General features: G+C 38.2%; 12 protein-coding genes across 18 annotated transcripts in view; 4 read left to right on the top strand and 8 right to left on the bottom strand.

Annotated features, from left to right (window-relative positions):
* Window positions 1-14,362: 14,362 nt before the first annotated feature.
* On the top strand, window positions 14,363-16,689 carry LOC147862622 (uncharacterized). Its single transcript, XM_087321381.1, has 3 exons — window positions 14,363-14,510; window positions 15,056-15,248; window positions 16,177-16,689. The coding sequence occupies exons 1-3, from the start codon at window positions 14,394-14,396 to the stop codon at window positions 16,305-16,307; spliced, it is 441 nt and encodes a 146-aa protein (XP_087177507.1). The 5' UTR covers window positions 14,363-14,393; the 3' UTR covers window positions 16,308-16,689.
* A 534-nt stretch (window positions 16,690-17,223) lies between these two features.
* On the bottom strand, window positions 17,224-21,336 carry LOC147862623 (uncharacterized). The gene is made up of 8 exons (XM_087321380.1): window positions 21,318-21,336; window positions 20,987-21,073; window positions 20,565-20,637; window positions 19,890-19,975; window positions 19,312-19,407; window positions 18,095-18,169; window positions 17,482-17,743; window positions 17,224-17,394 (listed from the first exon to the last, which is right to left on the bottom strand). Coding segments are annotated over exons 1-8 (774 nt in total). The 5' UTR covers window positions 21,320-21,336; the 3' UTR covers window positions 17,224-17,301.
* Window positions 21,337-24,180: 2,844 nt separating this feature from the next.
* Window positions 24,181-27,212, bottom strand: LOC147862624 (uncharacterized). Its single transcript, XM_087321371.1, has 4 exons — window positions 25,947-27,212; window positions 25,502-25,759; window positions 25,056-25,172; window positions 24,181-24,956 (listed from the first exon to the last, which is right to left on the bottom strand). Exons 1-4 carry the CDS (start codon window positions 26,964-26,966, stop codon window positions 24,345-24,347), a joined length of 2,007 nt encoding a protein of 668 aa, XP_087177497.1. The 5' UTR covers window positions 26,967-27,212; the 3' UTR covers window positions 24,181-24,344.
* Window positions 27,213-28,978: 1,766 nt separating this feature from the next.
* MAP1A (methionine aminopeptidase 1A) lies at window positions 28,979-37,725 on the bottom strand. 4 transcript variants are annotated; one of them, XM_087321008.1, is made up of 17 exons: window positions 37,590-37,725; window positions 36,120-36,234; window positions 35,873-35,923; window positions 34,173-34,343; window positions 33,846-33,921; window positions 32,839-32,886; window positions 32,727-32,771; window positions 32,084-32,183; window positions 31,946-31,997; window positions 31,815-31,856; window positions 31,687-31,748; window positions 31,520-31,618; window positions 30,522-30,595; window positions 30,130-30,199; window positions 29,963-30,028; window positions 29,749-29,837; window positions 28,979-29,402 (listed from the first exon to the last, which is right to left on the bottom strand). In XM_087321008.1, exons 2-17 carry the CDS (start codon window positions 36,185-36,187, stop codon window positions 29,328-29,330), a joined length of 1,188 nt encoding a protein of 395 aa, XP_087177134.1. In that variant the 5' UTR covers window positions 36,188-36,234; window positions 37,590-37,725; the 3' UTR covers window positions 28,979-29,327. The 4 variants fall into 4 exon arrangements, with proteins under 4 accessions (XP_087177134.1, XP_087177133.1, XP_087177135.1 ...); XM_087321007.1 differs by having other exon boundaries at window positions 36,120-36,243; window positions 37,603-37,681; XM_087321009.1 differs by lacking the exon at window positions 35,873-35,923.
* A 7,260-nt stretch (window positions 37,726-44,985) lies between these two features.
* LOC147862626 (uncharacterized) lies at window positions 44,986-50,340 on the top strand. The gene is made up of 4 exons (XM_087320814.1): window positions 44,986-45,191; window positions 45,328-45,443; window positions 46,226-46,623; window positions 46,760-50,340. Exons 3-4 carry the CDS (start codon window positions 46,339-46,341, stop codon window positions 49,799-49,801), a joined length of 3,327 nt encoding a protein of 1,108 aa, XP_087176940.1. The 5' UTR covers window positions 44,986-45,191; window positions 45,328-45,443; window positions 46,226-46,338; the 3' UTR covers window positions 49,802-50,340.
* A 2,602-nt stretch (window positions 50,341-52,942) lies between these two features.
* Window positions 52,943-56,997, bottom strand: LOC147862627 (pentatricopeptide repeat-containing protein At2g33680-like). 2 transcript variants are annotated; one of them, XM_087321298.1, is made up of 2 exons: window positions 56,914-56,997; window positions 52,943-56,821 (listed from the first exon to the last, which is right to left on the bottom strand). In XM_087321298.1, the coding sequence occupies exon 2, from the start codon at window positions 56,482-56,484 to the stop codon at window positions 53,623-53,625; it is 2,862 nt and encodes a 953-aa protein (XP_087177424.1). In that variant the 5' UTR covers window positions 56,485-56,821; window positions 56,914-56,997; the 3' UTR covers window positions 52,943-53,622. The 2 variants fall into 2 exon arrangements, with proteins under 2 accessions (XP_087177424.1, XP_087177423.1); XM_087321297.1 differs by lacking the exon at window positions 56,914-56,997 and adding an exon at window positions 56,838-56,902 and having other exon boundaries at window positions 52,943-56,721.
* A 2,799-nt stretch (window positions 56,998-59,796) lies between these two features.
* On the top strand, window positions 59,797-62,808 carry LOC147862628 (uncharacterized). Its single transcript, XM_087321120.1, has 8 exons — window positions 59,797-59,847; window positions 60,708-60,778; window positions 60,848-60,984; window positions 61,070-61,560; window positions 61,652-61,911; window positions 61,993-62,320; window positions 62,416-62,458; window positions 62,641-62,808. The coding sequence occupies exons 2-8, from the start codon at window positions 60,708-60,710 to the stop codon at window positions 62,643-62,645; spliced, it is 1,335 nt and encodes a 444-aa protein (XP_087177246.1). The 5' UTR covers window positions 59,797-59,847; the 3' UTR covers window positions 62,646-62,808.
* A 2,692-nt stretch (window positions 62,809-65,500) lies between these two features.
* Window positions 65,501-67,527, top strand: LOC147862629 (Ribosomal protein L17 family protein). The gene is made up of 2 exons (XM_087321572.1): window positions 65,501-65,742; window positions 66,891-67,527. The coding sequence occupies exons 1-2, from the start codon at window positions 65,562-65,564 to the stop codon at window positions 67,298-67,300; spliced, it is 591 nt and encodes a 196-aa protein (XP_087177698.1). The 5' UTR covers window positions 65,501-65,561; the 3' UTR covers window positions 67,301-67,527.
* Window positions 67,528-68,717: 1,190 nt separating this feature from the next.
* Window positions 68,718-75,702, bottom strand: LOC147862630 (kinesin-like protein KIN-7A). The gene is made up of 15 exons (XM_087321127.1): window positions 74,998-75,702; window positions 73,985-74,074; window positions 73,803-73,903; window positions 73,585-73,698; window positions 73,123-73,204; window positions 72,984-73,051; window positions 72,822-72,887; window positions 72,601-72,725; window positions 72,269-72,473; window positions 72,045-72,182; window positions 71,675-71,779; window positions 70,815-71,580; window positions 70,615-70,706; window positions 70,218-70,522; window positions 68,718-69,820 (listed from the first exon to the last, which is right to left on the bottom strand). Exons 1-15 carry the CDS (start codon window positions 75,398-75,400, stop codon window positions 69,484-69,486), a joined length of 2,997 nt encoding a protein of 998 aa, XP_087177253.1. The 5' UTR covers window positions 75,401-75,702; the 3' UTR covers window positions 68,718-69,483.
* Window positions 75,703-78,731: 3,029 nt separating this feature from the next.
* LOC147862631 (1-phosphatidylinositol-3-phosphate 5-kinase FAB1A-like) lies at window positions 78,732-89,910 on the bottom strand. 3 transcript variants are annotated; one of them, XM_087320968.1, is made up of 15 exons: window positions 89,602-89,910; window positions 88,353-89,048; window positions 87,481-88,266; window positions 87,022-87,175; window positions 85,219-85,563; window positions 84,182-85,135; window positions 83,750-84,078; window positions 83,523-83,649; window positions 83,271-83,429; window positions 81,531-83,186; window positions 80,495-80,761; window positions 80,088-80,406; window positions 79,707-79,797; window positions 79,513-79,622; window positions 78,732-79,327 (listed from the first exon to the last, which is right to left on the bottom strand). In XM_087320968.1, the coding sequence occupies exons 2-12, from the start codon at window positions 88,889-88,891 to the stop codon at window positions 80,089-80,091; spliced, it is 5,634 nt and encodes a 1,877-aa protein (XP_087177094.1). In that variant the 5' UTR covers window positions 88,892-89,048; window positions 89,602-89,910; the 3' UTR covers window positions 78,732-79,327; window positions 79,513-79,622; window positions 79,707-79,797; window position 80,088. The 3 variants fall into 3 exon arrangements, with proteins under 3 accessions (XP_087177094.1, XP_087177096.1, XP_087177095.1); XM_087320970.1 differs by having other exon boundaries at window positions 80,053-80,406; XM_087320969.1 differs by having other exon boundaries at window positions 79,707-79,839; window positions 80,053-80,406.
* An 11,424-nt stretch (window positions 89,911-101,334) lies between these two features.
* On the bottom strand, window positions 101,335-109,168 carry LOC147862632 (uncharacterized). The gene is made up of 4 exons (XM_087321548.1): window positions 107,490-109,168; window positions 107,133-107,234; window positions 102,106-104,679; window positions 101,335-102,007 (listed from the first exon to the last, which is right to left on the bottom strand). The coding sequence occupies exons 1-3, from the start codon at window positions 109,125-109,127 to the stop codon at window positions 102,109-102,111; spliced, it is 4,311 nt and encodes a 1,436-aa protein (XP_087177674.1). The 5' UTR covers window positions 109,128-109,168; the 3' UTR covers window positions 101,335-102,007; window positions 102,106-102,108.
* A 4,005-nt stretch (window positions 109,169-113,173) lies between these two features.
* The window catches only part of IVD (isovaleryl-CoA-dehydrogenase), a 14,093-nt gene continuing 8,073 nt past the window's right edge, over window positions 113,174-119,193 (bottom strand). The window contains exons 12-16 of the mRNA XM_087320784.1: window positions 119,064-119,193; window positions 116,853-116,893; window positions 115,577-115,631; window positions 114,670-114,726; window positions 113,174-113,590 (exon numbers count right to left, since the gene is read on the bottom strand). The exon at window positions 119,064-119,193 is cut by the window's right edge and continues 25 nt beyond it. Coding sequence (XP_087176910.1) covers window positions 113,444-113,590; window positions 114,670-114,726; window positions 115,577-115,631; window positions 116,853-116,893; window positions 119,064-119,193 — 430 coding nt within the window. The 3' untranslated portion in view covers window positions 113,174-113,443. The remainder of the gene's footprint in view (window positions 113,591-114,669; window positions 114,727-115,576; window positions 115,632-116,852; window positions 116,894-119,063) is intronic.

The following is a 119,193-nucleotide window of genomic DNA, read 5'->3' on the forward strand; positions in this document are numbered from 1 at the left end:
CCCGGAAGACATGCGAGGCCAAGCGGGCCAAGAGGATGAGAGACGGGATGAAGCGGTAACGAGAGCCACGAAACAGGACGGGGTGATGGCACGGTCTACCGCGAGAGAGCACGGCGAACAACGGGGAAAGCCTATGGAAAGCAAGAATGGAGCGGAGAGAGTCGGCACGCCGAGGTGTGCGGCACGCAAAGGGCGAAATCCGGCATGCGACCGGGAGCGCATTCGGAGGATATACGAGGCGGACAAAGGAAGAGCAACCGGGTCGGCGACGGCGTTCGGGAGGACTGAACGGGGAGGAAAGCACGGGCATCGGATACGGCGGGTTGGATGTAGTCGGGGGTTAAAGGACCCACGGTGGACGTGGCGGATCGGGTGGAGGCAACGACTCGGCGAACATCGTTGAGTGTGGCGGATCGGATGGCATCGACGGTTCAAGACCATTCGGCGAGGATGGTGGACCGGAAGGCGGTGGTGGTTCGTGTGTCAGAGCGCGAGGGTTGAGAACCCTTGCAGCAGACAAGAAAAGTTTTTGACGAAACAAAGTTGAAGTTGTTCGTGTTCGGAAAAGAAAAAGACATCAATATGGACAGAGGAATGGGAAGCTCACTTCCGACTGAAAAGCTTGACAGAAGCAACTACACATCTTGGTCTTACAAGATGCACCAATACCTGCTCGGCCATGGCTACTGGTGTTATGTCGAAGGAGCAAACGATGTGGCACCCGACTCGACACACATGGACTATCCGGCTTGGGAAAAAGCGACAAGCAGAGTGTTGTACTCCTTCGCGTCCTGTGTGAGCGATCAACTTTTGAGCTATATTCGGGATGCCAGGATGCCGAAGGACGCATGGGCGAATCTCAAAAGGATTTTCGCCGCCAGCACAACGGCCAGAAAGCTGTAGCTCAGACAGGAGCTCAACAATGTACGACAAAGAGATATGTTTGTGGCTGATTACACCACCAAGATAGAAGAAATCTGTGACTCTCTCACCTCCGTCATATTGAACGTTGAGGAAGATGAAATGGTGCAGGTTTGTCTTGGTGGCTTGGCGTCAAAGTTCGGGCCCTTCCGAATGACAGTTTGCACGAGGGAGATTACGCCTTCATTTTTCAAGCTTCAGTCAATGTTGTTCGTAGAAGAAAACCACGTGGGTGCGTCGATGAGTGCGCACGCCGATGGCAAGATGCTTTACATGAAGGATGATAGGTCCCGTGGTCATGGTGGACGAGGCGGATTGGCACGCAATGGAGGCGGCCGAAAGGAGCAGAATGTACGGCATAGTCAAGATGTCGGAAGCAATTCCGAACCCTACGCCAGCAGGGGGAGTCATGGCAGTGTCGGAAGACGGCAAGAGAAGACCGCGCCAGCATGCTGGTAATGTGGCAAGAAAGGCCAAAGGGAGACCGAGTGTTGGAAAAAGAGAGCCGATTCGGACAAAGCCGAATCGAGCCGAAGAGACGCAGAGAGGCATCAGAGATCGCACTACGAAGAAGGCTCTGAACGAGCCGGAAATGGAGCGGGCCCTGCCTTCATAATGAAGCATAAAGCCAATTCAATGGCCGTGAACACCTCGAAATCGAGCGAGGTGTGGTATGTGGATTCCGGAGCGTCAAATCATATGACAAGCCACGAGGAATGGTTCTCGTACTTGGAGAAGCCGAAGTCACGAGGGGTTGTCGAAATAGGAGATGACACCCCACATACCATCGAACATGTCGGCGAAGTTCCCCTCAGCCACGTCGGGCAGAAAGGGAAGCTAGTGAACGTGTTGCACGTCCCAACAATAACGAAGAACTTGGTGTCGGTCGGTCAGATCGTCAACCAAGGTATGCAAGTTTGATTCACGCACCTCGGCTGCTTCATAGAAGAGGAAGGCAAAGTAATCGCGCAAGGGCGCCGTGAAGGGAGGATGTTTATCCTCGACACTAATCAAGCCGAAACCACGTTGTACACAAAAGGACAAAAGGTCAAGTCGGATATCGACCTGTGGCACAAGTGGTTCGGCCATGTGAATTTCCCACGGCTTCGTGAAATGCAGACGAAGAACATTGTTTTCGGGTTGCCGAAATTTTGTGGCTGGAATGATCAAGTCTACGAAGCCTGTCAGATCGGAAAACAACACCGACTTCCATTCCCCAATGAGTGTAATCGTAGTCGAAGTCCGCTGGATTTGATCCATTTGGATGTGTGGGGTCCGACACAAAACATGAGTCTCGGTGGAAGCCGTTATTTTGTAACCTTCATCGATGATTTCACTCGACACACGTGGGCATGCACAATCGCAAAGAAGAGCGAAGTTTTCGCATGTTTCTTGGAGGTTAAGAGCCTCGCGGAAAGGGAAACATGGCGTAAAAGCAAATGACTACGGTCTGATGGCGGGAAGGAGTACTTCTCAAACCAGTTCACATGTTATCTACGGAAGGAGGGAATTCGACGCGAATTCTCATGTAGATATACGTCGGAGTAGAACGGTGTAGTCGAGCGGAAGAATTAGACAATTGAAGAAGCGGTCAAGGCAATGCTTGAAGAGAAGCATATGCCAAAATTCTATTGGGCTGAAGCCGTAAAGATGGTTGTCTACCTACAGAATCAGACTTCTGCTAATGGAGGAATGTCACCACATGAGCTTTATTTTGGAAAGAAGCTGAACTTGGCACACTTGAGGATTTTCAGCAACATTGCGTATGTGCACGTGCCGAAGGAGAAACAGAGGAAGCTGGACGCGAAAGCCGAGAAGTGTATCTTGGTTGGCTATTTGGACAAGCAGAAGGGTTATAAGTGTTATAACCCATGCACCAAACAAATGCGCGTGAGCCGCGACGTTGTGTTTGACGAGTCCGTGTGATGGTACTTGCCTCCGGACCTCACCTCCAGTCCGATGTCTGAAGAAGAAATCAGTGAGGTTGAAATGCCTTCGCATGATGAAGAAATCGGAGGTCTGACAGAGAGTCTGATCTCGTTACGACTAAGCGGGCCGAATGAGGTGTTGGGCCGAGATGACCACCCAGATGATGAGACGGTGAGTAGTGGACACTCGGCCGTGATGTCCCTGCGTAAAGAACCAAGGAGATGGTTTACGCAAAAGGAGAAGGGGAAGAAGAAGACGCCGTATTACGATTTCGGTAGTGCCGAGTTAGTTTGAAGCGAATCTGACCTCGAGCCAGTCGAGAAGGAACCTCCACGGAAGAGGTCAAAATCGACTGAAATGGTCACGAAATCGGGTAATCACAAATTACGCCGATCTACCCACCAAAAGAACCCCGTAAGGAGATACGGGTATAATGAGTACATGGCACACCATTACGTGTAAATGACGCGAGTGGTGGAAATGCGTGAGCCGGAGAGCTACGCAAAAGCGGTTTAGGACGCAAATTAGCGTGCCACGATGGAGGAAGAGATGGGCGCCTTAACGCAGAACGAGACATGGGACCTAGTTGACGCATCGAAGGGTGTGAAGTCGATCGGCTGTCGGTGGGTGTATAAAGTGAAACACAACACGGACGGCTCCATCAACCGCTACAAGGCCCGTTTAGTAGCAAAAGGCTACGCGTAGAAGCACGGCGTGGACTATGATGAAACCGTCGCGCCTATCGCGAAGATGACTACCGTGCGAGTCCTACTAGCTGTAGCCGCGGCAAAGAGGTGGCATTTACATCAGATGGATGTAAAGAACGCGTTCCTGCAAGGTGATCTTGAGGAGCAAGTGTACATGGTACAACCCCCCGGATTTCTATCCGAACAAAACACCTCGGTAGTTTGTCGATTGAAGAAGTCATTGTACGGACTTAAGCAAGCCCCACGAGCCTGGAACGCGAAGATTACGCAATAGCTGCTTGGATGGGGTTTGCGCCGTCAAAGTCAGACTCTTCTCTATTTGTTCGGCAAGGACAATCTGGACCAGTCAGCCTACTCTTGTACGTTGATGATTTAGTCATAGCCGGTGCCGACTTTGACGAAATCCGCCGCGTGAAATCTCAGCTTGCGGCATTGTTTAAAATGAAGGATCTCAGAGACCTTCACTACTTCCCCGAGATCGAAGTGATCCATACCCCCAAAGGCATATTCATCAGCCAACGTCATTACGCGCTGAATATGCTCTTCAAGTTCGGGATGGCAAACTATAAGCCCATCTCGACCCCTCTGGATAGAAACGTGAAGCTTCGCCCAGATTTGGGCAAGGCATGCGACCCGACAATGTTTCGACAAATTGTCGGAAGCCTCATCTATTTGACGATCACTCGGCTGGACCTCAGTTACCCGGTTGGCATGATCAGTCAATTCATGTCGCAGCCTATGGCCAAACACTTTCAGTGCGAGCAAAGGATATTGTGATATGTAAGCGGCATGAAAGACATGGCGTTGCTATATCGAGTAGGTGTAGTCGAACAATTAGTCAGCTACACGGATGTCGATTGGGCCGAAAACGCCAGTGATCGTAAATCCACATCCGGATACGCCTTCTCGTTAGGTAGTGTGGCGATCACGTGGAGCAGCAAAAAGCAGCCAACAGTGGCACGAATATCGAGGGGCGACTGTCGCTATGTGCGAAGTCATTTGGCTAAAACGGCTATTACGGGATCTGCAGGGAGAGGTAGATGATCCAAAGATGATTTTTTGGGACAACCTCAGCAGTATCCACCTTACGAAGAACCCCGTTTTTCACGCCCAGACCAAGCACATTGAGGTGCATTACCATTTTGTCCGCGAGTGGGTCCTTTCAAGAGAAGTCGAATTGGTGCATGTTTCGACTGATCGGCAGATTGCCGACATCTTCACAAAACCTCTTGGTCTCGACAACTTACGAAATTTCTCGGGTGCGCTTGGGTTGCGTCACCTCGACACACCGCACTTGAGGGGGAGAAATGAAGAACAGAGACAAGAGCGTGAAAGAAGCGGAAGTGACCGTCACGGCGAAACTAATCGAGATGCGGAGTCGGATGGAGAATTCGACTTTGAACCAGCTGAAGAAGCCAAAGACGGAAGCAATGGTCGTAAGCATAAGAAAGAGCCGAGGATAGCCAAATCAGGGGGAGATACATCCAAGAAGGGCGTAAAGGCCAAGACCAATATGTGGTCTGATGTAGTCAAAGGCCTAAAGACTGAAGACGAATTGGAGACAACCAATTCAAATGAAAGCGGAATTGAATCGAAAGTGTTCGATTCGGATACACCGAATCAACTAAAGGCCATGCGGAGAAAAGGGCGGCGAAGGACGCGCCGACATCGCGACAACAAGGGAGCTTAGAAGGGCCGAACGGGCAGACAAGCCGACCGAAAGGATCGAAGCGTGTGGAATCGAATAGGTCGAGGAGCGCGAGCGAGGCGCAAAGCAAGAAGGGACCGGAGTGTAGATCCGAAAGAGCAAGGGGAACCTCAAGTTGAGCTTGAGGGGGAGTGTTGAGTGACAAGCTCAACATTGGGTGCGTAATATGGCGCGTAACCCAGTGCGTAGACTGGACGCATAAGTTAGTATGCACAACTTGGCCATATCGGTGCGTAAACCAAAAGGCCGTTAGAGAGATATTCCTCGTAAGGAATAATTTTGGGAGTGAGTGTCGAGGCTCATTTATGAGCATTCAAGTACTGTCAGTACTTGAGTCAGCCCGATTGTCAGGGCTTGTATAAAATTTGCTCACTGAGCACGGTGTATGTACAGAGCATCATTATTTTGGAAATAGAACTGAGTTGTCTGCTCTCTCTATCTCTCCCTATCCATATTCATCTCTGCGTTTTTTCCATGTCTTACCGAACTGTCTCATTCTCCCGAACTGTGCACTCTGTGTCTTATGCACACGCTTCCGCACAACGTATACTTTCACATTGGGGTTACATGAAATGTGGCACCGGAGTCCAATAACCACGTGTGTGCGTCTTGCACACTGTAGAGGACTTCTCCGATCACTGAGTCATCTAAAAGGAGGATTTCTCCTAATCGAGAGTCAACAACATTGGTTTGGTCGCCAACTGGAGAGTGGTCCGAGTTAGATCGTACAGAGTTCCGCTTGAATCGTCGACCACTCTCCTCTCTCTTGATTGACTAACAGTCGGAAACGTTGTGACTGGCCTTTTTGCAATTGGTGGAGAAATCACTTGGTCAGTTATTTCTCGAATTCGACCTTTGTCGGTCTCCCTTCGTTTTCGACTGATTGATGCGGTTTTGTCGGCTTGTTCTCTCGATCGACTGAATTGGTCGATCGACTCTGTCGAGTGGTGAGCTTCTGACGACTCATCGATGGTGAGTCCCATCGATTTTCGCCTAATATCCTCAGTGAGGACTTGTCCGATTGTCTTGTCCAAATTGAAATTTGGACAATTGTTGGCAAATGTCATGCATAAAATCTCTCAACTCGCCACCAAGCTCGATAGGAGGGCAATGGCTTTCACTTCTTCTTCGAAGTTGATCCCTTGGGAGGAAAGTTCAGACAACACCCGACTGAAGGCGTTGATGTGGGAGGTTGTTGAATTAGTCTTTGTCATCGTCATGTTGAATAGTTGTCGGATTAGGATCAGTTTTGAGGACGAGAACTTCTTTTCATACACAGCTTGTAACTTCTCCCACAAAGAGAATGTTGTTGTCTCCTTGGCTATGATGAAATAGATGTTTTTAGCCAGTTGCATACGAATGGTCGACCTGGCGATTTCGTCTAGTGAACGCCAGTCTTCAGTTGTCATCCAGCCTGGCTTGTTGGTATGCCGTATTGCCTCGATTTGACGCCAGACGATCAACACATTCTACATCATCTCCTTCCATAGGTCAAATGTTTTTCCATCGAACTTTTGGATCTCAACTTTTGTATCGAATGTTGATGCCATATTCTGTAGGAAGTAAGATTTAATTGACATGGTCTTTTCTTTCAGCCGATTAACTTCTCCTCTTAGCTTTTCTACTATTCGTCGCTGCTAAACAACAAGTCGCTCTGATACCAGTTGATGAACAGGTGTTCGGATGGATGCGCGGAAATATGAGGACCTGCGAGTAGATGTGTACAACATACGACACAGATATGCAACAAAGAAGAAAATAGTGGATTGACACACATATGGAGCTTCAATTGAGATTTTTGTTATTATGTAACTCTCTCTCTACAAGACTCAAGAAGGATATCTTTACAATCATAAATTGACCCATGTGTGATATTTGTGGTATTTGACATCCGCAATATTCAAGAATACAAAATGACCCCAAGAATATTACAGAACCATTTGTTTATTTATTTATTATTTAAAAGAATTTTTTTTTACATCGATTATATTGATTTCAACTTGTTGTGCTTGCATCTTGTTCTGTTGATGTACCGTTGCGGCTTCTTCTTCTTGATGTGGTGGTGTTTGATTTGTTGGAGTAGCGTCTTGTTTTGTTTCAACTCTTTCTTGATTTGATGACTTGAGTGTTGCCCGTCATCTCCACCAAAGTGTGTAAAATGTCTCAAACTCTTCCTCCTTTTCCATTACATCTCAACCCATTTATAGAGTTTCGTAGTACACTCCAAGATACCTTATGTTATCTTGGCACACTTATAGTTACTCCTCGAGTGACCTCTAACTAACCTTTAACTCAACTATGGTATAACTCCCCTAAACCTAGTTATAGTTACTTGGGTTAGGTGAGGGGTTTGGCCCTGTGATTTTATCACGCAATCCCACAATATAAAAATATTATTAGTGTGAGGTCCCTTTATAATGACAAATAAAAATATCAATTTTTGTGGGAGAGTAAAAAGTGGGGAATTAATGAAACTTTTATTATTTATTTATTTATTATTAAAAATAAAACAAATACTTTTAAGTTTTCTATCTATTATATAAAATTATTATTTAGTGTAAGTGTCCTTTTTAATGTGAAGTTAAATATCCCCTTTTTATTGTGAAAGTCTTTTTGGTATATAATATATCTAAGAAAGTAAAAAGTATGAACTCTTTTTTTTTCCAAAAAAAGAACTCTGCTTTCTTTTTCTTTATTTTTACGAATATTTTTTCATGCATTCGTATGCATTCGTTTGGTAAAACGAATGAGAATATGTCAATCTATGGTTACAATCATAGTACGTAAAATTCGTGTTCGTCTAGTATAACATTCGTTTTCCTACGTTGGAAAACGAATGAGAATGTTATCCAAACATTCTTGTGTTTTTTTTTCCCATTTTTTTAATGTTTTTTTTTTTGTTTTTTGTTTTCATTTTTAGGCTTATCTACCTCATAATAAATAGTTAATCCAAAAGTATGATATTTATCATTCGTTGAGGGTGTTTTTCTTTCGCGAATGATTGAATTATTCGCGAATGAGAATGCACTTATGGTGCGTATGGTTCATACTATGGTTACAATGTTAGGGTTGAGCTTATATACTCAAGCCCTAACTTCAAGACGTGTTCACGCTAGGATACAAAGTGGAAGGAGTCGGCCTTTTATGCCAACACTAACATGTGGGGTTCATGTTAGTGTAATACTATTGCAATTTTTTGTACTTGACATCCTTGTTCCACTTTGATATGAGTGTATCTATAAGGTTCGGGTTGATGTTTGCCATGAGCATGCCATCGACTCATTGGCGTGCATGTCATATTGTGTTGCCACATCCCATCTCTTGAACCATTTGTGCTCAACTAGAAGAAAGGTTGTTGCTTTCATTTTTTTTCTCCATGGTGAGAATGAGACACGCTCATTTATTTCGTTGGATAAGGTTTTTCCTATGGTAAATGAGTTCACTTGTTGCGTGGATACATGTGTTGATGATGTTGGTGTCCTTGGTGTAAGATTCATTGCACACATTTTTCTTCCCTTGTTTAATCTAGTGGAGTGGTCATTTACTCATTGCCATGTTGAGGTGACTATTAAGGTTGTTCCTATTTACATGTTGATGTATATTTGCAAACAAGCTAGTTTAGTGGGGAAAGAACTTCATGTTCCACAACCTTGATCGGAGATATTAGTGTTTCGTATCCTTTAGAATATGATATGTATATGTGGCACCTCATTTTTTACATTCACTTCAAATTGGCTTCACTTCCATATTCAGCACACTTCACTTCCCAAACGTTTGTTTAAATGTAAGAGGTAGGATCATTTTGTTCATAGTTTTCCCGACAAGTAGAGCTAATGTGATAAAAATGTTTGATTTGCATATGTGGCGTTGACTACGTTGTGGTGGAGGGTTGAAAAACCAAAGTTTCCACCTTTATCTTTATTTTTACCTCCATTCATATTCTTAACGATCCCTAATGTCATATAGGCATCAAAAGAGCATCCTTGGATCATGATTGTAAAGGCCAAAACTAAGCTTATTGACAATCCTTCCAACTATTTTGAGACGCAAGTCCAGAGCCATGATTTCTATATGTCGTGAAGAGTATTACTTTGTGATGGTTGTTGTCATAAAGGAGTTTGCTTTGTGTACTCAGAACAGACCCATAAAAAATATGCCAAAGTTTTGACTCACCTTTGGAAGGAAGGTAGAGTTGGCATTATAACCAATTGTATTCGACCAAGCTTCAACTTACTATTGACAAAGTGAAGATTCTGCATTATTTTTTAATTACCAAAGAAGGCCAATGATAATTTGAAATTTGGTCATGGTTCGGTCATCAATGGAAACATTCTCTAAAATGTTCATTGTCTTTGTTCAAAAGTTATTCTTTTCTGAACACACTCCCTTCTCCTTTGCTACCTTTGAGTGCATAACTCTCCTTCATGTCCTCAATGTTTTGACACACTTGCCACATCGAGTTTTAGCTTGAATATTGTTTCATGTTTTGGGGACTTATCAACATCACCCCTCACCTTCTGCCAACCGTATTTTCTTGCAAATGTACTTGTTGGGAACTTTGTGACTAGGCTCTTTCTAGTTATAATTTTATTCAACTTTTCTACAATACTTGCTACCTTTATTTCACTAGTGGTGATTATAATGGACTTTTATGTACATTCAATAACAATCCAACATGTTTTTTTAAAAGAGAGATAGGGGTGGAGTGAGTGTAAGTGCTCACCTTTTTGTGTCAAAAGTTAGTGGAGTATATAACATGTACAAAAGTACAAGGATCTTCTACATCATGGGATTGGAAAACATGTACTATTTCACAATATCACGCTAAACAATAAAAGTTTACGAAATCTCATTACTATCAATGGGCAAAAAGTGGAGAGTTTGGGATGCATTAACATATAAATCCAATTATACTAATTGGCCAAATTTAGAAATCAAGCAAGATAACATCTCCAAAAGGATATTTGTGAGTTGTTTATTGTAATACTTAAATAGTGTGATCCTCATTCTCACTAGGGGAGAACACTCTTTTGTTTTAAGTGGCCATCTCTTAGAAAATCCTATTACTTGAGATCCTCTTTTCATCAATTGATATTCGGTACATCATGATACAAGTTTTTCCTTTAAAAACGCCCACTCTTGAGAGACAAATGCACTTTAAAGTTGCAAGCGCAAGTGCAAAAGCCAATGCTAGAATAATGTGAAACATTAGGTTGGATATGGCAACATTTCTTGTACACTTGACATTAACTTATGAAACACAACAGTGCACAAACCTTATTAATGGGAAGGTAAGCTTGGTTCTCTTTTGAGTTATCAAAAGGGATCCAATTATTGGTCTTGTAGCCTCTAAAGATACATCTTAGAAAGTTAAGCTCAATTGAGGTGCATTCACCTCATGACGAAAACATTAGAAAATAATAGAGCATAATTTCCTTAAAGGAACATGTGAGTATAGAGATGTGCCCTTACTTATACATTCTTAGGTAATATACTTGATTATGAATCATTGAACCGGATTACATATATGTTAATGCGGCTTGAAATTAACATGGACACAATGTGTAATTGTTGATACTCTCCTTCAAATTTCTAATGGTGCATATACATGGATTTTTGTAATATAATATATTCAATGAGATTTTCGGTGTAAAAACACCATCCACTAGGTAGTTCTTGCCAACTTAAATATCCTAAAATCTTGCGATCGATTCTTAGACCTATATAATACATTTAGTTTTTTGTAAACAAATAGGAAAGGGGACCATTTGCGAGCACGTGCAACAAATACATTCCATTCATATGATCAAATATTTGGTTACTACATTTGAATATTTAGGTTTTGATCCAACATATATGTACATAGATGGAAGTGCTTGTAATCTCTATCTCTCCCTCTCTTACGTGTGCGCGCTACACACACACACCATGTATGGAAACATCATGAAATACCAAAAAAAAAAACTCATTGCCCCTACTAGAATGCGTACCAAGGAAAACCCTCTAAGATGTTCTAAGACTAAGTGATGTAAAGGCAACTCTTCCCAACTTAAGGTAATTGTATGACTTGGTTGCAATGATTCATCGATTGGGCATCTAAATTTCTAGGATCCTTGATGGTCATCATATAAAAAAACGTATCTATCCCATCTAAAATGATCTGTGTTTCAACGTCACCAACAGAAGTCAATCCCATCAACAACTGCTTGCAAAAGAAACAATTTCACATGGAATGGCAGATGAAATTTACATTTTGAGTGCAACATTGGATGAGATCATCATTCAAAATTGGTAATATGTTGTCTATATGATAATTCTACCACAAAACAAGCTCTATCATGAATCGACTTATGATAGAAATCGTTGCTATGCATTACAAAAATATAGATTTTTTTATATAAAATAACCGATCTTTCCACAATTGATCTACCATTAATTCCTCGAGCATCAATTTTGCTTGTTCTTGCAATCTCTCTTTTGAGCAACACATCACATGTATTTCACAATCAACAATTGAAAGTGTGTTAGAATGTTTAGTATCGTACAAATAACCCTTTAGGTGGCAACCAACAAAAAATTATAAATTCACTAGACTTTGTCTGCTATTATTATGTTGGTTTACAATTCTTTTAGGTAAAATTTTGCACCACATACAAAATATTCTTGGAGCATGAAAGAAAGATTGTGATAACTTTGCAAATTAATTAATGTCGTCTTATATCACACCTCAACACGAATGTGTTTCTAATGTTGAAGTTTGTGGAAGTCCTAAAGTGTATGATGCTAATTATTAAACCAATTTGTTCTGCCTAGTATGATGCTTAATAGTGTGGGACCAGTGGCATGTTACAGCAATACGATCAATTAACAAGTATATGTGTGCCAATCACTAATTCTATAATCATCTTGAAAGTTTCCACACTAATGAAGTAATAATATAATATAAAATAAACACTTTAAAACATTTATTTTGTATCCTTTCCACTTTCAAGTTGGTTAGGAGTTCTATTATATGAAATGCGCCCATGGTTTTTTATCGAATTTGTACAACATGCATGATACATAGACAAGGTGCGACCTAGTTAATGATCTATACAATGGAAAGTAGCATTCTTGAAATCAATAGAGAGGGCATCCACATCGATGGGCAAAATTGAAAATCTGTCTACATTTTGTACGACCTTAAATGTGAAACGGATAGTTCCAACTAGGATTGCACATAGATCTTCCCAAGTACATTGAGAAGTTGATGTGAGATCGAAAGTACCAATATTGTATTTATGTACATTCTCAAAAACCGATGCGTGGTTATTGATGTGAATTGATGTACGACATAAGAAAGAAAACTAATTGCCAAGTCCCAAATAAGAGAACAACAAATCGGTGTCTTTTGACGGGTAACAATGTATATTTTGACAAATTTAAGCTCTCACATAAGAAACGAGACAATGATTATCAAAGTCTTTTGGATGGGAAGATTGGATGAATTGATGATGTTGACTCGTCTTACACGGTATTTGCTAGAGGCTATCTAATAAGTAAGCATAATATAATGAAAGTTATATCCAAGGGGTGCACAACCACCCGACCACCTCCTAGTGATGGCGTGAGACGAACTTGAATCTCCTTGATGTCCCATATTGTTGAGTGTTGGTGCAAGTTGTACGTTGGGTTCCGATAGGATCACACATGATTCATTAACTAGAGCTATGGCCCCATTAACAGAGTCTCAACATAGGTCAAGCCTCCCACCCTAGAAGAAGGTACACATAACCTTCAAGCAAAGAGCAGAGGGGGGAGATCGAGTTTGTTCGCTTGTGGAATATGATTAAATGCTCATAGGATATATGCATAACCATTCGATTGCCTATTCTTGGGCACTTCAACTCATGGACAAGTGCCTAACCCTTCACAAGTTTGAACTACGACACCCATGTGGGGTTGAGTTCTACACACACAAAATATATAACACAACCACCTATTTCTACCACCCAACCATCAAACATTTCCACCCCATTCATGTGCCGACTTGCAATCCTCCAATTCATGGGGACATCTCATATACATATAAGGCTCATGCAAACAATGTACTGATTGATCCGATGATCTCCGTATGCATGCATGCTCGAGGATTACTATCGCACGATTACTCCATATGCACATCCAAGTCATATTTGAGCAACGAACCTTCATGACTTCACACAAAACTACAATAGGGGCTTCATACGAGCATTTGATGCATGTGAATGAGAAATCTCTGTCTGTGGGTCCGCGTCGGTGTGTATGTGTGTGTGTGTGTCACGAGGAATGCCAAGCGCTTAATGTATGGGACGGATGGACGGACAGACGGACGGGAGGGTGATAAGAGTTGCGGGCCGACCGAACTGAACTCTCGCTGAGAGGAGTTGTGCCTCCAGGCTCTTATGTATGTCATCCATCTATCCATCTATCCATCCATCCATGGACCATCATGATGCATGCATCCAACCACATGATGACCCATCCATCATGATGCATGCATGCATCCCAACCATCATCATCATGATTCATGATGGAAGGATTACAGAAAAGCAGAGACAGAGACAGAGACAGAGACAGAAAGGCAGAGAGTAGAAGGCAAGGATCATTGTCGTCGATCACCATCCCCTGCTTAGCTTTGCTTTGCTTTGCTTGCTGATTATCCATCTTCTCCCCCTCCCTATAAAGACAGACAGACAGACAGACAGACAGAAAGAAGGGCCAAGGCAGACAGACATACATACATACATACAGACAGAATCTGAAGGAAGAGCAGGAAGAGGAGGAGGAGAAGACGACACAGACACAGACACAGACACAGACACACATCCACCCACACAGTCTGGGAGGGACATAGAGTCCCAGAGTTTTAGGTTTTCTTCAGAAGTAGCAGAAGATCAAGAGGAAAGAGAAACAGAACGGACAAGGAGATAGAGAGAGAGAGAGAGGGCTTGCAGCGGGAAAATCCACCTTAATCTGCCATTACTTCTCATCATCATCTTCTTCTTCTTCTTCTTCTTCTTCTTCTTCATCCTGCTCCTCTGTTGACTGTTTCGCTTTCTCTTCTGATCTTTTTTTGCCTCTACTCATTATCATCATCGTCGTAATCAATGACATTGTTGCCTTATTCTCCTGCTGCATATTCGCGGCCATGGAGGAAAGGAAGCAAGGCCAACAGGAAGAGACGAGGCCCCGAAGCCATTGATTTCTTCATCTGGACTGTGGAGGTTTTTAACACTATCTATCCGTCTATATCTGGATTCTATTTGATTTCATTTCTTCTTCTCTGCATTCTTTGATTTCTCTCCCTCTTGTTGTTACTACTATTCCGAGTTTCTCTTCCCATCGTCCTTTTTCCGACTTTTCTTCTTCCATCATTCCGTTCTCTTCATTTCTTTATCTGTTTTCCTCATTAGGTGTTTGTGTTCTACATTTTTCTTTCTTTTCCTTGTGTTGATCTCTGAGCTTTTGTCATCAGGAAAATGACAGCGTTTTCCTGTGGACACCTTTAATCCTAAATTACATGTATTTGGCATGTTTGCTTTACTTTCAATCACCTGATTTTTTGTTGCTGTCTGCTGCTGGCCTTCCATTTTAATAAGAAAAACTTCATTTTTGGTTCTATCTTTGCTGCTTGGTTCGATGTATTCTGTTTTCTCCAATCATTTAGATGTGTTTTTATCTGAGCGAGGTTGAGTTTTTGTTTTCTGATACCCATATTTTCTGTCATCTTTTTTCCATTTTGATATGCGTTTTTTTGCTCATTCTTTAGGATGCTGGAGCCTGGTTGGAGGACATTGGATTGGGAAGATACAAGGAAACCTTCAAGCAGAACTATGTCAATGGCGAGTTCCTTGATAAGCTATCTAATTTTACTACCGAAGAGATATTGCGGTTCATCAGGCGATCGAGAATGAAATGGGGTGACTTCTTTGTAATGTGTCAAGAGCTTCGTAGGGTGAAAGGTAAGGATGAAATATTCAAAGATTTGTTGCTGGCATTCATAGGTTAACTGTTTATGTTTAAAATTCGATTTGTTGTCTGGGGTGATGATGATGATGATATGTTAATGTTCACAGGGACCAACGTGTCCCATGAGAAGTAAGTGTTCAGGAGAATGAATGCATGTGTGGGGAGAAGTTCTTGGTATATATTCACATGAAACATTGCCAACTTAAGTAGTGAATATGATATTTATGGGATTCATGTATAATGTTATGAAGCCAGATTACAGGATTAGGCAGGCACTCCTGAGTTTCAGCTGGATATCTAGTCGGATATGATTCAATGCAATTTTAGGGTATACAAAAGATTTGATTAGTTTTGATTCATCAATATGACATGAAGTCGGATTATGCATATGGCTAGTCAACTTATGAAAGAGCATCTTGATTGATGTCTTCTTGTGACCTTGAATCTTATGCATAATATATGCATCCAACTGATCAATTATTGTGGTATATCATAAGTACATCAAGATAAGTCGATGAACACTATGCATATTTTGATTTAATGTCATATCAAGGAATCTGAACAACTCAAATATGTTTTGACTATCCAAAATTGCAATCCCTTAATCCAACCTTATATCACATATATAAATTCAAATAATTGAGTTACTCACTTTGTAAGTCTGGGAATGCATCATACAATATGCATACCAAATGCTCTCTCGTACAAAAATATTCATTTTGAACCAAATATTTTCATTCGTGCACACACTCGGATAATTGCAATTCCCTTGACTAGATATGAGATGCAGACTGGGCTTCAATGGAAACATAGGGTTATATACACTGTTTTCTTTGAACTGGGGATGGCAAACAATATGTTGCATTGGTCTTATTCCTTGAAAACAAACAGCTGAAAGGTTTCATTGGATGTTCTCTGCAGTTGCATGCTTACAAGGAGAGCAAGAGGTGAAAACACCATGGTGGGCACCTCGTTGTTTAAACATGATCTTTGTGAAATCTGCAAAACAGAATCGGCATGCCCGTGTGGTGTCATTGAAGTTTGATCCATGATGGAATTAATTCTTATCTTCAAATATTTTGCTTGAGGAGGTAGGGTTTTTAATTTTAGAATCAGGTAGATAAGATTTGTCTTTTAATTATTGAAGGTGCTGGAAAGCCCAAATTTTTTCTTCCAGTTAGAGTCTATTCAGAGCTTTGTCGCAACCCGTCAAGGTCTTAGGGAACGTGAGGAATCAGGTTTTTTTAGTACATGGAATAAGACCTTCAGATGTGGTGTTTTTGTTGAATTTCAGCATACCAAAATAAGCAAAAAGACTATATTCCTGAATTTTTTTCTCTTCTGAGTGTGTATCATTAGTTTGACATGAGTGGGGACTCAGATGTAAAGTTTTTATGAGCACTATTTATGAGGTGTTTAAGCATCTTTATGTAATTTTGTCATGTCTTTTGGGTGAAGGCTCATAAATCGTATTGTATCTCTTTTTGTCCGCTCATGAGAAAAGAGTTACAATCAACGAGAGGATGTTTCCTAACTTGGGAAAGAGAGAAAGAGGCTTGATTGTTATACATACATTTCATCCATAATTTTCATTCAAAGGTTATGATCCATGTTTTTCTTTCAAAGATTTCTTCCACTGCCGTAATCAATTGAATTTCATAATTGTTTGAATTTCAAACAGAGATAAGAGGGAACCAAATTGTCATTTGGTAAACTATAGCAAGTAATTGGATTTAAACCTGAATGTGTGGATTATTAAAAAACACCATCCCAGTAGCATACATAACATGAAGAGTGAGAACAATCTAATGAAACAATTGTGCGTATAACACATTTATGCTGTCAAGATTATGAACTGTCATGATATATTGGACATTGAGGATGAAAATGTGACCAAGTATATATGACTATAGTGAAAACACCATATTATTCTAAAGAGCTAAAAATTATAGAGGTTATAATTTCAAATTGTCTGAAGTAAATGTGATTTTTGGCATTTAAAATTCAAGAGATTAACAGTTCTCCTTATCCATGGTATATGATATATCATGCCTTAGCCATCTCCATTACAATGAAGTGTGCCCCTTGTTCTTTTGCTTGAAGGTCAAGTGTAACAGCATGATTATTGTTGCCAACAATCTGTGAGGGTCAAATTGAAATGTAAGTTGATTTATGATATAAGTTTAGATTTATATGACTATTCTTTAATTCCCAAATAAAGTATACCTCTAGAGCATCTCGTGCTTCTACCACAATGCTTTCATCTGCATTGTTATGGATGACAGCAAGAGACCCTTCAATGCAGACAACGTATGCTTGCCTCTTCTTCTCTACAACAAATTCTTGTTTAAAGCCAGCATCAGCTTCCGACACAAAGATGTTGGCATCTTGGTGGATGGGTATGATTCCTTCTTTTGTGTTTTCGTCTCCTTGAAACTTTTTATAGCTTGTAATAACATGATGGAGCTTGTTGTGTCGATCTTCTTTCCTATAAATGGGTTTGAAAAATAAATACATTATAAATGTCATTTAATTTGGAATGATGAAGCATTTGAGGTAATCTGAATTACTTATGAAAGGACACTATTTACAAGTGAGAAGTAATTGAATCTTTCTGGGACATGATGATAGAAATGGGATATGATCATGTAAATGTATTACAACAAATTCTTTTAGGCTTATCAATAAGATGATTTGACCCAATGTTACACGAAAACATTTGGCATGTATGAGCGGAATAAACACTGTAACTTTTGTCCGCTTACATGTTCAAACACAAAAGAGAATATCAAAAAAACTGTCAATGTAAATATTCGTTAAAAATGCTAGACATGTGTACCTGAAAATCCGTGACCCATAATTCGGATCATAGCCTAATCGGTCTGGCTTTATCCAAATTTGCAAGAAACGAAGTCTGCAAGGCAAGTGAATTCAAAATTTATTATTTTCACAAAATTTAACGAGTCGTTTCTTTAAGTCATGTAGAGTGAAACAAAAATAATGATTATTGATGAGCATTGAACTTATATTCAAGATTACGGAAAGGTTTATCACTTATAAATAAACCTCACTTTTATTCAAGATTTTGTGGCTCTATGCCTTGGATCGCTAGTCATGATGTGAACGAATTTTTATGCTCTCGGGGTGCTTGGGTATGCAAACATTTAAGTGACATCTTTTCTTTTGGGTGACCCTTAAGAGTAATATTATTTCTATGTGGAAACTCTCTCTCTCTCTCTCTCTCTCTCTCTCTCTCGTAATTAGCTTACCCTAGTGGTAAGTCATTTATATTACTAGCACTACATCTGTTAGATATAATTAATGATCAACCCCAAGTTGTCAAATTATCCCTATATGTGCACTTAGTGGGCATATTTCGTGATAACGCCCCAAATGACTACTATTGTGCAACCTAGCCATATGGGTAGATGAGTAGGACACAATGCTTTTAGGATGGAGCGAAGTAAGCTAATAGGATTGACTAATCAAGTGAACTACAAGAATATTTTGTGGGCAAGTTATGATGTACTTAGTCTTGAACTACGTGCCATTAACTTTAAGTACTTCTTGCACTAGCTTGTATCTAGGGAGGTATGTAATAGAATCTTTGTTTTCATATATCCATCTTTGTGATTGTAACTCTATGTCTGTCTAATCGATCCTCAAAATTTCTAACAACATCTTGGGTTTGAAACCTAATTTTCTCACCTCTCTATTACACCATATATATCTCTTATTTCACTAGATGCCACCATGGAATGTATGGGTTGAACACATGACCACCTAGTCTCCACTAGGAAACCTTACCAACTAAGCTACATCCATCTAGCCTCTCTCTCTCTCTCTCTCTCTCTCTCTCTCTCTCTCATTCATTTCGATACAATGTTTCATTTCGATACACATGGCATATTTGGAGGTTGTGGAGTTACCTTTGTTTTTGACACACAAACAAAGCATTCAAAACATTGTGGCTAACTCTCAAGACGATCTTATAATGCCATATATTCGAAGTATACGATTGCTTCAATGAAAGGACAGAGAGATCAGAGGTCTTACAATTGATTGCCATTGTTCATCTCCGAGTGTGTTACTCCACGTCCGGCGCTCATATATTGGATACTCCCTCTCCCGAGGGTCTCATGAACACCCATACTAAGAAAAGAAAAGAAAGAACGATGCAAAAGAAGTATTGGTTAGTAGGTAGCAAAACGATGTTTTGCCTACCATACACAAATCGAGACATAAAGTCATGATGGATCTGTTTTGTTTGTTTCCTGAACTCATCGAAATGTTAAAAAATATGAGACTTAAAAGGCCATGTGGGAATGGAAAACCTTTATTTCCATCGGTGGTGACGAGACCAAGGTCTGTATGTATGTGTGTGTGTGTGTGTGTGTGTTGTGTATACACTCTTTACAAACTCGGGTGTTCTTGTGGGCAAAGAATAGTGTGAAACCGAGCTCGATCAAACATAGAAACTACTAATCCAATCCACACACATATATACATATACATATATCAATATGTATGTATATACACACATATAACTATAGATAGGTATAGTCATAGATATATAGATATAGTCTTATTATAGATATAGATATATGTAGCTAAATGAGAGAGAGAGAGGATACCTGTCCTTGTGGGTGAGCTCTCCATTGACCACATATGTGAAGATCTCCATGTCCCTATGAGGATGCGTCCCAAACCCTGAGCGTGCCTTATCATCACCACCACATTATACATCCATTTCAATTGCTTAATTTTACTATCGATTCATCATCCAATTAATAACATGATCCTTTCAAATTAAACCATACTACGGTTACGTAATCGCCAAATACCGCGAAAGAAATTAATTCCTCGGTCACATAACATTACGAGCCCATCAATTGAATTCGTCGGTTGTAAGGATTCAAGGCTGCCGATTAATCAAATATGATCTTTGTACTACATAATTCTATCCTTCTAGCTCTTCAATTTGCTTTTTAACTACTCAAATGATCGAAATAAACACAATTACTTCGTCGAATTTCAGATATTCATTGAGCAATTAATTCAAAACTATGGTCTCGTCATCAGGTGGAACCTATTGGAGGGGGATCACTGATTCAGAGATTCAAAACTATGGTTCAGTCGGTGAATCTAGAAATTAGGGCAACAGATTGAAACACAATCAAAGAAGTATAAGAAATTGATCATCCATCCATTAGATCTAATTAAGAGATTGACCGATTGATTGGCCAATTAGGAAACCTACCTAAATTGTCATAATAAATCAAATGAGAGAATATAAATTGTAATAATACCTGTACCAGATCGTCATTGACCACTCGCAAACTCCCAAATTCGCTTCTCTTATGATCATAATACTCCGCGAAACTAATCAATTTTGAGACGAAAACCAAAAACTTAATCAACCCAATTTGCAAACACAATTATAGCAACCTATCTCCTTCCCATTACCAATAGCGATAATAATTGCCAAAAACTTCTTATGCTAAACTTGACTAGATTAGCCGCATGATTATCGTCATGGAAAACTCAAAAATTAATTGTTTTGACACGATCTAGAGGGCCTTGTCAGTTCTCCTAATTGCGATTAAATGGAATACCCAGAAGCAAAATTTGCGCTCTAATCACAATTAGACAAATTGAACATGATTCAAGCCTGGTCTTCCTGATGATGTACATGTCAACTACTAAATATTAAAAACGGACCCTTAATTACCTGAAATGGAACCGACTTTCTAGCCACGAAGTGGGCCGAGATACATACAAACTTGATGATGGGATGTGCCTCAGACTAATCGCCGCCCTACATAAATAACAATAATTAGATGAAAGATTAGTTAAAGGGATAATCGAAATAAGTAGGCATGAGCTAGGTTACATGAATAATTAGATGGGATAAATAAGATGAGGCAAGTTATAAGAGGGGATATCATATTGAATCAATCAATAAGTCCAAATGATTACATGATTAAGCATATAATATTAGTGATGGGCTTGGAGGGATGAATGACAGACAGTGTATGGATTAATTGAACTCCCAGACTTACATGGATAGATTGGTAGTAAGACCGTAAAAACTGGATTGGATCAGCAGAGATAATTTAAATTTGAGAAAAGAAGAAGGAAGGGGTATGACTTTGAAATTTTATTCTTGGAGGAAAGGAATGAATAAAGATGTGGAAGGAAACTAAATGGTTCTAAAATACAGACCCAATAAGAATACTAGTAGTAGTAGTAGTAATAGTATTAGTGGGGTGTTATATATATGTAGCCTACAAAAATGGGATGAGATATATATATATATATATATTTATAAGACCATAAAGTAAAGTACAGAATATATATTGAATTTAATGAATTTATTCATTCAGTGTGTGTCCTCTGAATTGGGATAAGGTGTGAAAGCCTAATTTAAGGTATTTGTTTCACATCATGTGGTAGGAATCAGGATATATGTATAGTAAAGTATTAAGTATAGTGTGTTTTCTAGCAAATAAACAACATAATATAATTCACCCTCATTGCCTATAGACTCCCCCATCCCAATGGTGTGACGCTCGCACATATGACACGCGATACACATCGGATTCGATGTCACCATTGCGCTATGCCCTTATGTCATCCAACATTATAATTAATCTCTATACATACATTTATGGATCGTGTCCCTCTACGTGGCGACATGATCCGCATGTATGTATTTAGTGCATGTATGTATGTATGTACGGATGTATGTATGTATGTACCGTATGTTCGTACGTATGTACGTACGTTCGTATGTATTTATGTATGTATGTATGGATGGATGCATGCTTGTATGTATGTATGTATGTATGTACAGATGCATGCATGTATGTCTGTATGTATTGGGTCTATTGAATGTGAATGCGTGGTGTCCTTCTTCTAATATGTGGGTTCAATTACTATTTCACCCGACATTTCGGTTAATCGTACAGAATGGGAGAAATCGATCATTGCACAAACTAGTGATATGATGTGGTTTTCGTCATTTGGAGAAACAAAAAACATATGGGAGCCCGACATTGTTCCGAAAGCTTCGCCAGTTTATGTATAAGTTATAACTTGACAAATATTTCTTGGACTGCATGAAGCCAACCAACTTTTCTAAGGGAATTTTAGCAAGACCCTAGTAATTTGATCAATTGGAAAAACATGTTTTCCATGAGGCCTACCACACACCTAAATTCTTTCCATCTCAACACTTTTTTGTTTTGCTAGTTCACCATCAAAATTCACTTTCTTCATGATTCAAAGTTTGAAGTGAGCTTGGTAATTATGACCCATACAAAGTTTGATGTGATTGTTAATCGAATTCCTCTTTCCACATGACCCAAATTCAAAGTCTTTGTTGTCATATTCGATTCACCTTGTAGACAACGTTAAAAAGATTTGTTTCTTATTTAGCTTTCATTTGGCCAACTTGAGTATACAATTACATTGGGGAGCTTGTTTTCATGAAAACAAGCAAGTACATACTTTATGCGAAAACACAATTAATTCAAGTGTATGTGGGAAAACACTACATTTGATGCATTCCCCCTGTCACCCTCACAACCTCCTTTGTTTTCGTAAATAATGGCTTCATTATGAAAGAAAAAATGTGTGTGTGTGTGTGTCTCTCTCTCTCTTTGGTGAAAACACACAATTATATTAATAAATGTGTGTAAAAAACACTACTTACAATGGGTGCGACAATGAAGTATGGTGACCCACTAACTACATTACATAGGTAATCAATTTCCAAAATGCTCGAGATTTTCCTTATTTCCGCAAAATGACCTTTTCTCAACTCCTAACAGAGAAATTATTTGGTCATTCATCCCCTTCTTTTTTGAAATACATGTGCTCTCTCTCTCTCTCTCTCTCTCTCTCTCTCTCTCTCTCGTAAGTGAGATAGGGCGTTGGGGCACAATTGATGAGAGTGGTCGTCTATGCACACTTTGCTTTAAACAAGTTCATGAATCTAAGGATCACACTTTGATACAATGCTCTGCATTTGATCATATTCGACCATGCTTTCCACATCTCTTCGACCGAGCCCAATCCATACAAGAATTCCTGTCACAACCACAATGTGCACTCTCGATTGCAACATTCATTGGTAAAGTTCTTGAACATCGAGTGTTGCTACTCACTTTCACACATATCATGTTTTTGGTCTCATAGGTCATATTTGACCTATGAAGACAATAATATAATCTATCTATCTATCTATCTCTCCGTGCATGCGATAACAAGCCCTACTAAGAAGACTAGGAAAGAAGAAAGAATAAGAGGTGGAATGGAACTACAAGAAAATTCGACACTAAGAGACCATAAGGATTCATATGGGTTCATGTATACATACAAGAAAGTTTGGGTGGCAAACGGACCAACCCATGATTTGAATATGGTGTCAGACCAAAACACAATTTTAGAATATCACAAATGAATTATCATAGTTGTAAATGTCAATGACACATAACGCTATGTTCACCATATTTCACATCTAAAAAGCATTTCAATGAATGGCAATGTCAATTGCATAGAATTTCCTGCATGTTGATGAAGTTGTTCTTCGCTAAGAAGACCCCAAAAAATGACTTCATAACCTTGATTATAGCCCTTGGTTCACCTTGATTTGTATGCACATTCATTGAGAGACATCTTGAATCATTATCATTCAACGCTTGAATATGATGTGCTTTTGAATCATTATCATTAAACGAGAAGATTTAATTCATTTAATCCTACCATGGAGACGAGACGAGGTAAAGTGCATCATTTGATGGACACATATAATAGAAATCTAATTAAATCTAACATATCAAAGTGGAGCCAACATGTGTAAATAGGATTTCGTTATTACAATGATTATGCTTTGCTACCTTTGGGTAGAAAAGCTACCTATGAATAAAAGAATCAATCTAATATATTAGCATGAACAAAGGACATGGGTAGATAAGGGATTTGTATGTGGTAATGTACAAGTAACAATCTCTTCATATACTTATATATTTACGTCTGTATGTATGTATATATACCATAATATTAAAAACAGGGTATGAGGATATCTAGATGCCTCTAAGCCTCTCCAAAGGTGCAGACACATAATCTTGATGATATTGGTAGCTGGAGCCCTCCCAAGCACACGACCTAGGAGGTATAACAAGGTGCTTAAGGGGAGGGCTACCAATGATATCGAATTTGGTCGGTACTTTGAAAAATGGTGCGTTCTCCATGCCATAGTTAGTACTACTGTAGGGTAAATGCCGCGATTCTATCCCACCTGATGGGTTTATGGAATCAGTAGTTCCTTCGGGTGGAAGGCGTGTTGGATTTCGGAGTCCTAGGGAAGACTTGATCATCTCTACAACGATTTTCATGGTGGGTCGTCTCATCGGGTCGGGGTGTAAGCATCTGAGCACGAGATCGGCCACGATCTTGGCGCCCTTCGATGGGAATTGCCCTTTCAGCTTCGAATCCATGACAAGGAAGAGCCGATCTTTCTCTGTCAAGAATGGCTTCGACCATTTCACCAGATCCCGTTCGTCTTTTCCGATCCTTTCATCCATGTTCTTCCGTCCAGTAAGAAGCTCTAATAATACTACACCAAAGCTCCATACGTTACCCTTCAGTGTTATGCCCCCTGAAACTATCACTTCAGGTGCACAGTATGCGAATTCCTGCAATACAAGGTAGCCACATATTGACTATGAAAACTGTTTGATTCTCAAGGTTGAAGAGCCGATAAGGCTCTCACGATATGGACCCAAAAGACTTACTCGTGTGTTCTTTGAGCCATAAGGGTCTCCAGTGTTTGTAAAGTAGTAACCCACTACTTTGGAACTATAGTCTGCATCCACTTGTATGTGAGATAACCTGAAATCTTTGTAAGGAATCTGCAGCACAGGACACACATAGAATATATGTATGTGTAAGATTGAGAAACTAATAAAACCAATCTAATACCGGATTCATATGAACCTGCTGAATAAACACATACGCACATACATCACAGACATAAAGGCATTTCGTGAATCTAGAAGATTGATAAACTATTAAAACGTGACAAGAAGGGAATTCCTATGGATATATTAAATGCACATATCTATGTCTATAGGTACATACAGATGCACACATTCATGTGCATGCGTATGCATCATGATAATTCTGATGCAAGGTATATCACTGAACGGCTAAAGTCGGAATTGGGGCTCTAACTAAGTACCTGTTTGGGGTGCTTCTCATGCAAGCTAGCTAATCCTTGTGCTGCACCATAAGCTATTCTCATTCTGGTAGACCAATCCAACGGAGGAGAATTCGGAGATTCAAACATCAAAGTATGTAGACTTCCGAGCTGTAGTTTCTCATACACCAGAAAGTGTTCTGTTTTTCCATGCTCGGCATGGAAACCAATGAGATTACAAACATGAGAATCTTGTCGAGAGCTGATTGCGCATAGCTCTGAAATCCATTCTTTCAAATCCTGAGCGTTTACAAACATTTATTAGCATTTCAATACAACAACATTTTTGGCGTATATCTCTAGAATAGCATGCATTGCCATATATATCTTTAGGACAACGTGCATTAGCTATCCTGAGAGCCATAAATTTTGTTTGGGTCATTAACACTAGAGACACAATAATTAAATATTTCTAAAGAATGCTTACCAACTGTAACGACTGAGTGAATTGTGAGATCACAACCTCCTGCCGCTTGTTTCCTCCAATTCCAACTTTGGCAACACCATAGAAGCTATTATTATCATCACCCACAAAGTTATGTGGTAAAAATTGTTGGCGAGCAAGAGAAATGGATTCTATAGAAAATGATTTCAATCCTTGAACCACATCCGAGATCTCTTTTGGATGTGGAAGTGGTCGTAGATCAATTGGAAACGCCCGACCGATAATGTAAGGGTCTTGCCCAAACACCATCGGATCTACACATGTTTTCTCATTATTATGCTCTGAATCAACACATGCTTTCTTGCTACAATGTTCTGAATCCACAAATGTTTTCTTGTTATAATTATCTGATTCGATACATGTTTTCTTGTTACAATGTTCCGAATCTATACATGCGTCCTTGGAGTTTTCTTGATCCACACTCGTTGTCTTGAAATTTTCCAAATCCACACACATTCTCTTGCAATGTTCTTGTTGAAAATCTTGAGGAATTCCATGTGTACTTACTTCCATCGGATGAGGCAAAGCATACCCCGAGGGAGGTGGAGATGGGGATGGGGATGGGGACAGAGATGGAGATGGAGATGGGGATGGTAGAGGCAAAGCTTTTTTATTGTGAACCTGAGCATTATTGTTATTATACTCCATCATCGCAACCCCTTCTCTTACTGTACGGTTTGAATGTAGGACTTTGCTGCTGTTGACGTTCCCATATCCATGGCTAAGATGATTCAAAGGAGTACCACTATTGCTACTATGGTTGATGAGTTTCTGAGCATTTCGAATCGCTCTTATCTTTGTTCGGAATGACGAATCTTGTTGGAACAAAGGGGAATCCAAACCAGAACCAGTCCGATCACCATCATCATCGCCATTTCCATCACCGCGATCAAGATCAGGATCGTGATCGTGATCGTGATCGTGGTCATCCATACCAAACGCTGGCGTCACGAGATCTGAGGCACCATTCTTCTCTCTCTTTTTCAAGGAGAAGCAACCCATTGGAGCCGTTGGGAAGGGTGGGGAGGCGTTGAGAGGACGCAGAAGAAGGAGAAGAAGAAGAAGAAGAAGAAGCCGAAAACGAAGAAGAGATGAAGAACTAGAGAGATAATGCGGCTAAGTCTGGATCGCGATGATCTGCGGGGGGGGGTAGGAACGAAGCAGTACGCGACATTGCAAGACAGTCAAATCTTTTAAAGCGCGGATCCACCTGTTTGTCTCTCTGTCTCTCTCTCTCTCTCTCTCTCTCTGTGTCTGTGACTGTGCGAGTGTGTGTGGGGTATGGTCTGTATGTTCTTCTTCTTCTTCTTCTTCTTCTTCTTCTTCTTCTTTACATTCAATTCAACGCAGAAAAAGCCTAACCCTAAAAAAAGGAGACATGTGACACATCTCCCAATCGCTCCTCTCTCAAGAAAAAACAGAGAGAGAGTCTTGAATATTTCTTCATCGCCCAGTAACAATTATCCCAACACGATCTTATCCCACTCGGCTGCTCCAAGTCTCGTGGCCGGCCGGACATAAGTCAATCCATCTCCCATTTGTCCGGTGTGGCCCGCCCCGACATAAGTCAATCGTCTCGCCATCCGTCCGCCCGCCCGCCCGCCCACAGAAAACCCCTTGTTTGTCTCAGGAGTCGGGGACCCTTGCTAGTCAGTCGCATTGGCCTCGTCACCTCATGTTCACCGGCCAAACCTTCTTGCCCAAGCTATAGACCCTGACGAGGCGAAATACCCCCCAAGTTGATTGATGTGATGCCTCCATGATATATGGACCGAAAACCATGTTCTTGTCTTCTCCTCCCCTTGATCATAAAATTGAGCACGATGGAGATCCATCGAGTCATTGGTAACGGGGACTTTTTCAGCAAACCACTTGGATGTTCACATTGCTTCAACATTCAAGTTTTTCTTGGACGGCAGCTCCAAACCACCCAATGAGATGTGACCAAACTATTGTTTTGAGAAGTCTCCACTTTGAAAATTTATGCAAAAAGCGTAGACTATAGTATGATTTTGTGGCTTCAAAATATTGCTTTCCGTCCTTTTTAATTGGCTTTCTTAGTATAGGAATGCATTTTTGTAAGCTAGTGATTGATCCCCTAAACGCGGGAAAAGAAAAATGATATCTTAAAATTATAGTATTTAGCTTGAATCATTAGTAAGAAATGGGTGTTACGTCATCCCTTCGCTCCTCGCTACTTGTTTTGTATATAGTCTGTTGAACATAGTTTCTTGTTTTCTCCTTCATCGTTTTATGGCATTCTCTACTCAGCAAAAGGACCGGCACACTTGTAGAGTCACATCAAAGGTATTTCCTCCACCTTTGTTTTCTATGACTTTTAAATTTACTCACGACAAATGCACACAACGACTCGAGAAGATGACATTCTTCTAAGCTCTCACCTAATTTGTCCTCGTTTATTTTTTAAGTTTGTTGGACCTTATCATCCTCTACATAGGCCCGTCACATTGATTTCACTGTCATCTATATGCTTGTTGGATTTCACATTTTGAAAAGAATGCTTTAAAGTTTTTACCCCATGGGCCATCCAACCACAAGGTTTATTTTAGTTTCTTTTCTATTGCCTTCTGCTTATGTAAGGTTTAGGTATTCAAATATAGTTGGGTCAAAATTTTGACCAATATGCATATTTCCATTTTCAATGTTCTTACTCTTCTTGTTTGTATGTCTCCTTATTTCAGTATCACGTTGATTTCTAACAGAAAATCAGAAGAAGTGATATTGCATCCTTCGCATGCACACAATTCAACGAGAAAATTACACTTTTTCCTACCAGCTTAACAGCAGTTGCATTTATCATTCAGCAACATCTTTCTAACAAAAGGGCGTAGTTAACAAAGTGTTTTGCATTTGTTAAGAAACAAGGGATAGTCACCATGCATTGAACCTAAGAAACCCAACATCACATGTTAATCTGAAGGTGACAAAAGGAACGACTTAGCAATTAAGATGAACGACACTCATCCAATTTGAATAATAAATTGCAAAAACAATATCCACAACAATTCCATAAACATTGTGTAAATCAACTGCTAACATCAAAATTAATCATCATTTACAATTTGATGTATTAAGACACAACAAAGGTAAATTAGCTGTAGTATTTGAGAGCTAACTTCTGAGCATCCCAACCTCCAATGTCTCTCAGACACCATAATGACACAAGCAGCACAATATAATGTCATTGTAGAGAAATGCCGAAGAATTACAGAACTCAGATCACAACAATGCCAACACTACCAAATCTATTCTCCACCTAAACTTGGGGAAATAATTTCATGAATCTTTTAATCCACTTCCTTGGAGATACATCCAAAACACTTTCGTTTGCAGACACAAAGATTAGCACAGCCACGGATACACATTTGGAGAAGTTGGCAGCCTCGCAGTTAGAACCTCAACTCCAGTCTCAGTTACCTACACACAAAGAGAAGATAAAGATAACCATTTACCAATCAGGGCTTCCCTTTTCAAGTAATTACTAAGAAGAATTTAAGGGCAAATGGAAATTATTTTCATGTTTTTAAATATATTTATATCCCAGGCATCTTGGGTATTTACAATAACATCCCAAATTTTCCAAATTTTCCCAGAATACCCCTCGCAGTTGAAAAAATGAAGGGGTGTACTCTGATCAAACATTAAAAAAAAAATTGGAGATATTTAAATAGACACTGAGCAAGGCATACTTCCGTATTTTTCTAGGATTTTGCCCAAAAATAATAAGGAACTATTGAAATTATGAGAAATGCAAAATGCTCACAAGTAAGGTATGCTCGAATTGAGCACTACGTTTCCCATCGCTTGTGACCGCAGTCCATCCATCTGGCCACATTCTGTCTCTCCAATTACCTATAGATAAAATAGTGTATAACCTTTGCATTTATAATGCCTTTGAACCAATTTTTGATATAGTATTAATTATATTATATATATTTAACACGCTACAATGCATAATAGAATATTATATGAGCAACCTGAATTTATCATCGGCTCAATCGTAAATATTTGTCCAGGCTTCATCACTCCAACCGCTTTGTTTTCTTTCATCAATTAAGTAAAAAAAGACATGATAACACTATTCGTTTGAAAGAGAAGCACAAGGCAAAATTTTCTTAAAAAATGATCTTTAATCTGGGGATACTGGAGTAATGAGGTATATTCGGTGCACAATGAAAAAGCTCTCCAATGCCATGGCCACAATATGACTTAACCTGAAAAATGATAGGAAGTTATTACAGAAAGGATAAAAGCAAGATTTGAGAGATAAAGAGCATGTTTTGAGAGATAAAGAGCATGTGTGCACGCACATGGGCACACCAATTGGGCCACAAGTGACATGCCTATGTCACTGTTTGGAGACTGTGAGAATATTAATGCAATACATCGATATGACATGTGGTTTAGAGGAATATGTGACATGTGGTTAATAAAGATGTGCAAAAGTAAGAATTTGAATGCATGACCTTGAGTTGGTAGCCTAATAGCTTCCCACTAAAAATAAAAGAGAAGAGAGTTAATGGAGTGAAAGTCTACCACTGATAATCCAGTTAGACATGCATGTCTGTTGATCACTTCACCAATCTCACGAAACCTAACTCCAGGCTTCACTGACAGCATCCAAAAACCATAAATTTATGAATGGAAAAAATATACTTGATGGGTAATTAAACAGAATCAACTTAAATATGATTCATAAAACATCAACAGGAAATAAAATTTATTATAATGAGGATAATATTTTTGTTCATAATGCTGCTGGAAGATTGAGAGGCAGAAAATCCAAGTATTGACATCTGTAATCAATATTTCCATTAAAACATAATTCTGATAACATTTCATTACAGTGAATCTCACATTCACCCATCGTCTCAAAATAACTTCAGCTGATCAATGACACCATCATAATGCTAACCTGAATGATCTATCCCACTTGTGAAGCTTCTACCCAATGTCTCAGAGATCATGGGTTCAAAACCAGACTGCTGAAGGATGTCATAATTGAGCATAAAAGAAAGACTTGAGTGTTACAAGTGTGATGCATGACGTAGTGGGAAGCTCCTACATTTGCTAGATTTTATTATTCTAGAGTTCCATCTCATGTTTCAGTTATGCCATTTGGTTTGCCCTCAAGTGAGTATGTACGGATTGGCCTTCATATTCCATTGCTATCATTCTTGAACAATTTTCTTTGAACCATTTCTAATAGCAGGTGGAAATAGATACATCTTTATCAATTTGGTTTTTATCGTAAGACTAATTTTAGTATTTCTCTCTCCAAAAGTGTAGTATTATGGTAAGACAGAAGGGTTTCCCTTTTATATTTTTGTGCCTCTAGAAGAGGCTTTTGGGAGAGTTGGTGCCATTGGTGGTTTCACTTTTTTTATGTTTTCTGGTTCCCATGCCATGACCAAGATATAGCTAGTTACTGGCTAATTGTAAAAAGCAACAGTGACTTTCTTTGATTCTTGAAAGTTTGGTTTTTTCCATTTTGAAACAGTCTTCATTCTTAAAACCATATTATTAGTATTTACCCGCTGCAATTGCTTTTTCCAGGCATTCATATGTACAACGAACAAGTTTCTCTGAGGCTTCATCTACCTTCCCGACAAAGAAAGTTTCATTGAGGTCTCCTGCAAAAATCTCAAGTCAGCTTCTTATCATTCCAATGCACTCAAGCTCTATTGAGAAAGATGTTTACCATGGCATCCATTCAGATATACTGTGACATCAACATTCACAATGTCACCATCCTCCAAGCGCCTGAAACATTACATTCGCTGTCAGCAAAGAGTACATTTTGAAATAATGACGCACAGAACAACCTACCTGGAATCAGGGATCCCATGGCAAATTACCTCATTCACAGACCTGCAGATGCATCATACAAAATAAAGCTAAATTTGGTCCTGTAACAAAATACTTATGGTATGGATGAGATTAAGGTTAAAAAAAGATACGTGCAACATGATTTGGGGAAGAAATAATAATTCAATGGTGATGGATATCCTCCTGTTGATAAAAAATAAAACAGACATAATTCAAAATATGACAAATATGCATAATCTAAGGCAAGGAACAAAAACAGCTTTTTTTGCCTGCTTCAATTGTAGCTTTGTGCACAATGGCATCGATTTCATCTGTTGTTATGCCAGGTCGGATTGCTCGAGCAGCAGCATCCAAAATTTCCCTTCCCACCTTCCACAGTATGAAAACAAATATCTTAAGATGATATGAACAACTAGAAGCAATCAGAACTAATCAACACTTCTGAACAACAAGAGTATATGGGACCAAAGAAAAGCAGGAATATTTGACATAAGCCATGGGAATGAAGACTACATATGCTAGAGAATCTTGGGCATTAAGGAAGCAGAATCTTAGCATATGCTGTTACTCCAACACTTCCAAGAACAAAGGAAGCGTAGTGGTTTCTATTTAGTATTCACTACGCTTTTCAATGTTCCCAAAGATAAAACCAAAAAAAGCTTTCTATTTGTGTTTGGTCACAGGTAAATCCTATATGTCGAAACTGAAAACAGTGAATTATCAGATTTGACATAATCATCCACCACATAAATAACCACTAGCATACAAATATTATGTAGTACAAAAAACTTGCACGAGATTCCAGGCCTGTATATGAAATATTAAGGATTTTTCTGAATCACCAAAAGTTTATTACGTATTATACACGCTTATGAAGCTAATATGTATGATAACATAACAATTCCATTTTACCCGGCAAGTCTCTCGCATCCTCTTTATCTGCTCTGGTGATTTTATCTGCACATACCATAAGATGACATCAAGCAAGAACAGAAAATAGATGTTGAAAGGAACCACTAAATACCTCAATTCTGCTCTGCAGTTCACTGTTTTGCTCTATTGTTGGAAATCCCTGACAGTAATAAAAAAAGACAATTGGTTGGTGAGTGTACAGTTGATTTATAGGGACAATATGGAAGAGGAAATAAAAAATGTGCATCGTTGGCAGCAGAACAAGAAATTCTCTAGAGAAAAACAAGCTTCCATACTACACGTTTGAGATTGGCCACATAGTTGTACAAAGTTGTCAATGAGAAATACTGTACCAACAAGTGCCAATCGTGTTATAGCATGCAAAGAGCTCATATTATTAACAAAGCTTGACTTTAGACGTATGTTGATGATCTGATTTCAAGTTTCAATGCAGCTGAAACATATGGCCTGTATAAGGAAAGAGAATGTTTTCCGCATACACTTATCCCATTTCAGCATATGGGAATCAACATCCCTGAAACATTTCAGCCCCTAGTGCATACTATTTCAACTCTCTAGCAGGGTCAAAGTGAAACATTGAGCTAAAATCTGCACTAAAAATATCTACTCACATATATCAGTGCATGTTCATGTATCATTATATAAGGTACTCCTAAATGCATGGAGAGTAACATTAATGTTACTAAAAATGGATACATCAAGATCAAGGTTCGAGTCAAAGTGGAAAACCTAGATTCATGTTCAAGGTCAATATTAAGACTCAGAACCCAAGATCAAGCTTTAAGAAGAATATTCCTTTTTGCAAGATCCAAAGCCTTTAAGAGGTTTTTAAATCATATAAAAAAGAAAACTGGAATTTGCTGCAAACTGGAATCATATACAGATGACTCAGTCAGAGTCGCAAAGTGTCAGCATGCAGCTGAAACATGTGAGCCATTTCAACTATTTCACATTTCCATTTTGCAATATCCAAATCCTCTAGTGAGATGTACCAGTCTTATTTTTACTAAATACACCTTATGCAAGTGTAATCTTAAAATCAACGTGACATTTACTATCGAAAAGAAGGAAAGGCAATCACAAATAACACACACTTACATTTGCAGCCCAATCGGGACAAATAATATTTTCAGGTACAAGGCGTCTTGGAGATATTGGATGAGGTCTTAAGGGCCTGTTGATGCAAAAGTCATGGTTGCTTTAGCTCATAGAGCTGTCTTTACTTCATACATATCAGAATTATTTTTCGCAGACATGTACATTTCATCATATAGACTGTAAATTATAATATTAGCAGAATAGTAACCAACTGCTAAAAAAGTTTAATGTGCTCTAGGAATATATCTAACATCCATGTTATCCTCAATATTCTAATATTTTCTGTGTACTATTGTGTAATATACGTATTTATTTATACGAGCATACCCGGTCCAGTCAAAAAATGGGAGTTGTGAGGATCGTGCCTGTCCCTTCTTCAAGCAATAGAGCCAACCTTGTGGTGGTGCTTCGGATCCTTGTTCTGGAATCTCAACTTTTGGTTTCCCAGAGTGTACTAGTTTGTGAGTGCTCCATGCGGCTTTAAAACATTCTTGAGAACTACATGACCAGTACAGTTTGCACAATTTACCAAAAACTCTTTCAAAGGATTTATAATATCTATAGATGATAAATGAAGTAAAATGGAATTTGAATAAGTGAAACAGAAAAACACAAACTGACCACTTGGAAGGATACTTGGCATCTCAGCTCAAAACATAGCCTTATATCATTAAAAGTCCTATTTACTAGCAAGCTAGAATGGCAATAGCTCTCATTCACTAAAGCTCATTCAAACACATATTGAAACACAAGGATGGGACAGACAGACTATATTGTCCACGCATTGCAACATGAATCTTGTGTGCTTGTTTCATCATATATTTTCCAGCTCAGAGGATTTTTCTTTGAGTTGCTTCAAAGGTGTAATTTTAGTTAAACCTCAAGCCATGCCTAGCCATCAGGAGTATAGCTTGCAAAGCTATAGAATTAAAAAGTACGCTATCTGAAAATATGATACAGCTTACTTTGCAATCCTTGGTGATCTCATGCATCATATCTGGCCTCTTAAAGATGTTAATACATACGTCTATGTATCAGTCTCTTGAATTGGAGCCTGCTGTCATTTCTTTTCAGTTTCATACGCCATTCTTTTTGAGACATTAAAATTTTCTTTTTTATTCATAGAAGATGGCTATAGTAATAAAATATTGTGCAGGTCCATTTACTTCCTGTGATCAAACAAAAACCTCCAAATTTAGGAAAACTATTTATTTATGCACCAAAGAATAAAATAGACACTCCATTTGTGCAGAAACAACGAGAATAACTGAGGAAATAGATTGGATATAAGTCTACAAAAATCTTGCGTGAATGAAAAGATAATAACGCTTCTGTCCAAGCATAATAAGAATGACTAAGAGCCCATTCGATGAGAAACTGACACCAAGCCCTCAGCATCACCTGGTTACTTCACAAAACTTCAGTCTTCAATGGCCAATCACCTCCTCTCCTGCACACAAAGCCAGATCTTCCACTCACAATCCTCTTCTCCCACTCTGATCTTCTTCTCCCACTCTGATCCTCTTCTTGCCTATATAGATTGCTACACCTATCTTTTATGTAGCCATAAAAGGCAAAATATGAAGCAGCTATTGCTTTCATGCAAAAAACATAGTAAACCTACATTCAAAGTGCAGTGTTTGAATTTCATGCCTCAGAATCTCTCTTCTTTCTTTCAATAATATTCATTCATCTCCATATCTGCAACTCTCTACTAGGTCAACACAATTTTGGTTGCAAACACGGGGATCTAGATTGACATAGAGGAAGAAATAAGGGACTATTAGCACAATGGAACACATACAACATGCATATTGAAACCATCTTAGCACATCTAGAATGACACCCATGTCATCCAAGCTTACAAGGATGCAACGGGGAATAAGAAAACTCTATAAGGGCATGTATGAAATCATGTTAGGGTAACCAGCCAAGATGTATCGCTGCTTACAAGCATGTTGAACAACCAAAACATAATAAATGCTTCAAAAATAGATCAAAAGTGCAAAGCATGAATTATCACAAACCAAAATGTAGCATTGGTTCGCGGCAAGTTCAATGAGACGCATTTGGGGCACCTGCAAAGAGACATATAACTCTATGAACTACAAGAAGATTATGCATCCACAAAGTTGTAATAATCGCATAGGCCCATGAAAATTTGCCCTGAATTTATTTGTATCACGCAATTGAAATCATCATTTCTTTTCAAAGAGTGCTTTAATGCATTACTTTCATTTGCTTAAAAATATTTCAATGGATATAAATACACACTGTAACATGGCAGGCTTGCTGCATCTTGCACAAGCTAGCTGGCTGTCACTGACAGGGGAATCGTTCATGATAAGTTAAAGCTTTTGTGCAACTTGATTAGTGATTCATTTACAACCTTCAAATCCTGCATGAAATAACACAACTATTAGATCTTCATGTGGAAAACCAGTGCTCAAATGAATGATATTTTATCAAAACGAGCAAAGTATCTATAGATAATCGGTCAGGATCAACGTGGATGAACTTCATATCAACTTTATACTAACTTACTGGGACTGCAGATAGAGAAGAATTTATCAAAAGTAAGAAAGAGATTTTGAAAAACTAAACAGAAATAAATAATTCTGCTGTTTATGTTATTCAAATGTTTAACCACATTCTTGCATTTCTAAATCACGGAATCCAGGATCCATTAATGACCATCAATGAGATGAGGCTAAAGATTTTATCGGTCATTCTTTATGCATCCCCCATATCTGTACATCCAAATTCCATTATGACCTTTCATGAAGAATTGAACCTCAACCTTTTGGCGTGAACTACATACAAAATTTTAAGAATGAAGAAGTATTATCATAAATCTGAATAAAGGATTATTATCTTCTTGTCAACACCCAATGTGACATTAAAGAAACAAGGCTATGTATGCATCATTGTAACAAGAAGAAAAAGTAAGAAATTTGGACAAAAGCAACATAAAACTTCAGAAAGAAAAAAGTCATTATTGAAATGCTTCATTCTATTCTATTCTATCTCTCACTCTCTTTCTTTCTCCCTCTCTCTTTCTCATTCTCTTTCTCTGGTTGGAAAAATGTTAACTTTTCGAGATATATATATATATATATATATATATATAGATATGGATATGGATATGGATATGTACAGGTACATGTATATGCTTTACAGTTTTATTTATTTTCCGAACACCCACTTCATATTTCTTAAACAAAACAAAACTTGAAACCATGACATGCTTTTTTTTCAATAGACTTACAATGCTTTCCCAGAACGTTAAACAGCTTGTACTTTTTGTTAGAATAATCCTAGTATATCACCGTTAAAGGAGCTCCTGGCTACAACCTTCATGGATAATAGCTTCACTTCTTATTAAATTTATAACCATAAACATAATTTTCATATACTAAATAGCTGTAAATAGGAATGCAGCCTTCTTTATTTAACACGATACTTTGTTTTCTTGATAGTTTCTTGGAATTGACGTCTTTTTCAACATAGCTAAGTGCGCGATGGACTACTTTGTGCAGATTAGGGATTTCCTTTCATGTTTTACCACCGCTAGTGTGTGTCAATGTTTGTTTGTGTATCAGAACTCTTAGGGAAGGCAGGAGATGTGCGCATTCATCCTCCTAGACCTAAGCGTAAGCACCTAAACAGCTCGTATGGAAAAGCAGGAAATATGCATGATCTCTGTGAAGAAACAAACCTAACCCGAATCAGACACAGAGGGACGAAAAACTCTTACCTGGAGCTCGCGAAGAGACCGAATACGAGAAGCAGACGATTCCACGCAAATAAAGTCGATTTAACAGTTTTATTGGCTATCTAAAATTACAGGAATACCCTTAAAGGGAGCTTTACCCTCTACGCATGCAGATATGTACATAGTACATACACATACATACATACACATACATACACATACATACACATACATACATACATACATACATACATACATACATACATACATACATACATACATACATACATACATACATACATACGCACACTGAGATAGCTTAGTCTTGTCACATCAAACGACACCATGGTGAGAAAGATGTGATTGAGTGCATATGGTAATTTCATGTAGGCGTCAAACATGTTGGGCTCATGCGAGTGTGACTAATAACATTGCAAATTTCTATTCATGGTACCCTTGTTATATTTGGTTATAACTTATAACTTATGATTATATCTAAAAAGCTAAATATTTATGTATATCGTAAGCATATCATTGACGTGTGCATCAAGTAGTTCACCTATTAAATTATAGTTGCATGTTTGCTCAGTTAGAAGATAACTTTTTTGTTTTATTAGGCTTTACATCTTGTTATTATTGTGCCAAGATTGTATTGGTAGGCAATTTACTTCCATGTTCTTTACTCTAAGCCACATACTCGTGGACATCCACATATGTCCCTATTGGTCAACGAGTCCCACTCCCGTTTCACAAACCATCAGTCATGTTACACTTTCTTGATGTACCGTCACATCATATAGAAATACTTTGATTACTTATGTTCCTTAAAATGTGTGATATTTGTTTGCCATCGTCAATGGATATAGGCATTGCAATTAGATTCAGATACATGGTAGCATTGCCAACATGTTTCGGTCGATGTTCTATCAATGTGTCCAATTATGATTGGAAGGAAAGAAAACAATTAAGTATTCAAAATATCTTGTAGTTTTGATAAGTTCACCCTTCCACAAGCAGGGGTAAGCATATGTTCGCGTGGCCTTCACTATCAAGGATTTGGTTTTCCAAAAACATTTAAGAGGTTTACACATTGTAAAAATGATGTGGGGATTGTTGTTTTTCCTCGAGACTCCTTCCAAAGTTCAAACTCTTTTGAGAATCCATGTTTATTGTTTTTAGCATGCATCACAAAGTAGTAGTTAATGTAATGTAAATAGCTTAGTTAATAGTAACTAATTAGTTGTGGTTAATAAGCAATGTAACTAATAGGTAATGTAATGTAATTAACTTATTATCTATTAGTAGCTTTAGTTGTGCCTAATAATCGATGTAGCTAATAGGTAACGTAGTGCAATAGCTAATATAGTTATTTACTATTACGCTAACAATGAGAAATATTCATATTGAAAGATCTTAGCTTATTGACTAATTTAGATTATTAGGATGAGACAAGGTTCTAACTACCTAATTGACAAGGAATAGTTTATTATCTCGGTAGCTAAGTCATGTACAAGTGTAGTAGGTGGTTAGTTATGTATATCACAATAACGCTAATAAGCTATTGTTGCCCTTGTTTTCATTTGTCTCGTATTAGAATCTTTAACAATTAGGACCATCACGAGCTTGTATGGGAAGGAAACATGTCTCTATGTTATTTACTTTAACCACATACATATGGACTCTCATACACAGGCCCTCTTAGTTCGATGTTTGAGGAACATCACTCATGATCTACTCTCTCCATATACCTCTACACATGTGACGAGAAATGGATGTCACTTAAAATGCTCAACCTTTTGTCGCCATCTTTAAAGGCACTACATTTGGATTCAAATACATGGCAACTTTGTCAACATGCTTCGGTAAACGTTTTATGCACATACCCCAATTATGATTGGCAAGAATGTTAATGCTTGAGTATTTGAAATATCTCATAAAAATCGTTATTAACTTATTTCATCCATGTAAAGCATGAACAAACACATGATTGCTTGGCCTTGACTATCATTTATGTGTTTTTGTCAACATATTTCAATAAAAGTTCTATACATGTGCCCCAATTATGATTGTTGAGAACATTAAATGCCTAACAGTTCGTCGATAGATGTGACAATATCTATATCTTCTTCCTTATACATTATGAAAATTTGTATTTGTTAGGATACAAAACATTACACTATGTTCTTCAAGTACTCATTAAGGTACTATATCGAAATATTTTTGAAATAAACAAAGAAATAATAAAGAATTTATTCATTGCATTAGTCTATCTTTCATTATGACCTAGAGGATAATGAAATGGTATGTAGTGGATTGTTTATGTTGCAAGGGCGCTTGCCCGATGAATATTTTAGTACATTGGTTAACTACTCAACGTTTTCTTTCAATATCATATTGTTTGGTTTTTGTAAATGTAGGGCTTGTCATGAGAGTATAGTAGGTAGGTAGAACATTCATGTTTCCACCCTTTTAGATGGATTTGTAATATCTTAATCTATTGATTAAGTGAGGTGCAGTTTAATGGAGGAGTTGGAGACCTAGGTTGGGCGACTCCAACCCCAATACGTCGACATAATAAAGGAAATTAGAATTAGAATTTTTATCTTCCATAAAGAGGCTAGTTTTGACGGGGCCATTTTTATCATAATGAAAGAAAGAGAGAGAGAGAGAGAGAGAGAGATGGAATATGACGATCTTACTAATTAAAGAGGGAGGTTTGAAAGGTACAAAGCATTAGCCTATATACTCCATTGGCATGTGAGAGCCTTAACTATTATAAAACTATACATATGCTATGGATTTATTAGTACTTCGGCAATTAAGAATCACTTAGTTATAAACCACCCCAACCCCATTGGGTGACTTGGTTAGACGAAAAAACATGCAGGTACATTATTGGGTCACTTGATCCCGTTTATTGTGAAGAATATCTCTCACTTTATTGCCAGTTAGATAGGAGCACAAACCTTTATTCACTTTCTACAATGTATAATGAAAGTTAGGCATGCATCTCCATGCATTTAGTGAGTGTACATAAAGTGATTGAGTATGTATATTAGCATATCGTTTTCGCGTAAATGTATGATTAGTCCATTGATGAGTTACATTGTTACATAATCTATTGCTAGATGCCGACCATAGTTAACCCTTTCTTCGCTTCCTTTAAGGTTTGATGCCATCGAGCATTTATGTATGTGCATTTGGTGGTGCAGTGTGTAAACATATTTTGGTATAGTCTTTGACTCTCCACCCTAATTCCCATTATTTATAGACTATCTTCTTGCAATGCACGTGTTCATGTAAAACAATAACTTTTTCTTTATCCCTTTGTTCTTTTATGTAATAGATAGTGCTTCCTTCTTGCGAGAGCAAGAATGCGTGACATGGTTGTCAAACAAACATAATATGAATATAGTACATGCCACATGAAAACATTGCCTTCGTAGGCCATGTTAGACCCAAGGGCTGAAAATAAAATCATTGCCTCGAGGCAATGTTGGAAAGATAGTAGAAGTCTATCATCCTCATTTATTTGCTAGTGGGAAACGTTGATGCGGGGTAAATATTGACAAAAAGTAGTGATGTACATTGTTGTGCTAAATAACACTACATGAATATTTGAAATTTTCATGAGGGAAACATCATAGAGTTGGAGACAACCATGCAATGATGGCTTGAGATGTTGTCTTTAAAAGAAGAATTCACCTACAGTAGGGCGATTGAAGATCAAGTTGTTATGTGATATCCCATAGCCATAGTTCCCAAATTCTTACCGAGATGAAAATTGGATACATTATGTGGTGGCTCTGGGAATAGAACCAATTGTTGAAAAGTTCATTCCAAAACAAAAATATTGGGAAATGATTAGAAAGGAGTTGCCTTACCCTCTCAAAATCTCCCTTAATGGCACAACCATGTGCTAGATTGTTGCTAAATAGTTTTCCCACAAAAAATACAACTCAACTATGCTCCATACTTTATCGTCGTGTCACTTTATCAATGGAGGTGGAAGTAACAAGCCATGTACATACTTTGTTAGCTTGTCATTTGATAAAGATTTGGAACCCAGGTAGGTCCCAATATTGTAAACATAATTGGATCTACATGTGATGGAAAACGTACTCAATTATGCACCAAATCCTCTATTTTTGTGCCACATGTATATTTCAAGGGCATGTACTATATACCTAATGTTCTTGAGTGAATGGGATAAAATAACCATCATTCCTCATTAGATCCTTGTCTTGGTAAAAATATTGTTTATAAACATATTACACTAATATAGAAGGGAAAAATATGGCTTCAATGGATGCTTTTCATTTGTATTGAATTGATTGATCTTGATCCCATCCTTCCAAAACATATGATCATGTGACTTTCCTCTGAGTTTGAATCAAATTTGGTGCAAATGGATGTCCAATGGTGCGGATGGAGAACTCTCTTGTCACGAACAATCATCTTTAACACCACTGTATCGAGGGAGAAAAGAGAGTATTGTTATTGTCAATTGATGTTGATAGTAGGATAAATAAGTAGTTATGGGTAGAATATGGAATAGCATGAAAATAGATGCCATTGGTTGGTGTCTACTTCGCATAATATGTTATGGCTATACTTATTCTTTCTTTTTCATGTTCGCTAATTTAATGTGTTGTGGTAGCATTTGCTTCATTTTTTACCTGAATGGTTAAAAAAGATCACTCACAAACATTTTTCATAGCCCCAATGTTTTTATCTTGCCGTTTTCACTTACTTTTACACACACACACACACACACACACACACACATGTTTAGAACTACAAACATTTCACCCTGTATATGTCTCGTGCTTGGTTGCACATAGATACTTTTCCTCTCACACTTATTTCACACTGGCACATTTTGCGTCTTTACACCACCATAGTTCACGAATCCGTTAAAGTTGATTGGTTTTTTGGCATTTACTTTGCATGAATCTTCTTTGCATTTTTATTCCATGCATATTTCCGCACTTCTTGAAATCTTTCTCGTATTACCGAAACCATGACAAAGGTTTCGTGGATGACTAAGTTAAATAAATAAATATATTGATAATCTATCCCTGTTTAATGATTTTCCAAATACTAGACTTGAAAAGAAATTCTAGTGAAAAGCTCACCCAAAAGTTGCATAGCGCGTTGTTCGAGTGAATCAAACCACCAACAAATGCTATCTTATTGTGGTTTCCGAAGCTTGTTAGGAAACTGAGAAAAAATGTGTTTGGCATACAATGAATGCTATGTCTACTTCTTTGTAAGTCTTTCTCGAGCGAGGTAAGCATGGCTCTTTGTCCACTTCCCTTCTAAGTCACTTTGAAGTCCCTACAATGTGCCCAAGGATAAGATCTAATGCGAATATAGGAAGTATGAAGCCATGTATGTATATATTAAGCTCGTATCATTTGTTTATTTTAGGCACTCTCTAATTGTGTCACTTACAAGAGTGATACCATGAACATAGTTTTTGGTAGTATCTCCTCTATATGATCACGAAATTAAGCAAATTTCAATATTTCCCTTTTGTATCATTTACATGTATTATATGTCTTCGAAATACAATTTTTTGTTGTTGCAAATGATCAATTTTTGTTTTTTGAAATTAGGTTATAAGCGGTAATTACCAAGTGATGGAGCCAATACCACTCTTTACTCAAATTATTTATTTAAAAAGTGTGTACCATTTTTCTAAGAAATCAACACACAAGGATGCTCTTGAAGGTGCATTGTCCCAAGCACCCACACTTCACTAAGATTGTACCGCATTAGTTGTGCATGTTTTAAGAGGCTAATGTTTTTTGTCTAGGCATGTGGCTTTTGCCACATTCTTTCCATTTTTTTTTTTACACATCTAGTTTAATAAGGCATGATTTGATGTCCACCTTCTACATATCTCGAGCTGTGCTTTTGTATCACATTTCCAAATTGTCCATGGGCATCGGTGGAATAGCAAGAATGTGCGAGAGTACAAGGGTTCAGACCCACGACTTTGTGATGTGTGAATGAGGAATGAGGAATGAGGAATGAGGAATGAAGGGTTTTGTGAACTCTCGTTCATTGGTTATTAGTCATAGAAGTTTTTTTCAAAGAGAAAGACACTAAGATGCTACCCTCGGGCTTCAACCCTCAAGGAGAAGCCATATATATATATTGGTGGTGAAACAAATACATAGGATTTGAGTTCCCCAAGGAGCCCTTTAGGAGTGAACTCTATTCAAGTGCATTTGTTTATGAGTGAAAAAAGCTCAATCTGTATGTATTTACATACATACATACATACATACATACATACATACATATGGTCTATGTCCAGACTCCAAATGCATACATATGTACATATATGTATATTGTGTATAATGTACATAATGAATGAATGAATGATAATGTGGCGGGTGTCCGTTGCTGGGGCGGTGTTGTCGGGATTCGAACAAAGGCGCACAAAAACACACAGGAAAACACTAATAAATTTACGATGGAAAAAACTCCCTCATAAATTTACGACGAAAATAAAAACGATAAAAAAAAAGAGCCAAATAAATATAGAAAGATATGTATGTATGTATATGAAATTAAAATAAGAAAATAAAATAAAATAAAATAAAGTAGAAACAAAAAACAAAAAAAAAACATATAAAGTAGAAACCCATGAAATAAGAAAGTGGAAGGGCACAAAAAACATACCAAAAATAAAAAATAAAAATTGAAATGGAAAAACGAAAAGGAATTCGAAGCGACATACTATGTATTATTATTATTATTATTATTTATTGTTTTCTAATAATATTTATGCTTATTCGTTTTTCGAAATTCCGCTTTGTTTATTTATTTTTACGATTATTCGCTTTCGCTGATGGTGACGTGGCATCCAAGTCAGCCAGCCTCTGTTTGACTGCAACCCTAGGATGCAGACGTGGCAAGCCTATTTCGTAGGGGTGCCACGTCGGACGGCGGGGGGGCCTACGACCGGCCCTCACGTGGATGGGACAGCTTCCTGGCGGTTGCCACGTGGCCCGGCTTGGTGACGTGGCAGCGATGGCAGGACCAGCTCTCAGACCTCTCTCTCTCTCTCTCTCTCTCTCTCTCTCACACACACACACACACAGTCTCTCTCTCTCTCTCTCTCACTATCCCTCTGCCTCTCTGTTTTCTGAGAGTTTTTAGGGTTTCATAACTTAAGCTCCTCTCAGCTCTCAGCTCTCTCTCTCTCTCTCTCTCTGAGCCCCTGCATTTTCTCAGAGCTAGGGTTCCATAACTAGAGCTTCTCTTCTTCGAGTTCTCTGTGCGCCTGCCTCTATGTGATTTCCTCAGGGATAGGTTTCTGCGTTCACAGATACACACACAAACTGCCTCTGTCCCTCGCATTATCTCCGAGTTTTTGATTTCTTTTTTCTTAGCTTCTCCTCTGTCTAAGAACCTTCCTAAGTGCCTCCTTCAGAATTTGGTTTTGTGTTTCTTTTCTTTATAATCTTTCTCTTTCTCTCTCTCTCTCTCTCTTCTGCGGTTACGGTCTGCATCGATCAACCTTCCCCGAGAGCAGAAATTAAGCCTGGCACGGGAATTTTAAGTTAAGCCCGCTAATTATTGAATTAATCTCCATAGCCGGAAGAGCATTTACGGTAATGAAAAAGAGGCGTTTATTCCAACATTCCAATCTCTTTTCCTTTCATTCTCTTGAAGCAATTCGTGCATTTCTACTGATACACGTCTTTGTGCTTATTATTGGTATGTAATACCCATGTTGGTTTTCTGCAGATTCAGACTGTGCAGCGAAAAGAGAAGAAAAGACAAGAAACGAAAAACAACAACAGGGAAAAAGAACCCTCGAGAAAAAAGACTCACGGACCTAGCGATGGAGTATTAAAGAAAAGGTATCTAAATAATGCATCTAAAAAGTATCATGTGATTCTTTACCAGATTTCTCTGTGTCTATCTATAATATTAATATGCTTGTTTGTCAGAACCTTTACAGACATATCCACCTCGCTTTGCTTTTCTGCTTATATTGATCATTTATGCATATGACTGATTGATCATCTGCAAGCTATGGAAATGGCTCCTAAATTCATGGCCTCAATCAATATCCAAGTTTTGTCCTCCATTGCTTGACAAGATTTTGCTTTGGCTCGGTATTCTAATTTTCATAGCCTCGCTTTTTTATGAACGTCAGCCATACAGTTTCAATGAGTAACGCTCTTCCTTTCCTCTCTTCACTACAACATTTGAAAATTAGTGATTTTTCACCATTAATGTGAATTTGTTCAATTTGATCAAATCAGTCTTGCGTTATTTTCTTTAAATCCTTAACTCCAACAGTAATTGCTCTGAAAGCTTCTCGTTATAATGAAGCGAAGAATGACGATAAACCCAATCATCCTTGATTCCTTAATGTATCAGTAAAGCTACCATCATCATCATCATTCTGATTTATCATGATCGTGCTCACATTCTGTTATATTATCTTCATCTTGACGCTATCTCCACAGCTTTCCACAACTTTCCATTAATGGAATAGTAGTACACAATGTATTTTTTGGTTGCAGACACAAGCCGTGCGTGCTGCTCTCCGCAGCTTTCCATTAATATTTCAATATTTCTTTATTTATTTCTGATCAGATTTTCTTGCAATTTGATGAGACAATTGTTTTGACAGGATAACTACGTTGGGGGATCTAGAGTTGTATATAGTTACATATTGAATGGAAATCTCTGTAATAAGAAAGCTCTGATAAGCTTCTTCTTGTAAGGGTTTCTACAGAAAAAGCTATGGCCAGTAAAGCTTCGCCTCATAGTACAGTGTCTACTTCACGATCATCAAAGATATCTAACGATATAAAGCCAGTTTCCATAGATCCATCGCGTAAAATGCCATCGTCTTCTTCCAACATAAATTCAAATACAAACGCAAGTGCAAGTTCGCCTACTGTCACTTCTTCTGTTACTAAGAAAAAAGCTCTGATCAAAACTGTGGGATCGGAGAAGAGTTCAAGTCCCAAGGTGATCACACCTGACAAGAGGCCTAGTGTTCGAGCAGTTATCTCCAACATAGAGGTGATCCCAAATTGCAGAAAAGAATACTCTTTCTCTCATCTAATTATAACTTGAGCTTCTTATTTCTTTCTTTCGTCTTTTCTCAGATATGGCCTGATTTGATATTTTCATTCCATAATGTTAAAACTATATGCAGAAAAAGACTCCTTCACTGAGTAGACATGGACAAGGGACACAAGAAGATATTCTCAAGACGAAGGAGAAGCTCGTTTTGTCAGAGAAATCAAACCACTACCTGAAGAAAGAGGTAGCAGAGTACAAGAAGCAAGTGGAAAATTTAACATCTGAGCTTCAGAATGCTATAGAAGGTTCGAGAAGAGATAGACTTCATGCCGATGAGATAGAAAAAGCAACACAGTCACTGGCTGGGCTATGTCAAGGAGAGCTAGAAGCCATGAAGAAACAGTATGTGTTGGACCTTCAGAAATATCAAATTGAAATGGAAGAGTTGAAGAGGGAGCTTCATATCTATGTTGAGGAGAAGAATGAAGCTGTGAGGTTAGCTTCAGAAGCCATGAACGTTGCAGAATCCAGAGTGGAGAAGAGAGCAGAAAACATCTCAGCTGAGGCCCTAGTTACAGAAAATGGGACTGATTTGGAGTCTGTTATATTAGCTAATCTGGATACAAGGGAAGAGTTAAAAGGTCGTTTGGTTCAAGAGCTTGATCTCTGTAAGGATGAATCAAAGGCTGTATCAGACCATGCCTTTGAGGATAATGAATCAACAGATTTATCAGAACATAAGCGTGAAGTGAAAGATTCAAAGTATGAACTAGAACACATTAAATTCGAAAAGGGGAAATTAAAGGATCTATCAGAATATCATGCCTTTGAGGAGGATGAATCAAAGACTATATCAGAACCTATTATCTTTGTCGAGGAAAGATCAATTATTGCGTCAGAAAATACTCTGGAAGAGGTAGAATCAAAGAATATATCGGAGCCTTCCACTTTTAAAGAAGTGGAATCAAAGAATACATCAGAAAACACTTCTCACAAAGGTGAGGAACATAAGAAGACACAGAAGGAAGCCACCACTGTATCTGACTTTGAGCTAATGGATCTGAAAAAAAAGTTTCTATCTCTTAGCACAGAGCTTCAAATTTCCAAAGAAACTGAAGAGAAGTGTAAACTGAAGATAGCAGAACAAGGTTTGGAAGTGGACTATCTCCATTCAGAGCTTATGAATGCCAATTTACAAGTTTCAAATATGAAATCTACCATCGGGCAACTTAAGACCGACCTCAGAGATGCTAAAGAAGCTGAAAAGAATGGATCAGTAAATGGTAGCCATTCTAAAATGCATGACAATAGTGTGAATACTGAGTTGTTGGGCATTTATACTTCAACTATGGATGTATCAAAGGTAAGAGAAGCTGCAGAAGAGAATGCGGTCAAGGTAACTGTGGAAGAGTGTGTGCTTTTGACGTTTCTTGAATCACTTGTAGCTGAACTAGCAAAAAAAGAAGGCCACATTGGGATACTTCTAGAGAAAGAAGCACATGAAAGTATGGAATCTCAAGTTTTGAAACTGGAAATGGCAAGGATGATAGAAGAAAATAATCATGAATTGATGCTCCTCGGCAAGAAATTAGCTAGTGCTGATGCAGAAAAGGCGAATCTGAAAGCTGAGTTACAAGAAAAAATCTCAGAGCTAGCTTCATCTGTGATGAAAGAAACAACAGCAATTCAAAGTGCCAGTGATCTTCAGAATAAGTTAGAAGATGCTCAAATTCAGTTAGCAGGGATAATGAGAGAAGAATCAGCATTATCTGAGAGGTATAGGGCACTGATGAGGCAGATGGATTTTAACAAGAAGGAGCTCTCAGATTTGAGAGAGAGAGAGAACAACATGGCTTCTATTGTCTCTGCCATTAAAGAAGAACTTGAAGTGAAGAACATGGAAGAGGTAGAACTAAGAAAGGCAGTTTCGAGTTCAAATAAAAGGTGTTTTGCATTATCGTCTGAATTGGACCGAAGTCAGTCGGAAGTACTTCAACTCAGAAGAAAAGGATCTGATACTTGCGTTAAACTTGCTGCACTGTGTGTCGTCCTAACAAACATATCTGAAAGATATGATAGAAGAATCCATGAGCTTGAAAGAGATTTACACACTCAATCGTCAGAATTGAATGATGAGCTCATAAGGATGAAGATGGAGTTTGAGAAAACATTAGATCTTGCTCGAGTAGCAAGAGAAAAGGAGGTTCTCTGTAAAGATAAAGCAAGAGATGAAATAGAGACATTGAAAGAGCAGCTTACTGTTTCGAAAGCAAAGGAAGAGGAAATTCTGAAAGAGCTACAAGATGTAATGCAGGAGAATGATTCAGCTTGGGAGGAGATTGAATCACTGAGAAAAAATGTAACGGAATTAGAAATCAAGAGTGATGTACAGGGAACTCAAGAAATGAAACAAGAACTAGAAATGCTCAGAATGGAGATGATAAAGTTGAGGAAGGAGAAAGAAATGGCAGAAATTGCTTGTAAGTCTGCAGAAGATAGGCTTGAGGTGCAACTAGAGTCACTAAAACAACAGAGAGAGTCATCGCTCACAATGATGGATTGCATTGTTTCAAATGAAAAGGATTTAAGTGATCTTAGAATCAAACTTACGAATGCTGAGGCAGAGATGGAAGAAGCCAAAGCTAATAGCAAAAGAAGCCAAAGGGAGCTTGATAACTACAGATTAGAAGAAGAGTTCAAGGAAAGGCAGATAACCGAGTTAAGACAACATCTTGCAGATACAGAAAAAGCAAAACTCAATTTAGAAGGTGAGATACAGCGATTGCTAGAAGAAAACAAGAAATTTCAAGTTGCTGTAGTGGATTCAATGCTAGACATACCCATTCATTCAGAAGGTCCAAATGGGTATTCTATCCCAGAGCGTAGGGAAGAGAAACCTCAAGCAGATAATGGTCAGATGAATAGGGTTGTCTTGAAACAGAGCTCATCTCTATCTGAAGCTATAAGGAGGGCAGATAGTGGATTAAGAGATTATACGGAAGGGGGGCTTGCAGAGCAATTGTCATGTTTATCTATGAGGAGAGATGATGTAACCTTCCATGATGAGTTAATCTCATTGCCCTCTGAGGAGGAAGAGGAGAAGAAGATGAAGAAGAAGAAGAAGAAAAGCCTGCTCACTAGGCTTGGCACCCTTTTGGACAAGAAGAAACCCTAGAATTAAACACTGAGAAGATCGACTCTGGTTTCCATTGAACCTGGACATACAGTCATTCATTCAAAGGATTTTTTGTTATTTGGATCGGCCGGCATGGATTTGGGCCTTGTGTGCAGGTATGCAGATTTGGCTTGACTACAGTTTTCATTGAAGGCTGGCAGGCAGGCCTTAGCTCTTAGGAATGGCATAACACTCCATATTGGATCATTGTTTGCCTATTTATATTATTTCTTCATGAAAGTGGATTTAGCACACCAATAGATCAAGTGTCAAGTCACATAACTTCCTGTCTTGGAAAGAAAAACACATAAAATTGAGCTCATCATTTTGACACTACCTGGATATATATAGTCTCTATATATAGAGACATGTCTCTTCCACTATTATTAGTAGTGTCATGTTGTGTTATGTGCACAAAAAAGGATATCTCAATTCGGAGGTTGTTGGATCTCTCATGAATTAAAGTGCTGTTAGATCTCTCATGATTGAAATGTCGTTCGATCTCTCGTAATTCATTCAATGTACAAATTGAGATCTCACCCGAAATATTTGATGATATTTGCCTCCTCTTCTTTTCCGAAACCGTAACTTAATTTAAAGAAATATAGAAAATGAACCCCCCCTCCCCCCCTCTTTTGGATTTAGAGTGAGACATATAGAGAGACCTGACTTAGAGAAAGAGGGAGAGCTAGGATTTTATAAATCAAGGTGACATTTTCGTCAGTCCTGTATCTACCATTTACATTGTTAACTTTTCAACTAGAAGGGTAAACTGATAATTTAGAAGCTGGTAGTCTAAAGAAAAGTAAACAATGTAGATAATTTAGAAGCTGGTAGTCCTATATCTACCGTTTGGTTAGCCAAAAGAAAGAATCCATATTAGTTTTTGAAAAGTTTTGTAATCCATTTTGCCCTTAATATGAGGTGGGGTATTTTTGATATTTTCTCAGTATTTTTGGGAAAAAGCACCTGCATATGGCTGCTTTTGTTTTGGTATATGTATGTATGAATGAATGAATACCCCCTTAATGAACGAGGAAGTCTGAATAGAATTCATCTGTTTTTCAAAAGTTTTGTAAATCCATTTTACCCTTAATATGAGGAAGGGTATTTTTGATATTTTCTCTGTACTTTTGGAAAAAGCACCGGCATATGGCTTCCTTAGTTTTGGTATATGTATGTACGAGTGGATACCCCTTAATGAACGAGCAAGTCTGGAATGATACTCCAATTGCCCCCCAGTTTTCGGATTGGAACTTGTAAAATGCTCAGGACAAAGGAACTATCCCTACGAAAATTGAATTGTGCGCTAAGTGCTACTACTGCGGGTTTCCTTTGCTATGTTTAACCATCCCAAACCCTTGTACAATATTAATTGTTTTAGCAAGGAAGAAATGAGGATATCTTGTTTTATAATGAGGAAGAAATGAGGAATTTCATTACACTAGCTTTATAATTTTGGTTTAAAATGCCGATTCTCTCACCTAATCAGTCGAAATCTCATAGGGCCATGGTAAATGGATTTATTCGGCTTGGCTTTAACCAAATAGCTTAGAAATTTTTCCTCGGGAAACTATTTAAACCAATGGCAAAATATCAATGTCAGACTACAACATGGTATTTTGGGTCTATAAAATTCATGTTTTCCATGAAAATTTTATTTGCGTCACATTCATTCTCAAAAGTATTAACATATGATGCCTTTGAAATAGATAGTTAGATAGGGGAATATTAATGTTTCCCACATTTTAAGTTTTTAGCAAAACGTATATATTTTTTCTATGACGTACAAATAAACCAGGTCCAGAGAGAATATAAGAAATTGCCTCCCTCATTGTTTAAGACACAGATCCAATATATGTATGTACAGTACATATACTAAAAAAAACAAAACAAAATGAATAGATGTTTTTCTTGTTTGAATGTCTATGTAATGATTCAATCACTTAATTATTTTGTACATCTCTCTCTTCCAAGTTCCCACATTCTCAATTAATTTATTACTTCTTGATTCTCTCCCACCACCATTAACTCATTGACTTAATACTTTATTCCTTTCTCCAACATTTTCCCTTCTTTGAAAATGTTCTATGGTTTTACCCTTTAATGGTTTGTGGCATGTGCCTTTTTGCTCGCTATCAAATTCTCTCAATGAGATTGTTCCTCCTCGAGTAGCAACCGATTGTAGTTTTTTTTGGAGGTTGTGGTTCAATGCATGTCGTCCCGTGGTTGGCCTCAGTGAGCCCAACAAATGATTCCCAGACCGAGCCTCACTCTTTGTTGTGTCCACGGGCCATTGCCTTCCTTACACACACAATGTCAACACTACCATGGAGCTACCCTAGAAGACATTACTCGCTTACATGCAATACGACACAACCCTCTCCACTTGATCACAAACACATACATATATGGAGCTCAATTAGATGATGCATCCCTCATAATATAACTACCCCTCACTCCTAGAGGCATATATATAACCACAACCAACTCTATTTTTTAATTGGGTTACACAATTATACACTCATGAATATGTACTTATGTAAGCGTTTGATAGGTTTGATTTGCATTTGCAACTCATGAGTGAAGACATGTTGTCCTACAAACTATGAACATGTTTATATTTAGTCCAAAACTTCTGTAATTCAAATAAGGCATCATGGTTTGTAAACCCACGAATAGCAAGGTGGACAATTTCATTTTCATTGCCCCTTTCATTATGACAGGTGTAATATTATGCTTAAGGTTATGGAAATGTAGGTATTGATGAAAACTTGAAAAGTAAATCTTTAGTCGTTTGTAATTTTCTCATAGCTATCATATTCTCACGTTATTCATTATGCATGGATTTCCAGTTGCATATGTATTTCTTTTAGCATAATTCTTTGCAATGGTAATTTTCTTCCATTCCTACAAAATTTGATCTTATTTTTTGGGGAATAATTTTGAACCCACAATAGCAAATTGAGTTGTGCAGGGCATTGCAATAATTACAGGTAAAATTGAAAATAAGGCATCAATTCAGGTGAACGTTGCTGTAATTCAGTTTGTACTGAAGGGATGTAATGGAGATCATGAAAATGTCTTAGTCTAGGGGGTGTCTCAAATATGCAATACAGGGTTCCACAAACATATGGGAATGCTGAAGAAAATTAGCACAGTAGTTCTCATCTGTTAATCTTTGCCAATGACCATACATACATGCGGGGTGAGAAGCAAGCATGCATTATATAGCCAGATTGATCATCATTTTGCTAGTCCAGGGCCAAAGAATTTTCAGCATGGTAATAATGCATGGACACATCCCATATAAAAAATAATTATTTCCCAGATGAGTCAATGCATATGAATTTCTGTCCGGGTAAACAGGGCATGTGGATCATTTCCTCTTGATTTTAGGGGGATTCCATCATCTTAAGGAGCTTGCTTCACATTTGGAAAAAATCTGAATCTGAATCTGGTTTCTTTTTTTTATTCTCTTTCTCAAAATCATTGCCCTAGTGAGCACCCATGCCTACAGTAGGTTGCTTGTATTTCTCTGTTTTTGCTTCAGATATAGGAAAGCTTGAAGTCATGCTATCCTGATAATTTCTATTTAGAAGTCCTCCTTGATTAGAAGGTAGTCCTGAAATAGGGCATATCAACCATTGGCAGGGCTTCAGTCACTGTTATGGGGGGAAGGGTAGAGTTATTTTAGTCAATTTACCATGGTACTATGGTTTCTATTGGCTCTCCTATAGTCTTTCAACTATAGACATGACTTGAAAAATCTTTCAATCCAGTCATATGCATCTTTTAGTCTTCAGAGGTTAAATTTTCCATTATTCGTGCATGCTATACATGTTACTCATGCAAACCAGTGCTACCACGTTATTTTCATCTAGCTGCACCAAATTCTCGAATGCCCATCTCCCAAGATCTATGTTTACCCATTTCTGACAAGCACCCAACAAAACTGACAATACACAAACACGGTCAGCAGATGGTACATTTTCAACAACAATTGCAGCCTTTTCAAGGTGCCCGGCACGGCCGAAAAGATCAACCATACATGTATGGTGTTCCCGTGTTGGGATGAATCGGTAGAACATAGTCATGACATGATAGTAAAATTGTCCTTCTTCCACTAGACCTGAGTGACTACAAGCAGTCAGCAAGACAACAAATGTTACCATATCTGGCATTATACCTTCTGTTATCATATTATTGAATGAGATGAAAGCCCGTCCAACATAACCAAGCTGAGCATATCCAGCAATCAGTGAATTCCAAGCGACGGCATCATGTAATGGCAGCTCATCGAAAACTTCTCGTGCTTTGCTAAGAGACCCACACTTGGCATACATGTCAACTAATGCAGTGCCAAGTACAATATCTTTTCTCAATAATCCATGCTTCTTCACCTCCATATGAATCTCCTCTCCCTTGTGGATCAATCCTATATTACCACAGACTTTCAAAATGCAAGCATGAGTGACTGCATCTGGTAAGAGACCCTCATCAAGCATGCTTGAGAAGCAGTCCAGAGCTTCAGCACTAAGCCCATGATCAGCATACCCAGTGATCAATGTAGTCCAGGAAACTACATCTTGCACAGGAAGCTTATCAAACACTTCTTGGGCTTTTCCAATCTCGCCACACTTCACATACATGCCCAGCAATGCATTACCAAGCAAATTATTTCTTTCCAGCAACCTTTGCTTCTGCAGCTCGGCGTATATCTCTTCTCCTTTTTGAACCAAGCGTAAGTTACCGCATGCTTTCAATATACAAGTAAAGGTAACCTCATTCGGGGATATATCATTGTCTCTCATCCTTGCAAAGCAGTCCAAAGCTTGACTGCTGAATCCATTCTGAACATAACCAGAGATCATTGCATTCCAAGAGACAATATTGGGAGTTGGAAGCTCATCAAACACTTGTTGTGCTTTCAGAAGCATGTCACACTTTGCATACATATCCACCACTGCGTTTCCGATCACAGGATTGTTTGTTATTAGCCCTCGCTTTCTCACCTCGGCGTGTAGTTTTTCTCCCTTGTCGACTGATCCTGTGTTGCCGCAAGCTTTCAAAATACAAGAAAACGTGATTGCATCCGGTTCAAAACCAGCTGCTTGCATACGCACAAAGCAGCTGAGAGCTTCATCACCAAGCCCATGCTGGACGTATCCAGAAATCAGAGCATTCCACGAGATAACATCCCTTTTGGGAAGATCAACAAACACTTTCTGTGCTTTTACAAGCATGCCACACTTGGCATACATGTCCACCAATGCATTTCCCAGCGCGATATTGTTTTCCAATAATCCATCTTTACTGAGTTTGACATGTATTTGTTCCCCCATCTCCAATAATTCTAACTTGCCACAAGCTTTCAAAATACAAGCAAAAGTGGCTGCATTCGGAGAGAAGCCCTCTTTCTTCATCCTTGAAAAGCATGTTAGAGCCTCTTCACTGAAGCCATATTGAGCATACCCAGCAATCAGCACATTCCATGAGATGGCATTTCTGATGGGGAGCTTGTCAAACACTTCCTGTGCTTTTGAAAGCACACCACATTTGGCGTACATGTCCACCAATGCGGTACCGAGCACAATGTTTTTGACAAGAAGCCCTTGTTTGTTAATCTCAGCATGTATCTCTTCTCCCTTCTCGAATGACTTTACGGTGCCACAAGCTTTCAAAACACAAGAAAAGGTGACTTCATTTGGAATAAGGCCTTGGTCTTGCATTTGGGAATAACATTTGAGAGCTTCATCAGCAAGCCCATTCTGTGCATAGGCAGCTATCAATGCAGTCCATGAGACAACATTTCGTTCTGGAAGCTCATGGAAAACTTCTAGGGCTTTGGAAATTGCTCCACATTTGCCATACATGCCAATCAAAGCACTTCCCAGAACCATATTAGTTTTCAACAGCCCTCTTCTCCTAATCTCAGCATGTACTTCTTCTCCCTTCACAAGTGATCCAATGCCACCACATGCTTTCACAACACATGTAAAGGTGATCGCATCAGGCAACATGCCCTCACCCTGCATTTGCGTGAAACAGTCCACTGCCTTGTTACCAAGTGCATGCTGGGCATACCCAGCTATTAGTGCATTCCATGTGGCAACATCACGCATCGGGAGATCATTGAACGTCTCTTGTGCTTTTGGAAGAACACCACATTTCACGTACATGTCCACTAATGCATTGCCAAGGAGCACATTGTTTCGTAATGAACCTCGCTTATGGATTCCAGCATGTATATATTCTCCCTTCTGAAGTAACCCTACGCTTCCACAAGCTTTTAAAATGCAAGTAAACGTGACAGCATCAGGCAAGAAGCCCTCGCTTTGCATTTGCTCGAAGCACTTCAAAGTCTCAAAACCACGGCGATGTTGGGAATACCCTGCTATGAGCGCATTCCAAGCAGCGACATCAGGCAACAATGGAAGTTCATGAAGGGCCCTTCTTGCCTCTGCAAATGCACCACATTTGGCATACATACTGACAAGGGAGGTACTAACATAAATATCCTTTTGAATCGATTCTCTTTTGAGGAATTCAGCATGCATTTGGATGCCTCTGTCCAAGTCCTTATGTTTGCCACAAGCCTTGATTGAATCCAGGAGGACATGGCGATACTGAAGGTATTCTTGATGGGAGAGGTTGGGGAGGAAATCTACCTTCTCCATCATGGGTATATTCAAGTCATCTTGGACCAATGCACAAGAGAGACGATTGAGAACACCATCCAGATATATATATATACATCCACCACTCACAAGGACTCTGTTTTCTTAATTTATATATATGTGTTTTTATTTTTGCTTGTATCTGCCTCTGTATGTGCCAAGTGGCCTCAAGAGAGCTTAAGCATCTTTGTGAGGCAAAAGTCTTGCTTCAATACGGTTTATACACACACACACATGTATCTTCATGAGCACATAAGATGAGGATGAGTTACGCAAATACTCCATGGAAAAGAGAGCTTAAGCATCTTTGTGAGGCAAAACCCTTCCTTCAATACAGTTTCTATACATATATACACATCGTCATGAGCACGTAAGATATGGATGGGTTAGCTAAAAACTCCCATGGAAGGTAGATGTATACACACATAGTACCTTGGAGTTTCCGGTAGTAGCAGAGAGAAAGGCAGGGCAGAAGCAGGACTAAAGAAACAGAGAGACTTGCCAAAGTAATCCATGCTATGAATGAGATCAAATGGTGTATACTAATACAAGTATGTATATGTGTATGTAATCTTGAAGCCAATGCTTTCACATTCTGCTCTTCACATCAATAGACACTCTTCGTTCGAATGGTCATGACTTCTGGTGGAGTCCCTGAAGCCCATCATTTGGGCTTCCCGATAAAGTTGACCGCAAACTCCGGTACAATATGCATAGGGACCCGATCGACATTTTAGACCTTGACAAACCTTTGATCATTCATTGTCTTTGTTGCTTGCTTGCCGAAGTAGTGTTAGTCGTTTGTTGTAGGTTATATAAGAACAGAGCCCATTCTAACCCCTTGCCTTTTGATTCAATTAGGTTTGGTGTTGTAATCCAAGTTTTTTAACCCTTCCGAAAAGCATGTACAATGGATTATTGTACACATTCCCTTGCATCAGTTCTTTTAGAATGCATTGGGTGAATTCCATACGAAACACCTTTTGGTATTCCTTTGTTCTTCAAGAAAAGGGAATGCCACAAAGACATTCATCTTCTTTTGTTTTGTCAACTTAACAACGATCTTTTTCTAATTACCAATTTGATGTGTTGGCTAATGGATCACATAATATTTAGTTCATTTTCAACTATTCATTGTTTTTGTTTCTTACATGTTCCTTTGCGGTTATGTACTCGACATCTTTGGGCAAAATCCATCTTCAAACTTACATAGTCCTATAACATGTAGAACTTTAACTGTAGACATAACAATTCCCTCACCATGATAAGTTTAAGACATGATAGCTTTGTCATTATGATATGGTGCAAAGCTAATAGCCCATTATGCAATATTGTATGTCCACTCCACATTTACAAGCATATAACAATCCTAGAACTATCGTCAACCCATTAATAATTTTTTCGTGCAATCATCTCCATGGAAGGCTTCACCTAACTCATCGGGTAGAGGGATAATAGAGGCATAGGAACGAGTCAGGATAAGTAGATTCACCTTTTTGTCTCTATATAGTGTGCTTGTTAGTTTCATTTCTAAGACAAGTGAACAAACTATAACGTCTGGTCTCATAAGCCACATTGATAGATGTTAATATGTTTTCATCATAAAAGTGGTATATGTACTATAACAACACGTCAACATGAAAAACCCTCGTTGTCCCCATCTAATAACAAGGATCTTATGGTTGTAATTTTTCAAGGATAGGAGGGACAACAGACATGGACATACCCGCACCACTCGGCCTCTCCCTCGCTGAAGTGAAAAACCAAAGAACAACCAAATGCCCTCAAATATTGGGCCTCAAAGTCACTGGTTATGTAACAACAATTAAGAAGATAAGAGAACGTGAGTTACATTGCCTAGAAGCTATGGTCAAGATATCTTTTACATCGGGACCATGGGCCACACCCACATTGAAATCCTTTGACCTCCCACTCCTTTTTGAGAGACTTGGATGGAATGAAACTAGTCCCAACACATAGTCATTTTCCTTTATAGAATATGTTACACCATAACATCTTTTGTACCATAAGAGAACTCTTTTATCTACGTTATTTTATTTTGATTTTCGGCCCCATTATTGTAACCATGGGCCAAATTTGGTCATTAGGTAATTGGGTCTATGGCACTATTGGAGTTTGAGAAATGGGTTCTTCATCGATGGTCTCCATCTCATGGGCCAAATTTGGTCATAGAAAACGTTAATATATCTTTCTTTATGGTGGTTTGAGGTTAGGTAACGTAAAGGCAACTCATTTGAGGATAAAGTGTTTGCAAAGCTCATTTGTGGGAATTGCTAAATCAAATTTCTTTTTGACCCACATACCAATTGCGGCTGTGGATATGACAACGACACTCCCTAGATGGAGACCATCAAAGAAGAACCCATTTCTCAAATAGTAGATAGCCCTTAGGAAGGGTGACAAAACAATTGAGATTGGCTTCAAGAGTTGAGCAAGGAAAGAAGCTCGTGGGTAGCATTCCTCCATGAATCACCATATATAGGAACACACGGAACAAAAGGATGCCCCATTGGAAACTGTTGTCCCGCGTTCGCTAGAGCACCTTGAGAGTGCTAGGGTATAGAGCATGTGCAAGCGAGCGATATCTTAACCGCAGATCAAGCTTAAGTCTCTCTCTCTCTCTCTCTCACACACACACACACACACACACACACACACACACACACACACACACACACACACACACACACACACACACACACACACACACACTCACATATTAATTATATATCATACATATATATTACATTATACATATATGTACATATATTACATATTACATATATTATACTTGATATATAAGGTATGGTATATGTATATGTATATGAATACCGTGGTGTCTAACTACTACCAAATATTAAAGAGGGCAAGTGAGGGAATCGCGGAGAGGGATGGTGCAAGTCGCTAGATGAGGGCGCATGCGATCTGCACCGTCCAATGTGGCTGTGGAAAAGGCGCGAAAAAGCGTGCCAATTAAAGAGGGAGCCCGTCTCACAGAAAAAGGAGCCCGTCTCATTAAAGAAGGGCTCCACTTTGTGAAAGGGAGCCCTTGTGGAAAAGGCGCGAAAAAGCGCACCAATTAAAGAGGGAGCCCGTCTCACAGAAAAAGGAGCCCGTCTCATTAAAGAAGGGCTCCACTTTGTGAAAGGGAGCCCTTCTCATTAGTTTGAGGGAAGTATAAAAAGCCATTTTCTGTCATTTTTTTCTTGTTTTCAAACAAGAAGCGTGAGGTTGAGGGTTTAGGGTTTTTGAGCGCACCGCACCACCTGCTGTTTGGCAGCACCTGTTGCAGACATCTTCCGTGAGGCACAACACCGGTTGTCCGCAAGCACCTGCAGTCTAGAGGTAGGTATCATATTCCTTCTATTAGGTTTAGGGTTTTATTAGGTATCATATTCCTTCTATTAGGTTTAGGTTTTATTCCATGTCATAAAAACCATCAACCTAATATGGATGATTGCTTGAACCTAATATGATTTTATTCCTTCTATTGTGTCTTCAAGCAATCAACCATGGTTTTGAGTAGACATGGAATAAAAAAAATACTTGTCTATGTGTATTCAAGCAATCATCATCCATATTAGGTTTGAATGTCATTATTTGAATGCTTAAATTTGCCCATGTGATTCATGCATTATTGGGCTTTTTTATGCCCACATTTAAAGGTCAAATCTCAAATCTTGTATACATTCTTTGCGATGGCTTGACCCCAAATAATAATAATGTAACGAATGCCTTACTAAAAAAAGTTGTGTGCTATGTAAGTCTACGTAAGTATGTTTTAAGTTGGAAGTAAAACGTTGTGTCCATTATAGTATTCTAAATGATAAATGATAAATTCTTGCTGAATGAAATTAGGATTCTCCATGAAGACCAACTATTTGTCATGAACTCATGAACTATGACTATGATTTAAATACGTATCATTATTATGGTTATCTCCCTTAATTTAGAATGTGCCCTCTATGTATATATATTACAAAAACTAAAATAAAAACTGCAAGTAGCATTCATGAATTTTAAATTATTGACATTAATATGTTAGAATTTGTTAAGATTGATCTATTTTTTGAAATCATTGACAATTTTTGTCCATTTCAAAATCCTTAACACTAATGTATTGTGTAGAAACAATAGGATAGACTCAAGTATTCTTGAATTTAAAGACAAACATATGGTAATGTTTTGGCATGTGTTTTGTACAGATGGCTAGTCGGTCCAAGACCTTCATAGACTTTGATGCGGATTGGGGTGAAACAATACCCTATGAAGGGAGGTATGGCATGAATCATTTCTCAACTTTATATTGTGTATAAATAGTGATGCTTGTTGAATGATGGTTTAGGGTTTTTGTAAGAAAGGGTGCTAGGTGCCCCAAATCCAACAATATGGATGCTGAAAACATCATTACTGAAGACTCGAACATGGATACGAACCCCATACATGACGTGGGGCCAGGTGTTGAAGATATCAGTGTAAATGGTGAGTTGATGTACATTCTTATAATCATTATTGAAGTAAGTATATATTGGGTTTTTCTAATGCAAATGTCACACCATTGTTGTAGTGGACCCCATGTCCCTCTTCAAGGCGGGAAGAGACTCGACAGGTATCAAATGTCGCACATGTATCGTTGGAGATTCATGTAGAAAAGAGGTACGATGGTTTCGCAAAAAAGTTGACATGGAGGCTCACTTACAGAAGGCACATGGCATCCGTGTAGTACTGCCTCGGGGGCTAAAGATAGAAGAAGAAGAGCAATCAACCTCCATGAGGAGTACAACCACGTCATTCTTCAGCCACTACGAAAGACAACGATCAATAAAGCGTTTTTTGGATCCGGAGCTAAAGTACAACAGGTCACGCCAATCACACATGAGGAAGTTGAGGACAAGAGCGATTAAGATCTTCAAAGCCACTCCGAACGCACTTCAAACATCCAAGGAGGCCGATTTCATTGCCCAATTCGTCAGCCAACAAATGGCCAGGTATGACGAGGGAAAGGAGCATAGGATGGCAAAATTGAAGTTGAAGATTGCGGCTGTGTCTAAAGCTTATGTAAGTAAGGTTTATGATTATGTGTGCATCTTATGTGAGTCTAAATCTAGTGTGTGAATGATTATGTGTGAATCTTATGTATGAATTTTAGTGTAAGAATCATGGAATTCCCATGCCAGAAGATGAGACACATGTCGAGATCGATGGTGGTCAAGACCAACTGTCAGAATCGACAACCCAACAACCAAGGAGGCCTAAAATCCAAATCCGCAAGAAAACAGTGGACCCCAGTAAGTTGTCGTTCATTACATCATTTGACACAGATGAGGGTGCGGACATTGGGATTGTCTTTATTGGTCCTGGGACAATCACAAAAACATGGGATAACACAACAAGAAAAAAGTTCACTAGGTATGCCGTTATGGTGGGGGCATGAGATCAATAGTTAACTTCATGTTTTTTTTGTAGTTACTAATCTGGCCTAATAAACAGGTTTCAGGTGGCTTGTCGACGATTAGATCTAGCGGTCTTTTTGACGGAGGTAGAACTATGTTCGTTGGGCACTGTAGGAGAGATGGCATCCACATGGATGATGACCCTCTTCCACTTATGGATGGAGTACTCGTTGCCCCCCGAGATCAACAAGCGGTTTCATATTGTGGATCCACTATGGGTACAACTAGAAGGCCAAAGTGATAAGGGTGAAGACATACTCACTCGGGTCCCTAAACGGGAATATGTCTTCATTCCGATATTGCACTCAGGGCATTGGGTGCTTTGGTTGAAGATGCGACAGACTCCTATAGGTCTCGATGCCAAGGTGAGGAGCCATATTATTTTTTGCGATCCACTAAATCATCATCCGACTATCGGCATGAAGACATTGGGTGATTTGGTTGTACAACATATCTCTAGCGCCACACACGACCATTGCATCATCAACAACGAGCGGTTCCAGGTATTGCATATCCCAACCCAACCTAATGGGACGGATTGTGGGTATTACGTGATGCAAACCATTCGAATGTTGGTCGAGGAGTTCATTCAAGGATTTGAGTCTGATCAATTTGTAAGTATTTATGAGAATTGAATTTATGAGAATTGAATTTGGGCTTAGGTTGATGGCATCTTGTGGTGTAGGGTAAGGAGCAATGGTTTGGATTCGAAGATGTGCAGCTCCTTCGGAAAATCATGGCAAAATGGACACGAAGGACTCTGGGCATAGGGTTATTTTAATCACTAGCATGTTGTACTTTGTAACATCAAACATATGATCTCGATTTACTATCTCATGTGGATTGTCAACTTTTTTGTAATATCTGGTAAATAGTTGAATCTCATTTTGGTTGTATATGACTCAATTTGATGTACATTTTGGTTGTGAGTCTTATTGTGTGAATCTCATTTTGGTTGTATATGTCTTTGTTGATGTACATTCTGGTTGTGAGTCTTATTATTTGAATCTCATTTTGGTTGTATATGACTCAATTTGATGTACATTCTCATTTTTGTAATATCAAATCAATATTTGAATCTCATTTTGGTTGTATATGACTCAATGTGGACTCTATCTGAAAATCATTTTGTAATATCTGGTAAATAGTTGAATCTCATTATGAATCTCATTTTGAATCTCATTTTGGTTGTATATTTGGTTGTATGTTTTGGGTGTCAAAAGAATAAAACTAATAGCTTATTGACAAGTAGTCACGGCAATGGTTTTTGAGAAAGGCCAAGAAAGAGTAAGTATATAGAAAGAGTGTTGTAATCAAAGAACGTTGTTGTAGAAAGAGTAAGTATATAGAAAGAGTGCTTCGGTCCTTGTTGTAAACAATACGAAAGACATAACAAGACTCAATGTCAATCTTATTCAAAGACATAACAAGACTCGATGTCAATCTTCTTCAAACCAATGGCAATCGACTCGACATTTAAAACAAACCAATTCGGGCTACCATTATATGCAGCAGTTGCCCCCAACGCCATGGGAATTGGGATCCCATTATGGTACATGCTTTGTAGTTCTGATAAGGGGTCAAACCATGAGCAAGTGGCATTAGAAACTTGTTTGAGAGTCATATTCGCAAGGATGCCCATGGTGAGGCCAAATGCGATAGTGATCGATAAATGTTGGACATCATATAATGCCATAACTAATGTGGTTGCAACAGACCGTCAATCTTGGATTGTTGTAAATGGGCAACGGTCCCAAACACATTGTCGACTTTTGTTGTGTCAGTTTCACGCCAAAAAGTCATGGGTGGACAACTTGTTGCCAAAAGTAAGTGCAAATGAGAGAATCCATCTTTATCAACGAATGTGCCAACTGATGCAATGCATTACTGAATCATCATTCAATGCAATGTGTGAGGAGTTAAAGTTAGAATATGCGGACAAGCCCGGTGTTTGGCAATATATAGAAGGAGGATGGTGTGGTTTGACATGTGTGTGGAGGAAACTCTGGCCCAAGTTTGGTAGAATGTTCAACTATGGACACGTTGACACTACCAATATTGTGGAAAGACATTGGCATTTTATCAAGTATACTGCCTTGAGGGGAAGAATAAACCGATCAATTACCGACCTTTTGCATGTCTTAATCGGGGATAGTGAAACTGGCACTTGCATAGGAGGAACGGTAATAGAGTGGTACAAGCAACGACAAGAAATATGTGAGAGTGGTTGGTTTGCACCCCGTGCGAATTGTAGGGATCAAAGGTCCCAACTTAAAGAAGCGGAGAGAATATTGGAAAGGTATGTCGACAATACTTCCACAATTGAAATTGTCGACGAGGCCCGATATTGGTTTAGAATCTTGAGCATGACGACTCCCACTCTATGGTATAATGTCTCACTCCAATGCTCATATTGTGATTGCCAAGACATTGTTAGTAAATGTAAGCATTTACTAGGTATCCGAATGATTATTGAGAGGCATATGCCACATTTATGTGGCTCATTACCTTTTATAGATCACGCGACCCAAATGCGAATGGACCATAATACAGAAATAGAAGTGGAGGCAGAGGTAGAGCAAGTAGAGGAGACAAACCCCACAATATCCGAGATTGAATCATTCAAGTCCAAAATACAAACGGTCGTGAAAGCACTTCAATGTCTAGAGCAAGGGTTAGGAACCCTCGACCGTGCAACTATTGTCGAAGGTATACAAACATTGGAAGATGTGGCTGAGAAGGTGTATCGCGTTGGTGCACCAAAATCAACCAATGAAGAAGATGGTAGATCAATAAGTCGCAACCAACAAATCAGTGCCAAAAGAAGTGCAACAATAGACATCTCGCAAGAACTTATTGGCAACTCCCCAAACACTTCCAAATCCCACTCCGGAAAACTACAAAGAGGTGCTAGTCGGGCTAGGAGGAGATTGCCATTGGTTGACCATGAGAAGGTTCGGTGTTTGCGTTGTGATGGCTTGACCTTGACTTCAAGGGACTCAAATGTTACATGCTGTAAAAATTGTGGTTGCATCTTGCAATCATCCCGACATGAGCCATAATCTTAATATGTAACGTGTATATTCATATTTCATTTTAGGGTTGTCAACATTTGACATTTTAATATTTTATGTAAGACATGTTATTTGAATCTTTAGGTTTTGTTGAGAAATTTTATGATCAGTTTCATGGCAAATATTTGTTGTACACTTACAATTTTGTGGAGTTTTTGATGTTTGTTGCTACAGAGTCGGGCTCCTTTTGACAGAGTCGGGCTCCTTCTTACTGATGTGGTCTAACAGCGGGGCTCCTTTTGACAGAGTCGAGCTCCCTTTCGCAGAGTCGGGCTCCTTGTGATAGACGTTGTCAGCTTTTTATCCAACTTGGACGGTGGAGATCGAACGCGCCAACAACGGTGCGACCTGCACCGTCCCTCTCCGCGATTCCCCCACTCGCCCTCTTTAATATTTGGTAGCATCTAATCATGAGCATATGAATACTATTGCATGTATGTATATATATGTATGTGAGAATAATAGAGATTATTTTTGAGAGAGAGAGAGAGAGAGAGAGAGAGAAACGAAGAGAGGATAAGGCTGTAGAGCTATGGCTATAGGGATTTCGATGGCTTCCTGCCCCGCCACGACCTCCTGCTGGGATTTCACCTCCCTGCGCTCCTCTCTGCCTACATTTCGAGCTTCTGTTAAACCCCAAGCTCATCGTCTCCGAGTCGCCCCATTACAAGCCTTCCGCGGCCTTGCCAAACAGAACCCCCTTCAGCTTACAGGTATTTGGATTCCTCAACTCTTTACCTGTACAAATTGCAGAGTTTGAGAAGTGTTTCTCTACTTTTGGATCGATGGAATGAATGCTCTTTGGCTGGTGGTCTGTGTTGCCAGCTCTGACGAATTTTTGGGGCTAGAAAATGATGCCACAGTTTTTCGTGCCTGTTTTTTTTGTGGATGTGATATCAGCAGTTTGTGATTGACAATATTGCCAGTTGTGAAAATTTAGGTCTTGAAATTGATGTGAGGAGGTATAGCTTTTTTCTATGCAGTTGTAAAGCCTTATAATCTGTCCTTTCTATCATGAGAAATGGGAGAACAGGAAGTTGGGCCTATAAATTTAGTTTTGGCTTTCGATTTAGGGTTTGTGATATCATTGAAATATCAGAAATTTATGTTACTGAATAAATTTTTTAGGATTGTTTGTGAGGATTTTGAATTTGTGGCATCATGGAAAATGGATATTAGCTATTAAAATTTAAGGTTTTCATCCAGTTAGGGAAATGGAGGTGTTTCTTTTTTTAGATATGAAGATTTAAGGTTTATGCCATCATGGAACATGAAAGAGAAGGATGTTGCTAACTATAAAATGTTAGATTTTTTTTGGGATATTGTGGAAAATGGCTGAAATTGATGTGGACTATGAGATTTAGAGTTTCTGCCCTAAAGGTAAATGAAAGTAAATGATGGTAGGGACGAGGACTTTTCATTCATTTTTTGAAGATTTATGATTTGTCACCATGGAACATGGCAGAAAGGATGTCAGCTATCAAAATCTAGGGATTTTGTTGAGTCATGAAGATTTAGGGTTTTTGTATAAAGTAAGCACCGAAAATTTTTGTTTTCTTTTTAGATTTTGGAAAATGAGCTGTGGAAGTGTAGTATTTTTTATCTGGTTATGGAAATTTGAGGTTTGTGCCTTCATTGGAAATAGCAGAAAAGTATATCAGCTTTGAAAATCTGGGGTTTTTTACTCTAGACTTGTTTCATGAGGAAATTTGCTGAAAAGTGTGTCATCTTAGGGTTTTTTATCAATTTCATCTTTGGAAAATTAGGACGCAGTGAATTTCAACCACGGAAAACTAGGTTTTGTTGCAGTTATAAGGAATGGCAGGGAGAATCCTCATCGTCTCTCTCTTTTTTGTTGTAGAATCATCCGATTTCAGTGGGGCAACCTTTGGGGTTTCCAATGGTGCCCGTGTGTTTGCAATGCGACATGGAAAGAAGGTTCCAAAGCTTAATAGGCCTCCAGATCAACGAAAGGCCCTTCTCCGTGGACTTACCACCGAGATTTTAAGACATGGAAGGATCAAGACAACTAAGACTCGTGCAAGAGCCATGAGGAAGTATGTTGACCACATGATCACACTTGCCAAAGGAGGTTCACTGCATCAACGGAGGCAAGCTCTTGGTTTTCTATATGATAAGAGCTTGGTGCATGCCCTGTTTGCAGAGGTTCCTGATAGATATGGAGAACGTAATGGTGGGTACACTCGAATCATCCGAACTATGCCTCGACGAGGAGACAATGCTCCCATGGCCTTCATTGAACTTGTCTAAATGAGTTTTTTGTTTTTCCACTTTTATGGGCATTAGTTGTAAACAAGACCATCCAATCATTTTTCTAAGTGTCAAACTAGACTTTAGTTGTAACAGGAACTACATCAATTTCCAATCACTTTTTGGGTGTTGCAACAGAGAGGAACCTTGTAAATCTCGCAAGCATCATCCTTTGATGAGAGAGAGTATGGGACAATAAAGTTATCTCTCATACTGAATCTCAGTTTAATTTGTTACTAATATGATGCAATACGTGCTTCCAATATTGAGGTTATGGGGGAATCTTTTGCTAAATTTGGTTGGGGATTCTCATAGGCTTTTACTGCTTTTGATCTGGGAAATTATACGATATATTTTTATGCCTCTTGTTGTAGCATCCATAATCTATTCTTTGTAACCAATTTGATCAAAGAGTATTGTTTCAATATGTAGTCTATGTTATAAAAGGCCTGATAAACATTTATATAATTTCTCTTCTTTTATGCAAGCAAAGCACTGATTATTTTGCCTTCTTTAATGAGAGAATAAATAAAGGGAAAAGTACCAGGATACCCCTGGAAGTTCATCTATTTACCAGAATGCCCCTGAAAGTTCCAAATTACCCCTATGTCCAAAAAATTACACTTTATAAAGTAATTATACACCCAAATCTTTGGTAAGTAGGGCTCGTTCGGGTCCATTTCTCCCATCTTTGGTAAATAGGGTTTGTAGATTTGAGTGTATAATTACTTTATAAAGTGTAATTTTTTGGACATAGGGGTAGTTTGCTAAATTTGGAACTTCCAAGGGCATTATAGTAAATAAACGAACTTCCAGGGGTATCCTAGTACTTTTCCCATAAATAAAATAGTTCTGTCACCATTCCTTCAGTCCAAAAACAGGTATGACTACTTTCTTTGAGAATGTCTAGCTCATTATAGTAAATAAACGAACTTCCAGGGGTATCCTAGTACTTTTCCCATAAATAAAATAGTTCTGTCACCATTCCTTCAGTCCAAAAACAGGTATGACTACTTTCTTTGAGAATGTCTAGCTCAAAGGTTGTTGCATGTACATATGGGAGAAATGTGAATGATATCTATTTAGTTTTAATGGATGTCATCAATGAGAATATAAGTAATAAAGTATCTAGAAAACAATGCATTCATTTGTCTCAACTAAAATAACATGGGGTATATAGTGCAATTTATGTACCAAGTTTATGTGACCATTGATTTAATCATTTTTATTAGATACTCATTGATCTAAACATTCTAAGTACGTTTGGTAATATCTCCTCAAGTCAAAATAAGGGATATGGTAGGAAACTTGGGGACAATTGATCAATTGAATAATTTTCGTTATGTATTCATTGATTAAAATATTTAAAGAATGATGAAATCTCATGCAAGATCTTTGGAAAAGCTTTGTGAACTTTGCTATTTATTCATCATTCATATTCGTTTCCACATACATAGGAAGATCCCCAAACAAAGCCACTGTCCTCAAACGCCATAGAGAGTCTCAACTTGTATAGTTTTGAGAGTCATGTTGGCAAAAAAATGCACATTTTCTGTATGTTGAACTGTTGTTTATAAAAACCAGAGGCTAATTATCCTCTTCATATGAGGAAGTATGGGCAAGATCTATAATACAAATAGCTGCTTGATTAAGATAAAAAAAATCCTCATTAGAGATGTCACAACTCTGCTGATTATGCAACCATTCATTATTCATGGTTAAAGATGATGATGTACTCAAGGATTTTAAGCCGTTGTGCCTTTGCCCCTGCTTTTTCTCTGATCCACATCTATAGAAAACCTAAATACTATTGCCATGTCAGATTGGTGTCTTTTTGCTTTCATTATCTATGTTAGTAAAAGATTTTTATATGCTTTGTTAATATAATTATAACAATGTGGCAGCAAAATGGATAACAACACGATCTTCTATACCACCATAATCTGTGAGTACGGATTATAGCGCGACGATCGATACCTGAAACCAACTGATCTATATCCTCTGATATAAACCCTTTGGCATATACACATAACTATTCTATGGCTGTAGTATATATAGAGACACACACACGTGATATATACATGTAAATCTACACATAACAAAGCTTACAGAGACTCTATATTTAAGACTAAAAGAAAGATAGGAGGGTGTTGTGAGATTTTGTTGTTTTACCCTATTAGTAGTTAGTAGGAACTGAACAAGTGAGCCACTGAGGTCCAACCATCGAACCAAGACTTGTCCAAACATGGAGGAGAAAAGCTGAGTTGGAACATTTCCTTGGACGCAGACCCATGGCTTGTACCCCACAGTCCAAAAAGTCGAGCAACTAAGTCTGCACTCAATTTGATGTGCTCCTCGTTCTCAGGATTTGTCCAGATGAGATAGGCTAACTTGACTTTGCGCTCTTTCGCATCCAATGGGATGCCCCACTGCTTGTAGATCGTATCCCTTTGATCAGCTGTCATTCCAGTTTTTAAGTGTTTGACTATCGACTCCCTCTCGCGCTTGAGATTGCGCACACTGTATGTTCAGAAACACAGAATGTAAGATGTTCAAGTTGAACAACAAAGTACGAACTTGCAGGTATAAAGACCTCGATACAGTATGTGCTATCTAAAACATTATTTCACATCCGCATTCTATCAATGGGAAGTATAATAAAAGATCATGTCGTTCAATTGCAGCCACTGAAAATTAAGGCATGATTCTATCTTAACCAAGTGTACTTTGCAACAACCTGCAGCAGGATGCCTATGTCATTAATGTGATGTTTTTTAGCCCCACATAGTTGATCCCATCACTAGAATATGTAGTGTAGTCCTGAGGCAAGCTTTGGGCTCGAAGGAGAAGAATAAAAATTCTGAGGCTCATGCAACATAATAAAATCCCTTTTAAAGATATAGAGGGAACTTATTACCTCAGAACAGGGCTTGCAACATGGCTCTCTCTTCCAACCTTTCTCGTGGGTTTCAGATGCTGATTCCTCAACCATGTTAGCCTTCGTAGCTCGACCTCGATATAAATAGCATCTGCGGGGTCTCCACGGAACAGAAGATAGAATTGTGATCTGTGTATGATTGAAACATGACAAGCATCCCAGAGTTCAAAGATCTCCTTTCGCTTCATATAGAAATCTGATTTCCATTTCGCAGGTGACAGTGTAATGCCAACCAAGTTAATGGATTCATCTTCATTACTCCCATTCCTCTCAAGCTCCAATACCTTCATAATTCAAAATAATCTCTGTATGCAAATATATGCATGCAAAGAAACTCAACGAGAATTTTATGTAACTGGAGGTAGACATTCTTTACCTGAAAAGCTAGTAGTTGCTTCTGGTACTGAAGTTTTGCAATTCTCTCCTTAAGATCGGTTATATACGCATAAACACTCCTAATATTCTCCTCTGCAAAATGAAAAACAAGCATTACAGACACCCACACACAGAAAAAAGGCAGTTTGGAATCTTCTCCATTCGCATAAGGTTCCATATTTGACATATTTTCAAGTTAACCTGCTCGTGGAGGAATCTTTTCATTGAGTGTAAAGTTATTCTTTGAAGAAGCCATGTCTAATTGATGGTGGTTTGCATCTGAAGAGCTTCGGTGACTATTTAAACTACTTCGAGTTTCATTCTCAGCTATCAAGAGAGGTACTGTTCCAATTATAGCCGTCATTTTAGGCACACCAAGCTCTTCCACCAACAAATGCAAATTCACAAGAACCTTGTCTAAATCAATAAGATTCAGCTCAGATTCTCCATTTTTCTCTCTCTGCTTTGCTACAATCCTCTGAATTTCATCTTTCAGAGATATGCTTCCTGTGCTTTCCTCCATGATCCCATCTTCAGCAATGGAATAATCTTTCACAAGGTAACTGGTTATACAAGACTTGTAGATTTCATTGATCTCAGCTTGAAGCCTTGTTACACTCTCAATTACTTTCTCATTCATGCCGGATTGTGCCAACTGTAGGCATTCGATCTCCTTCTGGACTGCTTCAAGAGCCTGATTTGCATGTCGTGCAAGTTCATTTTGTAAATGCTCTAGTTTGTATATTTCCTGAAGAAGAATGGTTGAAGCAGATGTATTTTCCTTCTCCCTAAACTTTACAAGCAATTTTTCTGATGGTCTTCCATCCATCTGTTTAACTTTTTCATGTTTAATGCAAGGCTCATCATCTCGTTCCAACGATCCATTGCTTGAAGGAGTTTGGAAATTTTGATCATCAAACGAATCTCTCAAAAGTGGTAAATCAACAATGTTGATTTTGGACAGAGTCTGTAACATTCAAAAGCAGATAAATTTCCAATCAAAACACACATAACTTGGTCGTCCTTGGTTTACAATTTAGCATTAATGTTCAATAACTTACTAATGTTCTAGTTTTCTCACTAGCTTCCATTTTTTTACGAAACCCATCCAGCTGCGACTCTGCAAGGTCACGTTGTTGCCAAGCTTTACGCATCTCTTCTTGCATCTGTTTGTGCATAGCGTCCATGTCTAATTAACATGTGTAAATGAGACAAGTAAAAGAGAGAAAATAATCAATGGAACCAATACATATACACCAGAATCATTATACTCCACTTACAACAAACATGAATTGTCATCTGTTTGTGCATAGCGTCCATGTCTAATTAACATGTGTAAATGAGACAAGTAAAAGACAGAAAATAATAAATGGAACCAATACATATACACCAGAATCATTATACTCCACTTACAACAAACATGAATTGTACCTTTTGAATCTGCAGATTTTTCTCTACTATCAATAAATCAGAAGAATTTCGAGCAGAGTATGTAGAGATCCGAAGCTTTGCCTCAAGCAATGCCACTTCTCTTTTCAATTGCTTGATCAATTCTTTATCAGAAATCACCTATATGATGAACCACCATATTTGAAAATTTTAAAACAATTTCCAACATTGGACTTACACTGCTCGTACTACAGCTAGTTTCTCACCATGTTTACTTGGGCCCTATTTGTCACTTCCTTTGCACAGGAAGCAAAGAAAAGAGTGTTCCTTGTTTGCTCAACATGTCTATTGGATCCACTTATTGTACATATTATTGCAGTCCGAGCATTGCCTCCGAGTGAATTTTGTAAAATACGAGTAAGTTTGGAATCTCTGTAAGGAACATGACATGCTTTCACCTGGTTTGGTTCACTACACAAGCAATAGACTTGTTCTCAAAATCATTACGATGGGAGATATTGTTTCCTCCTACAATATGGGATCCTCTCAACTACTAAATTGTTATGAAAAACTCTACTAGAAACTGAACGTTGTATACCTTAGTTTGCGGATCACAGTACTTAATGTTAGAAGACTGCGATTAATATAGCAACCTTCCTTCAGTCGAGTTCCCTCCGAATGAGGAAATGATGCACGTTCACTTCCTGCAAGATCAACAAAGTTCTGTAGAAAGGTTTGAACTTTCCTTAGTCCAAGAATAAAAATTATAGCCCATGAATCAAATAAGAAAAAGATACCATCTAGAGAGAGCAAACTCACCAAGATTGCAATCAAAGATTTCACAGGCCCATCATCTGCTACTATTCGTGGAGAGCTCTCAATGGACTGTCCCAAAATAATAATAAATAGAATCAGAAGAACATATTAATAATAAATGAGCTCCTCGAATACTATATAAAATTGTTCAGAGATCTTTCCCACCAGTCTGATAATTTGATGAGATCTCGAACTGTGGTCATTTAATGATGTCTCTCCAACTTGTCTGTGAGCTGCAAAAGAGTGGAACTTCTTCAGCAGGCTTAAAACCGTTCGGAAATTAAAGACAATAAATTATAAAGACCTTCACAGATAGCCAAAAGACTCTGAAGGTGATCTTTATCTTTAATAATATTCTCTCCTAACTTCTCTATCACAGTTCCTCTCTGTATAAGTAAAGAGAACGACAGCATCTTCAGATTGACATCATGGTACAATTTCATCCTTATGCCCAGAACACAAGAAATAGCATTTGTATAACTCCGATGGACATCTATAGAATTCACCAACTTTGCACATTTAAAAAAAATGATACAAAGAAGTTGAATCCAAAATATGCAGAGTCCTATACTGAAAACCATATTTAGCTCTGGTTATATGCATCTGTCCTTGTTCTCTTACAATGTAAACACATGTTATTGCATGAAGAATTTTCAGATGTTTTGCCACTATCTGCGGCTTCATTAAATTTCAGTAATTCAACAATAAATGGTTTATTGTGTTGGAGGCAATATATGGATCAAGATGGGCTAGTTAATTACAAAACCTCAGGATCATCCATTAGTCGCAAGGGGCCACTCTCAGGATTGAGAAGATCCGTCGTCCCCTCGTTATGTATCTCTATCGCCGAAAATTTTAGCAGAAATATACGATCATCGTTCTATTGACAAGAGAAGAAAATAAAAATGCTTCTGATGTTGATCTTTACAGCTATATACTGCGTATCTAGACTATGCTTTGATGTACATATGAATACAAATATACCTGCTTAATGTATGTAAATATATCATCCACAGCATTTTCTGTAATGCTTTGCATTGTGTATGTCTTTCCACTGCTTGTCTGTCCATATGCAAATATGGTTGCTGAGATGCAGAGAAAATGTCAGTTTAGAAATATTTATATATAAAGCGAGCAAGAGAGAGAGTGAGAGAGAGAGAGCTTACCATTCTTTCCTTTTAGGGCAGAGAGGGCAACATCTTTAGCACCTTCCTCATAAACTTCTTTACATGTTGTTTCTGCTCCGAATACACGATCTTCAATCATGAAACACAGAATTTAACAGTGCCAATGTCAAACAAAAGAAGCATTTGAACATGAAAATTTATGACATTATTGTATGAAGAAAACCATTTGAACATGAAAATGCATTCATTACATTGTTACGCAAAAAAATCAATCAAACACAAAAGTTTATGATAAATTTAAGCCAAAAGAACCAATCAAATGCAAAACAAGATGAAATTGTTGAGTGGAAGATTGACAATCGAAAGGGATAATTATGACATTGACCAATCGAATGCAAAAATATATGACATTGTTCAGTGGAAGATTAACAATTGATAGTGAACAGTATCACATTGTTGAACAAAAAGAAACAGTTGTATGCAAAAATTTAATGACATTGTTGAGCAGAAGAAAAACAATCAGATACAGTGGAAGCATCAATCCAGCAGGATAAAAGACATCCATTATTCCTATTATCCTCTACCATGTGATACTGTATTAATCTCTCTCACTTTTGCAATGTATTTTTTCAGACGTGTACTTCAGATACTATCCCAGAAAACCTTCAATGATGCAGGAAGAATCTCTCCCCTTCATCACAATTTCTACTAGAATTATCAAATTTTTTATCACATTTGACAACGCAGTGCGAGATATACATGGCATTTTCTTTTATTATTCTCAACTAACGATTACCTAAGATCAATGACTTTGATCTCACTTTCAGACGGATATTGTGGCTGAGAGAGAATGAGAGTGAGAGAGATCAGACATTAAAGGTGAGAGAATCGACATGCCATTCTTCATGGTGAATATTTAAAAGATATCATTTTGAAGATATTACTCTGGAGGACATGGGATATGGCAGGTCAAGCAGCTCTGCATTATGCTATAATTCAGAGATGCTTAAAGAAGGAGGAATACTTAACATGTATATAAAGTTTTCACTGACCAAAAGCATATGACTGAGGGGTCAAAGATCGTTGGCGATCGTTGCTGTAAGTACAGGTTATGGTGTTTTTCTCTGTACCATAGCATTCCCATACAGAGAAGTCATGCCTTGCCATCTCTCTATCATTGATCGGCCTCACACGAACACTCACAAATATCTTCTCTTCTGTGATCTTAACTCCATTCTTCTTTGATGCCCTCGAAGAAGAGGATGATGATGATGAATTAATATTGTTGGTATTGATATTGAATTCTGATACGACACCGAATTCCTCCTCCGATTCAGCCATGGATGCAGGAGTATTACTCATAAGGTTGATAACTTCATCATCCTCCATGTCGTGAACGTTAATGTTGTTGTCAATGTCAAAGAAGCCATGGTTGAGGATGCTAGATCTAGACATGTTTGCTACACACTGATCTTTCTTTGGATCCAATTTAAATTGTATGCTGAATGAAACTACCTTCCCGTCGGTCAATGATGATATGATATGCTATAGTGTGTAGGAGGCTTATAGAGATATATAACGAGAGGTTCCATTGGCGGCTGCTCCTTTTTCTGCAGGTGAAAATTAGCGTTTGACTAGAAAAGAAGAGTACTGCATTGAAGATATATGAGAGGGAGAGGGAGAGGGATTGCTGTGAAGAAAGCTTAGGGCAGCGATGGCAGATTAGGGTTTACAAAGGAGAGAGAGAGAGAGAGAGAGAGAGAATGTGTATTCCTCGCGCCTCTTTGTATCTTTGAAAATAACACACGAACATAATATGTATGCATACTACATAGTACGTCGTATACTCGAATGCATTGGAAAACATTCGTTTTCATACGAATGCGTATGTTATCCCAACATTCTTGAGTATTTTTTTACACTTGTACTTTAACTTTCTTACCTTAAAAAAAACATATTACCTTATAATAAGTAATGAATATAAAAGTATGGTATTTACCATACTTCGACGATGTTTACCATACTCGAATGATTGAAACATTCTCGAATGGTGCATACAATGTATGTATGTATGGATGTATATACCTATGTATATATCTGAAATTCAAGGTTTAATCGATTGGTTGATCATCCTAAGCAATAAGATGTTGAGTATTTATGAAACCAAAGATTCCAAGTTTGACTCCGCTTCTGAGTGTACGATTGATCTTGTTAATAGTGTAGGAAACCAACCAAGAGGGGGTCCGGGGTCCAAAGCTCAACCATTGGCGACACGATTGAATTATCTTATTAGTTGCATATGCAAGGTCTTATTAGCTAGCCATACAAACCTCCGAAACTTTGTGGACTATATGATAGATTCTTACTCAAGAGCCCAAGGTTTGGTCTCTATTAATTTACTAGATGCCATTGTGGAATGTACGATTGATGCTTCCGATGCGACATATGATTCAAGGTCTTCACTCTCTCTTGATTTACTAGATGCCATTGTGGAATGTAGGGGTTTAAACCCATGGCATGACAATCTTGTCTCCATTGGGCAACCTTACTGACTAAGCTACATCCATCTCGACAAAACTCTCTCTCTCTCTCTCGGTCTCATCCTCCATTGGTTCACTAGATCTTTGTCTCAAGGTCTCATCCTCCATTGGTTCCCCATCTCTCTCTCTCTCTCTCTCAAGGTCTCATCAACACCTTCTCCATTGGAGTACCATCATCATACACTTTAGCCTACAATTGGTTGAACCTAGAGTTTATTGTTTGGTCCACCATTGGCTTATCTATTGGAATACCATCAATCAATCAATCCTACTATGCATCACAACTAGAATTTTTGGTTTTATATACTTCTCCATACCTTATTCCTTATTGACTTCTATTTCCATCAAACTAACATGATACAAGTGTGTCAAAAATCTTAGTCCTAGCAAACCATTGATTAGCTTCTTGCCAAATTTGTTTATGCAAAATGAAAAACATGGAGGTGTGAACTCTATATTTATTTAATTCTCTTGCCATCAATAAAGATAACAAATCAATGTTCAAGCAAGGTTACTTGTATTTTCAATTGATTAAAATGAACCAACCATGTTGGTGGTGAGGGCCATTCATCAACCTACTATTGCATGTTTAGTTCACAACTCATGCGCATATATTTAGTATGCAAAAGACTTGAGCCAAAATATATCATGCACCAAAATTGATACATCTTCAACTCGATAACTCTCAATCTAGAAAACATATTGGGCCATCATTGTGAACCCCCCTAACCCTATCCAGGAGGCCACAACAACATACCAAGATGTGCACATTGCTCAAGATATAAGCTGATAAGCCAACTTAAAAACCTAATCATAATAATTTATAGATCAAACAAGTGAGAATGTAAGAACAAAAGGCTTACATTATGTGTATCAAAACAACAAGTTAGAATGCAAAAACAAAATGCTTACATCATGTGTATTAAGAACCACATTCACGATACATTGTGATGCAGTGCCATCTTAGTGTTGTATATATATTCTCCTTTAGATCTCATACATGTGCAAAATGGTTGTGTGTCTCATTTGGTTTCTACTCTCACAACAATGAGGATAAGGACTTAATTGATGGTTACGACCATAATGGGAACAATGAGTTTAAGATGTGGTCGAAAGTAATGTTTGGATAATATTGTCTTAATCACTATCTTAGGCACTTGCTTGTGACCTATATTTTTACTTTCATTTATATCAGGTAGGAGCCACGTCACTTCAAATTAATCCTCCGATGTTTCTCTAACCTTGATTATGTAAATTAGAACTACAATTTATATGCTGTATTGAAATATTTTCATTTCCTCAAAAGCTTGCAATCAATATCTTATTGCTTTCATGTGGTGGGTTGTTCACCATATGGTAGACTCTTTTCCACCAATTTATAGCATTACTTTGAATTGGACTCGGTAATTCCATGACAATTACCATGACGTTGTGCCACCAATGTTTGCGCAATGCCATGTCATATCCAATTACTTCATCACTATTACCAATAATCCACGAAACATACCAATACTTCGAATTGGATTCAGTAATTCCATGATTGCCACCTCCAATATTTGCAAAATGTCGTCGTATCCAATTACATCGCCATTATCCAATACCATAACACATACCATAGAGCACAAAATGCAAGTAAACCTTTATGGCATCTCCTCTGGAAGTGTCATGCAGCTAGGAAATCCATGTCCCTATGTTTGCCAAAATCAGCCGATCCAACCATACAAATAAATAAGCAGGGAGAAGAAGCACATAAGGATGGATTGCCCTCATTGGCCCATATCTATGTTTGATTTGACCCCTAGGAGCATATCAATAATAACATACACAAGTAGAAATCCCTTCGTGTCAAAGAGTAACCAAAGAGTGCCAAAATCAGACAGAATAGTTGTGTGGGAATGCAGGGAAATGATAAGCATGCAACAAAACCCATTACAAAGGGAGCAACGCTACTTTGATCACCAAAACTGTGAGGATGTGATATTCAAAATAATATAATCACATTATCATGTGATTGTACTGGATACATATTTCAGTAATTTATTCGAAGCAAGCAAAGTGAGTGTAAATATGCATTTTAAATCTAATTAAGGAATGTCAAGAACACAGAGATAATGAGATTCTTAATTTACCACCAAGAAGTTTGTATTATACTAGTACTCTACAGATAACTCTCCGATACCTTTTCATGTGCTCATGATGCACAAACATGACAATACATGTTTAAATCTAATTAAGGAATGTCAAGAACACAGAGATAACAAGATTCTTAATTTACCACTAAGAAGTTTGTCTTATACTACGTACTCTACAGATAACTCTCCGATAACTTTCATGTGCTCATGATGCACAAACATGACAATACATGTTTACATACTAATACATTGTTTTTTCTGTACTGCACACTCCAAAGCAAAATTTTCAAGGTAGATCTTGGAGTTGATCCATCAACAAAAAAATGTACCTTTTCAAAACAAATATCTGATGACAGATATATGTTCAGTCAAGGCACACACATTCATGAAGCGGTCTATGCTGCACAATCTTTTACTGTTGCAGCGAGGCAAGTTCAAAATTGCTGCATCTTATCCATCCTGTAAGCATAAAACCACCCCATTGGAACCTCTATTTTGAGCTGCTGGAAGACGAAAAGAAGTTGTTCATATGTATAATGTCTAGCCTGTATGTATTACAGGTCCACTTGCACCGCAGGTCCTTTCATTGAGACTGCTATATGCTCTATTATGTAATTAGATGTACTTCATTTGCAAACTGACTTCTTGACAGAGTTATAGCAAATCTCGTGTTGTTTATACACTCGGTAGGGCATGTCGAATTATAGCTCCTGGTGATATATAAAGGAAAATCATGAAAACGAAGATTTTTCAGGTGTAGCAAGGAAAGCTATTCATGAATATATAGAAGAAACAGTAATCCTACATCCCATGCCACACAACATACAACACCAAAATAAAAAATGGTGAATTGATTGGATTTCGCACCGAGACCAGGAAAGATTAAGAGTAGTACCTCAAATCAAGAGGCTATAGGAGAATACTGCTCAAGTTGTGAGCACGACATTGTATACATGACAATAGATAGCAGCTCCGCCCTGAGTCCAGATAATGGCAAGCTATTTCCTGCAAAACTTATGGAAAATAACTAAACTCAACATTGTGTTTAAATAGACATCATGAAACACTAATCCAAAGTAGCATACATACCCCCATTTGGCCATTTATTTATTCATGCTACCTTTGCAGAAATCAGTAGAATTCACAATGGCAGTTTCAATTTCTCATCACCTACATCATACTGCCACATGCACATCAATATCGTCAACAGCTTCATCAATATCTGAAATCTTTTGAACAAAAGTTGATGCAATTGAATATACGGGGAACAGTGAAAAGTCAAATAGTTGGGGATCTATTTATAAACCATTTATCTGAAAAATATGGCTTCCATTCTTGAGGATAAATCCATGTTACAGAAAAGTTAAATCAATTAGGAGTATTCCCTCGCTGAGATAATATAAAGCATTCATTGAATACGAGAGTTAATACACACATATACATTTCAACGCCCAGTTCCCGATTGATAACCTCATGATACTGACTGAAAACTCTCAACAGAATCAGCATGAGGTGGTGGACAGAAAATCTCCATGGTGGGGGACCATTGATCGGGAACCATGAGAAAATAATTTTGCATTGCCTTCCGGAACCGCTTTTTGTATTGTTTGGGAGAAATCACAGTGGGTTGTGCATTTTTGGGGCCACCTAAGATGCCGGAGGCCTTAACCCAGGTCTCCAGGTGCTTGTCCCACGTATATTGCCTCATGAAGTCAATGATACCAAGCACCAACTCTCCGCGCATCTCATCTACTCCCACAAGTAAAGAATAATCCATAACGTCCACAGACTGCAGACAACATGAAACACTATAAATTAGAAACAGAAATCCACAAAAGTAATTTATCTACAACGGTGAAAAAAGATAGCCTACTTACTGCAAGGAAGGAGGTGTCATTCCATACTGCCCGCTCCAATAATCGTTTTGCTTTGTTGCCAATAAATAGAGGATTTGTAAGCATTGACTCCACTAGATTTTCATCTAGCAGAACATTATTCTTTCCAGTTTTGTCTGAGTTATACCGAGATCTAAGAGATCCTTTCAAGTCATAGACACGGTTTATATGCCGACCATATAGAAGGTTTTCCATTACCATCAGATCTGTTCTGACTTCCCGACCACCCTTTGCATGTTTGACTGAAACCTGTGGAAATATTTGTATATCTAATCAATGAACTTAATCTTTTTATTGAGTCAAATGATGCACAATATCAAAACAAAATGAGGGGAAGATGAAAACTATTTTCCTTTTTAGGAACTTCAAATATGTCACTGATGTTGCATCATAATGGGGGGAGACCTCAACACACTCATGCTAACAGTAGTTGCCACCTCATTCACAAAGAACAATGATTTTTGGCAGCACTATGCCTAATTTAGAAACTATGGTCGTAGTTAATACAGTCTGAAGTCAGAAATTTTGTTGATTTTTCACCCAGATTGTTCTAGCCAACTTTTAATTAATGATTATTGTTCAATAGCATCACATTCACCACCAAACCTTTTTGCAGGAGGCAAAGAGCCATATTTTTTTCTTTCTTGATATTCAAAAGCTAACCCCAAATAATTAAAGCTAGAAATTTTTTAGCTGTCTCCTTACATTGTTGTAAAAGTAGGATGGTAGCGGTCCTTTGTGTGATAGACCTTGACCTAAGTGTGCAAAACTTTATTTTGACAGTCTTCATCTACATCTCAGAACAATGATGAGAAATTTTGACTTTTTGTGTGGGAAACCTAGATATGTTTCTGTATAAATTGGTTTGTTTAGAATATTACTTATTCTAATTAAATTCTATATATATAACCATATGATTTTGGCAACTTTTTTTCCGCATGTTGCTTCTAACACCAGCAACAAACATAATTTGTGTCATAGAACATAAAGCATGGGGCATTTGGTAGTTACAACTTGCCTGAAAAATACCGAGAATTTTCGCTAAACAGGTGGGACTTCCAGTTTTCAGAGATTCGGATACATATTTGAAATATTCTGGTGCAAACTTGATAAAGGATTCCAATTCTGTCTTAGTCACCTGTTTGATGACAAGCCTATCATCTTTCGTCTTGGCAAAAAACACATTACTTTTACCTCCTTGTGCACCCCATTTTTTACAGCGGCATAAAGAACGAATAAAATCCATCTCATCAGAACAACATGTCTTCCTTAGGGTATCAAACCGTTTTGCATAATAGCAAGTAACCATATACTTCACTTTGCCAGAAGGCTCCTCAGCTGTAAACACTACCTTTACATGTGTAGCTTTTGAATACTGCAGATTACCATTCTCTCTTAATCCTGCATAAGAAGCCTCATTCACCAGATTACTTTTATCCAAAGACCCTTCTGTTGATTGGAGTGGATGAGAAAGAACAGACTGTACGCTTGACATGTCTAAGTCAAAGTTTTCATGTTTTGGTTGCATCTCCTTGTCTACCGCTCTAAATTTGTCCCCTTCTAGAGGCCCATCAGATAAATGAGCATGATATTGATGGGACATGATGGCATATGCTATTATGCTTGTTGGTTCACTATCATATACTGCAATTACAGTATTGTGAATTCCTACTGGTAACAGAAGGTGTCCTTCACTGCTACATGAGCTGTAGATTAAATGGGACGGTGTTGCTGACATACCAGTTGTTTCAGATATGCTGCTGCTACTATTATATAAACGGGGAGTACTTGAAACAATATCAGATCCCACCCAAGATACGTCAGACAGATTATGACTGCCAAGATCTGGAGTGCTGTCAGAAGTAGTTTCTGTGTTAAGCACAGTAGCTAAATCATGAACGGAAGCAGATCTGCCTATGCCAGTGCCTTGTGAGAAAATTTCTTGCCCAGTTGATGATATGTTTACCATATGTGCTTCAATAGTGTGCCCTTCACCTGTCCAAGCAGTTTCGAAGGTATGTGGAAGATCTGGCAAGCTAGGAACTCCACCCTCAGAGCATGTTCTCTGTACCAATATTTCACATTCCGGCAAATTAAACTGGATGGCAGACTTACTGCTGAACAGTCTCCTGTCTGAGCCCACACTTCCTTCATCTATTGCTTCAATTATTTTACTAAATGCTTTATTCCTCCCATAAAGCTCTTGAAAATCATGGAAAGCTATGGTAGAGGAGTTCCCATTCACCTCACTATCACTGAGATGATTCGTTTCATGATCACCCATTCCTCCAGAAACCTGATTATCTAAACGTAGGCTTTCCTCGAATGAAATTCTTTGTTGATGTGTGATGTCAGAGAGATGTACCTCTACCAGTTCTTTTGACTCAGAAACAGTATTTGATATAGGATTCGAAATTTCATGATCTGAATCAACTCCACATGAAATTTTATATTGGAAACTGATATCTTTAGTTTTCATTGGTGTCAACGGCTCTTCTAGGTTAGCAGAGCTGTTAATAAGAGACATCTGTTGTAATTTGAGGAAGATATTGAATTGCTCATTCCAGGCATAAGAAAAAGTAGCCAAGAGCCTCCTTGCTGTATTAAGCTGTAATATGTCAACATATGGATGTCCTGACTCCCTTGCTATCGGTGCTGCACTCTGCATAACTTCCTGTAAACATTTATCACATGAACTAATCAAGAACAAACATTTAACAGACCATTGCAGATATCGGCTCTATGTCAATCTGCTTACCAAGAAGGCCTTGTGATCAACTTTCAATAGGCGGACAAATTCTAGGATACACCTTCTACCCTCTGGGGATTTCATGATTCCATGACATGACAGTTTCCCTTCTATTGCACAAAGAGTACGAAACGCCTTGGTAAAAATGCCATATGCTTTTTTCTCGACCTGATGACAACCATAATTTAATTGCAGAGACCCAAAAACCAACAGCAGAAAACTACACAGCATGTCAAAGCTAGCATATAGCATTCTTAGTACCTCACATACTTCCATGTGTAACCACTCATCCAACTCAAGGTTATTGAACTCAAGTTTGGCAGGGGGCAAACATACAGTGTGAACATTAATGGAGCCATATCTAAAGCATGCTATCATATCCCCAAACCTGCTCTAAGACAGTTTTAATTATATTAAACAAGCTGTGGTGAAAACAATAGGAAGAAAATGAATGCTTCTACAATAACACAAGTAAATTAAATTCATACCCATAAAACCTAAGACAATCTCTGTGCAAGGAGTGGCCACATGCAGCAACTCTTCCTGCAGCAGCATGATTAGAAAAGCTAAGCTCCAGAAACTTCCCAAATGACAAACCCCAGGCTGCGTCTGACATCAAAACTCTATGTGTTGCAGGTGGGACATTATTGACACGTGGACATATCAAACAACGATGCCACATCCAAATTTTCTCCTCCCCTTCCCCTGGCAACACTTGACCCTGACGATGAACGGATATAATCAAGCTCCCCTGCTGATGCATATAGCAATGAATATGTGCATCTCTCATCTCTCCACACGCACCACATCCATTATTCTGAATTTATTGATACATCACATAAGGTTAAAACCTATTGTAAATAAAGCAAAATGCTTATAATCAAAAGAAAGAAAATATACCAACTTCCAATGATACTTACAGGATCAAAGACATTGTCCTTGAGAAACTTTCCCAAGGGCTTGTCAAAGCTTCCATAATATTTTATCCTGAAAAGGTGACCTCTTTGACAAACAACACGCTTTCGCAAGCAAATACTGGAGAACAATACAAGAATGCTTTGATCTGATGGTGATGGTAGGAATTCTTCCTGAATGGCATCCTGTTCCTTCATGGTAGATAAGGCTATTGCAGAGGCCATTGACTTTGACCGCTGATAAGCATATCCTAGATTAGAGTCAACTTTTCGCATCCCAGAAGAAGCCTCGCCTTGAGTAAACTCAGAAACATTCGATGAGGACCTACGTGGTTTCAACCTACACCCATGAGTGTTAGCCATGTTATGGAATCCAACATTGAGGTTATACTTTCCACCATCCATTAGTTTTGAGGACGTTTCTCCATATGGGAGCGAAGGATATGATAAACGAAAATCTTTGGGATCTTGTAAGGTGAACGTGGATTTGGTTACGCAAATCTGGTTGCTACTGAATACCTTGTCTCTGGCTTGCTGGTCATCAATAACTCGAGGGCTTGTACTTGGAGAGTTGTTTTGTGATGAGAAAGAAGAAGATTTAAGAGAAAACGGAGTTGAAACAATAGCTCCATTTACATTAATATTAACATTAGACCAGCTTGGCATATTCATAGACATGTCATGCTCAAGAAAGGAACTTACAGACTCATTCTGGAAACCTACAGTTGGTAAAGGCCCTGAGTCGGGGAGTACAAGGCGAGGCACAGTTGTGATAGACCTATCAAATTTTGAATGATTATCAGGTAAGGCAACACTAATTGGAGACTTCAACGATAAATCAGCACCCTCGTCAACAAGGAATGAAGTTTCTAAAGCTAGCTGATAGGCAGCAAAAACTGCAAATTGGATTACACGCTTAACCTTCTTCAACTCTTCCCCACTGGCCCCTTTTAGCAAGACCTGAACAACTTAAAAGAAATAGAAAACCATAAGACATACAATTATTAAACGAATAAAAAAAGAGCACAATAGTTATCACCTACAGTGCATCCTAATGGCCTTGGACAACCCTCAAAAAACATGAGTGTTCTCGCTGAAGGTTGCCTTGCTTGTCCCGCAGTTCCAAGTTCCTCTATAAACTTCTCAACATGAAATAAATCGCAATATCCAGATTTTGCCCTCATTAGATGATCAGGAGCAGGAACCACCTCTGCACCAGTGCACCTAGCAATGTGCTCTAATAATGGTCTTTTTACATTCAATACAAGAGCGATTCCCTTTGAAAGCAATATTTCTTGTGCTTGTCCAGAAACATTCTTTTCTACAAGTACCACATTGGGATGATGTGCTTCAATTCTTGAAACGGTCATTGAGATGTGCTCCTTTTCCTACAAAAAGAACAAGATATGTTAAAATGACTTTAAGATAGACTAAACCTATTATTTAAGCAAAGAAAGTGATAAATCATGAAAACAAATATATGCTTGCCTTTACAGCAGTAAAATGATATTTTTTACAGAAAAGCATAAACTTTTTACTTGAACAAAGAACGCCGTGCAGCATGCCACTAAGATACATTAATTTTATAGACATTCAAATATGCCTAGCATTATCCCTTAAGTTCCTGGTTATAATGAATAGGATTAATGGAACAACTTAAAGCTTTTCTTGTCTTAATCAGGTATTCCCTTTCCCCACATGCCTCATGTGCCACTTCTTCCCAATCTTGAGGCCTTCCTGCTGCCTACAACGAATTTCAAACTTCCCCGATTTCCTAGAGGGTTCAAGTGATTGAATCGTGGGATAAGGTATCTTCATGGTGTGCCTTTTTTCCTCAAACTGGAACATATGTAGCATTGTACAAGGGCCATGAATGCACACAGAAGTGCCTCCCACAACGGGGTTTTAGAAACGGTTGCTGCTTCAAATGTGCAAGTAGATGAAAGAAATATGTATGTAAACTGCGAAAATAAAACTAAAAGTAAACCAAAAGAGCTTGTTACTGATCCCAAGGAGAAGCCTTCTTTGAAAGAGAACACAATTAGCAAAAAGTAAATGCCAACTTTGAAGAATGATCATTGAGTAAATGCCAACACTGGACCAGTTCCAGTAAACAAATGTGAGTCCAAATAGATGAATCCTCAAGTAAGGACATGCCTTTCTTCTACAAAGATGGCCTCATGTTTCTTAAGGGAGTCCGCCCTAATGTTGTCACGTAATGAACTCTGAACTGTTCACAGTAATAGCACCCATTTGGAGATGAGAAAGCATTTTTTAATAGAAAAGAAAACCCTGAGTTTTTCTTTATTTCCCCAAAAGCTCAGATATTTTCATTATTTTATCAAATGCAATTGGTCAGCCACCTCCAGCAATTATAAGTGCTGCTTGTATAATTACAAGGTCAATTAATCCCTCTTTCGACATTCTCTCCTTTTTTGAAAACTTGAAAATGCTTTTATAGCAAACTGCTGCACATATCGAGCTGCAATATAGCAATCAGCACCCACATCCTATAGGCACTTCATTTTCAGGAATCAACTGGCTGAAACTTATAGGTTGTGACTACTCTATCTCTTCCAAACAATGCCACTACACAATGTTTAACATAAAGTATTTCTCATGAGTTCTACGCTCTACCTAGTGGGGAGCCAATGTCTCCTAATCAAGAAAGGGCTCTTTGAACTTAATTCTACAACTGAAAAGCCTAAAAGAATGTGTGCTAACATAATCAATATCATGGGCTTTAAATTCACATATATGACCAGAAAGAAGTCAAAATAACTATTAACTAGAAAAAAACAGTAAGACGACGAGGACACCATTAAAGGGTCATATAAAAACCTGACCTGCTGGAGCAAGGTGTCGAGGGAAGAAAGCATATTAGGAATGCGTTGATACTCAAGAGCACCCCCCAGCAGTAGTAACTTTGGACGATTGTAATATGAAGGCATCCGCCTATGTGCTACATTTCTTTTACACACCACTCCTTTGACAATTCGACTATCAAAGACAAAATTGCTTATGATTGAAATTTCATAGTTATTGATATTAGCCAAAGCTCCAAAATATACCTGAGATTTCTTTGTTCTCTAAATGCCTCCAATCCTTCACTATTTACCCAAATCCCCTGGTTAACCCCAAAAAAGCAATCATATGTGGTATTTGAGCAATCATATCATCAATAAATCCCTTTTTCTCTCTTTTGGAGATTGACCAAGGGCGTTTGGGGAAATATGAAGACTCAGGGGTATTGGGGGAATTCTGGTGTTTTTCCCTTGATATGAATGTCTAAAAACATTTCTTACCTGTCACTACGCATGCCAGATGCAATGCACCTGACCTTAACATAGCCACCAGGGTCCATACCACCTCCTTTGCTTGTATCTGGTTTTATCAGCTTCGCTGCTTGAGTAGCTAAACTGGACACAATTTCTAACCAGCCATTTTTCTCTAATCCTTCACTTTCATATGCATCCAAACCCTCAGCTTCAAGTAGTTGTGCAACAAGCGCCCTGAAATGCCCATCCACAACAGCTCTCATGGCTCTCCTCCGATCTTGCAATGCCGTTGTTTTTTCTTGAATCCTATACTCGCTGTTTGTTAAATTCCCCCAACCAATTTCGTCGTCATCATCATCATCATCCACCAGATACACAGCTCTTTCATCAGCTTCATCTTGGGGGGGTGGGGGAACCCAAATGGACATGTTATTCTCCACATCAACATCATGACTTTCTTGCGTAGAGCTTGGAAGCAATGAAGGAGCATAAAAATTGCTCTCATCCAAGCTTTCATCAAGAACTTCATAGTCATCCGATGACATTGTAGAGTGTTTAGACATGTTTCGTTCCACTTGTGGTGTTGTCACCATCTCTACAGTACTCTCCTGAAATCTGCTCTCCCCATGTATATTAAAATCTTTGTTCGCATAACTTGGGGACTTTGTGAGAAAACTTTCAGAAATACTGTTGCGAACAGTGACAGATTTTTCTATCCCATCATCCTCTTCCCTTTGGTTCTGCTGACAACAAAGTGTCCATGTTGAAGTATGTAATTCGTTCTTTGCCTCATCAGTTTCTTCCTCGTCATTCCTACAATTCTCCACTGAGATCAGAACACATGCATACAGAAAATATAATTTCAGATCAGAAAAGAAATAAAGATTTCACCAAATTACCTGTTGCTGCAAAAGTCATAAGGATTGGGAGACATCTCCCTTTCTCTTGGCAATACTGGTCCAAAACTTTCATCCCCCTCATGCACAAATTGATTCTTTTCTGTGATATTGTTGATCCCATCAGTTCCAGAGGATCCATGTGGAGAATGAAATTTCCCTTCACTCTGTAGAGCTGAATTTCTGGTAGTATAATTTGCACTTGCAAAGTTCCCTGAATTAGATTTATTCTCATCATCTTGTTTTAGCTTAAAGCAAAAGTTACACGCTCGAACATGACATCCTTCATAAGAAACACTTGGATGGATATCAATAGAAGGCACTGTGTTTTGTGTACATTTTGCACAGAAGATGCGACCACAGATTCGGCAATGGTGTCGCCGATTGAAGAAGCTGAATGGGACCTCACATTCATAACAGACTCTGCAACTCTCATCTGGCATCCAGAAATCCCTTGAAACTGAATGCCATTGGGTCCTTTGCCGAATCCATAAGAGGAACCTCTGCAGTACATCGCAAAACACACTTTCTACAACTTCCATGTGAAGAGATCAGCATCTCTGTGATCTAATCTCTGCAAACCAGCATGAGGTCGAATGCAAAAATGTGTTAGATGATAATAATAATAGTACAAATACTGTGGAGTAGGAGTTTCTTGTTCTCTTGCTAAGTGAACTGCGGCCGAAGAAGCTCATCAATCTGATACAAAATCGAAACAAATCAAACAAAAAATTGTAGTTTCAAATTCCTTATTGTGCATAGTCAAAATGTTTTATCAACTATACAGAAATTCAAGACAAACTCTGGATGAAAAAAAATCAAGCAAAGAAAAAAGGACAGTTTGATATTCCATATACTCTGCACATGGAAAACGACATCAACTATGCAGGAAATCCTTAATAACTCCATCTGATCCCATCAAGACAATATATAGGTCCAATCCTTCCATATTATGCACAAGAAAAACATTATCGAGTATTCAAAAGTCCTGAATAACTCTGTCTCGTCAGAATAATAAAAAATGGAAAAAGCATAGTTTTTCCAAGCTCCCTCCTATGCAAAGGTAAAACTTCATCCAGAATGTGGAAATTCTGCACGACCCCTGTCTAAATACTCGGTTTTATCTCAATCAGAACAAAGTAAATGAAGTATTCAACAAATTCCTTATTCTGAACATAAAAAAAAAAGCTAAATCAAATATGCAACCACTCAAACTAACAGGATGCATAGAAACTAATCATGGTTTACATACCAATGAGTATGCAATCAGTGGTCACACAGAAGAGCTAGCGTTCTTGCAGAGATGATGTTCGGAAATGAACTGAAAAGTCAGAGACTGCTAGGTTTCTTGAGCGGGTTGAGCTTGCAGGATATAACAAGAGCAACAAACGGAAATGGCTTCGATCTAACAATGCAAAGGAGCCATCATCTGTCGGAAGGAGAGGGAGAGGGAGAGGGAGGGGGAGGGGGAGGTGAGAATGCAGATAACAAAATCGGATGGGATAAGCTTACAGAGAAGAAGTGAGGCTATGGGGATCTGAGGAAAGGGGAGGGGGGAGGGAAGAAGGAACTGTGCGGCGGGTAAACCTGGTGGTACTGAGGACCGAGGAGAAAAGCTAGTTTGTGGTGCAATGGCGATGGAGAGAGAGAGAGAGAAAGAGAGAGAGAGGCAAAGGGGGGGTACCTCTTCTTCTTCTTCTTCTTCTTCCTTCTTCTTCTTACAAGTTACTATTATTTACTGACTGCTGCTCCTACAGTCTAGTCTAGTAAAGCAAAATATGATGATGATATGAAGTGTCTGTAAAATGAATTGAATGATTGAATGGAGACAGTCAGGTAGAGATGGAGAATCGAGATGGAGGGTCGGCCTCCTCCCCGAGCCGGCCGGCCCCGCTCCTTTGTCCATCGGCCTCCTCCTGGCTCGACCCTTCTTCACACTCTCTCGTGTCTTCCTCTTGTCCTAATGTCCGGCCTCTGTCTTTATTGCCCATCGTGCTTACAGCGTTGCTTGATACACCCAGCTTCTCAATTGCGTCGCATAAGAAGAAGAAGAAGAAGAAGAAGAAGAAGAAAAAGAAGAAGAAGAAGAAGAAGAAAAGACATAGTGAAGGGATAGCTCGTAGGGAGTTGAAACGATGCACATGGCAGCCGAAGAGAATGTTAGAATGGGATACGTTGGCTACTCTTCTCCATGCTTCTCGATAAACCTAGCTTCTTGATTGCGACACAAAAGAAGAAGCAGAAGACGCATAGTGAAGGGATAACTCGTAGGGAGTTGAAACGATGCACGTGGTAACTGAAGAGAATGTTAGAATGGGATCCACTGGCTTGCTCTTCTCCCCTTGGCTTCCTTTTCTACTCCCTTTGATGTGGAGGAGACCTTTGGGTATGTGGACATCTCTTCGGCATATTGATGCTTGATGGATAAAGGCCCAATGCACATGGCTTCAAATGATGGCAAATTGCTTAGAACCTCGAGTCAATACAATGAAACAAAACCTTCTTGAGGCTAAAAAGGAATCCTGCTCGCAAAAAATAACAAAAAACTAGTCAATTAGTTCCTACCATGTCCCTTGTTAATGAAAATGTGACCTAAGTTCATAGGAACTCATGATATAGATGGTGGACATGTGGAAGGGAATGGGAATGGCCCTAACTTGTATGGGGTGATTGCATTTTTCTTGTTTGAAGAATAATATAATCTCGTATTTTGGTGAATGCTTTGTAAGTATAATGTGCCAATTGTTTTACTTGCTTCACACAAAAATGAACATCAAAATCAAATGCCATCAAGTTCATGATCTCCATCATCCTTCCAATACCCCCCACCGCTCACGATCATAAACTTTTGATGATACCCTATATTGATATCCATGTGCATACAAGGCTACACCAATTTAAACACGCTTGAGCATCTCTATTCTTGCAAAAGTGATTATGCACTTGTCCATCTATACCATAAAAGGAAAAGGTAAGTGTAGTATAAAGAGTGAAGTGAGAGAAGATTGTGAGAAAGAATAGACATGCACAAATAGAAAGAAGAAGAAGAAGAAACCAGGAAAGTCAAATGTTGAGATGACCAAAGGTTTATTCTTCTCTTGGAATATGATCCCCCCACCCGACCAATAATAACCTTTCATTGTCATCGTGCAAGGTAGTTTACATGTATCGCCAACAAGGAAATAGTTTTAAATGTAGAATTCTCTATCAATTATGCTATCACAAACCTTCATTATAATTCCAATCCTTGCATGCATGACAAAAGTTGTGGCTAATGAGTTGATTATATAGTAACCAATAAATGTGCACATCTACAATAAACTTGGACGCTCGTTGAAGATTATGCAATTATGCACAACGACATGATCCAATCAATGATCATTGACCTTTTGTACATGGCATTTTGAATGTATTACACAATAAAGTTTGTATTTAGATTTTCTGAAAGTGTTATGTATTTCGTCATCTCTTTTCAAATGTTATGATAAGTTAAATAACATATCATAATTAGCATTAAACAATTTAATGTGATGGCTAGTAGTAGAGTTTAGGTGTCATAGCCTGTAAATTACACTTAACTATATGTTCCGTTAATAAACAAGTAAATTGCTTCTAGCTAAGGAAGATAAGATTTGGGTCCTTGACCTTGATCCTAATGATGTTCATCCATGGTGGGATCTATGGGTAATGGGGAAAAAACCATTATGTGAATTGGAATGGGACCCAAGGGAATGGAAGTGGCTACCTAATCAAAAATCTAGGTAGGATGGTAGGCCGAGTCCATTTTTTGAATATTCCGTTCGATTGGGAAGGGAGATTATATGACGTAGGGTACCCCATTGGCTACAACAACTATAACATGGTTAACTTATAATGTTGATCCTACTCACATGACAACATTTTGGAAATGGCTATGGGTATGCAAATTCCAAAGAAGATTATTCTATTTAGATGGTTGATTGTTCATTATGCGGTAGTTCCTATTAGGGTTTAGATGTATTGTAAAGACGTGGATAAGATGTGTGGTTTTTGTGGGTTAGAAGTGGAGTCTCTTCATCACCTATTCTGGTGATGTATGGCTGCCAAATTGGTTTGGAATAGGTTTCATGCTACGTCTCTTGCATGAGGTGCATGGCTCTAGAGTATATAAATGGGGGGCAGTGATTGTGAGCTTATATTAAGGGTGAGATACAAGATTATGAAAAAAAGGAGGTAAAGTTTGCAATGTATACAAGAGGTCGATATGTTGAGGAAGTGTCGCCATTATTGCCTATTAATTCAGTCCAGAATGGAGTGGTTTGGGAGACGATGAGTTCAATAACCTTATGGATTTTGTGGACTAGTAGATGTCGAAGATATTTTAGCAAAATCAATGGAATGTTGTGGATGTAGTCAAGGAGATTTGGATGACCTTGGTGCATGCAATAGAAGGAGAATATGATGCTATCAAAGGTGATTCAGATGTAGTCTTTCGAAATCAATAAGTTTTTAAGAGGAGATGGGGAAGGATGAAGGTATTCTGTATGGTTAATGGTTGTATACGTTGGAGGTATTAGCCACCACTATGGGTATTTCCTCCATCGACATGAGGCATGTGGCCATGTATAACTGTTATTACTAATGCTTTGGGACATATGTAAGTCTATAGCAGTCCAAGAACAGTTGAAAAGATAAAAATCTATACTGAAATTTCATGTAAATCACTTTAAACATAATATAAACCATTGTTGGAAAAAAACAAGTAAATTGCTTAGGGCACCCAACGTGGTATAATATAGCTAGGTGCCATGAACTTCTCATTAATTCATGGGAGATGCATGTGATATTATGGCATGCACATTCAACTATTTCTAAACCGAGGGATAAGCTGTCAAGGTTAGGAGATGCCTCCATAAATCCACTTGATCTTGTACATAATCAAAGTTCAGAGGCTTCATTCGGGTTTTTTATTGCCAAACAAGAATGTGAAGAGATAGAGGATATCATAATGTAATGCAACTATTGTGAATGGCATACATATTGTTTCATTCGGAGCATAAAGAACTCGCCCTTTTCTTTAAGAACGCCCACCAAATTTCTAGTTGAATACAAACATTTGGAACATGGAGAAACGTTTACATCATCAATGAAATTGAATCGATCTTTATTACTTTTTAGTCATGGTCAAAATGTTCGTGATGTTTTACATAACTAATACAATCCTTTGACTTTCTACACAACATTCATACATCTTTATATATATGCCGGTTCTTGATCATTTTGTAATGAAGTTCGTAAAAAATGTGGGTTTGTATATAAGTACACAATTACACCATTTTGTGTACATTGACAATAATAATGTATACAATTTGTTTCCATACAACTAATTTGTATGTGCTTAACACATTACGCAAAGAAACACTAAAGGATACATGGGATGCTTCTCTATTGTAATAACATACACCAAAGATTAATATAGATAGGAACCACTTAGACTACAACCAAATAGTTATTGCAAACGTCGATTATTATTTTGACATTGTTTGTGCTAGAACCATGTTGTTGCAATTAAGGAATGTCCAGTACAAAGGCGAATCTTGGAAACTAAAATTAAAATTGAAATGTGTTTTTATAACATAAAGTGATGCTTTATACCAACATTGATAAGAAATACAATGCTTGTCAATATATGCTTTATCATGAAACATAGGGCGTCTATGTTGACAAGTCCATGAATAATCACTTTTTTCATGCACAGTATCTTTGAATGTCAATGCAGAAAAAGGAAAATGATAATGCCCCTCTATTCTTGCATTATTCCAATAAAACAACTCATCAGGTAACGACGACACTTCCCAGTCATTGAGAATATCATGGCTTACAACAATAAGCTATGAAGTTTGACAAACATACAAGATCCTCATGTCTTTTGGGATAGTCACGTGTGAACAATGAATTGTGATTCGTTTCATTTCACTTTGTTGTAAGCAAAAGCCAAATCTTATCTATAATTGTGTTAATCGTTTTGCTTTTATTTAAGCAAAAGCCAAAATAGTTTGTTAACCCAAACATCTCGAGCTCCTTTAATATATAGTTTTGCTAAGGATAAGATTGTAGGTGGAAATGATATACAAAACATATCACTATATCACATCAAACTATGATGTGATATGGAAGATCCTCCATAAAATGTTCAGACATAATGAATAAAAGGATATGGCTACACCCAAATGCCAAGAGGTGTTATGAAGAGGATCCACCTTTTACATCCACACGTAAGTTTGAGCATATTTGTTACACACGTTTTAACTCTCCAAATGTGGTCGCATATGTTTTTAGGTAGAAATATTCTTCTCATACCATAAAGAAATTTACATGGTTTTCTTATAAGTTATAACAGTAATTGGATTGTCTAATAACAGACACGAGGATTATTCCAATAGAGTATAGATCAACCCATTAAAGATATGCACATTTAGGTACACCACAATTCATGACACTCATCACTTGATATATCATAGATATGTCATCATGAAACAATCATACCCACTATATATATATATATATATATATATATATATATAGAGAGAGAGAGAGAGAGAGAGAGAGAGAGAGAGGAGGCTAATGTGCCTACACCACACAAATTAGAGTCGATTAAGGTGGCTTGCTTGTCCATATCCTTTGGCTCAATATATATCATAGATACTAGCTAATCCATTACTATAGCTAAATCTATGTATATTCAACATACCAACCACAATTGTAAAAAGATTACAATATCCATGGTATAGCCATGTCCTTCTTTCCTTAAGCACAATTATAACTATAATTGAAGTGAGATGTGCTTATTTCTCCACGTCACGCAATAACTAGAAAATACTAGAATTTAGGGACAATGGAATAGTTAGCATAGTATATGGTATGGTAATTAAATGCATAGTGGCTAACAAACTTGATCAACTAAATCAAACCCATGTTCGTCTTTCTCACAATAACGAGGCATAGACACCGCACATATGTTATTGTGTATGGATATGAAGGAATCCTTAATTAAGTGAAATGGTTTTAAAGCTTTCATCCTTTTCTAATGCTATACTCTAATGTTTAATACAATCTTGACTAGATTCCTAACAGGCGTCATATTTTAGGCATACATAAGCACATTTTACATGGCATTTTTCTTTTTGTGATTGTATGTCAAATCATTCCCATAAAAACATTATTAAACGTGAGATCAAATACTTGCAATATACAAATCCAACAAGCCAAGAAAAGTAGTTTATATGTTTTTTTTCAATGACTACATTGATGCCTCGAAGTATGTTGTAAACGAAATGTAGACACTTTTTCAATGGAAGTAGAGTTGTGTTGCAAAGTATTTGCCTCGTGTTCAAAAACTCTTACCCAAACACTTAACTTGTTTACCACATGTTACAAACCCATTAAAGCCTCAAACTTATTGTCAATTCAACTTGTTTAATATTTTATACTCTTGAATGCATAATGTTTTCATCAAATTCCAAATCTTGAATCTACTTAAATTTTTTAGAGTTGATTGTAAGAAATTTCTTAATAAAGGCACCATTTGTTCGCAGACGTGGGGAAAGTTAATAAAGCTCTCATAATCTATCTATCTAGTATCTACTTAACCTTAGCCTACAAATTTGATGCAATAGTTATCTAATCAATGCTTAATTTTTATGCTGAACAACATTCTTTATCTGACCAAAACAGAGATCACGTGTTAAATAGATATCAAGTAACCAAAACCAAATGTCATTATATAGCATTTAGAAAGCCAAATTGTCCAGAACAATACACGCTTATTAGCGAACCATGATTTTAATGGTGAGATATATCAAGGTAAAGTAAAAACCCACAATGAGCATCTACACTACATTAAATTTAGAACCATTCAAAAAGTAGGGCATACATGTGCTCATCATTGTCACAAGAGACAAAATAAAGATAAAGAAATTATGGAGATAGACACACATATATGTACATGCTTTTCTTACCAATACCTCATATTACACGTGGGAAACATAGTAATGAAGTAAAAACCCACAATAAAAAAGTATACAATCAATGATACTAACAATAATAAAAAAAGAGGGCAAAGGGAGAAACATATACATACTTTTTTTTTTTTTTCCAAAAAAACACTACTTCGCATTAGTTAGCAAACAAAATTACATCATAGAACACCCAAAGTTCTTCTCACCATCCCTCACTCTGGCCTTCCCACCAAAGTGGACATAGTCCCCACCTCATTTTCAACAAACGTATCCAAACAACTCCAATAACCTAATAATTTGTACCATATCTATACAGATTTACAACACCTAGACGCTGTTGGAAACCTTGTGGTGAGGAGAAACATATACATACTTATTACATGGAGGAAACCTTGTGGTGAGGAGAAAACCCAAAAGGTATGGATACATGGCAAGGATTTAAGATTCTCGTATACTCAATAAGCTTACAAACAATCACACAAATATGTAGATCTCTATCCTTGGCCAAATAGTTGTTTGGGTGTAAACTAGTACTTGCATTTTATCATTTCTAATATCCAATATTGAAGAACAAATAAAGGAGCAACACTTGAAGAGGACCAAAAAGAGGGTCAAGGAGAAGGGATCACACCAAGGAAGCCCTCACTCCCCATGAATATAGATTGGTGCAAGCTTCTATGCCAAAACATATAGGATGTTCCATAAATCCCAACATTCCCCCCTCTTGTATATAATGTTGATTTCTGCATGATATATAGTTATTGTTGATCTAGTCATTTTAATCATAGCATATAATCATTCCCCGATTTTGCTAATATAGATGTCATTGGTATCCTCTCTCTCTCTCTCTCATACACACACACACATTCTCATGAAAACACACAATTATACTAACAATGTGTGTGAAAATTTGATCTTAATTACACAAGTATGCTCTTCAACTAGTTTATTTTGGATTTGTGCTATGCATGGTGGAATTGCATTAAATGACGCACTATATGTGAGTGGCAATTATGAATAATGAAATGCTCTACAATTATGGATGTTGATCGGTCTAGTGGTTTAACATATCCCCATTCAACATCAAGCTTCATGTTCTTTATCGAAGCATCACCATATCCTAGAGTAGTAAGATGCAACTTATGATGGCTTTATCAAGCACAAACGTAGATTATCAAGGCACAATCATTATTGCATATGAAGACTTCACCCTCCATTTGAATGAGCTTGGTGGTCCATGTGTGCAAGAGATGGATTGTGGAAAGAGATGTTGAACCCCACCATATTTGCATTGATTTCCAGTGAAATATATATTTACCACAACACTTCACGCATAAAACCTTGGACAATTATAAATGGTGGCTGGTCTACATTTGCTTGACCTTCATGTGGAGTATAAAAACCTGTAAAGAACTTGATAGTCCAATACACTTCAAGCTTAAAGGGGCATGTCAAAATATCAAGCTCAACTACATATGTGTGAACATAAGTATATGCTACCCTTACCCGTGATGTGTTGGTGTAATGGTAATGGGGGGACACTCCAACCGCTACCCTTACCCGTGATGTGTTGGAGGTTCGAGTCTCCTCGCACCAACATACATGTGGTACCTAAAAAGGGTGGTTTGTGCTCGTAAGTGACGACGACGCAAAATGGTGATAGTGAAGGGCGGTTTGTGCCCGTAAGTGACGACGACGAAGATGGTGACGGTGACAACAATGACGGTTTCGACGATGAAGAAGGTAAAATGTAGCCTGTCTACAAGTTGCATGATGGAACGTGGTGCGAGTCTCATCATATCCTAGAGGTCATCCTGTGCATGTATCTCACTCGTACCATTCGGTACACCCTCGATGGACTATGTACTGTTAATAAAACATGACTTCGTGTGAGTTGTAGCCTTCGGGCGAGCCAAGGATAAAAAATACTAAAGTAGTATAAAAAAAAACAAAAAAAGAAGAAGTATATGCTACCCGAATCCATGATAAAAAGTAGTGAGAAGTTATTGTTGTTACTAACTAAAGCAACCTTGTCCCCCTTTAACTAGTGAATTCATTATGTAATCCCTTGTTTTAATATATTTCATCTATCTTTTGGTTTTAATGTATTGATTTGTCTCTTGCACGACTCTCTCTCTCTCTCTCTCTCTCTCTCATAATTAGCTTAATAACACTACAAGCACTGCGTCTTGGGTTCAAATGAGAATCCAATTTTCTCACTTCTCTCTATTATATACTTCATATATATCTCTTAATTCACTAGATGCCATTGTGGAATGTAGGGGTTGAACCCATGACCACCTTGTCTCCATTGGGCAACCTTACTGGGCTCTCTCTCTCTCTCTCTCTCTCATGCACACACACACACACACACACACACACACAATGTGGAGGCTCATGCTTTACAAACTATACTACATGTGCTACACCTGACAACAAAACCATATTCTTTGTTGAACAAGGAAACCGCAAGCACTGATATATGTTAGATACCATCCCTTTGTCCAACATCCGAACCATTGTTTCCATACTACTCGGTTCACATTCCCTTCAAAGTGAGACAAGATGATGAGACATAGGTGACGAGAAAAGTTTTGAGTATCACAATTTGATACAATACTTGCCTTTGATCACATCCAACTATGTTTTTCATAAATCTTTGGCCCAACCCAATCCTTACATGAATTTCTCTCACATTCACAAAGTGTAGTCTCAATCACAACATTCATAAGTAATGTTCTTGAAATTGAGAGTCTATACTCATTCTATAACATTTTGATCTTATAGGTGACCTTGAAGATTATGATAATCTTCCTATGTAGGTGTATTTCTTTATCGTACAAGAGGCATATAGCCAATTTTATACAACATGTCAACTTCCCCACAACCTTGTTGCATTTCCTTATTCAGTTTAACTCTTGTGCCACCTCCCAAACCAGGTAGAGGAAGTAGACTAAAAAGCCTTCCTAAAGTGTAGAATCAAGTTATCCCTCCACAAATACATGATCTTGATGGACTTTACCTCCAGTATCCTTGATGGAACGGTTTTGAATTTGAACCACAACCATCAATGAATCCTCAAATGATGCATAAAGTAGCCCAAATATCCTCATGAATGAACAATTGTTCTGCCATATTATGCAATTCACTACCCACCTTTACAATAAACATTCCTCAGTGGACTACCTTTGGTGATCGGCATGTGCCACATTCGACTTTAGCCTTATACCAACAAATAGTTGTGAGTACAACAAGTGACTTGGACAATGGCTTTGGAGTACTCGCTCGCAATTAACCATATTATCGTGCAATCACTTCAACAAGGAGAATCTATTTGTTAGTGCCAATATTCTCCTCAATGACGCCCTCGTACCTACCTAGGGCTCAATATTCCCAAATTCACAGCTTGTCACAGTCGTTGGTAGTGATGGTCTTTCCACCTCCAAACGATCATCAAAGCCATAAATGAAGAGAACCCAAGTTTGATCCTTGCCATGGGCTAGGCCTCATCTCACACTAGATAGTATTGGGTTGGTTTGATTTGTAAGTGCTAAAGTCTAGAATCATTAGGAAACTCTTGGCCCTTGAACAATGGAGTGAGCCAACACATAAAGAAAATTATGGACATTATTATGGGAACCAAAATCAACATTGATGTGATAAATATTTGGGCCATTCCCTTTGAATGAACATTACACCATATTTCCTTGCAATGGGACATTGCAACTACAAAAGATTCATTATCGAAATCTAGTTAGGTGTCCAATAATATATCGATTGATCGAGATGATGGTGTGACCAAGTATGCACATATGATGGGAAAGTTGTTTGATGTAAAGTATTTTTGAAGAATTATAATACTCGTATTTATTTATTAATGAATTATGTATGATCAATGAATAATTTTTACTAATCTAGTTCATATACATGTGATTAAATCCAACAAGATATGCTTGACATTTGGTGAGTGCATGTACTCTTCAATTTCTTCTTTGAGACCACATAACATGCATGCAACATGCATAAGGTAGAGTCCACTTGTAGAAAATAATCTCTAAGTTCTTTCACAAGTTTGCTAATGATTGCAAGCACTTCGCAAACTTGTGCTTGCATGAGCTACCAATGTATGCATATTCCATGACCCTATGCATAGATACAGAGCTGTTTGTCCCAATGGTTTATATTAATCTCTTTCCAAACATTGGTAAGAGTTCATTCATCTATATATCTATGGCCAACAGCAGGAAATGCATATCTACCTCAGTTTCAAAAGTGAATACCAATTGGATAAACAATGCCCATGATAGTCAAATCTATAAACCAAAACTTATCCAAAATTACATTCTTAAGCAAATATCAACTTCACGCAATAAATACAATAGTTCTAGAGAAAACAATGAAACTAGAGGGGTTACCTCACAGGTGGATTGGATTGGTATCGTCACAAAATTTCCCCAATGATCTATTCAAACAATATTTAGACAAGATGAGTTAAGCGTGGTAGCCATTGTTAACAATCAAATGATGCCATAACTATATTCACATACTAGAACCACTCAAGTGAGTTTAGAGCAAAACAACTTATGAAGTAGTGCTAAAAAAGAAAAAAGAAGAAAAAAAAACCATGTATTGAGGTACAGTAAGGGAAACTGACTAAGAAAAATGTACAGTGGCTACATGCAATTCTTGCTATTTATAACAGTTTGTCATAGCCAGCAAGTGTTCGCAGTTCCAAATACTGTTATGAATAAACACCTGAAGTACTGACATCTCGACACAACATTCATAAATTCAATTATTATCTCTATTTCAGCATCCTGTTAATACAAACATGGTCACAAACACTGGACCATAACTATTGTTGCTATATAATTAAGCATTATAGCTAAAAAACACTCCATCGTCAAAAACCCGTTGCAATGGATGACATTGCATCTATTACATCTGTCATACTTGAAAATACATCTGTCACTCGAAAAATGCATAAATCTCACAATACCAATTGATTCTACATTATAAAGTACACCAAAATAATCGAGGTTTGTTTTTGTTGGGCATATGGATTCTAAACATAGTGATAAAATCTCCAAGAAAAACATTATGGCCCAAATAAATTTAAGAAAACTCTTAATGGACAGAACACTAACGATCTAAACCCCTCATTTAATTGCATAGCTAAACAGCCCATCCAAACCTTGACAAAAGCTATTGATACCTCAACCTGAATGTGCATCAAGAAATGTCATATAGCTGGTGTTGATGTGTTTCCTGAAGATGCAAGAATTCAATCAAGAACGAAGATCGTGGTTACTTTTCTACCGGATCATTCAAATAAATCCCAGCACACTTTAGTAGCCAAACACTTACCAATCGACATTTCTGCACAAATCACAAATTAACCCTAAAGAATCCCTGTGTTAGCCACGAATGTGTGCATATTTTAGGTTAATTTCCCATATCTGTAATATGGAGAGGGAGGCTGAAAAAACTATCAAGTCGAGCATACATTGCTCAGACAAACCGAAGTTCTAAAGCCATTTGAATAGTTACACAACTTGCCAAGTATGTAGAATAAGGGGTCAACAAGATATCACTCTCACAATCCTTCCTAGTGACAAGCGGAGAAAGGATGCGTTTATCTTCTACTCCCCTTGAATCCTCCTACAAGATAAAAGATGTTTAAGGGTGAAATCCACCATAATTTAAGACACAAAAACGCCAATGTGATCAATGACAGTAACACATGATAGATAACTCACCTGTTATACTTCGGTTATGGCTGTCTCTGAGCGGCATTTGGCATGCACAATTGGGCCATGCGTCAAGGGATCCACGCCATCCATAATATCATCACCATCACCATTGCCACCATCATCACGAGAATCATTCATGTAGACAGCTCCCCTATACATCCACTCCTCTGTCTCATCACTATAAAAATCTTCGAAAGGCTCACCACACAAGAAACAAGTGATCTGGTTCTCATCCGCAGGGACAGCCACCATGACCTCATCATCAGGTTTCACCAACACTTCCTCACTAAAGAAAGCTGGTGCAGCCTCAGCTGCTGTTGCTGCCGCTGCCTCTGTGCCTGTGAGCCATTCCTCCTCGCTCATGAACCACCGCCTAGAGACCTTCCTTGATGATTTTTGCCGGTTCCTAGTCACATGCCAATCCATATGTCGACTATGCTCATCTTGCTGCTTAAATCTTAGTCCACATATTGTACACTGCCTTGGAAATGCTAGATACAAGCTCATAATCACAGGCTCATGCCTCTCTCTTAAGAGTTCTGGCCTGAACTCAAGAAAACTCGCAAGAGGACCATCTGATGAGGAAGCAAGCTCCTCGTGACCCCTTGATGGAGTGACAATTGATCCCGGAATGATCGTTGTGGTAGAAGCCAACAAATTACCTGAGGCCACAGGATGTGAAATGAGTGGAGCAGGCGCCAGAGCTGGAGCTGGAGCTGGAGCCACAGCTGGAGTTGCAGTAATGATTCCCTGAGCCATGAGTGATGATAAGAGAGAGGTGTAGCTATTTCCCAATGCCGGCGGTGCTTGTACAGAGCTAGATGCTTGAGAAGCCATCGGAGGTGGCCCAGGAGGCAGAGGGGGGTTCATATTTCGGGAAGTATTTGATGCTTGTAATGAGATCAAGGAGGCTGTGAGCTGGCTTGATAGTAGAGGTGGAGGTCCACTCGGTAGCGGTGGCTGAGAAACAGTCGGAACAGAGAGGGGCAGGGACCCAAACCCACTTTGTGGAAAAGATTGTGAAATATTATTACTGCAACTCCCATTTTCAGGACCAGTAAAACCCCCCTGCCGAACATCCAAGGGCTGAGACGTGGGTTGCTTTTGATAGAAGGTGACCTCTTGCGACAATGCATTTTCTTTCGAGTCTGAACCTGAGCCTTGGGATAGTTCAGTTTGTGTCGGTGGTGGCAAAGATTTTTGGGTAGTCTGAGAACCCGCAAGCGATGGTAAACGATTGCATAACTGCTGGAGAGACTCTAATAAATGAGGCGGTAATTGTGGCACCACTTGTGAATAAGTTTTTGCATCTGATATCGATCTGCCTGCTATCTCCTGCTGTGATTGCACCTCTCCATGAAGAATACTCTGAAGGGGAGATTCGTGAACATTCACTGGCTCATGGATAGGTAATGGTGGATTCTGAACTTCTTGAGTACGTAGCGATGCTGCCAGGGATGCCAAATTCGACGCAAGAAATGAAGGGATCAAAGATGAGGACGAGCCATGTGTTTGTTGATGTGGACTCAGTGGGGGTGAAAGAGGTCCAGCTGGAGCTGGAAGCCTTTGCATTCCTGATACAGATGTAAGCGTTGAGGGAGACCCCATATTAAGAATCTTATTTGGCATGGCAGAAGAGGGAACCTTTTGGGACAAATTAGATGGAGGTGTTACAGATTGGCTTTTAGCTATTGACTGCACTGCCCCGGCAAGCGAAGCGACCATTGAAGCTAATGTAGATGGTACGGTGGATTGACTTGCTTTTTGAAAGGATTCTGAATTGAGGCCATGTAATGGAACAAAAGATGGAGGGGAGTTTCCCAATAAAGAGTTGCCTGAATGATCTAACATTAACTGATCTAAACCACCCAAAGTTTTATCTTCAGTAAACACATTCGGTAATACCTTCCGATATCCACTTCTTGTATATCGCTCATCTTTATCTATATTTGCACTCTCGGCATTCCTTGGGTTCACATTTAACAGCCACGTTGCATTGCCTACCTTTTCTGAGCCCACCATACTCCTATTATCCAACTCTTCAACAGAAGTTCCAGGGGGTATCCTTGTAGCTCGAACACCCCTAACATTGCCATAGGCATCAAGAAGAGGTTCTGTAACCTGAGGAGAAACCTGATCAAAACCAGTTCTAAACCCATACTTATTATTTCCATGACCGCCTTCAGTTGACCTCAGCATCTCTCCTCTTTGGAAATCCACATCCCAATGCTTCGTGGCAGTGTCCTCACCACTTCCTCCCTCCACTTTCTTTCCTTGATCAAAGTCAACACTTTCTAGACCTTGGCTCACTTGCTGCATTTTCTCCTTCCTTACTTCTAGATATTTTGGATTCACGTGAATACTATGACCAGACTGTTGGGCTGAAGAATCATCAGCCCTTTTGAGGTTTGTTTGAATGGAAGCACTTGAAGCAGCCGGATTCCCAATGATACTAAAATGGAGATCCGACTCAATCGCTTCGAGTAGTTCCTTGCTGAATACGCTTCTCCATGTCTTGAAAAGATGCTGCATAGACGGGTGCAAGGCTGGATCTACCTGCCTGTAAGACTTTACAAAGACCTGAAAAATGGTTCAATTGATTCATTAGGATGTATTATGAAAAATATTGGACAATTATAGACGAGAGTTTTACGTATATACAGCTCTCAAGTGCCCAATAGATACATAGACAGAAAAGTATGAGCATAACGAATGAAACAAAATTAAAATGACTGCACAATTGTTAACTGTTTGCTTAATTACTATAATAATACCACCCTCGAAACAACAAACAGTAGACAGATATAATGTCAATGTATATTACTACTTTAATTGCGAATAATTGATGATATAACTCACTATGACCTAAAAATGCCTTTCTGCATGGTTCTACGGAAAACATTTTATTAAGATATTCATGGGTTTAAGTTTAATGTAGAAAATACACATTTTCTTGTTCAGTAACATGTTACATGGCAGTTTTATAAATAACCTTTCACTACATCCATTTTGCCATACAAAATAGTAGTGACGATATGAACCAGTCAAATTATTACAGTACACTGTTCGCTTATATCTGACACATTCCACTGCAAGGCTTCATAATCTCTCAAGACACAACAGAACTTCGACTACAACTTGATGCAATTAACATAAATGGATTGGATCTCCAATTCATTCACAACATCAATTATGAGCTCGTCTGTAGTAAATAGTCTCTTTTTTGTTACCCTGATTTTCTCGCATTTCCATTAACAATACAAATCAGAAACTCATCTATTTGTTAGCCATCTCATTTTGGGCTATCATAAACCCCATTAGTGCTTACTCAAAGATTTGGAGAAAACTAGAATACAAATATCACAAAATTTGACAAGTTACTTTTTTATACATAAAACAATGAAATTCCCTATACTGTATATAAACAATGAGCCAGATTATGTTATCGTTGTGGAGTTTCCCTATGATGTACTTTCATCTCATTTCATTTTACCTAATCCAGAAAGTTCAGGGAATAGTGAATCAGAATAATAATGAAAACACATGGACAGGAACAATGGATTTTAATATCTTACAGAAGATAAAACAATAGTAATATGCAATTCTACATTTAAAAATCTAAAAACAATGTATGTATCCTCCGTAATGTGTGCAATAGAACAGTGTACCAATTATTTCTCATGTCCGTATATGATGGTGATTTTAAACTTTTCATGCTACCACCTGGAGATGAAAAACTGAACCCATCCTGAAAAAATATCGTGTAACCTCACATAATTGCACATAGATTGTAATATATATTAAATGCATGAACACGCATATATCACTCATCAGTATGAAACTCTCAATGTATATTTCTTCGTTTTTTAGAACCACATTCCTGTATATAAAAATACAGCTTAATGCTCCTGGTTAGAACCAGGATTCCGTAAATATACGACGACACTTGGAAACACAGATATAAGTTTCACCACCCAAGAAAAAGTGAGATTAAACGTAGTCAAATATTCATAAAGAATCATATACAAGTATTCTTATATTCACAAGTAATCTCATCAGACTTTAAAGGAGGTCAATATCTACATGGTACCATATTCAGAAAGCTTGTCCACATACCAGTAGGGGTGGTGAAACATGGCAAAGAAGTGTCATGAATGGACAACATTAACTTGACCTTTATTTCAGAAAGGAATGCCCTTTCCCACCTATAAATATCATATATAAAAGAATTTTCGTAGCTCATATGATTCCAAGTTTCAAGTATACTTCTGCATAAACATACTGGCATAGGCATAAGAGGTATTTCAATTGCCAAAAAGTACCTCCAAGTACAATAACTGAGTTGTTGCAGCTGTTAAACATAACTTCTGAGTTGGATAAATAATTAAACGAGAATTTCTCAAGCTAGAATACAGACTCAGATATCACTGGTGTTGAAAGCATCTTTCCATTATTAAATACAGAATCATACTTAGAAACAGCAACATTAAGGCTATCTCAAAAGATAATGTGTAAAACATTTGTGCTAGATTTATGTGGTACCATGTCCTTTGATCTACACCATGCAATAATCAACTTTGGAAATGCAGTGTGCTGTATACTGATGCTCGAGTAGAGTACCCAGACATTCTTCACTACATTCCAAATTAGAGACAGCTTTCATATGCTACCACTGAATCCACCATGAGATCGCACAAATCCAAATGGCTTCAGGAACCCTATTCTTAATAATATAATTGCCATCGTTCTGGTTCGAGGAGCCTTTTTTTAACTTTAGGTGCAATATTCAAAAAATTAAGACCACCAATGAGATCTCACTAGACCAAATGGTTTCACGAAACCTATTCTTAATATTATGATTACCATCACTCTGATTAGAAGAGCCTTTTTAAACTTCCATTGTAATATTCAAAAAATAAGACTGCCAGGATACATTTATACATATGTTGCATAAAACTTTCAATCTCATCATAAGACAAGGTCCTTAAACTTTCAAGTTCAATTGCTGTAAAAAATAAAATTGAGATACTAACCTCTCGCAGCCTTGATGAGAAATACTTGACATATTCATTCCCAATGTTTTTTACAATACTATCAAGTAAATAAAGAGATGGCAACTTTTGCTCTACTGGTACCTTCAAAACAAAGTAAAATATATCATGTTGATGCCTGGAAATCAGAAGAATGAACTGAAAGGACCACACAGATTATCATAATCGCTTAATGTGAAGAACCAGTTAACTCAGATCAAAGATATTAACCAAAGAAGAAAATCAATCAATTTTTCTTGTTCAAAAAAATAGCAAGCCAAAACAAACCAGAGGGAGATGGGAGCAATATAAAAAATAAGAAATATACATATATGAGGAGATTTCTCGTCTATTACACACCTCAAGAATATGGGCACAGACAGTGGATGCAACAACTTTCGAAGCATGCAAATTCTCTCCTGCAATTATCGTGAGATTAGTGATGATAGGCTTAGAGTTGAAAGTGAGCTCCGCCAAAGCCATCTTATATTGAGCAACGAGCTCTTGCATCGCAATATCATCACCCTTTTCAGCATGAGGATCAACGATTCCTCTCGATCCATCCATATCACTATCTTCATCTTCATATTCAAGTTCAGTTATCCTGCCCTTGTCAGAGTTAGGAATCCACCCTGATAAAAGCCTCGATCCTAGTCTATCATCACCAGGTTCCGGTGGCAGGTTAGAATGTAATCTCTTCTCGGGTCGCCTCTCCATCTCTACTATAGGATTCTCTATCCTCCTCTGACTTCCCGGTGCTAATGACTGGCCCTCTATAGTGGATGTATTGGCCTCCACTCCAACAGCGTTCGGCATCCTTCTTTCAGATGACCTGGTTGTGCTACCCGATCTTCTCTCTAAAAGCTCGGAATTCTCTGCCCTTTTCTCCATGCCAATCATAGCATCAGCTTTCCTCTCCATAATAGGAAGAGGGCTATCTAGAGCACCTCCTCCCATCCTTGCCGAACCATCCAAGCTCCTTTCTATGGTCAGAATGCTCCTGCTCTCTCTACTTTTCGGCCTTCTATCGCTCAACCTCGGGTCTTCCACCCCATCACCAGAGGCGTCAGAACCATGTGCCCGCCTTTCTGAACCACCTTTTAGCCTCCTATCATGACCAGCACTTTCAAGGCTGCCTCGATAAGGCTGCGGGTTTTCGAGTCCTAACGGACCCCCAATCTCAACATTGTACTCATCATCATAGCCACCGAATATATTGTGGTTTGCCCCTTCCATGTGAAGCATACTAGAAGGTGGTGGACCTCCTCGAAAGCCATTGCCCATACCACCAGGACCATTGTTCATGTTAAGTAGATGATGGTCATCAGCCATGTGAGGATGGGGCAGATGCATGCTGCCGATGGGGCCACCCATGTCAAGAAGCATGGGGCCAGTCATACGGCGGCGATGGGGTTCACTAAAAGGCAGATGGGCGGGGTCCATCCGGCTATTATTGTTACTACCACTTCGATGATGCTGGTGTTGATGAATCTGATGGTCGATGGGGTATGTGGAACCCATGGCCATGAGGGGGTCACGATCAAAGACGGCTCTGCCATTGGGTCCCATCATACGGGGACGAGGACCACCACCCCCCATCATGATGCGCTCATGCTCCATCATCATCATACGGTGATGGGTATTAGTGCGGTCCACGGTGGAATCAGGACGGGGGGCACGGCCGCGCTTTAGGGAAGAGGAAGAAGAGGAAGTTGAAGAAGAGGAGGGCAGTGCATCAGTGTGTCGGGGCAGGGCACTGCGGTGATTGTGTTGTTGTTGTTGTTGTTGTTGTTGTTGATGATGATGATGAAGATGGTTGTTGTGATGGTGGCTTTGGTTGTCTGCAGGGGAAGGATCCGAGTGGAAGCTGTTTGAATTTGCGGTATTAGGTCCTCCCATGGGGAGAGGGGCGTAAGGGGGGAAACCCTCTCTGCCGACACTTGGGAGGGGCAAGATGGGGGCGTTTCGTGAGTTGAGTCGAGCTGAGCCACTGGACATGTCTTTCTGTCTCGCCCTGGGTGAGAAGAGTGTACGAGCCTCTGTCTGTCTGTCTGTCTGTCTATGTCGGTGTCTGTGTCTATTAAGGCCTCTTTCTGATTTGTGTGTCTTCTTCACAGAGAAGAAGAAGAAGAAGAAGAAGAAGAAGAAGAAGAAACAGAGCAGGGTAAGGAGAGGGGGGGGGGGGTTACCCTGCCTTTTCTTCCTCCTCCTTCATATATATTTATATACAAATTACATATATTTACAAATTACACATATTATTAATCTTTCTTTACAACACACACACACATCTCTCTCTCTCTCTCTCTCTCTATTCTCTCTCATGATATGGTCGATAGTTCTCTCACACATACCCCTCTCTATCTCTCCCTATTCTCTCTCATGATATTGTCGATAGATCTCTCACACATACCCCTCTCTCTCTCTCTCTCTCTCTCTCTCTCTCTCTCTCTCTCTCTATTCTCTCTCATGATATTGTCAATACATACATAGTTTTAAAATGTCACATAACACACACACCCAACAAATTTTTGGGGGAAATCTAGACTTCTGATGAGTTATGAACTTGTGTGTGTGTATGTGTGTTGGGGGGGGAGAGGGGGGTGGGTGTCTGTCTATCCCGAGTCTTGCTTGCCCATTGGGGGTACATATATGTCTACCTTGGATCCTTCATGCCCATTGTATTTGGTATTACTTCATATTTGGTCCGGTACATCCTCTTCCAATCCCCCGCTTTCATCATCGTTCAAACACCCTTACTAGTTACTTCTAAGTGCTATTGGATGCCTTATGTTTTGGGGCATTTCAAAACCCTGGTATATTATTATGTTGCAGTTAATCTTCCTCTTGCTCACCTTTTGTTTGTTTGTTTATTGAACCTTTACCTTAAAGGCCATGTAGAAGCTACAAGTGCATTGTAATTTCATCGGCTAAAATGCTGGAGTCTACAATCATTTGAAGAAGGCCTCAACACAAAGGTATTTTGATTGGTTTGAATAAATGATATTTCGTTACCCGGATCCTATGTGTCGTGCTCTCTTTTTAAATTAACTTTGTTGCATCAACCCCCTCTTCTTGGTTCATCCATTTTCAGCCATGACCATGCTAGAGCCTAACTGTTTATTTAAGCAAAACATAATAAATTACACACCAAAGAAATGAAAGAGGAATGCCAGATCACCTCAAACGACATGAGACAAACCGAACCTCCTTGATGTCCTATACCATCAAGTCTTGATGTGAGTCGTAGTACCTCAGGTTATGTGAGGATTGCATATGCGTAGGAAACAAGCGCCATAGCCATACTGACATAATCTCAACATAAGTAAAGTCTGCTTTCATAAGAAGGTAGCTAGCATTCTTATTTAGATGGAAACCCTAGCCCATGGTGTGTTCAAATGCTTGACTACTTTATGTGAAGTGGTCAAACCATAACATACTTAAGAGTTATCTCACATTGTGAAATTTTGATTCAATTATAATTCATTCGCTCGTTCCTTTCAGAATTAACTCACACATTCATCATAAAATCAAGGGAAACTAGGGAGTATCCTCAACAAGATAGGACCATGTTTAAATGGTCAAGAAGAATGTCATGAAAAAAATTATGGATTTATACATGTAGATAAAGCCTAATGTCTATTAAATCCATATAGGGTGTAATGAAATGATGAAATTGCAAATGTAAAAGAACAAGAGGAGAAGGCATATATGTTGGAGGTCAATAACACCAAGATAAATGATGTGATGGAGAGGAGGCCTACTATCCAATTTTGGTCTTCCATAGATCCTACGCTATGTCTATATGTCTCTAAAGTAGTAAACACAATGACCATTTATTTGAACGTTTGGGTTATCATTTTTGAACTATGATTGTTTAGCGTATGATGTATCATTCAGAAAAGGGATTATATATGATATGTTCAACATACAAACTAGTTGATTCTCCTAACTTTTGACGATGTCTTCCATACTTTGTATAGGCGTTATTGTTATGCCCACGTGCAATACCTGTTCACCTAGATGAATAAATTTAAAATTAAGGGATTGTTGATGGTAAGTTGGTAACCACTTGTTCGTAACAAGACAAGTTATATATTCTAGAATCAAATGCAAATGATGGCTCAAAATTTTTCTATGTCGAACAGTGCATTGAGCTTGTTACTTAGTACTTGAACTCCAAAAGGAGTTTGATTTAACCCAAGGTAGAGATACCAAGTTTACTCTCGTGTTGTTGTATCTAGTCCGTAGCCTTGTATTATCTTAGTGTTGCAACACACAAAAAGTACCACTTTATCATCTTGTTTATGCATATGATTGTTAGAATATAAAAAGATAGTACATGTCCAATAGGTATTTGTTGGTTTCAAAACTCCCTCATATGATGTATAAGCAAAATGCATTTATATTGTGATTTAGCATGGAATGCCTTGTTGATATGCAAACAAATCGTAATCAAGTGTTAAACAAAGGTCACTTATAAATTCTAAAGTGGATTGCTACTTAGGTTGAGAGCCCCACATGCTTCAACTTTGAGCAAACTAGTTTTTGTCATTGATGTGGAGCCTAGATGATGCTGGGATCTTCTATCACAAATGAGAACAATTCATATAGAGCACATATCCATCCGTCCTTCATTTTATTCTCTTAATTTGTTAAGGTAACATCTGCAACCCATTGGTCGTGAGCTTTGCCACATAAATAATTTCATGTGGTTGTGAGATACCATCAACACATACCTATAACTTCTTATACCCCATTCATTTTCTTCACCTTTAAATCATTTTTTATTTTTTATATAACTACTCATATAGAAAATTCCAAGGCATCGAGTTCGTTATGCCCATTGGAACTTCATTGAAAATTTCAAGTGTTTCAAAACTGAATTAATGAAAAACTCATATTCCTAACACTTACGGCAATAAATGGCTAACTAGTTCACTTTGGACAATTCATAAATACAATTTGTTCTCCCACTTCTTATGTCACTTTCATTAATTTAAGAGAACTTTCTTCCTATTTTTGCATCATTCCTTGAAGATAGATATCCCTAGCTTGCGTAGCAAACATTAGGAGCACTCCATCTTTACCAAAGTGCATCTAATTATAATTCCTTTGTTGATGCTTAAGGTTTTGAAAATGAAGACATTTATTTACCTTCTATTGACCTATGAATCGGCTAGTGCTCTAGGCTTGGTATTGTTTGACTTGATTGGACTTCCTTATCGTTCTCCAACTTAAAAACAATGTCAATCAAAGATGATAAGAGTCAAGTGGGGGCATCCTAAAGATTAATCAAACGAATGGACCATTTTGTAATGCACACAAAACATCTACAAACAAGGGCCTTAACAACAAAGAAATGGTTCAAGTTTGACACACAAATAAATGTCATCTAAACTTCAATCATAAACTTTACACACAAAATTTGGCTACAAATAAACAACACAATTTTTGCACATATGGCCATATCATATTAGGAGCAAAATTTTATGGGTTGTTATTGAATAAAATATTGTTAGAACACTTCCAACAATAGATGCATATCTTTAAATTGACCATTTGCACCAATATTATACTTTACTAAATTATGTGTAACATTACAAACGTAATTAGACTTCAAAGTCAACACATAGAAGGTTAAAACAAAAAATAATTAGAAAACTATCATTGCCAAATTAATTATTAATTGCCAACCAATTGGAAAGGGCAAATGTGTCATTGTCAAATTAGGGCACAAATTAGAAAGTGAATATGTACCAAAAGGTTATTCAAGCTTAATTTTCTAAGTTTTGTGTTTAAGAGACACATTATTGACCAAGCATATTGCTCAAAATACAGATACACAAGCAGATTTAGGCGGTTTCCTATAGGATTTGCTTTTGCATCCCTTTAGATAAAGAGTTAGAGACTCATGACATACAAACTTGTCAATGAATTTTAAAAATGTGCAAACATAATTGCTCAGAATACCAACATATATAAGGATATTTAGGTGGTTCTCAATTGTGCATCCATTTTGGAGAGAGATTCAAAGGCCCATGGAATACAAACGACATTGTAGATGAATTTTATCATATTCATTTTCAATCTTGGAGTTTTTGACATCTTTTTGATGTCAATTGTAAGTTCTTGTATTGATTCCTAGATATATTTTATAAATGTGGAAAAGGACTCCAACAATGTTTTCTAGATTGATCGATGAGCCAATTTGGCCTCTAAATAGAAAATATGTACATGCATGTGAAGCTAATCCATTTCAAGTTTTCAGATGCCATATTTACAGTTTTATACCATCAATATGTAGGTAGCAGTTAACCATTTTTGTATAGTTCCCGGCCGATTAACATCCTTCGAATTTCACATGTACCAGCACCGATCTCATAAAGTTTGGCATCCCGTAGGAGTCTTCCAGTTGGATATTCATTAATATAGCCATTTCCACCAAGGCATTGAATTGCCTACATCAATCCAGTTAACAATATCTCAAAACCCAAATATTGCCCAAAACACATGTATATAATTTTGAACTGATTTCTTGTGTGATAACAATACTAGACATTGCAAGAATAATAATTTAACATAATCATTCCAGTCCTCTTATCCAAGTACCGTGTGATCTCTATTTATTGTCCTCTCTGATAACACAGATTCAGCTATTGCCAGTCAACCGACCATATATTTTTGCAAAGGACCTCTGTTTCACTAGGAAACCTTGTAATTTCGAGTGAGTTACTTGGCAAATTTACCATCCATACAGTACAATAATGTACAGATACTAATCCTGTAATACTAGGAAGTGATTAATTATTCTTGAACCAATTCTAACTGTGTCGGATTTACATGAGATCACACATCCGACACAATGCTATGATGTAGATCCTAATCTTGTCATACTAGACAGTGATTAGTTGATCTTGATAACCTTTTCAACCAACATGATATGATGGTTATTATATTCCATACGCAGTGAACGACGATGCATCACGTAGCTTTCTGTATATGGGCAATATGGACACATTTGACTCATGCTTTGAAACTCTAGTAATACTTCTTTTGAACTATATGGTTATTTGCCTTGCATACATCAGGCTTTTGTTGATAAAAGCACTAGTACTTTATTATCAAATGTAGTGTACAGTAAGTAGGTTTCCTTAATGACTGGCTCCAAACTTAGTGCCACTCTAGAAAAGAGCAATTGTTCTTCCCCTTGCCTTGGGCAAAACATCCCCAGGCACATAAAAGAGGAGCAACAGTAAATAGAACTAAACAAACAATGTCCATTAGGAAATGATTGAGAACAGTCCCTATATGTGAGGAACTGCTATTGAAAAGAACTACACATTCCACTCCATTTAATACTCCGTTCTTATAGTTGTGAACATTCAATTTGCACTTCCCATATGTCCACACATCATCCAACAAAGGAACGCTTGAGCATCACACTCAAAATACATAAATTCTTAACATCAAATGGATACCTATTTCCAAATACCTATTTCCAAAGGTTCATAAACATAGAAAAGGGAAGAAATAAAACCTGCAGAGCCACTTGTGTTGCATTCTCAGAGGCAAAAAGGATAACCGCTGCACAATCCTGTATCGTCAAACATCATCATATTTTCTCAACTGTGGTACAACAATCTTAGAATTCTTAAAAAATGAAAATGATAGTGATCCACTTAGATTTCATCCTTTTAATATTTTTCATTTCTCACTATCCAAAGTCCTAATTGACTTATACCATGACAATTACTACCCAGAATTATTTTTTTACTAGCCATTATGCGCATACTCATAGCTACATAATTAGGAGTTAATGAAGGCTACATTAGGTTCACCAGATAATAGCTTCATGAATACAAGCACAACTACGCAATTATTATTTGATGAATATCTTGGCAGGTTTACTTAGCTAGAATGCAGCATTTAGCTAGCCACAACCTGGACGTCTGGACATAAACCTGAATGCTTGCAGGTGTCTAAAAAGCTACCCTTGTAGGTTCCTCTTCAGACATCATTCCTCATTCTTGCTAACCAGGGATCTCCTTTCAGCTGCCCCCGCAGGTCAGGCATAAAACAAAGCATATTATCACAGAAAAGGTATTTTTCACACAGTGCAGCTCCCAGATCAGCCCATATGACACTATGGGGAACTGAACTTGCTCTGGATGATATGAAAGATCCTTATCCCAAAGGATTGCCATCCATTATAGTACTTTCCATCTGTTCTTTTTAAAATCTCTCTTTGGGGTGTTCACCTCTAGATGCTACTCATAGATGACACCCCTGCCAGCATCAGATGCTTTGAAAATAATTCATCTCAACCTAGATTAAATGATCATCCCATTACTTTTCCTGGTTCTGTGCTTATATGTTTATATACTCACAAGACCAAATTAATTGCTCACAATACAGGCCATTAATTTGCTGAAAATACCCTTTACCTTTTTATCAACGTGTCCTCTATCACATTGGCTTGCAACAGAATAAACAAACGACCTGCATGTAGTGAACAAAAACATAAATAGAACAATTATTTATGCCAAATATGTTACCAGCCTTTTTGTTCTTCTTTTATGGCTTTGTTCAATCATTGTTTTACTGTTATGTTTTTTAAAATTATTATTTACTTGCTTTCCTGGAACCCTTGAAATAGGGCATGACAACATTCCATAGTCAGTGTGGAACAAGCAGAGAGCCATTCTTCCCTATAAGCCAAGTCCTGCAGTTCCCCTAGATCCCATTGATCAGCTTAGCATTGGCCCAAGTACATCCCAGGCTTGTGGAGTCGAAAACAAGTAGGAATTCCAGTCATAGCCTCAATCATTGGAGGGCATTTCACTACTTCTTACACCTTTCATCAAAACATTTGTTCGTGCAGAGAAGGTTGAGTTACATTCGTTCGAGAAATAGGGATCCCAACATCTTCTTTTATCGAGTTGGCCTCTTGCCATTGTCCTTGCAGACTCTAGACCCTCTATTTCCTTTTGAGGCACTTGCAAATTTTTTGATTTCATATCAGCTCCTAGAATGACATTTAAGAGCTATCTTAAACACCTCTTCTCCTTCAAACCCTTGCTCAATGATTGCAATACATTCACCATCTGAATTACCAATATAAACATGAGGGACTTGCTGAGTTCTGTGATTAGACGAGGAAACCTCCTCCATCACATTTCCTGTGTTTGGCCGTTGGTCACCCACAACTAATCAAATGACACTCTTTGAAGAATAAATGATCAAATCCCGTTGATGGAACCATGAAAGTGACATGAGAAAATTCCAAGAGGTAAAACGCCAACCAAACCACTAATTTAGCAAAATAAATGTCTAGCTCTAAGCTGAATTTGAAAGCCACCTTTTCGAAAACAATGTCTAGCCCATTAACGACTTTTAGGTGACCTAATGTGAGACCTAATCTAAAGTGTCTTTCTTTATAAAGGCAGAACTTTACAATTAGGTGCAGACACCTCCATGCAAATTGGAACCCAATGCTAATTGGACTGACCACATGCCAATCCCAAGGCCTGCCAGCCTTGGCACCTCAATTGTAGTGATCATCGGCCCTCAACCACCCCACACTATGCATGAACATCTTCTTGACCAGTTTCAAGAGTTCCAGAGGGGAAAAATAAAAACAAATTTTTTATCAAGTAATGTCTTAAAAATAAAACAAAAATGGCACCAATAATAACCCTACAAATTAGATTATGCTCTAACCTTGACGCTTGAAGCGAAGTATACATATCAGCGAGTTTCCCCTGAAAAGAATTAGAGGTAATAAAACGTCAACCAGAATTCAAGGTTATTGAGAATAAAGAAGAGTCCGGTGTTATATATGTTTTTCTTTTCTTTTCTTTGCTACAGCATCAGAGATAAAATGCAGCACTGCATGAGTGATTCTGTGAACCACCTGATAATTTTTAAATAAAATTTGTTCCATGCCTTATAGGTGAAGTCAATCTTTCCTCACTAGTTAACCAGAAGGCTTTTACCATCTGCTATATTCTTTTATTAGAATTAAACCATGTTTTACTTGACAAGGTATTGGAGAGTCAATGGCCACAGTTATAAGGGCTTGAGAAATGGCCTCTGATACAGTTGTTCAACTTAAAAGTATTGCGCAATGCATTCCCAATAATGAACTTCATGCCCTGAGACCAAAGTACTAACTATATCCCCAATACAATTTAATGATTGTAAGGGAGATCGAAAGACAGCAAAACAGAGACAAAAGTAATGCAGAACCTGAAGATGTGGTGGCTTGAATTCAAATTAAAGTTAAAAGTAGTACAATTATTGTGCAATTCATTTTTAAGAACGAACTGGATTTCCTGAGAGGCGAAGTGCTAGCTATATCCCAAATAAAATTTAAGGACTTCAAGAGAGATCGACAGAGAAAGAACGAAAGAAAGATATATTAACGTCTTTTAAGAGGCCAAAATGGCCTATAAGACCAAACAAGAGATTACATCTTAAGTGTTGTCTCGTCTTTGAGAACAACAAATCAACAAATCAAAATAAAATAAATATTACTCCGTAAATATAAAAGTAAATAAGATAAAAAGAGATGAGGGAAACTGGTTTTCGGCACATGTGAGATTCGCAAGTTAGATGTATTGTAACTTTTGTCTTCGAAAGATCTCTAGCATAGGTTGATCCAGAATGGAAAGGTCTCCGAAGCGAGGGAAGAGAGAAAAATAGAGACAAAAGTAACGTGGACTGACGCAAGGGAAGAGATCAAAAAAAGAAAGAAGGAAAGTCAATCCACAATTTTATATCAAATATAGAGTTCAAAAGTGATATTTATAGGCAAATTAGAGTTCATGTGTGCTATCTTAGCTTTTCTATACCAATACCTATGACCACCAGCATGAATATAATCAACTAGAGCAGAATATAATTCAAACTTCAAATATTGTCTATGAATTGGGTTTTCAGTCCATATCTGTAGACAAAAGTAACGTGGACTGACGCAAGGGAAGAGATCAAAAAAAGAAAGAAGGAAAGTCAATCCACAATTTTATATCAAATATAGAGTTCAAAAGTGATATTTATAGGCAAATTAGAGTTCATGTGTGCTATCTTAGCTTCTCTATACCAATACCTATGACCACCAGCATGAATATAATCAACTAGAGCAGAATATAATTCAAACTTCAAATATTGTCTATGAATTGGGTTTTCAGTTCATATCTGTAGACAAAAGTAACGTGGACTGACGCAAGGGAAGAGATCAAAAAAAGAAAGAAGGAAAGTCAATCCACAATTTTATATCAAATATAGAGTTCAAAAGTGATATTTATAGGCAAATTAGAGTTCATGTGTGCTATCTTAGCTTTTCTATACCAATACCTATGACCACCAGCATGAATATAATCAACTAGAGCAGAATATAATTCAAACTTCAAATATTGTCTATGAATTGGGTTTTCAGTCCATATCTGTAGACAAAAGTAACGTGGACTGACGCAAGGGAAGAGATCAAAAAAAGAAAGAAGGAAAGTCAATCCACAATTTTATATCAAATATAGAGTTCAAAAGTGATATTTATAGGCAAATTAGAGTTCATGTGTGCTATCTTAGCTTTTCTATACCAATACCTATGACCATCAGCATGAATATAATCAATTAGAGCAGAATATAATTCAAACTTCAAATATTGTCTATGAATTGGGTTTTCAGTCCATATCTGTAGACTGTAATGCTCAACTAAAAATTGTAATCAAAACTAGAAATCATTCATGAATATTATGAAGGGAAAGTGTAGTTCAATAATCTGAATCTGGTCTAGTACATTATAAGAACCAAAAGTAAAGGATGTGAATGAAATTCAATCATGAGTCTGATGATGATATGTTTTGCAACTATCTAGAACAAAATCTGAACTAAAAACGTATAGCTGCATGTTCACAAAGCAGAAAGTATTACTTGAATCAGCTGGAATTCCCCAATGGATTTACCGAATTGCTCCCTCTGTCGAACATAAGGAAGAACTTCATCCATTGCTGCCTGCATTAAACCAATTGGACCAGCAGCCAAGACAAGTCTTTCAAGGTCT

This window comes from Azolla caroliniana, unplaced genomic scaffold (genome assembly GCF_043228905.1).
Source record: "Azolla caroliniana isolate FFs.n. ecotype wild unplaced genomic scaffold, voAzoCaro1.0.p SCAF_6, whole genome shotgun sequence".
NCBI classification, from domain to species: Eukaryota; Viridiplantae; Streptophyta; class Polypodiopsida; order Salviniales; family Salviniaceae; genus Azolla; species Azolla caroliniana.

Bases quoted from the DNA above. Each gene is read 5' to 3' on its own strand.
- LOC147862622 (XM_087321381.1), top strand. From the start codon at position 14,394: ATGACATTGTTGCCTTATTCTCCTGCTGCATATTCGCGGCCATGGAGG. The intron at 14,511-15,055 runs GTTTTTAACACT...CTCATTCTTTAG, and splicing joins TCTTCATCTGGACTGTGGAG to GATGCTGGAGCCTGGTTGGA. The intron at 15,249-16,176 runs GTAAGGATGAAA...TGTTCTCTGCAG, and splicing joins AGAGCTTCGTAGGGTGAAAG to TTGCATGCTTACAAGGAGAG.
- LOC147862623 (XM_087321380.1), bottom strand. The intron at 20,638-20,986 runs GTAATTAAGGGT...AAAATTGATTAG, and splicing joins GAAAGTCGGTTCCATTTCAG to TTTCGCGGAGTATTATGATC. The intron at 17,744-18,094 runs GTACACATGTCT...ACCCATTTATAG, and splicing joins TATGGGTCACGGATTTTCAG to GAAAGAAGATCGACACAACA.
- LOC147862624 (XM_087321371.1), bottom strand. From the start codon at position 26,966: ATGGGTTGCTTCTCCTTGAAAAAGAGAGAGAAGAATGGTGCCTCAGAT. The intron at 25,173-25,501 runs GTACTTAGTTAG...CCTGTGCTGCAG, and splicing joins ATGAGAAGCACCCCAAACAG to ATTCCTTACAAAGATTTCAG. The intron at 24,957-25,055 runs GTAAGTCTTTTG...CTTGTATTGCAG, and splicing joins ATGGCTCAAAGAACACACGA to GAATTCGCATACTGTGCACC.
- MAP1A (XM_087321008.1), bottom strand. From the start codon at position 36,187: ATGAACGATTCCCCTGTCAGTGACAGCCAGCTAGCTTGTGCAAGATGC. The intron at 35,924-36,119 runs GTGTGTATTTAT...GTCTCTTTGCAG, and splicing joins AGCAAGCCTGCCATGTTACA to GTGCCCCAAATGCGTCTCAT. The intron at 32,772-32,838 runs GTATTTAGTGGT...TGGTATGTGCAG, and splicing joins AACTGCAGAGCAGAATTGAG to ATAAAATCACCAGAGCAGAT.
- LOC147862626 (XM_087320814.1), top strand. From the start codon at position 46,339: ATGGCCAGTAAAGCTTCGCCTCATAGTACAGTGTCTACTTCACGATCA. The intron at 46,624-46,759 runs GTGATCCCAAAT...AACTATATGCAG, and splicing joins CAGTTATCTCCAACATAGAG to AAAAAGACTCCTTCACTGAG.
- LOC147862627 (XM_087321298.1), bottom strand. From the start codon at position 56,484: ATGATGGAGAAGGTAGATTTCCTCCCCAACCTCTCCCATCAAGAATAC.
- LOC147862628 (XM_087321120.1), top strand. From the start codon at position 60,708: ATGGCTAGTCGGTCCAAGACCTTCATAGACTTTGATGCGGATTGGGGT. The intron at 60,779-60,847 runs GTATGGCATGAA...ATGATGGTTTAG, and splicing joins ACAATACCCTATGAAGGGAG to GGTTTTTGTAAGAAAGGGTG. The intron at 61,912-61,992 runs GTATGCCGTTAT...CCTAATAAACAG, and splicing joins ACAAGAAAAAAGTTCACTAG to GTTTCAGGTGGCTTGTCGAC.
- LOC147862629 (XM_087321572.1), top strand. From the start codon at position 65,562: ATGGCTATAGGGATTTCGATGGCTTCCTGCCCCGCCACGACCTCCTGC. The intron at 65,743-66,890 runs GTATTTGGATTC...TTTTTGTTGTAG, and splicing joins GAACCCCCTTCAGCTTACAG to AATCATCCGATTTCAGTGGG.
- LOC147862630 (XM_087321127.1), bottom strand. From the start codon at position 75,400: ATGTCTAGATCTAGCATCCTCAACCATGGCTTCTTTGACATTGACAAC. The intron at 72,726-72,821 runs GTGAGTTTGCTC...ACCTTTCTACAG, and splicing joins AATCTTTGATTGCAATCTTG to AACTTTGTTGATCTTGCAGG. The intron at 72,183-72,268 runs GTGAGAAACTAG...TTCATCATATAG, and splicing joins ATAGGGCCCAAGTAAACATG to GTGATTTCTGATAAAGAATT.
- LOC147862631 (XM_087320968.1), bottom strand. From the start codon at position 88,891: ATGGAAGTTGTAGAAAGTGTGTTTTGCGATGTACTGCAGAGGTTCCTC. The intron at 87,176-87,480 runs GTAAGAAATGTT...TGTCTTTGATAG, and splicing joins TCTGGCATGCGTAGTGACAG to TCGAATTGTCAAAGGAGTGG. The intron at 85,136-85,218 runs GTAGGTGATAAC...TAAGTTGTTCAG, and splicing joins CAAGGCCATTAGGATGCACT to GTCTTGCTAAAAGGGGCCAG.
- LOC147862632 (XM_087321548.1), bottom strand. From the start codon at position 109,127: ATGTCCAGTGGCTCAGCTCGACTCAACTCACGAAACGCCCCCATCTTG. The intron at 107,235-107,489 runs GTGTGTAATAGA...TTTGTTTTGAAG, and splicing joins TCTGTGCCCATATTCTTGAG to GTACCAGTAGAGCAAAAGTT. The intron at 104,680-107,132 runs GTTAGTATCTCA...ACCATTTTTCAG, and splicing joins TCTCATCAAGGCTGCGAGAG to GTCTTTGTAAAGTCTTACAG.